Source organism: Misgurnus anguillicaudatus, chromosome 15, assembly GCF_027580225.2.
Source record: "Misgurnus anguillicaudatus chromosome 15, ASM2758022v2, whole genome shotgun sequence".
Classification (NCBI taxonomy): Eukaryota; Metazoa; Chordata; class Actinopteri; order Cypriniformes; family Cobitidae; genus Misgurnus; species Misgurnus anguillicaudatus.
In genome coordinates this window covers 9,830,031-9,974,209 of record NC_073351.2, presented here as the reverse complement: position 1 = coordinate 9,974,209, position 144,179 = coordinate 9,830,031, and the positions used below count along the sequence as shown (strand labels likewise).

The following is a 144,179-nucleotide window of genomic DNA, read 5'->3' as shown; positions in this document are numbered from 1 at the left end:
TAGTTCCTCAGAATCAAGTGTGCCTGCAACAAAGCGCAGTTCCCAACCAACACAGACGCAGCAAAGACACAATGAAAATATATGAAAATAAGACTGTGGTGTTAATTTTTATAAATCAACATTTATCTAATTTATACATTAACATTTATATCGTGCAACTGTTGAAGTGATGATCAAATATTCTTGGAAGCATGCTGAACTGCCACTCAGTTTTAGTTTAATGCCTTACAGAATTATCTTCTTAAAATAAGCATAAAATATCAAATGAAAGAACAGACCTCCGCTTTGAAAAACCTATTCATCCTACCTTCATTTGTTCTGTTATCACCTCTCAAATTTTCAGCTAAAAGCGGAGATAATTCAATTTTTGTGAAAAACGTTTGTAAGAGATCAGATTCAGAGCCTGAACATAAATTACAAGGTGTTTTTAGTGTTGAGTGAATGCGTCAGTGTTTAAGTTGGGTAAGATCGATACCCAGTGGATAATAGCGGAAATATGAATTTGAGCTAAAAGACCTCCTCAGGAAAGCATTTCTCTTTATTGACGAGATGACTCAACAATATTTATTGACATTTATCTGGATATTGCCATAATTGTGCAATTGTAGACAAGTTAAAAACATGATTAAAGAGCGTGGTGTTTATTTTCATAATTCAGTACGCAGCAACAGTTGCGCAGTGATACTTATGTAATGCGATCTGAACTGTGGGGTTACCGGGGTATTTTATCACGACTTAGAACGCGTTTCAACCAATCAGAATGAAGAACCAGAACTGCCCGTTTTCCAAGCTTCATAATGGTAGTAAATAGTGCTTTTGATTCGAAGCCTAAAAAGTCCTTTCATCCTTCACAAAAGTAATCCACATGGCTCCAGTGGGTTAATAAAGGCCATCTTAGGTCAATCAATGTGATTTTGTAAGAAAAAAAATATTTGAAAATGTCCTGGCTTTTCCAAGCTTTATAATGGTAGTAAATGGTGCTTATGATTCAAGCCTAAAAAGGTCTATCCATCCTTCACCAGGGCCGGCGTCAAGGGGGGGCATTCGCGAGCAGTGCCCCCCCGTACAGGTTGTTGTGCCCCCCCTACAAAGTTTTTTATTACTTTAATATATATCAAGAATAATGAAAATAAATTAAACATTGAATGTTTCATGACTTGTAATGTAATCAAATGAGGAAAATATAGTTGATATATGTTTTCTTTAATTAAAATAGACCAGTTTCTCTGATTGGATGTATTGCCGCGTCTCACCCGTCTTACGTCTTTAGCATATTTGTGACTTGATACTAGCAACGTGTTTTTTCGCGGCATTTTATGGATCGTGTAAAATATGGATATTAGAACATTTAGAACGAACCAGCACCGCCTGCTTCATCTTCATGCAAACACAGACTGGCTCAAACTCAGAGATTAGAGGTCGAGGTGGAATTTACAAATCTACAGGACACTGTTTTAAGGAAGTTTAATGTTCTTACACGCCGTCTTCAGCTATTTTAAAGGTAAGTTAGCGTTGTTTTAAATTACGTAAGCTTAAATGTGAAGTGTGGCTATAGACCGTTAACAGCATTACGACGTGATTATGGTAAAGCGGCTTTTTTAAAGCTAGGACGCGGTGTGCGCTGCAGCTGCGCTATGAAACCCATTCATTTCAATGGCTTGCGCCGTGCGAGGGCGGTTTGTTGTTACGTCGAGCCAAGCGCGAGCGCAGCAGAGTCGAAGTTCAATAGTTCTGCGCATAGTTTGTGGTCTTTTGCACTTTATACAGGAAATGAGCTGACAGTCTGTACTAGTTGTATGAGTGTGTGCTTGCTGTATTGGTTGTTTTAGTGTCTTGTTTTTGCAAGTTATTGTTGCTATTGCGTGCCCCCCGTTGGAAGCCGAGTGCCCCCCTGTTAGTTATGGTCTGGCGCCGGCTCTGTCCTTCACAGAAGTAATCCACATGGCTCCAGTGGGTTAATAAAGGCCATCTGAGGTCAATCGATGTGATTTTTGTAAAAATAAATCAATATTAGAAAATGTCCTGGTTCTTCCGAGCTCTATAATGGTAGTATATGGTGCTTTTGATTCGAAGCCTAAAAAAGTCCACCCATCCTTCACATAAGTAATCAACACGCTCCAGTGGGTTAATAAAGGTCATCTGAGGTCAACTGTTGTGATTTTGTAAGAAGAATATTAATATTTACAATATTACATTACATATATTACTTTACAAACTAAAATAACTAGCTTGTGTGTGTCTTTCTCGTCACATCTCCACTACGTTTCGAACGCTATATCTACGTTATGAAATCAAAATTTTTGAGATAAGTTAATGATAATGGATTTGACAGAAAGCATACTAATGGATGATTTCTATATTCATATACAGTATAGTGGTATTTCAATTAAAAAATATATATATATATTTGTAATAATTATTATTATTATTATTAAAAATATTATTAAAAAATAAAACTATTTGCATATAATATTTAAATAATATGTTCAAAAGCGGAACCTGATATCATGTTTTTTTATCTTAATCACAGAGTCACAGTTAAAAATAGCAACAAGAGAGATTAGCAGCCATTGATTTCTTTCTCAGTGATCACATGGCTGTTTAATGATTTCTGCATCAGAATGAAAGAGAGTGATTACATCAGAGTCTGGCTGGATCTTTTGTTCCACTCCTTGAAAAATGCTGTATTCAGATCAGATGGTGGTTTTGTTGTAGTTGTTGAGTTTGTGCAGAGATAGTGTGTGTCCCATTACTTTATCAGTCTAAGCTCATTGTGTAGTTAATGTGCAGTCCTGCACAACATCTTTCTGTGTTCTTTAATATTCAACTTGACATTTCCTCTCTAAACCAAGAGAATGTGTGTGTTTGTCTTTAATTATGCTTTTCTGCATCCCACAGGGTTAAGAGTGGGAAATACAGAAAACTTTTACACATGCATGCAGACAAGTTTTTTTTTAATTTAAGCTAATAGTTGTGTTAGAGGCTGAAGAGGTGAGGTCTATGTCTTCTATAATCACTTATATACCTGCAGGCAGAGCAGCACTGCTGAGCCCCAACACACTCATCTGAAACCATGTGTGGAGCTGTGCTTTTGACTCCTTGTCTTTGCTCTTCTGTGCTCTTGTTCTTCTCTTCTGTATGGTCTCTTCATTTCTCTACTGATCTCTCATCTTATCTGTTCTTCTCTCATCTTCTCATCTCTTATCTCCGGTATTCTCCCCTTATTTCTGCTCTTCTTTTGTCTCTGCTTTACTCTAGTCTGTTCTCCTCTTCTCTGCACCCCCCTTCTCTCCTATTTTCTGCACTCCTTTCGTCTTCTCTCTTATTTCAGGTCTCATCTTTCCTCTTGTCTTTTCTCTTCTCTTCTTTGCTCTCCTTTTTTGCGCTTCTCTTGTCTCCTCTGTTCTCTTCTTTGCTCTCTTTTTTTGACCACTCTTGTCTCCTCTGTTCTCTTCTTTGCTCTCTTTTATGCACTCCTCTCATCTCCTCTGTTCTCTTCTTTGCTCTACTCTTTTTTCCTCTTTTTTTGCACTCCTCTCATCTCCTCTGTTCTCTTCTTTGCTCTCCTCTTTTTTGCACTCCTCCCGTCTCCTCTGTTCTCCATCATATTTCATGTCTCCTCTTGTCTCTCCGCTTCTCTGTTCTCTTATTTGCTCTCCTCTTTTCTCCTTTTTTTGCACTCCTCTCATCTACTCTGTTCTATTCTTTGCTCTCTTTTCGTGCACCCCTCTCGTCTCCTCTGTTCTCTTCTTTGCTCTCCTCTTTTCTCCTCTTTTTGCACTCCTCCCGTCTCCTCTGTTCTCCATCATATTTCAGGTCTCGTCTTGTCTCTCCTCTTCTCTGTTCTCTTCTTTGCTCTCCTCTTTTCTCCTTTTTTGCGCTCCTCTTGTCTCTTATGGTCTCTTCTTTGCTCTCCTCTTTTCTCCTCTTTTTTTGCACTCCTCCTGACTCCTTTTTCTCCTCTTTTTGCGCTCCTCCCGTCTCCTCTGTTCTCCTCTTTTTGCGCTCCTCCCGGCTCCTCTGTTCTCCATCTTATTTCAGGTCTCCTCTTGTCTTTACTCTTCTCTGTCCTCTTCTTTGCTCTCCTCTTTTCTCCTCTTTTTGCGCTCCTCCCATCTCCTCTGTTCTCCTCTTTTTGCGCTCCTCCCGGCTCCTCTGTTCTCCATCATATTTCATGTCTCCTCTTGTCTCTCTTCTTCTCTGTTCTCTTCTTTGCTCTCCTCTTTTCTCCTTTTTTGCACTCCTCTCATCTACTCTGTTCTATTCTTTGCTCTCTTTTCTTGCACCCCTCTCGTCTCCTCTGTTCTCTTTTTTGGTCTTCTCGTTTCTCCTCTTTTTTGCACTCCACCCGTCTTCTCTGTTCTCTTCTTTGCAATCCTCTTTTCTCCTCTTTTTGCACTCCACCCGTCTCCTCTGTTTTCCATTATATTTCAGGTCTCCTCTTGTCTATCCTCTTCTCTGTTCTCTTATTTGCTCTTCTCTTCTTTTTTTGTGCTCCTCTTGTCTCCTATGTTCTATTCTTTGCTCTCCTCTTTTCTTCCCCTTTTTGCACTCTTGCCCTCTTCTCTGTCCTCTTCTTTGCTCTCCTCTTTTCTCCTCTTTTTGCGCTCCTCCCGTCTCGTCTCCTCTGTTCTCCTCTTTTTGCGCTCCTCCCACCTCCTCTGTTTTTCATCATATTTCAGGTCCCCTCTTGTCTCTCCTCTTCTCTGTTCTCTTCTTTGCTCTCCTCTTTTCTCCTTTTTTTAAGCTCCTCGTCTCTTATGTTCTCTTCTTTCTCTCATCTTTTCTCCTCTTTTTTGCACTCCTCCCGTCTTCTCTGTTCTCTTCTTTGCTCTCCTCTTTTCTCTTCTTTTTGTGCTCCTCTCGTCTCCTCTGTTCTCCATCATATTTCAGGTCTCCTCTTGTCTCTCCTCTTCTCTGTTCTTTTCTTTGCTCTCCTCTTTTCTCCTCTTTTTGCGCTCCTCCCGTCTCCTCTGTTCTCTTCTTTGCTCTCCTCTTTTCTTTTCTTTTTGCGCTCCTCTCGTCTCCTCTGTTCTCCATCATATTTTAGATCTCCTCTTGACTTTCCTTTTCTCTGTTTTCTTCTTTGCTCTCCTCTTTTCTCCTTTTTTTGTGCTCCTCTCGTCTCTTATGTTCTCTTCTTTTTCTCCTCTTTTCTATTCTTTTTTGCACTCCTCTCGTCTCCTCTGTTCTCTTCTTTGCTCTCCTCTTTTCTCATCTTTTTTGTGCTCCTCTCGTCCCCTATGTTCTGTTCTTTGCTTTCCTCTTTTCTCATCTCTTTTGCACTCCTCCTGTATTCTCTGTTCTCTTTTTTACTCTCCTCTTTTTCCTTTTTTGGCACTCCTCTCGTCTCCTCTGTTCTCTGCTTTGCTCTTCTCTTTTCTCCTCTTTTTTTGCGCTCCTCTCGTCTCCTATGTTCTCTTCTTTGCTCTCCTCTTTTTGCGTTCCTCTCGTCTTCTCTGTTCTCCATCATATTTCAGGTCTTTTCTTGTCTCTTTTCTTCTCTGTTCTCCTCTTCTGTCTCTTCTTTTCTTTTCTCTGTCCTTCTCTTGTTCTCTGTTCTCATCTTCTCTGCTCCTCTTTTCTGCATTCCTCTTGCATTTCTCTGATCTGTTCTCCTCTTCTTTCTTCTCCTAATCTCTTATCTACGGTATTCTCCACTTTTTCTAATCTTCTTTCATCTCTGCTTTACTCTAGTTTGCTCTCTTCTTTGCTCTCCTCCTTTCTCTTCTTTTCTGCCTTCATCTTGTCTTTTCTGTTCTCCCACATTTCAGTTCTCCTCTCATTTCTGCTCTCCTCTTCTCAACTCTACTCTCCCTTTCTATCATTTATGGTGTGGTAACCAAGGTATTTTTGAAATAATTGACTTTGGTCAATTGAATTATTCATAAATACTGCACAACCACTGCGCAACTGCGCTTCATAATGTGGCTGCATTACCATCTTGGGGGCGCATTATTTTTGAATAATTCAACAGCCCGTCGTCTGTTATTCCTTACATATTTTCTGGATCAAAAATATATTTCAATTCTCTTACATTCACATTTAGGCATTTAGCAGACGCTTTAGCAACTTTTCTTAACTTTTTTTAAAATTCAACCACACTATAAAAATGAGTATTTGTTTATGGAGAAAAATATGTTTTTTCCTTACATTGTCTTGTCTCTTCTGGTCTCCTCTTGTCTCCTCTAACTCTCTGTGTAGTAGGCTACTTTTCAGTTCTCTTCACTAGTTCAGTTGTCTTAGCTTTGTGTTTGTGGTTTAGTACAGAAATACAAAATATAGAGAAGATGAGAAATGAGAAGATGCATGACAGCAAAATGGACAGCCCAAAATAGAAAGAGCCAAATGCAGAGTAAGAAATAGCACAAACTTTCATAACTTTCAGCCACAGAAGGATTATAGTGGAGCCTGATGGGACATTTCACCAGTATCAAACTTTTATCCGGACCAGCCTGAGGGACAGCGGTGAACAGGGCCGGCTTATTCATTCTAATTGTCCCATTACTCTAACCGCTGACAGTTTTGTGTTTCGCTCCTACTGTACACACAAACCACATTTTCCCAGGCTCCAATTTTTTTGCAATTCTGAGAGTTACTGTATATTACCTTCGATCCATAAATGTAATATCTTTGGCCATCACACTGAGGACTCTACTGTAATGGCTTCTCACAGGCTCGCTCAGCCTACTAATGATGGAGAGGGGCTTGTGGCCTGTCAACAAAGTCTGAATGGACGAGCTTAACTGCTTCTTAAAGTGCCGTGGATGTATTTGTGTCTCAGCCAAGAAACGGACACACTAGAATGACTTTTACAACTCAGCTGACCTGTCGACAAGAGCCCGGGAGACCCGTGACATAGCATGACCGGCCTACACAAAACTTGCATGTTCGGGTGTGAACCACAAAACCCGGGAGAGGTTTGCTTGCGTTTCGGTAGAGTGGCTGCGAAGCGGAACGCAGGTTCACTTCAGGGAGGCTCCAGTGTGGGTGTGTGAGCGAGAGAATGGGGTGAGCAAGATGACCTGGTAAGAGCCAGATGGGGAAAAGTCCTTTTATGCACCACAGAGGCCTTCTGCAAACAACATGTGGAAAGGCTTTGGCCTCTAATGTAGCGTGGAGCGTTTATGTACTGCATGCAGACTCCTCTACTGTCTATCGGAGAAAAGAAGCCCCACCGCTCGTGACTGTGTCTGGTTCCACGCTGACGCGATGCTCTCCCACAAACGCGCTACCTCATCTTTTGGTTACTTTTACCGAACCCCAGTACAAGTAAAAGACTCCCTCAGGGACATACCCTCGCCAGTTCTGCTTCAGCTGTTCAGTGTGCGGAAACGCTTACCCACAATCCTCCCTGAGCAGGTGGCCCCAAACAAGCCTCTTTGTTTTCCCTTGTCTTGCCAAAAGAAGCTGAAGCAGAGGAAGCTTGTAAGGGAAACTAGTTTCACATCTTGGCACTATACGCTTGAATCCTAACAGCCAGAACGTATATGAAAAATTCACTGCGTCCAAAACAGGATTTTCTCCATTTGTATGATGTCATATTTCTCAGGATCCGAGGGAAAATGCGAATCTCAGTTTGTGCACTGCGACGCAACATTTTGTGGACAGCTCCCTTGATCCTAATACAAACCACATATGTTTCTCACATTCTAAATGACCTTTTGTAGTTTGGATCCACATGATTCCTCTTTCATTCCATAGGAAAAGATAGGATATCTTGTTGCGAATGACTTCCTAAATGCTCTCTGATGTCTATCTCCTATCTTTCAGCTCAGTGCAACCAGCCCCATGTTTCTCCTAAGGCAACTTGTTTTGCTCTCAAAGCCAGTGAGCAATTATGTACAATTAGCCTTTACAATCCAGTGCGGCTTCTGATGATCTCATGGATAAATGGCGTGGGGATAAAGAGAGGGATTACGCTTCACCCTGAAGTTTGAAGGACATCTGGACAGAGGGGCCTTCAAAGAGATCAGGTCGGTCCTGTCCTCTCAACACCCGGCGAAAAAACTGATGAAGGACACCATAAGGAGACATCAAGGACGCTCTCTGAGCAACTGGCACGGGTTGCATCGGCTAGCCTTGAACTACTAGCCAACGAGCATTCTTCTGAAGACACAAACAGAATTCCTTAAAGCAATAGTCCAGCTTAAGCATCTGTGGACTGCTGTACAATACCATAATAACTTTTGACTTATTTGACTTATTAGTTTGTAACAAAAATATAAAGGAAAACATGAATACACTTACAATGGTGTAAGTGATTTTAAGTTTCTTTTGCTAAGGTGTTTGATATTGGGGATGTTGTCGGAGTCGTAGTTCTGAAATACTATTGTATTCGATTATTTTGTAGTCATATGTCTTGAGTGTTACTGGGCAGCACTTTGGGTCAACATTCGTCTGCCTGTACATTATCCTGCTTTATTAAACGGCTATTTACCTCATAAGTAAGGTAAAGTACATTAAATATGGATTTGAAATATTTTATCAGCTCATTTTTAACGAATGTTTAAGAGTTTTTAAGAGAAGACAAGACGTTTAAATGTCACAAACACATCCAGTGGTTCTAAAACTGGGGGCCCTGAAATGGTGCCAGGGGGGCCCAGTTTAATGACATTTTATAAAATACATTAATTTATTATAAATTCTCTGTATTTAAACCACAGAAAAATAAGGCTACTAACCAACAGCACATTGTATAATTTAATAGGTTTTGATTAAAGCTGTCAAAAGATTAATCGCGATTAATCGCATCCAAAATAAAAGTTTGTGTTTACATAACATATGTGTGTGTACTGTGTATAATTATTATTTATATATAAAACACACCCAATCATGTATATATTTAAGAAAAAATTGTTATATTTATATATAAAATATTTATATTTATATATAATATAAATTATAGAAATGTATATACAGTATTTAAATGCAAATATTTCTTAAATATATACATGAATGTGTGTGTATTTATATATACATAATATTTATACACAGTACACACACATATGCTATGTAAACACAAACTTTTATGTTGGATGCGATTAATCGCGATTAATCTTTTGACAGCCCTAGTTTTGATTCATTCAAATTTTAAGGTTCGTAATGATTTATGTCATACATTTTCTTTGGGGGGCCACGAAAGGATGCAGGGTACACAAGGGGGGCCGAACGCCAAAAAGTTTGAGAACCTATAATGTCATAGATGTTATTAAAAGACATTTATATTTAATTTTTGTGTATTTTTAAACTGTACCTGTCAAAATAATTTGCAGCTTTTGATTTTGAGTGGTATGTCTGGGAATAACAAACATGACTGGCCAATCAGAATCAAGCATTTCAACAAGCTGTGTAATAAAAATAAATAAATGAATAAATTAAGAAAGAAGAAATAGGAGTCGAAAAATGCTCGAAAAAAATGCAGGGATATTTTAAGCTCAGCATTGGGTTTAAAAAGGGACAAACCCAGCCATTGGATAAATGTTTACAGTATGTTTATTAATTTATTAATTATTACACAGTTTGTTAGAAGAATACTTGATTCTGATTGGCCAATCGTGACATTTGCGGGTTTGTTATTTCCAGGAAACAACCGCTCAAAATCAAAAGCTGCAAATCATTTTGACAGGTACATTTTAATTCAACATGAACTTAAAAAAGTCATGTTATAGTCACAAAAAAATGTGATTAATTTATTCGTGTCCATGGCACGAAATTCATTTTTTTTTGTGCCTTGAGCACGAATGTCTTTTTCGTGTCAGTCCGCACAAATTTCTATAATTATTTTTCGTATCCGTGGTATGACTTTCTTTTTCGTGTCATTTTATGTCATTTTTTCTCCTATTTTTAAATGATTGTCACTTGGGGTTGGGGTTAGATTTGGGGTTTTGGTTAGGATGTACTTTTATGTATTGGTTTCTACATGTTTTTCTTCTACTTTTAAAACTATTCTCACCTGGAGTTGGGGTTTGGGTTAGGATATCTAAAAATGTAACAGAAAGTGATTCTAACCCCAACCCCAAGCAACAATGGTAAGAAAATAGGGAAAAACTATGAGAAAACAAGAGAAGAGTTTCGTTGCAAAACAAGATAAATCCATTTTTTAAAATTTTTGTCAAAACATGTTTATTATTATGTTATCATGTTATTATTTTGTTTTATGGTGCTACTTAGCTGTATTTTTTAAGTTATGAAGGTTTTAAATCAAAACAATCCAACTGCAGCTGCATTGAAATTAATTGGAATGCACAACCAAAAAACGCAATTTCTGAAACTTAAAAAATTAAAAAAATTAAAAAAACGGTGGTTATCTCGTTTTGCAACAAAACTCTTCAATACATAAAATAAAACGAAAAAGAAGTTTTGCTTAGAACACAATAAACTATTTATAGAAATGCATGCTGACTGACACGAAAAAGACATTTGTGCTCGAGGCGCAAAAAAAGCCTGATTTTGTGCCATGGACACGAATAAATTAATCACATTTTTCGTGACTATAACACAATTTTCCGTAAGATCAGTCTAGTTTAATATTACACAAAAATTACACATATGTCTTTCAATAACATATACGACATTATTTACACATTTTTAAACCAAAAAGTGTGAGATTTGAACGTCTTTAAAGAGAGTGTACTTTAAAGCTCAATTTTCAAACATATCAGTAAAAATTCATGTACGTTTTAAACCCACAAGTACATAAAGTACCATATAGCCTAGGCCTCCATAGGAGCATTATTTTTACAACTAAGGCACTATTCAAAATATATTTCAGATTTTGTAAATAAAGTTTAAATTGTTTTCTCTATCTGAAAATGGTATACAGTATTTTTACAGTAATTTATGTCTTTTTTTGGGAGTGGGGGTTATGAAGCTAAAAGGGAATTCATGTTCAAAACAGCATTACAATAGAAATTCCTTTATTGGATTTAGAGCTTTGGAATGCTTTCACAAGACAAGGTACAGCAGGAAATTAATTTAGCCTTGACTCCAAATACTCTGTCAATAGTTTTTTACCATTTACAGTGAGATTTTCAAATTAACGTCCCAGCCTGAATACATAATTTACTTAACGCACATCAGCAGAACTGGCTCGGAGTTTTCTTTCTCAATAGAAACCAGACCGCATCGCTATCCATGACAGTGTTTCAAATGTACAAGGATAATATGCTTTCTTAACACTTACGAGTGCAAACAAACATCGGTCTACATACAAACAGATAAGTAAACAAATTATCTTCAGGAATTCCTGCAGGACGACTCACATTTTTATTGCTCTTCTTGACGATACATAGCGAGAGGACCTAGTTTACCGACCTGCTGCTTGTGATGCAGGTTTTTTCTGGAAGTCAAAGACATTATAGCATTACATTTTCTGAAAAACAAACTTGAACCCTGTTGTGCCTTCCCCATCTGGAAACGGTAGAGGGCTTGTCTGAAAGATAAAAACTATACGAAACGCTCCTGGCAACGCAAACAGACAATCTGGGATCAATTACAGGGACAGCTCTCCGAAAGTAAATGGGGGGGGGGGGGGTTGGAACTAAGACACGAGTTAAAGGACCTAAATATGGTCCAGACACATACATCAACCGGTAAGGCTTTTTCTAGTAAGGCGTTTTCCTGCCGAGTTTGGCTGCGGTTTAGTAGTTCTGCAGGTGATTGAGGTTCCTCCTCATGACACAGTCCTGGTAAATGAGGTTCTTCTGGGAGTTCTGGCAATGAGGCACTGCCCAAAGTTTTTGCTCGAGGAGAAACATCACAGACCGGCTGCACTAGTATGTTAAGATAAAATCAAAACATCTTGAGTCGTTTACTATTTCGCTTTTTGTGTCTCTCGTCATTTATTCTTCACATACTTGCAGTCAACAAACGTATCCGCAGCCCTGCCGTTGTAGCAGATGTCGATATGTGCAATTGAAAACCATTAATGCTTCGCATTCGTGCCAAAATCTCGGAAAACGCTTTCTCAACACTCCCACAACACACGCAGATCTTACAGATACACACTCCGGTGCCCCAAACTGTGAAACATCTGCCAGGCAGCCCAGAAGCAGTGCATTATGGGAGCAGCAGGGTTTAATGAAAGGAATATGAATAGCACAAAGTAAAAGCAGAGAGAAAACAGGAGGGAAGGAAAGGAAAGGAGGAAGAGAGAAAATAATCTAATGCGGTCCAGATTGTGTGGTACTGTCGTCTTTCCAAATGAGGCATACTGCCACGAGTATGTTTGTAAGCCTTGAAATACAGAGACGATGTTAGTCTGTACACCAGTGCCTACATTAATCATAAGAAACATTGTATCATCAAACATATAATTTGCACCTTGGTTATGTTAAAAATTGTTAAAAATAAATTGATGAATCAGTTTCTCCATAGCATGCAGTGGAGATCAGTTTTTTTTTTTTTTGCAAAGTCGACATAATGAATTAAATAGAGAGCAACTTAATTTAACCATCATTATTGATTTTACAACCAGTCCAATAGGGTTTACAAGTAGCTTCATGAAGAAGTTTGGCTTTTAAGGTCTCTTATAAAAAGACTTTTAGCCCCATCTAGTGGCAAGGAGCTCCAGTATAGATCAGTGATAGAGCATTGCATTTGCAGCACAAAAGGTCACACATATTGATAGAAAATGTAAACCAAGTCAAGGCTTGTGACCAAAGTTACTTTGAATAAAAGAGTGCATATATTTTAATGTAAAGCTGTTGCAGAACAGCCCATTTTGAGTGAATACTAATAATAATTGTGATGGAAGTGTCTCATTGTGGTTTTGCATTATAGTGCTCTAAAATGTGTTTTTAGAAAGCAAAACACAATTACGACAACAGTAAAGAGCTGTGTTTGTTTGTGATCACAGCTTTCCTGTAGCTCAATTGGGCATTGCGTGAGAAGCGCAAAAAGTCATGGGTTTGATCTAGAGAGAACACAGAAACTGAATGTATCGAATCCCTGACCTACCTTGTATGTACAGTGTTAGAAAAAATTGACAAAAATTTGTTCATAACTGTCACTAGGGCAGTGCTCTTTCTAAAGGTACACTTTTGCAGCAAAAGTGTGCATATTAGCACATCTGAGGTACATACTGGTACCAAAGAGTGCATTTTAGTACCCCTAAAGGACATTTTGGATACCAAAGAGTGCAAATTAGTACCTCAGAGATAAATATTGGTACCAAAGGGTGCATGTTAATACCCTTAGAGGTACATAATGGTATCACAGAGTGCATATTAATACATCAAAGGTGCATTATGGTACCAAAGAGTGTGTATTAGTATCTCAATGATACATATATTGGTTCCAAAGAGTGCATAATGGGTACCTCAAAGGTACATAATGATATCAAAGAGTGCATGTACACTGAACAAAAATATAAACTCCGAACTTCAGTTTTTGCCCCCATTTTTTATGAGCTGATCTCAAAGATTTTTTACTTTTTCTATGTAAAAGACAAAAGACCTATTTCTCTCAAATAGTGTTCAAAAATCTGTCTAAATGTGTGTCAGTGAGCACTTCTCCTTTGCTGAGATAATCCATCCACCTGACAGGTGTGGCATATCATGATGCTGATTAGACAGCATGATTATTGCACAGGTGTGCCTTAGGCTATCCACAGTAAAATGCCATTCTAAGGCCTAGTCCACACGGACACAGGTATTTTTATAACCGTGAGTTTTTTCACGCGGTTCGGCCGTTCGTCCACACGAAACCGCAGTATCAGGGCACTGAAACCGAGCATATTTGAAAACCCTGGCCAGGGTGAGCTTTTTAAGAAATCCTGGTTTCAGTGGTGTCGTGTAGAGAGTAAAACCGGGGGTTTTGCCTTGCGACGTCAGAGTGTGCGCCGTTATCCACTGTGTTTGACGTCAAGATATCTTGCTAATAATAACTGTGCTAACAGGGCTTCTAACATGTATACAGATAGATGCTCAGTTATCTCACTATATTGCGGAACACGATTTGGGTTATATCCCCGCCTGCTGGTGTGGCATGCTCTTGACAGCCCTTGATAGCGTGCTTTTGCTTTATCGTGTGGATGGATATTTAATTTAAACCGAGCATGTGTGGACGGGATTTTTTTTAGGGAAAACTCCGGTTATAAATATACCCGTGTCCGTGTGGACTAGGCCTAAAATGTGCAGTTTTACTGTATTGGGGGTTGGGTGGAGGGCTTGTCTGGAACCATTTGCCTCACACAGTGCAACACATCTCCTTTGCATAGAGTTGATCAGGTTGTTGATTGTGGCTTGTGGAATGTTGGTCCACGCCTCTGCAATGGCTGTGCAAAGTTGCTGTATATTGGCAGGAACTGGAACAGGCTGTCGTATATACCAATCCAGATCATCCCAAATATGTTCACTTGTGACATGTCCGGTGAGTATGCTGGCCGTGCAAGAACTGAGACATTTTCAGCTTTCAGGAATTGTGTACAAATCCTTTCAACATGGAGGCGTGTATTGTCATGCTGCAACATGAGGTGATTGATGAATGGCACAGCAATGGACCGCAGGATCTCGTCACTGTATCTCTATGTGTCACGGAGTGACTTTTAAGGGGCGGAAATTAAAGTGATGGAGGTTAGTTCCGCCCGGACGACAATCTCCGAACACCAGTCACTTCCGGGAACTCCGGGCAACCGAATTCTGGGCTTTATTGACAGCAGGTGTGCAGATGAGTGTGGCGATTGTGGATTGGGCAATTTGAAGAAAAGGAGGCGTATAAAGGGAGCATCAAAAACACAGAGGAAGTTTATTCCAGCCGATACGGCGGGTGAGACGGAGTGTTAGGGTGAGTGGAGAAAACGGATGTGCCGTGGATATCGTAGACTGGGCGAAGAGAAACCGAGGAATTGGCATGAACAGATACTGGGCTGAGTATATATATGTGATTCATATTTGAAGTGTCCTATGGAAATGTGTAACTTGCTTTGAAGCGATCGTAAGCAGGAAGACTTACCGGAAGTACAGTCGAAGGAGGCCGACTCAAGGAATATTGCACGGTGGGCTGTGTTTCCATCGGTTATCTGGAAGGAAGAGGAAAAGACCTCATGTCAACGAAGTTGTGAGTACCCCTAAATTGCCATCGTGTCAGTGTTACCTTACAAGTGTGAAATATCAGTGACGCTTTCATCTGGCCATCTGCTGCATCAGTGCCCTAACAATTCCCAGGACGATTCCCCGGTCAGATGTGGTTCTGACACTATTTCACTGAGAGTGTGTGGAGTGCAGTGGGTGAGTCTTTTCCTTTGATGTGTGTGTACACTTGGAAATTGCAGTGTCGTCCTGTGTCCATGTTGTCAGCAATCACCTCTTAGGCCGGAAAGAGATCCTGTCGGAGAAGACGAGTACTGGTGCTGGTAAATGACCATCTTCATATATATGCTGTTTGTGACATCCTGATTCCTCTTCCCCACCTGGTGGTGGCGAGGCAATGATATTAAGTAAGAAACAGTGTGAATATTGTGGGAAACATTAACGGTGGGAAGTATTGGCTGCTGTATGGGAAAACCAGCTGTGTGTGTATGACTACCTGTCTGTGGAGTGTCTTCAGAGGTTCGCCCCTGTCTAGATCTCTTGTCCTGTCGGTTGGAAGAGAGGAGAGGGAAGCGTTCGATTCACTCTTGTGGTACACCTTGGGTGCAACAACTTACCTGAACTTACCTGTGTGGTGATACCAGCCGGGCCGCGTTAGGCCCAATGAGCAGCAGCTTCGACCCGCACATCTATCTGCCCTTGTTCGAAGCCAAGAGGTGGTATATCCTTTTCCCACATATTCACTAGACCAGTGGTCTTCAATTCCAGTCCTCGGGCTCCCCCTCCCAGAACATTTTAGATGTCGCCATATATAAAAACACCTGATTCAGTTTATCAGCTCGTTAGTGTGTTAATTAAGGAGCCTGATGAGTGTAATCAGGTGTTTCATATAAGGAGACAACTAAAACATTCTGGGAGGGTGGGCCCGAGGACTGGAATTGGGAACGACTGGATTAGAGCAAAGTAAATTCAAGAAGGAGTCTGTGTGTCTGCTTTGCTATTCGCCCTATAGGTCTGAGCCAACGGCTCCGTGACGTCGTGGAAGTGTTTTCTACGGTTGAAAGTGACCGTGTGGAGTGTTGTCTGGGAAGACTGTCCCGGTGAAGAAGGCTACCAGTGTCGTGGCGAAGACATCCTCTCCAGTCTCCCAAGCTTCATAAAGGGCTAAAGCCTGTCGTCCACCTCCCCGAGGGTCTGTGAGTTGTAACCATTTCCTGCCCTTCTGTATACTCACAGTACGCCCAAAGTTAAAGCCAGCATATTGTTCCTGTATACTCACCTGTATGCTCAAGTAAAGACCCAGTTGCCCTTCTGTATACTCACCGTACGCCCAAAGCTAAAGCCAGCATACTGTTCCTGTATACTCACCGTATGCCCAAAGCTAAAGCCTGCGTATTATTCCTGTATACTCACCTGTATGCTCAAGTAAAGACCCAGTTGCCAGAGTGTCCAAGGTAGAGGAGCAGAGTGCCGGCCTGTACACTCACCTGAACGATCCAAATCCAGATCCCGTGCAGCCATTGTACATCCCCACCTATATCCAGAAGGCCAGGAGTCCAACACGCTTGACCACCTACTTACGGGCTGGTCCATCCTCGTAGGCCCAGGCGCTGTCCAACTACCCACTTGAAAAAACCTTCTAGGGGTTCAGTGTCGAGCCCAGGAACTTGCCGTAAATAGCATCAGGTACTTACCTCGCACATCATTCAGTGTTACTTACCATCTTCATCCTTCACGTCCAGGAAAGGAAAAGGCCCCCTGGCAGTCCTCCTGCAAAACAGAACAAAGGCACGCTGTGAATAATCTGATTGACGTCGCGTGAACTGAGAATAGGAGGAGCTGGAAGATTCACCTGAGAGTCCCCGCGACGGAGTCCGAGTGACTCAAGATACACACTCTCTGGCCCGAGAGTTTGATTTTAGTTTCCCTTTCCCCCTTCCCACTTACCTTTTAAGTAACTTAAATAAAGCTTGTTTTAAATTTTACTTACGCTCCTTGTGTGTCTGGTCATTGGGGTGTTCTTGGGACCTCCTCGAGGTGGAAACTAGGGAGGGGCGAGACTCACGACACCTGTTGTCCGCTCTGACCTGTGACATATGCATTCAAAATGCCATCAATAAAATGCACCTGTGTTTGTTGTCCATAACATACGCCTGCCCATACATAACCCTACCACCATGAGCCAATCGGTCAAACCACTCACCTACACGACGCCATTCACGCTGTCTGCCATCTGGCCTGTACAGTAAAAAACAGGATTCATCCGTGAAGAGAACAACCCTCCAAACTGCCAGCCACCATCGAATGTGAACAATTGCCCTCTCAGGTCGGTTACAACGAAAAATTGCAGTCAGGTCGAGAGCCAGATGAAGACAATGAGCACGCAGATAAACTTCCCTGAGATTCTGACAGTTTGTGTAGAAATTCTTTGGTTATGCAAACCGATTGTTGGAGCAGCTGTCCGGGTGGCTGGTCTCAGACAATCTTGGAGGTGACGATGCTGGATAAGGAGGTCCTGGGCTGGTGTGGTTACATGTGGTCTGCATTTGTGAGGCCAGTTGGATGTACTGCCAAATTCTCTAAAACGCTTTTGGAGACAGCTTATGGTAAAGAAATGAACATTCAATAGATAATAGATCATTCAAAAACTTGTGACATTTGAGGCATTGTGCTGTGAGATAAAACTGCACATCTAAAAGTGGCCTTTTACTGTGGCCAGCCTAAGGCACACCTATGCAATAATCATGCTGTCTGATATCTCGGCAAAGGAGAAGTGCTCACTACTTACAAATAGGCCTCTTGTGTTCATAAAAAAGTCTTTGAGTTCAGCTCATGAGAAAATAGGGACAAAAACAAAAATGTTGCGTTTACAATTTTGGTCAGTGTAAGTACATATTTTAAAAGAGTACTGCCCCACTGAAATCTTGAATTTTTTTTGCCAAATGCATAAATTGTCAAATGCATAAAATGCATCATTGTATTCTTTTTATTGTCTAATATCTTGTGCTATCAATACCTCTTGCTTTAAAATGGACAGGAAACACATTGTTTATTTATTGACCACTAGCACAGGTAGCAGTACATCTCTCACCTTATGAATTATTTAGTGCCTTGTTAGCCCGGTGGAACCTGACATTAGCCCAATTAACACTGCAGTGTATAGGAGTTAACACGTTAATCATCAAGTAACATTACCAGAGCCAGCCAAGAGTAAAAAGTCTTCTTCACCCATGTGTTATTCTTCCTAACACATCTCACTTATGTATGTTTATACATTTCATACAGATATTTGAAAATGGGTTTTTGTCTTTTATGTCTTTTATGTGTTAAGTATAAGACCAATAGTTGGTCAACTCAACAGAGAGTGCTTTCAGAAATGAGGGTCATTCACGCTGAGAAGCAGGGTAAGATAACTTACAGACACAATGGCAGGGGTATTGTTGTCACCAGGGTGCGATTTGTGAAAAAAACAGAGGGGGGGATGTTTTCATAGGCGTCGATTTCGGCGACGGTGGGTACCAACCATATTTCGTCATGAGTCATTTTGTACCCACCACTAGTTTTAACTTGTTTGTTTTCAGTGGTTATGAAGAGCAATATGAGAAATTTGGTAATCATTGGCCGACCTAACAAAATTCCATTATAATATTATTATTTTTAATATATATTTCTAATTACAATATTTCTAATATTCAGAAATGCGCCCTCCGCTCACGAGCTCTGATCGGAACAAACCCGAACCTCACTGTCTGCTGAACTTGCGCAGAAACATAAAAATATAACCAGCTTTTCAAAATGGTTTTAAAACTAAACATTTATACTATTTTAGCACAAATTATGAGCTTATTGAAGATTTTTTATAATTCTTGACATAATGCGTCTCTGTCCACAACACATTTCAAAACATTTTAATTCATAAAAATAAATCATGAGAACATGAACTCAGTCCTGCATTTGCAGGAATTGTAAAATCTTTTTTCTTATTAACTCATGAAGCAGCCTAACGCAATATTTTTACTGTAATAGCTTATATTTCCCCACACATATGAACTGTGATCATGCACAACGAAAAAACACGCAAGAATTAAATCTTGAATGGCAAAACTATATGGCACAACGTAGTGTCAACTTAAACATAAATATGAACAATGTATTGATTGCAAAGTTAAACCATTACAGTAGAAACAGTTTTAATGCTGCTTTTAAAGTAATAACATTAACTTTACACCGCGATGCTTTACAGTGAGTTACAGTGAAATGATAGAAAAGTCAGATGCATTATGTGTTAGTCACTTAGCCTCATTTGCGCAAACTGGACGCGCCCGCGCCTCGCTAAACGCCTCATCGGATTTATCATGTGTAACTTCAGCCATTTTCAGTGGTGTGACTGGGACACTAACTCCGCTTGTCATCATAAACAGATAATCAGAGTGTGATGTTTATTCCCGCTTTATTAATATGCGGCTGAATATGCTGCATTTCATCGTTTCGACACACAGCTCCATAACCATCTCGCAAGTGTTGATAGGCTCTTACTCGTGAGGTGTAACCGGGTCTGTAACCAATCAGATAGCGCCGCGGGCGGGACATTGAGCAAATCTGCAGAGTAGTGAATACAGAGAGGCTGCGCGGCAGCTATATCAGAGCCAGCCAAAGTAGCGCATTTTAAAACAAAATTGACTTTAATCAAACGATCCGTGATAAGTTTTGTGATCCGTCTCGCCACTAGTGTAGTAGCACTGATCACTTTGAGGGGGGGATAAATTTATCCCCACCGGGGATAAAAATAATTAAGCAGAGGCAGGGATACATTGACCAGAAAGGGGGAAATCCCACGCATCCCCCCCGGCAAATCGCACCCTGGTTGTCACCACGGAAACCATTAGTTGCCAGGCAACTGACCTACCAAGGCAAGACTCCGAGCGTGTCAACTAATGATGGGATTCCAGCAGCTCAGAGTGTTAAAATACATCTGCGTGATGTTTGTGTGTGTATGTGTGTGTGTGTGTGTGTGTGTGTGTGTGTGAGAGAGAGAGAGAGAGAGAGAGAGAGAGAGAGAGAGAGAGAGAGAAACTTGATGTGGGTGGCAAGCTGTGGGAAGAGTAAAGTATTGCTTTGAAATTGTAAGAGATCTTAGATTGAAGGTACATTATTGAGGGTATTGTAAGGTATTGAAGACTAAAGATACAAAAATTTGAGCTTTCTGGTATTGAGAATGAATTCCATGGGAAGTGACTCACTTTACTATTAGTGAGTGTGCTATGACTAAACGTCCATTAACACGGGTTTTTGTATGAAGTGTGCTTGGCCTTGAAAGTGTTCCAGCCTTGAATGAATCCTCTATCATATCTGACATGTCCTTCACTGTTTGAGGACAAACTGCACTGTACGGCTGCCTTTTTCAACAAAGAAACAAACACAACGAACAAAGGCTGAACAGATTAATAGCACCATTACACAAATCTATCTATACAAAGTTTATGGTTTAAGATATAGTCTTCCTTAAAGCAATAAGTTATTGTGTTGTTCCAAACCTGTATGACTTTTTTGAAAGGAAAAAAATAATGAATATAGATCCAGTTGGATTCAATGGGTAGCACTTTATTCTACAGTACGTGTACTAACTTTGTATATATATGGTAAATATGTTGTACTTACAGACAACTGTATGGTACTTTTGAGTATTTACATGGTAATTAAATGGTATCATTACTGTACCTACCACTGGTACATACTTGGTAGTTATTATGTAACTCTAGATAAGTACTAGTTACCAGAAACATTCTTGGTGTAGCTATACTGTAACTAACAAGAAACACTACTGTACTTACAAATGAATGTATAATAAAAGTTATAGACAACTTATGGTCTTTTATGGTCTTATTAGTTAATATAACTCACAGTTGCACATGTACACTATGCTATATCTGAGGTGGTAGGTCCTATGTAATAATCATGTAAAATGCAATACGTTATTTAACAGTCCTGTTTCCATGCATTTACTATAGACTTACTAGTGAATGTACCCAGTAGGTAATGCGTACAGTATTTAATGCTTGAGTTTAAATAGTACAACGAAGGACAAAGATACAGAGTACAATCAGTAATGTTTGTTATACTTATCATATATGTACACTATAAGTACCTTTCATTAACTTATGACCTGTATGTACTACATACTTACCATGTACATACAATTTCTAAGTTTCTCATTAGTTACAGTATACATACACTATAAGTACCTGTCATTAACCTACACTTGCCTGTAAGTACTAAATACTTATATTGTACATTCATTTGTAAGTACAGTAGTATATCTCGTTAGTTACAGTATACATAAACTATAAGTACCTGTCATTAACCCACACTTGCCTGTAGGTATTAAATACTTATATTGTACATTCATTTGTAAATAGAGTAGTGTTTCTTGTTAGTTACAGTATACATACACTATAAGTACTTATCATTAACCCACACTTGCCTGTAAGTACTAAATACTTATATTGTATATTAATTTGTAAGTACAGTAGTGTTTCTCGTTAGTTACATACATACTGTTAGGATCCTGCCAAAAGTCATGTTTCATGTCTGTATCTAGTTCCTTGTGGCAGGGTTCTGACAGCCCCATGTTCTACGTGGAGGCTCATGGCCTATATGCATGTCTGGTCATGTGCCTCTGGTGTCTCGTCTCTAGTCCCCGCCCCCTTGTTCTCCCTGTTAATCATTCATTATTAGTTCACTCCCGTCACCTGTCCTCCCCTCGTTATCTTGTTTAGTTTCTCTTATTTAATACCCTTGTGTTCTTAGTCCTGTGCAGGTTCGTTTTGTACTGTTTTTGTGTATTCCAGTCGTGTGTTTTTCAAGTCAAGTATCTAGTCTAGTGTCAAGTTGTTAGTCAAGTGTAGTGTATAGTCTCTGTCAAACATTGTTTTATGCTGTTTTCCCCTACGTGGGTTTTGTCTTGTCTTGTTTTTTATTAAAGTCTTTTGTTCAACCCCTTAATTGTCTGCGCTTGGGTTCATCTGTCCATTCTTGACAGAACGAACCTGCCACTACTGAACCCAGCGGACAATGGAGGTTTCAACAGGGATTGACCCGTGTCAGAGGGTGGCTGTTTTATATACCCTCACGAGCCGGGAAGCCAGGGTAACGGAGGTCCGGTTGGCGGAGGCAAGGACGCATCCAGAGCCAGCGCAGCCGGAGCCAGCGCAGCCGGAGCCAGCGCAGCCAGTACAGCCGGAGCCAGCGCAGCCGGAGCCAGCGCAGCCAGAGCCAGCGCAGACGGAGTCAGCGCATCCACAGCTGCGTCCACGTGCTGCACCCCCTGGATTGTTTTATCTTGTGTTTCCCCATGGACTCACGATTATTATTTTAGTGTTCATGCTTGTCCTTGTTAAATATTTGTGATGTTTTTGTCTAGTGTGTCCCCTTGGGAATGCCAGGTGGCGTCCCTTGGGGGAGGGGTACTGTCAGGATTCTGCCAAAAGTCTTGTTTCATGTCTGTATCTAGTTCCTTGTGGCAGGGTTCTGACAGCCCCATGTTTTATGTGGAGGCTCATGGCCTTGTATATCGGGTCATGTGGCTCTGGTGTCTCGTCTCTGGTCCCCGCCCCCTTGTTCTTCATGTTAATCATTCATTATTAGTTCATTCCCGTCACCTGTCCTCCCCTCGTTATCTTGTTTAGTTTCTCTTATTTAATACCCTTGGGTTCTTAGTCCTGTGCAGGTTCGTTTTATACTGTTTTTGTGTATTCCAGTCGTGTGTTATTCAAGTCAAGTATCTAGTTTAGTTTGATGTCAAGTTGTTAGTCAAGTGTAGTGTATAGTCTCTGTCATACGTTGTTTTATGCTGTTTGCCCCCATGTGGGCTTTGTTTTGTCTTGTTTTTCATTAAAGTCTTTTGTTTATCTGTCCATTCTTGACACATACACTATACGTACCTGTCATTAACCCATACTTGCCTGTAAGTACTAAATACTTATATTGTACATTCAGTTGCAATTTCTGTATGTTACATTGCATAAAATAAAATAATATATTTTTTTTTATTATTATTATTGGTATTAAGAGGGTTTGGGTTTAGGGTAAGGTTTGGGGTAGGGTTAGGGTGGTAACATTATCAATGAAATCGTTAAAGGGAAATTATACAGCGTTTTTTATGGCTTGAAAGATTTGTAAATGTTTTATGTTTTGTAGCTGTAAAAACATAATAATGCTACGATTAAATGTTGCAAATATGTCTACATTGTAAACTTCAGCATTTTTTTAAACTTACAAAAAAGTATGTCTTGTGTTTTTTAAAAGTTAAATACGTATTAACAGTGAGACCAGGCTGGTTATTACAAATGGAGCACATTGTAGTAGGTGACACACAATATACTGCACATTTTGGGAATTATAATAGGTCATTTGTCAATTCCATGCACAAACTTGCTGTACATACTTCTACATACAGTACTGTTTATTTTTCATAAATACTATAAGAAAATTCTAAAATATTATCATCCACTAAATGTTACTAAAAGTAATATCTGGGTAATACACTGGCAATGCACATAATATACACACTGAAGTTAGATAGCTCCTTTCAGATTTTTTACGCTTAATATCTTCACTTTTCCATAGAGACTCAACCTGCTGTCTTTCTCTCTTCCTGCCTGTGGCTGTCTACGATGAAGTTATTTCATTTTTCTATAAAGCACTGATGTGGGGGAAGCTGAGAGTCTCTGGAGAACTCCCCACTGCTAACAAGCTAAATTAAACTTGTGAAAGACAAACAAGGCAACAAAGAAACACATTTACCCACACACATTCACTTTACAACCTACTTTAGTTTCTCCCAAGGCTAATTAAAAACACTTGGTAATTACTTAAGTCACTGATTTTGCAGTCTAATAAGATGCTTTTTCTTCCAATTGTCCCGTCCCACCAGCCATTCCTTTAAAGCATTATTTAGGTTTGACACATACAGTATTTTCAGCCTACGTTGCACTGTTGACCTCTTTGCCATTGCTTATATTAGGTCAATGTGATTGAACGTGAATAATGTGCCATTGAAAGAGCTGGAAACATTTCAGGTTATCGCAAGCATTTCCATTCCACCTCAATCACCATCACTCTTTCTTTTTATCACCCCTCACTCTTTTACACTCCTCTTGTTATCCAATTCCATCACACTCAGAGGGTAAACCAATTTACATTCTTGTTTTGGTCTTTAGATCCTTGCCAGTTTCCATGACAACACTGCTTTCTTCCTCTTTCTCCTCCTCGGGATCTTTTCATTCCCCACTGTTTCGCTCTCTCGCTCTACTCTTGACCTTCCTCCTCTATCTCATTTTCTATCTCTTTATATTCTGTGTGGTTCTTGCATCTAACTCTCATTTTCTTGCTTAATTGATGCGGTCACTGTTGTGGCACGCAGCAGCTGAAGGTATCAGTGAGGGAGAGGCAGGGAGCCAACTCCTAAAACATCTGGATGAACACAAATAATGCAGTATGTGTGTTAAATGATCAGTACTGAGAGGCATCTACAGTATATGCTCTTTTTTAAGAGGATGCCTGAACTCTGAAGCTTTATTTGCGGTTGTCTGCAGACCGAGGATCATTTTTATGACCATTAACCATCACGTTATTTTGGTTCTGACATGCACATTTATGCATTATTTGTGTAAACAGAATTAAAAGATGAAGGTATGTCTTATGTTCGGATGAGACTGACTTTACTGCTTTTATGTTTGGGTTCCAGAGACCCCAGTTACAAAATTGTAATTTCAAAATTAACCTCCTGTTTTTCTTTAAATTTGTTTTGTTTGTTTAAAACATTTTAACACAGTAAAAAAATTCTGTAGAAATGACAGAATTACTGACAAGTTTTTGTCTTTACAGAATAAATCTATAAAATATCTGCCTCATGCAAAGCTTTCTGGGAACCAAAATCTGAAGGAAAAAATGTTATTTTATAGTTTTGTTCTGTAAAGACTAATACTTGGTAATTTTTAATGTTCATTTAACTTTACACAAACCAGTAAATAAATAAATTTAAATCTACAGTAAATTAGCTGTCAACAGAGCTGGGTAGTAACGGATTACATGTAATCTGGATTACGTAATCAGATTCCAAAAGTCAAGTACTTGTAATTAGATTAAACTACATTTTAAAATATTCGTAATCAGAATACTGTTACTTTTTTATGGATTACATCATTACATATTGTTCACTCTGGCAGTATGATGCTCACAATTTTGTAAATCTCTTATATTTTTACATTTTTCATTATAAATTTACTTACCGCTTACTTTAGACAAGATGCAAAATGAGGCAGCACTCAGCGTTTGATCACTGGATGCAAAGGCATTGATTTGGGTAGGTATGCTAGGCACATGTCCCTACCAATATGTAAGGAATAATTGACGACGGGCCATTGAATTATAAGAAAATAATGCACACCAAGGTGGCAATGCGGCACGACGCGAAGCGGAGTGCCGTTACAGCGCAGGTGTGCATTATTTTCAAATAATTCAAAGGACCGGAGTCAATTATTCCGCTTATACCACGGTTACCACAAACATTGCTCTGGTGCCTATTTTTAAGACATTTGACAAGTTAGGTGTGCGGTTTACAGAAAAATAATCAACACCCATAGAACATTTCTCAGCCAATCAGAATGCAGCATTCAACAGACCCGTGGTATAATCAGTGAACACTGAATTGTCCCTAGCAATAATTTCGACCAAACAAGGAATGTATATGTACATATAACCACTGATGTCCGTCTGTTTTTTACGTATTACTTATTTTATTTAAAATAAAGCAGGTCTGGAGGAAATATTTTGGTTCAGTTTTTAACTTGCCATGTCAGAATTTTTACTGGCATCACAAAAAAAGTTAAAATTAACCAAAAATAATAAATAAAATAGATCTATTGTATATTTGTTGTTTTTGGCCCGTAACCTTAATAAATAAGAATATGATAACAAAAATAGGTAACACTTTATTTTACGGTGTCTTTGTTACACGTTACATGTAATTATTATAGTAATAACAGTTAATTATGCTTATACCACGGGTCTGTTGAATGCTGCATTCTGATTGGCTGAGAAATGTTCTATGGGTGTTGATTATTTTTCTGTAAACCGCACACCTAACTTGTTAAATGTCTTAAAAATAGGCACCAGAGCAATATTTGTGGTAACCGTGGTATAAGAGGAATAATTGACTCCGGTCCTTTGAATTATTTGAAAATAATGCACACCTGCGGTGTAACGGCACTCCGCTTCGCGTCATGCCGCTTTACCACCTTGGTGTGCATTATTTTCTTATAATTCAATGTCCCATCATCAATTATTCCTTACATAATTACATGCAACTAACCCTAAACCAAACCCTAATCCTAACCCCAACCCTATAGTAAGTACATGTTGTTAATGATTATTACTTAGTACTTATATGTATAATTACACTGTAACAGTGATACCGTAAAATAAAGTGTGACCCAAAAATACTATTTTAACTATTGTTCAAGTAAACAGCAATAAACCTTTGTAACAATGCGGCTCTGAAGACAATTTTATTTATTTCCCCAACAATGTCAAAATCAAACTTACGCTCTTTACTGGATGTATTTCATTTTTAAAGAAACTCGCGGATAAAAGAAACACTTCAGTTTTATTTGTGAGGTGATATTTTATACCTAGCAGTTTTGTTGCAGGGGATTTTGTTAAATTCAATATTGTTTTTTGCAATGTAGCTGTTTTTGTGTTTATTTACTTAAAATTAAGTAAATATGTTTTAAATTCATAAAGAGTGATTTTGTTTTATTCAGTGTACTATCAGTTGACACTAATATCAAAGTAAATCAGTGTATCAAAGTAAATAAGTATTAACTGTCCGTACAATGCACTTTAAGAATGAGTTTTTAAGGCTCTTGTTGGTAAAATTTAACTGAATATATGAAGAGTTTGGTTCCAAAACGCGATAAACGCCATTTTTGAAAAAAATGAGTTACTGCCAAAATCAGTATTATATCAGGTCAGTAGTTAAAAGTAAATAATTAATTTTACGCAAAATCCAATACCCGCCGTGATATTCTGTCATCTTTTCTCCCTTTTTTCCCAAAATGCGACAAACGCCAGTCCTCCTTTTTTACAGAACGCAATAAATCCATTTCTGATATTACAGCGGACCATTCACGCAATGTAAACAAACATGGCGGCGCGCTGAGTACACGGAGTCCTAGTTTTCCTCATCTACTTTGTACTTCGTGATCAACAAACAAAACAAAATAATACTTTAATAGCATTGCCAAACCTGTGATGGTTTTCTGTGACGGGAAAGAAACGTAAGCCATCAACAGCTAATAATTTCCGCGAGAGGCACTCGGTTGCTTGTTCTCCAGACAGCATCAAGCTTCTCATGCTAAAACATTGTGCTCTTAATATGTCAAAGTAAGTGTTTTGATTAATGCCATAATGTTTATTTTTTAATCATTGTATACCACTAGTCAACTAAATAAATATAAAATGGTAAAGATGAATGCACATTTATACATTGATTTAATAGATTTATAGCATTTTGAAATAAAAAACTGTCATGGATTTATTGCATTTTGTGGAAAAAAGAATTCGTTTTTATAATAAATCTTTGAAAATCAAGTTATGGATTTGAATTTTTTATGTTTTTATAACCTAAAGATGCTATGTGAAAGTTTGTAACAGAAAATAGTGGTTTTCATCTTGTCACTTTCTTGGTATAGAAAACACGTTTTTACAGAAATTTGTCAAAATGGATTTATTGCGTTTTGGAACCAAACTCTTCATATTTTCCCCTCTGTGTATATTTGAAATCAAATAAGATGTCAAAAGTAATCTAAATGTAATCCAAAAGTAGTCAGATTAGGTTACCAACAATGTGTAATCTAAGAGATTATATTACTGACTACAAATTTTGTCATGTAATTCGTAATCAGTAACTGATTACAATTCATAAGTAATCTACCCAGCCTGGCAAACAGCTGCAAGGAATATTGAAGCTTTACATCTCTGTTATATCATTAAGTCAACCTAACCTAATCCCAACCTTTACCCTAACTAAATCTAACAACAATATCATCATTTCTTGAGCATCCTTATAGTTGTCTCTGCATATTATTCTGCACGATGAGAAAGTTTTACAGCCATAGAAGAACAGCTTTTGGTTCTTCAAAGAACCTTTCCGTCAAGGTTCTTGGAAGAATCATTCTTTCTTACCTTTTATAATCTGAAGAATATTTTTATTTAAACTTCAATTAACTTTTTGTGAAACAGAACGGTTCTTCAGATGTTAAAGGTTCTTTATGGAACCATTCAGAAAAAAAGGGTTTTCTATGACATTGTGAAGCACCTTTATTTTTAAGATTTTGTACCCTAACAAAACTCCTACTGTCTCTCTTTCTTCTTTTCAATCTCTCTCTCTCTCTCTCTCTCTCTCGCTCGCTCCTCTGACTTGGCACTTAAAAGTGTAACTCAACACCAGATCTTGTAGACAAAGGGAAAAAACCCAATTTCTTTTCAGGAAAACCCTCCTGCCAATTCGGATACACATAGAACAGATCTAAATATGTCATCCCAGTGGAGCTATAGTTTTGACTTCTCACTTTTACACAACTCTGTCCATTCTTCACCATTACTACCCAAATTTAACAGCATACATTTCTCTAGGTTTCATCATGTACACGGATTTATAACACAAGCTTCCTCGGGGTGAAACCTATAAACACATCCAGCTCATAAAGAAGCTATTTGTATGCACACAATTAGATTAGCTTGCATTGTGGTTTGGAGTGGAGCTGATTTCTCGGTGGTGCAACTTTTGGTATATTTCGTGCAAGTCTGTGGAAGTTAATTCACTTTGGTACACACAAATTTGCATAATTGTACACATTTGTGTTTCAGAACAAGGTTTTGCCTGCTTTGTCGAGCCGACAGTTAAAGACTAAATTCATCAAGAGCTCGCTAAAGGGACTTTTCGGGACTTCAGCACCACCAGAGGGAGTGCTCACCTGTGAAATGATGTCTGAACACCCAATGATGAGGAAACTAATGTTTCAGAGGGTATTATGCCTCCCAGGGACAGAGTAATGATCTTGGCATGTGCCAGGTAAAGAGAGATCTAAGAGGTCTGATACATCAGATAGGCTACCTTTGTTTTCAGATCACATCTGATGTCTCTCACCTGGAGCAGACGTTAAGTTAATTCGCCTAACCACAAAAGCATAAATCTGTTCCTCTGAGGTTTAGTGAACAGAGAAAGTTACATATAGAGATGCATTTAGATACATACAGATCTTTATGTGTAAAGAGTTACAATGTCATTGCATTTGTATTAAATGGTTATGAATATTTTAAAGGTAAAATAATTTTGTGTATTGCAATGGTATGTTTACTGTAGCTGCAGTACAAATTCACTTTAAAGTAGCCTAATTTTATAATCATTTTATTATTGTTATATTCCGGTTATTATTAATATCATACGATATATAAATCATTATCTTGTTAAAATTACTTTTACACCATATAATGCACAATTTCAACTTCTTGTCAACTTTTCATTAAAATTGTCATATTAAAGGGATAGTTCACCCGAAAATTACAATTATTCATCATTTAAAACCCGGAGAAAAAAATATTTTGAGGTTCATGAGCCCCATTAACTTCCATAGTATTCTTATCTCTTACTACTGTATGCAAGTAAATGGGGCTCATGATCGATTTGGTTACAAACATTCCTCAAAATATCTTCCTTTGTGTTCATCAGACAAATTTTTTATCCCTTTAAAATGGTTAAATCCAGTTGCTCATTGATTTTATTTTAATAGTTTTTACAGTAAGTGCATGTATAATTTTCTTTAAAGTCCTCTGTAAATATTTATATACAAATATTAGTAATTTAAATTAATAACGTAACGTGAGTGGATATAGGATATCATTGAGAGAGAGTACAGGAAACAGTCGTGCTCGGTGTGAGTGTCACTCATATGTGTGTGTACAGTGAGTTGAGTAATGAACGCACAAGCGGCTGTCTGACGCGTCTCATCAGTGCGCGTTCAGCGCGTCTTCTGCTGCCTCTACACACTGGGCTGGAATAAGCCGACAGCGGCGTCATGATCTGCCGTCTTCCGCTTGCAGCGCAACGACAACAACAACAACACTTTCAAACGTCTCGTATTTAACCAGCGGACTGACTTCGGGCAACCGCAGCGGACGGTTAACGCAGCCGGCGAGGATCTTGCGCAGTGGCGGCGGACACTTCGAGTGATGTCGGCTGGCCGTCACTCTTGACATCGGCCTCCCCTCAGACGCGCGACGGAATGGGGTAAGAAACAGAAACATACACGCACACGCGCTCAGCGTATTTGTCAGCGCGCGCGCTTCAAATGTTTTACGCGGCGTAACGGTTATTACGATGTTTCAATAGCGAAAAGGCGCGAAAGCAATGAAACCGTGAGTGGTCCGTGGCGCGTTTGTAGCGATGAGTTGCAGCGCTGTGAGAGTCGCGGCAGCAGCTACGAGGACTCATGGAGTTAGCCTCGGATGCTAACTGGCTAGCTAACTGGCTCACTTCAATGCAATGGATGCTAATGAGCTTACTGTAACGTCGGGCCCGTCTCCATGTGACCGTCAAACGACACGAAACACCGCGGAAGACTTTGTAGCACTTGCGGATGTTGTTGTAGCGCGAGTTTGGGCTGTCGTTTGAAGGGTTTATGTTGAGAAATGAACGAGGAGCTTTGAATGATTGCCAGAGAGAGGCAGACACTTGAAGAATGTGATGGTGAGCATTGCTGCTGTTGATCTGAGCACTCACCACCATCACCTTCATTCAGTCTATGTAGTTAGTAGCAGGCTATCGCTTCAGTTTAAATGCATTTTTCCAAGCATTTTAAATAAGGTTATACATGCATATTGTGCATACGAGTGTTTTATACATGTACAGTGGCATTAAAAGTGTGCACACGGTCAAATAAAGGTACAAATGCTGTCACTAGAGCAGTCCTCTTCAAAAAGGTCCTAATATGTAGCATTTAGGTACAGCAGTATATTTCTTTTTGAGGTACCAATATGCACCCTTTACGTACAAATGTGTACCTTTTGAAAGCAACAGCTTTTGTCTTTTTTGTGAGAATTATGCGACATGACGTAAAGCATTTGTGGAAAGACAGCACTTTATAAAAAACTTTTATAAAATGTTTTAAATAATAATAAAAAAAAAACAATAGACAGACTGTTAAAAATAAAACTATATCATATCTGTAAACTCCCTGTTATGTTGTATGGATATGTTTTATGTAAATGTGATGACTACACCTGTGGCACCTGTGTGAACTTGACCAGGCAGCTGACTTACATTCACTAAAAATGATCTTGGGTTTATTTGAAAGTCATTACAATAATGGCCCAGAACTCTAAAGTTAGCTCTGAGAAAAGGTCTAGGATCATTTGTTTGAAAATGCCACGTACTGTGATATTTTGTACTGTATCTATTACAGTGACATTCATGCATTTTTCAGTGTGACTAAAGTGTTGAAATATGTTGGAGGCCACTCTTAGGTTCTCACCAGACATCTCATCAGTAAACCTGTTGGTCAACCTACAGCAACCTGATGAACTGCTTTAAAGATGTGCACACATATATTATTAAAGTAATTAAGAGGACGTGTCATTCAGGCCAAACGCTTATTTGATGTTGACCTGAAAGCTGCCAAACCATGTAAGCAATTACAATATGTAGGGGAGAGCGGGGCACAAACTAACGCTTTTTGACTTTGGCTCTATCGTTCAAAAAATATCACAGTTACATTAATATTTTTTTACACAATCAACACACACATCTCTGTTACAAATAAACACTTAAAGGTTGTTTGTGGGATGTGCCATTATCGTATAATTACAGCGAAAGCGACAGGAGTGCAAATGTTACAGCTTACCCCATAGATGCTGTTAATTGTAACAAACAGAGGGTTTGTTGTAACACCTGCTAGAAAATTTAGTTTGAACCCAAATAGTTCAATAAAATTCTGTCTACTAAAGGTGGATATTGTTTATATATCTGCCTATAATAGATAGATATCCACACATTCATCCACCCATGATCCTTCATCTAACCATCCTTGTATTATGCATCAATGCGTAAAAATACATTTTTTGAAAGGACTGAAAAATTAAGACAAAATTTCATAATTGTGATTTATTTCCTCTGATATTAAATTAACAGTTATCACTAGGGCTGGGTATCGATTCACATGTTCCGGATCGATTCGATTTCGATTCGTAAGCTATCGTATCGATTTGATTCTCGGTTCGATTCCGATTCTCGGACCGATTTTTATACTCGATTCTCGATTCAACTCAATGAATATAGATTTAATACAAATAATACTTTATTTATAAAAAAAAACAGTGAACATAAGTTTACAAGGGGGTAATTAATAAAAAGAAATTAATAGCCACCAACCTGTATATTACACTTTTTTATTTTAGGTACACTTGGGTACATTAAAACAGAACCCATTTTCAAATGCATACAATTATGTTAAATACAATACAATTTTGATGCAAGATGAAAAATGTATGCTAAAAAAAATAAAAACAGTCGCATTCCTTGATCAAACAGGATCAGGTTATTTCATAAAATATAATCGATTCGTGGCCTTTGAGAATCGATTTTTAATTGACCACGTAAAAAAAAAGATTAATCGACAAATCGATTTTTCCCCCAGCCCTTAGTTATCACTTTGATGAATAGTATTTACATTGTTTTTATTTCATTATCATTGCATACCTGAAGCTTAATTGTAACACTGGTTTCAACTAACCCCACTGTTTAAAAATGTTTTCAATCCCAGCTATCAGTTACTATAGCTATCAGTTAAAAACCCCATTCACACAGACCTTTGGTCCCAGAAAATACCCGTAAAATTGCCAGACAAGCGTCTGTGTAAACACAAACTCGTCCCGTTAATCTTCTGGTATCGTTGCCGGAAAGAGGACCTAGTCAGATACACGCCGAAAGAATGCCGTAATGGGCGTGTCGTAGTGAGGACGTGCGCGTCATCACAACAAAAGTTATGGTTCAGCTCTTTAAAATGAGAGATAACATGCATATAAACATTCGCCACGAGAAATGTTGCAAACTAGATTGAAGCAGTTATCAGGAAATGATAAATGAGACGCATAAACAATGACGCGTGTGCCGTAGTGAGGACGCGCGTGTCATGGCAACATGAAGTTGGTTCAACTCTTTAAAATGAGGGATTTATAACATGCACGACAAGAAATGTCAGCAAACTGGACTGAAGCAGATATCAGGTAAGTTAACTCGTTACTTACTGCGTTGAAACGGAGATCATTCAGCAGCATAAAATAAACGAACTATAATAAACGAAAATACCCACACGTCATCCCAACAAGATATATCGTTCAGCTCCTCAAAATGCGGGTTTTAAATGCATATAAACAATCACGATGAGAAATGTCTGAAAACTGTATTAAAGCAGAAATCAGGGAGCTTGTCAAATATCCACTCTGAAGCTGAAATCATTCACCAGCATTAGAACTGTGCGTTCACTCGCTCCTTTATAATCTTATCATAAACAAAAATCCACGCGAGTGGTTCTTGGAAAGAGAAATAATATATAATATGCAAACTTCAGACGCTGCGTAGAAGAGAGGGCGGGACTTTCAATAGGTCACTTGTCTTTCCGGGACCATCAGATGCCTGGTAATCATGGCAGTGTGAATGAATAAAAATATAAGGATCCCGGAAAAATCCTGGATGCCTTTCCCGTGTATTTTACGGAATGTCTGTGTGAAAAGGGCTAAATGGTGTTATGTTTTACACAACAAGACAGTGATTAAAATCATATGAGGTTGGATTTGGTGACTTACACACCCACAACTCCGTAATAAAAAAAAAACCGTAAGATAAAGAAATTACTTTCATGCCTCCAAAACACTCTTTTTCCAAACTTCTTACAGTAAGAGAAAAAGACCAGAAGCACAGATTGCTCAGCCCTGTATAAATATCTAAAGTAGTCGTGTTACAATTAACCCCGGGTTAGATTGTGCCCCGCTCACCGCTATATGCAAAAAAACAACAACTTTTTTCTGTTTTTATTTCAGTAAGATCTATTTTGAATGAACCAATGCATGACATTCACAATAATTTATTTTCTGAATGTATGTCCACATTAAAATGTGGGCTTGATTTGTTGTGGGATGGGACTTTATTTTATTGATCAGGAATTGATGCGATTGTGAAAGTGGCCATTTCTTATCTAATTGAATCCAAGTGGTTGAAGAGGAGGGGCCCTGGAGACATCACTGCAAAAAAAAAGGCAAAGCTATGTTTTAAATTTACAGTGTAAGCCAGTGGTTTTCAAACTGGGGGGCGTGAGATGGTGCCATAGGTTCCCCAGTTTTATTACATTTTTAAAAATACATTTTATCATAAATTATTTGCGGTTAAACCTCAGAGAAATAAGGCTACTAACCCACAGCACTACATTGTATAATATTTAACTTGAATGTTTAATTAAGATTGTTTAATGTCATGGATTTTCTTTGGGGGGGCACAAAGTTCGAGAACTACTGATGTAAGCATATAAGTTTGTATCCCATTCACCAAACCTCTGTCACAGGAGTGCTGCCCATGCTCCACTAATTTTCTTTTCCTGTCTGATCTCCAGGGTCTCAGTGACGCAAGCTGATTATGTTAGTGCTACAGTACGTGTGATATTGAGAGAGATAGTGATGCCAAGAGCTGACCACAGATCAGACCCAGCCGATAAGGTTGCATTTCATCTTGAGAGTTTGGGCAGAGCGGTCCTTTCAAATTAGACGGATCTTTTCCTTCATCGTAAGAAGCCGACAGACCGTCAGCCGTAGTAAGAGTGTGACTAGTAGAGAGAGAAAGAGTATGTGTGAGAGAGAGAGGAATGGACAGATAGAGAATGTGTGAAGTGTATTCTGGCAGTGTTTGGCTGCTCTTTAGCCCACTGGCTATAACGTCTGTACCTCCCCATTAGCTAGTGGCGTGAGCGTGATATCCTACTACGCTATTTATAGAAGCTCACAGAGTTTGCAACTTGATCTGAATTGTCTTTGAGGCCCAAGGCGTACTGTGTGCTCTGTCCCACATTGACTCGACACCTCGTAGACATCAGCGAGTGTTTTAGAGCAGGGCTACCCAACTGATTTTGCCTAGATTTTCAAGTAAGCCACATTAGGCAGTTACCAAAAGCTACATTAAATAGTTTACTGTACAGTAGGCATGGGCCAGTTACCAGTTTCAAGGTATACCGAGGTTTAAAAGAGTAAATTTTTTTCTTTGATACCATTTCCAAAGTATGAGCTGTGTTTACACAAAATTAATTAAAGGTGCCATAAAATGTTAAACTGAATATACTTGGGTATAGATGAATAATAAGAGTTCTGTACAAGGTAATGACATATGATGAGGCTCAAACACGATTGTTTCCTCCTTTTGTAAACCTTGTGCATGCCAAAGACCGTTGAAAAAACAAACCAATCCCAACATAACACCAACTGTGACATTACAGTCGAGTTGTTTGCCCCAACAATTTGCACATTAAATTAATTACAATGTTGTTACAATGTTAAAAACAAAGTTGTGACTGCGGAGTTAGCGCTGTATGCTAGTTAATGTTTTATGTTAGCATTTAGGCTGAAGTTCTACAATTGACGTTACAGTTACGTTTTGGAGGTCCATACTGGAAAAAAACCCGAACTTACCACTCAGAAACGTCCATTAACAATCTCCAAACAATTGATTATTCCTCAAAATCTGTATCTTCGTCTGATACAGACTCAAACATATAAGGTCTAGTTAACACACACTAGTGTTGCACGATGCACCGATACTTCAAAAGCATTGCGATTCTCAGAAATTAAAAACTTTACGGTTCCTACATTTATTAGTATCGATACTTAATGGCCGCGTTCCAGATTTGTAAGAGATGCATTTCAAGTTGGTGCTCAACGCACGCTTCCATTGCTTCCCACGGACGTCTGTGTTTTTTCTCCTCACGCAAGTGATACTTATGACTTGTAAATGTAACTCAGTTGAAATAAACTGAAACTGAAATAAACTAGGCTTGATGACATTTGCGACCTCCGGAGGCTGCATCCTTCGCATTGAGAAACGGCCGTTCTCTCTTGGTCACTCAAAGTTGCGAAAAAATAGCAATCTGCGCTATCAGTACGCCATCAGAACACGTTTTCAGCGTGGCTATTATAATGTACATGCGCAACACCCTACCTCCTCCCGAGAGGGAACACCTATTTACTTGTTCACGAGAGAGCATGCATGAGCCTAATTCTTCTCTTCGCTCTGTTTACAAGTTGCTGCTGGCATGGCTCACATATTGAGATGTTTACCGTGTCTGCGCGGTTCGTGACTTGTGGCAGGGCTAGCATCGCTTATCATAGCTTACATCAACTTTTACTAGCAGTGATTTTACATGGATTTCTGTGTGACCTGTGTGAAATATTCTCCCAAAAACACTCTGGTCTTGTTTCTTTCTTCAGAGGCCTTGCTTATCTTGTCATACAATACGTAAACACTTTTTCTTTTGCGACCCTCAGACATTTTGAAAAAATTAGGTGAGAACGCGAGCTTCAATGAATGGCTGAGACCGTAGCCCACAACACATATATACCTGAAAGTGTGCATGCGCAGAAAGCGAACCTAGCGACGAGCACGTATGACGGCCTTACGTAAACATATCATCAGAATGATTGACAACTGGGATGACCAATAGTCTTGATGATCCACCCTGAATAAATAAACTTTTTTATGTTTTGTTGATATAAGTTTATATGTTGTATGTTGCTTAAAAAGAAAATGTGTTGTGTCCAGTTGAAAAGTTGTTGTTTGTATGCACAAACATTTGAAAAGAGCCCATTTTAGTGTTTCAATGGCAATACCGCAACACAGTGAAACTGTGATATTTTTGCTTTAGGATATCATACCGCCAAAATCTCACAGAAACGTACAAAGCACTGTTAAAATTAAACATTAAAATTAATAAAAAGTTTCCCATGAACATCACTGGCCCAACTAGCAGTTAAGCAGATATTAAATTAAACTTATATGACATAAAATGAATATTTTTTTAAATGTGCAAATGAAGCATGATTTTAAATATTAACGTATGTAGAAACACCAGGTTTAAATTGATTTAATTAGCCACATTACCAACTAGTAGTAAATTTGAACAAAAATCAAGCAAAGTGAACTTCACATGTACATACACTGTGTGAACCTGATAGGGCAAAAATGGCCCAAAAAGTGAAATTAGGTCTGAGAAAAGGTCTAGCAACATTTATTTACAGCTACATATTTAGATTTTTTCTATCAAATACAACAGACAATTGTCTGAACGTCACAGTTTATCTCTGAAAAGGTTACAGGGTAAAGGGTCAGACATGAGCATTGGAATTTTCCAAAGTCAGACTGGATGATCAGTATCATACAACCACAATATTAACACATTAGTAGGTGTTTACCAAATTCATGTAGACATTTAGTCATGATATTAGCTATTAAAACCTCTTGACACCATATTAACACCTTTCCATCTTAACCATGTCTGAAAATAATGATCAACATAAACCTACAAATGTAAATACTTTAACAGAAGAATGTTTCCACTTGTAAGCTTACTGAGGAACTCAGCGTGTGGTTAGGATGGCCTGACTTGATCAAAAGTTCAAACCTGTGATCCACTTCTTCTTTTGTGGAATCTGTAATGGATGCGCCTGCTTTAAGAAACTAAACCAGACTAGATTGTCACACCATATCTCAGTCACAGAGAATATTTGTTTGATAAATGCACTTGAATACTTGAGATTCTTTTGCCACTTCTGTAGAGTCAAAGATAGGACAGGAATTTTTAGTGAGAAAAGAAGGGAACATCTAAACGTCATAGCTCTTCTTTAGGATTTAACCACTAGACAGGGATGCAGAAGGGATCTCAAATATGGGAAGGGGACACATGCTAAATCTCATCAGCCTCGCAGTATGATGTGACTATAAAAGCCTTGTTGCCACGGGTACACTTGTATGCCACACCATTGACAAGCTATAAAACTTTGCAGTCACTGCAAGCCGCTAAAAGTTTTTGTCATGTAAGTTTATCACTGTTTATCTATATTAGTCTTGGCTCATGAATATTAATTAGGCTAAGTAGTGACATTTGCACCAAATTATTTTCTAAAATTTGGATGTTGATGTGCTCATGCATTCCTTCAATACACTGCCAAAGCAACAGTTGGCAAAAGTTTCTGCTTATATTTCTTGTTTTATGTAAAACAGACTTCTGCAAATATGATTTTTTTATTACTGGTCTAGACTTAAGTCTTACAATGTGATCATTGTGTTTGCAAATTGTAAATGCGTATCGAGACCTTGCCCGTCTTGTATGTACGTGCTCTTAAAAATTGTATTGAATGATATTGCTGCCCTAGACTTAAATCACTATTTGAAGTGTTGACTGTCTGACAAGTCAGACCACAGAAGATAATGCTGTTACTTGTGAATGGAAAAAAAAATGTATGGTCATTACAGGATATTGCACTTTAGCAACTGTAAAATAAACTATTATTTTATTTTCATTAATAGATGTTTATTTGTATTAAATTACAAACCCGTATAAATTTCTTTGTTCTGATGAACACGAAGGAAAACATTTTGAGGAATGTTCGTAATGAAACAGTTTGTGAGCCTCATTCACTTTCATAGTATTCTTTTTTCCTACTATGGAAGTGATTGGGGCTCATGAACGGTTTGGTTACAAACATTCCTAAAAATATCTTCCTTTGTGTTCATCAAAACTAGGGCTGAAACGATTCATCGAGTAGCTCGATTACAAAAATTCCTTGAGGCAAAAATTCTGCCTCGAAGCCTCGTTTAATTCCTATGACGCGCACTTATACACGCAGGGATCTGATTCACACGGACCGTTGTTCAATGTTCAGGAAGCATACCATAGCGCGTGATACATTTTGAATTTATTTGGCGCGTTGGCTGAGAGTAAAGATGTCCATAAACGGCAGAGAATGTATAAAGTTTTCATTTTCGTTATGCATCATTTGTTTTGGTTGTTTAAAAACAGAAAAAAATGTATCCGATTAATCGATCAAGTGCTAGATTAATTGATTACAAAAAGAAACGATAGCTGCAGCCCTATTCAGAACAAAGAAATTTATATGGGTTTGTAACAACATGAGAGCAAGTAAATGATGACAACATTTTTATTTTGGGGTGAACTATCCTATTAATACTCATCAAGGTCTAAAGTTTAAGATTAAAAGTTTATTAATCTGTGGCTTAATAATTCACCAGCACATCCCTGGAGACTGAATATGTTTTGTTTATTATTATTTTGACTTTTAAAGATGTTTTCATATTTAAAAGCTGCACAAACTTTTTTATTTAGGGATAAAAATATTAAAATAAAAAAGGATTATATTAGTAAAACTCTAGTAGTGTGGCTTTTGCACTTTTAAAAGTACACTTTTACGTGTAAATACCCTAATTTAGTGCATTATTTAGCCTAAATTAAGTAAACATTTTAATTGATTAAATATTCAGGTTCTTAACCGATTAGTCGATTAATCGAAGAAAAATATCGCCCGATTAATCGATTATGAAAATAATCATTAGATTGCAGACCATAAACATAAGCTGGATTAGAAGTAATATTCTGAAGTAAAAAAACAACAACATGTAAGCAAACATTTCATAGCAGTTTCATATAAAATCCTAGAAAAAATCAATTTAAAAAATCAATTTTAGATGCACAGAGAAATTTGTGCAGCAAATGAAAAATAAAAATGTTACATCCAGGAAGGCTGAGTAGGATTTCCTATAGTGATTATAATGGGAACTATCTGATTTTGCATCACAACCTGCCATATGTGTCAAGTGTAGACATGTTGTGAGGTTGCCGCCCCGTGCCCTGTTTGTTCTAATGCAAGTTCGTTTGTTTAGCTTTTTAATCTTTTTTTCGATCTTGATACCTTTTAAACCCTAACGTATGGCCTCTCACCTGCGACGGTGTCTTTCATGAGATATTTTGTATCACCTCTGTTAAGAGAGAGAGTATGTTCCCTGCTGCCATCTGCTTTTATGTTGTTTAAAGAGTAGCACATCCTCTCAGGCATACAGGCGTCCTGGGAATGCATATTCACAAAAGAATATTAAAAAACAACAGCCCAGAATACTTCAGATCTTTCTTATGCTGGTTATGTGATCTGCGTACATCACAAGATTGTGAAGATCGGAGACATTGATGCATGGATTTTTGTGCTAATGCATTGTGAGGGTCACTGTATGCTATATATCTTATCCTGGCATCATTGCCACATTGTAAATTTGAAGGTGATTTTGTGTGCTATTATCCTTATGCAGCTTATTAAAGGCCAGAACAAGACTATGCAGAAGAAGGTGAAATGTGTCATCGAACGTAGTTTGGGATCTATTAAAGGCCGTTTGTAGTACGTTGGAAGGACAATAAGATCCAATGGTCGGAACAAAGTGTTTCTTATCTGGTCAGGTGATCTGAGAGCTTTCAGATGAGTTACAAGCTGCGGCGCTAAGGTGAGCTATGAAAGAATAATGTGATATTGAGATGCTTTGAGCAAGACGAAAACAACAGCACCCAGCTGTGAGGCTTAACAAAGATACCAAAACACTTCAAGCTCAACACAACAAGCCTTTTTTTCCATCAGTACAAACCCTTCAGCCGAATCAAGCTAGAACTTTGTCCTACATTTAAGGTGGAATGGAAATTATGTTGGAGTTTATTCTTCGAGTGCAGCGATTTGCTGAAGTGCAGTATGTGTATACAAACCTAATTTAAGACTTAAATATTTAGCTGTGCGCATCAGTGATAAAGTAAATCATCTCAAATTATTTCCCATTTTCTTCCCCCTGTAATGACGATTGTTGATAGCTAGTTAATATATGAATTTACAAAAAATCTGCAGATGTGTGCAACAGTTCGTGCAAAACTGGCCTTCTCTAACAGATTTTATATGAATCAGTGTTTAATCAGCATGCCAACTCCTCCTACATTTACATTTATTTTCATAATTTGTAAAAAATAGCTTGTGAAATACAGAATGTGATGGAGAATAATGCCAGGTGGTTAAGATTTTTAAAGCTGATTGCTAAGCCCAGCATCACTATTTCTCATATTTCGAGTAAGAGATTTAAATAAACCTCAAGCTTTTTGTATATAATGTTGGTTAATAACTCATTCCTTGCAGTTTTGCTGCAAACATCAATTATACCTGAAATCATTACACTGTAAAAAAAATACTTTGCTGCCTTAAAATTTTTGTTAAATCAACTTAGATTTACAATATTTACAAGTCATGTCAACAGAGATGAGTTGTCACAACTTATAAAATATAGTTGAGAAAAGTCATAAACAACTCACCTGTAGTTATAACAACTTTTGAAAAGTTGGCATTGTACTGCATTTACAACATTTAGGTATATAGGTAAGCAAGATTAACATTAGATTGGCAAAAATGTTGTGTGTTATGTCAGCTTTAAGTAAAACATTTAAGTTGAAAAAGTTTTAATATCTTAGGTGTTACCAATTGAATTAGGTGTTACCAATTGAAGTAATTAAACATACCTTACATTTTTGAAATGAGAAAATTTAAGTTAAATTTGCCAATTGAAGTATTTTTGAGTTGATCCAACTTTTACTTTTTTACAGTGAAGTGAGTTGGTAAGTTGAATAGGCTTAAGCTATTACAACTTTATTTTTTTATTTATAGCAACTTCTAATGCTGGGTACACACCAAAAGATTTTTGACATCTTTTAAGATTTTTCAAAAATGTGATAACCCACAAACATGAGTATAAAAAATCCTAGATTTAACAGTTTTGCTCCTATAGTGTGTGGTTTGCCATGATGTGTCAAAGACAGCACACCACACACAAACAGATTTTCAACCAGAGTCTCGACTGTGAACACAGGAAATCTCGCGAGACTTCAGAATAAGCATTGGGGACGATATGCAGGAAGAAATTTCAGTGATAGTGTTTGGAATGATTTTCACAGAAAATTCAAGGAAAAATTAAACAGTTTGGGTAAAGTCGTGGAGACAGCAGGAACATGGTTTGTACAAGTTCACTTTGCATCAACTTCACTTTGTTCTGCATCATGACTGCTAGCCTTTCATCATCTCGCTTTCTGATTGGGTATTGTTTTGTTTCACGTGATAATCAAAATAGCGTATGCGCGTTGGTCCTCGGGGTTCCCTCACACATCAAGAGTTCTGATCGTAAATATTTAACATGTTCAATATTTACTATCCGCGATCGCTGCGCCTTCCACGTTCTTCCAAACTGGTTCGGACACTCTTTACACACCTCACACCAAGGAAAAATCTGTTAAAATATCTCTAGAACCATCAAGATAATCAGGACATAGCTAGGATTGTTGAAAGGGGGGAAATCGGCCCAAAATCAGCCTGATTATCTTCGGTGTGTACCCAGCATAACTAGTCCAAAACGTTGAAAGGACTTTTATTGCAAGTTTTTTACAGTGTATCAACTCACTAAAGCTCAGTACTTTGGCATTTTGGCAACATTCTGACATCCACCCATCAACGTTGTGACGACAATGCCACAACCACACACACTGTAATGTTGTTACCTTTTTAATCTGAATAACCTTTCTACAAGAGTCATTAGTGTATACACATGCACATTTTACATGTGTAAACATATTGAGTGCCGAGTCCTTTGCTCACTTTCCTGTTGTCTCTCTTACGTAACAGATGGCGACAGGTGCATCTACCTGCATTTACACTGCAGTTTATATTGCGTGGATTTAAAATTTTGACACAAATGAGTGTTTTCTTTTGGATTCGACTGTGCAGCCACAGCCTTGCACATACGCATGCTTTTGAATGTTCATGAGCAGCTGCCATTCAGACAGTTCAGGGGCACCGATGTGGGTCACTACTCTGTACTACCAGTACTGCAGAAAGAGTAAAAAAAGTACTGAAGTACATGTCTTTTGACATCCCCTACTACAGCATGTCTCTCTCTCTGCATTTCCATCCTGTTTGTGCTGCAACTGCAGTTCGCATTTTTCCTTGCTCTAGTTGGCTGATGGCCCAAAGTGTGTTAGAGAAACAACCCTTGACCCCTGTGCAAAGTGAGCCCGGCTCTTCTCAGTCTTTAGAGAGAGAGGGAGAAAGAGAGAGAGAAAGCTGTCGGAGCTCACCGAGGTGGCCGCAGTGGCTGCATCTACACATGCTGTACACTGCTGTTCTTTGGGACGACAATCTGTTTATGCTGTATGCCTTACTATTGCCCAACCGCCCTCTCTCTCTCTATTTTCTATTCTCATGGGTGGCACTTGGCACATGGTCCACAAACTCAATTCCAATATCTGATCAAGATGCATATAAACCGATCACATTTTGACCACCTATCTAATGGCGCTTTTCCATTGCATAGTACCCCACGGTTTGGTTTAGTTTGGGTCGGGTCAGCTTACTTTTGGGAGCTTTTTCATTACGTGCAGTAAGTGGTACCCGATACTTTATTTCGTACCACCTTGGTTGGGGTTCCAAGCGACCTGAGCTGATACCAACACTGTAGATCACTGATTGGTCTGAGAGAATTGTCGCTACCAGCGTCATCGCTATAATGTTAGCTTTACCTTTAGTGCTAGCTTGCGCTGTTTTGAGCAAACATGTTGTCATCTGTGCTCTGCTATAAGTTTTCAAACTCCCTTTTAGTGATGAAAAACATCCACATGTTGAGAATCAGGGAGACCATAACAGTTTTTTCCAGAAGTTTGTGGCAGAATATTCGCGACGAGCACGTCAGTGTTAAATGCTTAAAGGTATAGCGGAAGACTATTGGTCATCCGAGTGTCAACCATTCTGATGATATGTTGACGTAAGGCCGTTGTATGTGCTCGTCCCTAGGTTCGCTTTCTGCAGATGCGCACTTTCAGGTGTTTATGTCATGTGTAGTGGGCTACAGTTTCAACCATTCATTGAAGCTCGCGTTCTCACCGTGTTTTTTCTAAATGTCTGAGGGTAGCAAGAGAAAACGTGTCTACGAATTGTAGGACAAGAAGAGAAAGGCCTCTGAAAACGAAACAAGACCAGAGTGTGTTTGGGAGACTATTTCACACGCTGGCGTGCGCTAAAAGCACTGGTTGGGCTTCCCGCGCGAAGTTTCTACTTGTCAGGTAAAGTTTGTCATGCTATTTGGAGAAATCCATTTAAAATCACTGCTAGTAAAAGTTGATGTAAGCTATGATTAGCAATGCTAGCCCTGGCACACTGTAAACATGCGGACAACAACTTGTAAACAGAGCTAAGAGAAGAACTAGGCTCCTGCATGCTCTCTCTCTTGTTCATGCGCTTAATAGGCGTTCCCTCTTGGGCGCAGGTAGAGTGTTGTGCATGTGCATTTTCTAAAAAGTGGAGGGGCGGTTCTTTTCAAAAATTCGGGAAAATGCCACAGGTGTTTGAAAAGAAACTGTCATGTGATACAGATGTAGTGATAAACGCGATGTGCAAACATCCATTTGTGGTGGCCAATTTTAGTTTTGTGGCGTACTGAGAAATAAATAAATGTATGGGAATGTACAACAACGCTCTCACTTGTATGCTGTCAGAGCAGTAGGCGGCGCAAATATAACGACATGCCTAGAATCCCTTCCACTGCGAAGTGATACTAAACTCGATGGAAAAGCTAACCACGCCAAAATGAGGTGAGCGGATCTGACCCAAACTAAACTAAACCGTGGGGTACTATGCAATGGAAAAGCGCCATTATATTGTGTAGGTCCCCCTTTTGCCACCAAAACAGCCCTGACCCGTCGAGGCATGGACTCCACTAGACCTTACTATCTAAACCAGCATTCACTTTTTCAGCAATTTCAGCTACAGTAGCTCGTTTGTTGGGTCGGACCACGCGGGCCGGCCTTCGCTCCCCACGTGCCTCAGTGAGCCATGGACTCCCATGACCCTGTCACCGGTTCACCGATTTTCTTTAATTAGACCACTTTTGATAGGTTGTGACCACTGCACACCCAAACATCTAGCCATCACAATTTGGCCCTTGTCAAAGTCGCTCAGATCCTTAAGCTTGCCCATTTTTTTCTGCTTCTAACACATCAACTTTGAGGACAGGTGTAGTTGGTGTTAAAAGGCAAGCATAAGGATCTGAGCAACTTTGACAAGGGCCAAAATGTTGACAGCTAGACGAATGGGTCAGAGCATCTCAAAAACTGGGGTGTTCCCCGTCTGCAGTGGTCAGTACCTATCAAAAGTGGTCCAAGGAAGGAAACACGGTGAACCGGGCGACAGGGTCATGGGCGGCCAAGGCTCACTGATGCACGTGGGGAGCGAAGGCTGGCCTGTGTGGTTCAATGACTCCAATCCAACAGATGACCTATTTTAGCTGAAATTGCTGAAAAAGTGCAGGGCTGTTTTTGTGGCAAAAGGGGGACCTACACAATATTAGTCAGGTGGTCATAATGTAATGGCTTATGTACTGTACAAATAATCGTTGTTATGCTGGTGATGTAGCTGGTGTTGTTGATATTTAATAATCTTAAGTATTAAGGGGGTTGCACACAGGACGCGCAGCTCAGTGCTGCGCTGTTCTAAAAAACTCAAACACATTGCTTTCTATGAGTATACGCACCCCGGCGCTGACAGATAGCGCCTGTCCGCGTCGCCCAGCTACGACTCAGGAAGTTACTCAAATCCCTGTCGCGCCACTCACATAGTTTAACATTAAATACCATCATATTTGTCCCAAATCATTAACGATTAACACTGGCTGCTAACGTATATTGTGCATTTTGAAGTAGATGCTATCTGATGAAGCTTGTGCTATTTAATGTGTACTCTCGGTTTACAATACCTCCGAGTTGTCCTAGACACGACGTGGCGCAGTGCGACGCTGAGATGCGCAGCCGGTGTGCAACCCCCTGTGTAGTGGCATATTTTGTTTGATGATACTGTACGTGTTCTCAAAAACGCAATATTGATTCATGGCAGTTGTTTAGTTTTTTAAAATCCTGAACGCTAGATAGCAGTCTCCTTATCTCTAAACTCTCAAGAGTGACAGAAAGTACTTGCTAAGGTTTGCATATGGTGGTGTTTTTTTGATGACAGCTTTCCTAAAATTATTTCCTATTCTATTCCCCAAATAAGAAATATCCCACTATATCGCATCGGCCACAGCTTCCAGTAGCGCATTGTACTGTATCGCAACACATGATATGCATTTTATCACTAGATTCTTGCCGGTTATGTATTTGCTACAATTGTTGCAAAACCTTACAATGCGGCTGTGCAAAGCTCAATAGTATCACTGCGATGTTTATAATATGCATCATTTTTTTGTTTGCAAAATCATTGTCACATTAACATACACAAACTACACAAGCCGCTTCCCTGATTTAATACTTTCCAACAATAAGCAACACTTTTGTTAACCGATTCTCAGCATGTAGCTGCAGACAGTATGTTTATATTGGCTCATTTGATTGCTCCTCTCCCCTTTTTCCTTCTTCAGACCCCTGCAGTCCATCCTTCCTCCCTCTAAAATAAACAGTACGCTTTCACTTTGTCGTGGCATTGTTATCGGCGTGAGGGCATGGATAGTATTTTCAAACACGAACGTCTAAGAGATAATCTCCCCCGACTGCATCCGCTGTTGCTCGCTTTGTTTGTTTTTGTCGTCATCCGGCTCGCTTCAGGCCTCACGTTCTTCGCTCTTCTCTAGCGCTGCCTTCATACGCTGGGACCCATGACATGTGCTGTTGCCACAGCAACCTGACCGAACCCCCGACAGCCTGATTTCTTGGCTTTTACCTGTGCGAAGTCCCACAATGCAATGCACACTGAGCAGTCCCGTTTATAGTCAGATATACACAGCAGAGCTTCCAACTGCTTGCAGATATACAAATTGCTCTTCAAATTTTCCTAAAGGTATTCTGTATTCCTGTTTTTTTCTGTTTTGTTAATGCCAATCATGTTTATTACAACATGATTATGATTAGTTCACATTTGCAAATATCCTGGCATGAGACGCGTGCATCCAACTTATTCTGAGAAACTGGAAGAGACGCTTTCAGTAATTATAGATAATTACAAAAATGGCTTTTGTTTTGAGAAAAGTAATCACCTGACGGTGAAAAAGGATTTGAAGAGTGATTGTAATTTGCTGTGGGTTGTTGTTGATTACCTTATTTATCAAAGTTGTTCAGCAGGGTGTCTCTAATGTTCACTACACATTTTGGTGATAATACAGATCTCCTCTAAGATAAGAAACACTCAACATAAGTACTTGTGCCATACCTGTAGCCTTTACGTTACATCACAGCTGTGAATCATGCTTTGCTTTTTACTATTGGCAGGTGATATAAGGGGTGGGACTTTCCCATTGTACACAGCATTTTATTGCATAAATAAATTGTATACGCCTACAAGATATACGAGTCCAAAATTGAGTCCAAGTCATCATTTTGAACTTATCACTTAGTGCCAATAAACAATGACACACATTAACAACTTAACTAAGTAATAAAAATAACTACGTTATCTGCTTACTTTGCTATGACAACCGTTGACTGCAACAAAACCTTTTAAGAAAGGCAAATAGCACCTCTTCCAGCAGTGTCAGGTTTTAGGATAATTTTATGTTGAAAATATGTGTTATTCTCAAAAATCTTGAAGAGCTGACTTGAACACTAAAACAAACAAAAAAACATAATTTATTCAGAAAAAAAGCATTTGGTATAAATAAGTCCATTATGACTTTTGCGATTAAAATGTAATATTGATTACAATTTAAAATAATTAAACAAGATATTTGGAAGAAGTAACAAGTTTTCAGGTTTTTAACCTCATAATGGTTGACAATTGGCTATTTTTACTGGAAGGCGGGACTAGAGCCTCCATACTGAACATTGCAATCTCCCCCATGCATTTCAATGCCAGTGACTTGTTAATATAAAATATTTTTGTCTTTACTAGAGGTACAATTTGTAAAATATTTGCAGTAAAATATCCAAAAACCACTAGGCCAGTGTTATATATTTTGTCCAGCTAATTACTAACAATATCTCTAATGTTTTCAACTACTTGTAAATTATGAGAAAATTGTCATTCTAAACAGTGACACGGGGCAGTGCAGTCGCCTGTCAATGACATTTAATATCCACGTTACCCTTTGTTACTGCCTTTACTGACGTAGAAACCACACGACAACAGTGTCGTGGACAAATGCGGAAGTATGCGTTAGTGTAAACCACTTGTCAGGCTACTTGTTTGTTTATGGTAAGTTTTTTTAATCTGAACACTAGGGTTGTGCCGATAGAGGATGGTATCATGTATTGACGATTCGCAGACATATCCTTTTCCTCGCATGAGAAGGTTTGTGGGTTTCACTTTGTGCGAGAGAGTTTGTAACGCGCGTGGATTCCTTCTCGCACACACCTGGATTTAATGCATGCTTCTTGGACTCTTACACGTACCTGAATGCGTGCAGCATGGTGAATGTTTTGTATCCGTTCCCTGGCATGTAGGAAATTTTAGAATGCCTGCGCTTTTCCGCGCTTCGATTAATGGCATCAGTTTTAAGAAGGTTGTGGTCATGACATTGTTGCCCTTGCTTCTTTTTTGTCCAGTTGCTTATCCTCACTGAAACATCTGACAATGCTTAAGTCTTTGTACTGTGCAAAAGTTATGCCTGGTGCACACTGTGAGATTTTAGCCACGATTTAGCTGTCTAAGACAAACTTTAGACTTGACCTGGACCTCATCTCAGAGACTTGAACTGGACCTCATTTCAGAGACTTGAACTGGACCTCATCTCAGAGACTTGACCTGGACCTCACCTCGCCTCAGAGACTTGACCTGGACCTCACCTTGCCTCAGAGACGTGACCTGGACCTCACCTCAGAGACTTGACCTGGACCTCACCTCGCCTCAGAGACTTGACCTGGACCTCACCTTGCCTCAGAGACTTGACTTGGACTTCATCTCAGAGACTTGACCTGGACCTCACTTTGCCTCAGAGACTTGATCTGGACCTCACCTTGCCTCAGAGACTTGACTTGGACTTCATCTCAGAGACTTGACCTGGACCTCACCTCAGAGACTTGACCTGGACCTCACCTTGCCTCAGAGACTTGACTTGGACTTCATCTCAGAGACTTGACCTGGACCTCATCTCAGAAACTTAACTTGGACTTCATCTAAGAGACTTGACCTGGACCTCACCTTGCCTCAGAGACTTGACTTGGACTTCATCTCAGAGACTTGAACTGGACCTCATCTCAGAAACTTAACTTGGACTTCATCTCAGAGACTTGACCTGAACCTCACCTCAGAATTTTGACCTGGACCTCACCTTGCCTCAGAGACTTGACTTGGACTTCATTTCAGAGACTTGACCTGGACCTCACCTCAGAGACTTGACCTGGACCTCATCTCAGAGACTTGAACTGGACCTCACCTCGCCTCAGAGACTTGACTTGGACTTTATCTCAGAGACTTGAACTGGACTTCATCTCAGAGACTTGAACTGGACTTCATCTCAGAGACTTGACCTGGACTTCATTACAGAGACTTGACCTGGACCTCATCTCAGAGACTTAAATTGGACCTTATCTCAGAGACTTGAACTGTACCTCATCTCAGAGACTTAACCTAAACCTTACCTCATAGATGTGAGACTTGACTTGGACTTTACATCAAAGATTTGAGACTTGACTTGGACCTTAGGTTGGTGATGCTGCTGTATGTTTAAGACTAAATAATTATCTGTGTTATGAATGGGTAAGCTCTATTAATGTGACACACATGTCAATGCTTTCCTATGGGCTGTGTGCTGTTGGATCTAGAAAGCTAGCCACTGTCTATTGTCCACTGTCCAACGACAACCTCTTTTGCACAGCTTACATAGTAAACACAAACTTAATCCATTCTTTACTAATACTCACCTGTTTTTTGGCTACTGAACACTATGGTGTTGATGTGTCAATTTATACTATATGTAAATATTTGGTTGTCATATTATTGTCTTATGGTTGTGATGTCACAAAATTTGTAAAAATTATTTATTATTGCAGCCTAATTTTTGTAAATGGTATAGGTATGACATGTTTATATAGTAGATCAGCCTATTTTGTTATTTTTTACAATTACCTTTTTAAAGTAATCATTCACCCAAATATGAAAATTCTCTCACAATGTTTTTAAAATAGGTTTGTGAGAAATGATTCATAGATTGTTTAGTAGATTAAGACTTTTTCTCTGTCCCAGCAGTACAGTTACTCAGCAATCATGGGTGCCCATCCACAAGATATAGAGGATGCTGAAGATCATATTACAGAGTGACTTGATCTGTCATATAGGGCTGGGCAATATAGCTAATCCCAAAGCTCTGGATTTTGGCCTTTCAAAGATATTATATATCTTTATATTCTCTGAAATGGCTTACCAGAGTGACTTTTCATTTCAATCAAGTACATTCCTATAAGCCAATTCTTTGATGTATGCGCATGCAGTTGGTGTCCCAACGTCTCAGTCTTCCCAAGCTACATCTAGGGTCCTTGTGGGGTTGGAATTGAAGCTTCAGCCCAATTCCCCTCTTAGTTGAGTTCTGACAGGAGTCAAGCTCTTACCTGCAGTTACATATGTACACGGCATCTGCAGCGGCTGTAACTTCTGTCTGGTTGCACTCTTGTAACCTTTTGTTCTACCCAAGACTGCACTGCACTCACTCCCACGACAGCGAATGACAGAAAAACAAATGGCCTGTTGCGGTGGAAGAACAATAGAGTAACTAAGGAGAGAAGACATAAAGCTGGACTGAGAGAGAGAAGGGGGGGATTATTAGATAGACATTGGGTAGTTTCTTGGTAAACCATCTTTTGTGATAAAAGCAAGACTTGACAGGATCTGACCCATATTTTGTACTAAAAGCCAGACTGGGAGTGTTGGGCATTATTATGTACAGCATTTACTCATTGGTCTCCTTGTTGTGCAATAGTCATTAATTTTGCACAAAACCATTAATGTAATTGGTTACCTTTGAAGATGATTTACCTACTGACCCCCAATGCCCATTGACCTAACATTTTAAGGTGAGTTCCCATAATTCCTTGCACAAAGTGTAAGTGATTTGATTGGTTCTTAACTGGGATTGGGTTTTAACACACCTCACCAACACAATGTTAGGGTTTTGTGATTAGTTGCAAGGCACTATGTGGTTTCTAGGGTGTCCTGGGTGGTTGCTAGGCAGTTACGTCCTAGTCTGAGTCAAGTGCGAGGTTGTTATTGTATACTTAAATACAAATGCGGAGAAAATGTATATGGCAAATAATTTATTGTGTGAATTATTTGTAAAAGAGTACAATAAGCTAAAAACTAAATTTAAAGGTGCCATTACCGTTACCCCAACATTAAATTAAACATTGTACTTAATTTTAATGTTGTTACAATAATTACAACAAAGTTGTGACTGCTGAGTCAGCACTATATGCTATGTAGATATCGGAGAACAATTTAACAGATTATTTCAATGCATTCTTTGAAACCTTTAGAAAGTATCTTTTTTTTTGTTCAAATCGCTAATGTTAAGTATGATTTAATAATAGCTTGTCTTTGAAGGCACCACCAGCAAGTCCTCTGCTTGTCATTTATAGAGCTGTCAGACATAATTGATGCTCAGTCAAATGTCAAGATGATCTTACAGGCAGCATGAATAATGGGTTTGAACATGGTTTAAACATGTTTAATGGCTCCCTCTTCACACACACTTCATTAGTATCTAAGAAGAACACATGCCAAGACAGATATACAGATACAGGGTAGCGTTCACATGGTGTGAAGTAGTCCTCACTGCCGAGGAGGTGAAATTAAGGAAAGTGGAAAAAATTGCGTTAGTCATTGTGTGTGTGATAGTGGACGTATTAGTCAGATGCTGAACGAAAACATACTTGACTTAGCCGGTTTCAGCTGATGTGTGGGAAATTTGGGTTTCTGCTTGGCGAGTTTCATGTTTCAACAAGACACTCTTCTTACATGAGCGGCATGATTTCTGACAATTAGGGCTTTTTGTCTTTTCTCTTGTCCTGATGGAGGGTACGTGCTAGCGCACGCTGAGTCACCGGTTGTAATCTGGGGTGTGGGGTGGTGATTTCTACCGCAATGTCGTAAGTATGCTCAGTGTTAGGTGCTGACTCTAGATTTTCAGAGGAAGGTGTATGTGTGTTTGTTCCTATAAATTGTCAATAAATTACCAAAGTCCTCGACTAGCGATGATCGAGATGTTGTAAAATGGGTTGCAAACAAATTTCTGCTGCAGCACTTTGGGGTTCGCACGGCACACTGGAGAAACGGTTTTAAATTAGATATTTATTCAAATTGAGCTGAAAATGACCAAAAAGTGCCAAGTGCAGAGTTGAAACAGCATTAAAAAAAAATAGTTGGAGATTTAGTGTTTTTTAGACCCATCAGGATGGATGGATCAGAACAAATTATGATGATTCACACACCCCGGTCACTATTGGAACTTTATAAAGCTTTATAAATGACCTAATTTCTCCACCCCTGGTGTCAGTAGATTTGCATATCACTTAGGCGTTGCACAAACCCTGAAGTCACAACGGCTGATTTTAGCATTTAAAGCACGAGTGCAGTGGCAGGTTGACAGATTTAAAACCAAATACATAACCATCCAGCAGTCATATACACACTGAAAAATAAGCAATAAAAACAATGCATTTGTGGTCTATGCTTTTATTTTGAATGTGTTTGGAATCAAATACTTTACAATAAGGTAGTATTTGCTAACATTAGTAGGGTTTCCATCCAAATGTAAAGCGAATATTTTCAAAATTTGCAAAAAAAAGGAAAACAAATGTGAATCAGATGCGTTTCCATCAGGAGCTAATGACGGTGGTATTTGTAACCTTGTAACCAACAGTAAAAAAGCAGGGCTGTGCCGATACATCGCGTTCCCCATTAAAAAGACCTGCCTGAAATCGATTCTGAATCGCAAAGCTCCGATTCTGTGTTTCATGCACAGCTTGTGCATGTACTACGGCTATGTGATCAATGGGAAGTCCTTATCAATCTAATATCACTGAGTCGTTTATAACGTGCATTTAAAAAAGCAACACTCGTCAAACATAATCATTTAAAATATTTTTATTATCATGAAAATACCTGAAACAATTTGAAGAACAGCGATATAAATATTCCTTTAGACATTTCCTGGAATAGCGTTTGTAATGCTACGTCTTCTGTGGCACAAAAGGCGTTTCTACACAAGAGCGCCCTCTGGTTATTGGATGTGGCGGCATTTCACCGTAATCCATTCAAATTCATTCATTGAGAAAACGGCATTTGCAGTATTATTCGGCAGCGCCCTAATGCTTAGAAAATTGAGATAGATCTGCATTTAGTTAGTATTGGGCAAGTTATAAATTTACTTGGTAGTGCAGCTTGTAATTGCCAAACTTAATGGTGTGAATTGATAAATTGATACATTTATGATCTAACATGAACTTTCAATGAACAAACCAATAAACTACAGCATTTATTAATCTTAGTTCATGTTAATGTTAGCATTTACTAATACATTTTTAATAGGGATGCACCAAAAGGAAAAATCTTGGCCTAATAAGCTTAATAAAATGAAACACTCAGCCGAAGGCCAAATACAGAACAACTGAACATGTTTTTTCATTTTCTTAATTATTTTACCATATTTCTCACCATTTCATAAGTCACATGTCCTTTTTACTATATTTTACATTTTTTAACCATTACAATTTTTAGCATTCCAGCAGACATTATAGGGCCTTTTTACACCTTGTCACTTTTCTGATTGGATAGAAATCTGATTTGTTAAACATGGTCCATTTATGTTCGAGCACAAATGAGTCTTCTATTCCTGCTCAAAAGGCAAATACCCTATTTATTACTCTACCTTAAGAAACTTGCAACAACGCTTGCAACAAAAGGCAGCACTAATGCACTAACATAATTTATGTTAAGCAGCAGACACGCGTGTGCTTGCTTGGTCAAGTATGAGCAGAGGAAAAGAGGATGACAAAGGAAAGTGCTCAACAAGTCACTTCTGTCTAACCAAAACCTTTAGTCAGTAAATGTTTTATTTCTTGTTTAATATGCGTGTTTGTTATTGTAGGACTTACTGTTACTGGTACTAGTAAGTTTTTATTACATACTACCATCGCTCTTTATTGTTTCCTCTTCTCATCTATAAGGAGTCTCTCACTCTCCGTGCTTGTGCAGGATCATAATCGCCGCTGTGTCTTTCTTAAACGCTTCATGGTGTTCAGGATGTCTTGATATTAAATGTTAATTGAAACTTGTAATGCTGTATGTTTGCTACATTTATGAAGCGTGTGCGCTTTCACTCTGCACTGGTTGCTATTTGATCGCGTCATCAAAGAAATGGTTCGTAAACATTTTTTCGGCCATTTAACTTCCATCGAAAATAAGTTTTTGCCATTTTTGGCCGGATTATTTTGGTTCTCGAACATTATGTGCATCCCTAATTAAAATTTATTTAGAATTTAAAATTAAAGTTGTATCTGTTAAAGACACACTATGCAGTTATTTTACCTTAATATAACAGCTTCAAAGTTATTTAGGGGCGAATCATCCTCCTGTTGAAGCTCGGGGAGGACGCCGCTACCAAAACCAGCAATGCAAGCTTGAGAGAACCGCCCCTGACAAATCTCGCGAGAATCACGACTTGCTCTACGGCAAAGACGTCTCACATGTTAGGCTTGTTCGACTTCGTGTGGCGCTGCAATAACCGACCGCCGGATGAAGTCAAAGTACCGCGAGAATGATCCGAGACAGCACTTTGACGTCATCCGGCTGTCGGTTCTTGGAGCGCCGCGTTGTGTTTGACACATAAAATCGTCTCGGGTTACGTATGTAACTGTTGTTCCCTGAGAAGGGAACGAGACGCTGCGTCTCCCTTACCTTACTTCCTGCGTCCCTAAAACGCCATCTTTGGCAATATTTCAGATAGCGATATACTTCCTGGCTCCCGCGTCACCCTGTCTTTGTCGTTAAGCCTCGTTATAGACGTTCAGACGCACTTACCCCTGGACCCTAAAGTGTCACCACAGTGACGCAGCGCGAGTTCCCACGAAAAGGAACTGTAACATGTATCTTAAAAGGTAACACGATGTAACCTTGTACTCACTTGAAATGTGTCCCCACTTGTAGTCCTTGAATTTAAGGGTCTTGGACCTTGAAAGTCCTTGAAAGGTCCTTGAATTTGAAGTTAACCAAGGTGTGGGAACCCTGTTAGAACCAGAGCATGTCCTCATGAAAAAATACACATATCTCTCTAAAGGCAGAGAGAGAAATCCAAATTAGCAGGTTGCACATGAGCAACGGGTTATAAAAATGCTTGCACTGCGTAAAAATGGTTTCAAATTGCGGCCGCATTCATGAGCCCTTTGACGACAAAAGTAAATAGAAAGATTGGTTTATGAGATCGGCAAATTTAGCGAGTACTGATCGAGATGTTTAATGCGATGAGCGACCAAAACCGATCTACGGCCGATTATTAAATGCTTATAATGCTCACTGTTAGTTCATGTTAGCTAATCCATTTACGAATGTGAATTAATACAACCTTATTGTAAAGTGTTAGAAATGCATCTTTTAGCAATTAAAATGCTTGGATGTCGAGTATTTTGTATTTTCTCAGGCTTTAAAAGTGTTGTGTTTTAAGTGTGGTGATGGGTATTCAAACCTGTTGTACAGCTGACAAATTCAAATATTTAATAAAGATAAAACTGGTTTTGTGAATTGTTTAAAATTAAACAAATCTACATTTATTTCTTCACAAATCATAGGTGTCACTTTATTATAATTGGATTAAAATGATTCAAATTCGCAATTTAAAAAACCTGATAACAGAGTTTTCTGTTATGTGACATCACTAAAACAATCACACAGTGTTTGTTTTGTCTAGTGGACACTGAGGGTCAGATTCTGGGCTTGACTGAGGGCAGCGGAGCAGAAGGACCTGAATGTTAGTGTGAACCCTCAGTTGTGGCCTGATGCGCTTATGGGCTTTTAAATGCCGGTAGCAGGTAAATGATTAGAGCTTTTAGTACGTCTGTCGGCTTCAGCCTGTTTACCTTTCCTTTACTGCACTCAGCAATGTGAGCAAAGGTCTCAGCATCAGGTGATAGAATGGGATTAAGATCAGAACCAATGACCCTTTGAACTTCTTTTCAACTTGTAGACAGTATGTACAGTATGTGTGTACATTAATATGTGTCATAGTGGCTCGTAGCTTATGAATAGTCTTTGTCTGTGATTTGCATCGATTATTCAAAGTATTTGTGACAGACGCTGCCAAAGCATTTTTTTTTTGGCATGATAAGGTTTGGGCCTAAAGCCTTGTCAGTGGAAATTATTGTGCAAAGAAGTGATACAAGATGTAATATAAGTTTCAGCCTAGAATGTGTCCTTGAAGTTTCAGCTCAAAATACCCTACAGGTAATTTGTTAAAACATGTCCAAAATGCCCCTATTCAGTTGGCTTTACAAGTTGGCTTTACAAGACGTCAATATGTCACCAGGAGTCGTGGGGATTACTTTTGTATTGGATATATCTGCTTTTGAGCTCATAAAGTGGCTCTTTGCATATAATGCAAATCTGTTGACGGTTTCCCCATGCTGCCTTGCGTGCAAATTTATTCATGCTGCAAGTCTAGCATGGAAACCATGGACCTATTTTCCCCTGAAATAGGGAACCAATCAAAGAAAGGGGAGGGGGCAACAAGATGATGACGAATTCTATGCGACACACCGAAGCAGTTTTGTTTATCCAACACGGCAGCAGACCCGAAGTTACTTTGCAAAGCAGCCTAAGATAATGTTCTAAGTAGTTTTGAACGCAAGTTTTTTTTTAAAAAGAGCAACTTTTGGCGTTTAACAATTTCATATCCAAGAAGGATGTTTGGATATGGCAAGACATGATAGCCACGGAGTTTTATAGGACCAACCTACTAGGCATCATCGTCAACGAAGTCCATTTAACTTATAAATTGTTGTATTTATTAATATCATATTGTCATTATTCCTGTACTGTGATTGTCAAAGTGCCACTAAGTTGTGTTGCTTTTTAATATCAATATACAGCTACCGGTTTAGTTGCATAGCTTTCAGCTGTGTGCACACGTACCGATAAAAGTTGATGGCGCTTGAATTTATGTCGCTCTACATGCGTCATCTGGTATAATTAAAACGATTGGCTATGAGCTACGTACAGACGCATTTGATGGACATCTGTAGCGCCCAATAAACGGCTCTGGGCATTCGTAAACCACGCCTCAAATACGAGAAAATAAGCATGTGGTTCCCAGACCACGTCGCATTCTCTATGAGACTGGTCTGGTGTTAGCCAGGCTAGCTAATATCTGAAATGGGAGTATTTGTTTATTTGAAAAATGTTAGGCTACCTTATTAAAAGTATTACTCTTCTTAACACACCTGTGTGTTTTGTATCACTAGTGCAGTGTTCCTGGAGCATGTGTGAGAGGCTCTTAAAAGTTTATTTATTCTGAATGTGTCGCGTGACCATATTGCACCAAAATACGACACTGCACTCCCTTGGATCCATTTGAAGTCGATAGGTTGAACAGTTCTCAATATAATAAAAATGCAAACAGATAGACACTCAGAATTTTCCGCTTTTATTAGAGAAAAGAATAGGTTCAGCACCCTCCATCCGAAGCTTTGTATATTCGGTGTTGATTACTACTGAAGCTTCGAACAAAAAAATAATAGTATTTGGACCAGCCCTAAATAAGACTGGTCTGGTTTAATGGGGATTAGAAACAATGGATGGATTTTTTTTCACTGTAGGTTGGTTATGTTCACACACTGCTAACACACATTTACATCCAAACACCCTGTAAAAGTGGATTTTGCATTATATGGGCACTTTAAGTTAATTTTAAATGGTATACTTTATTACCATGCATTCCTTGTTCCATGCGTCCTGGTCCTGATGCAACTAAACATCTCCATGCCTTCACGCTGCCACCATTGTGCATTTAATTTTATCTTTAAAAGAATTGTAGTGTCTGCTTTATATAACGTAAATTGGTCCATATCTACCAAAGTTTCCACACTTGATTAATTTGTCTGTAAGACATTGTTCCAAAATTCTTGAGGATCATCCAGGCACTTCTCAAACTTGAGATCAATGTGAGGGATGATTTCTTCCTGTGATTCCTGGAGATTCCTGGATGTTGATCAGGGGTTCTTTGTGACTTCCTGAATAATATTGCTTTTGGGGTGATTTTGGCAGGTCAAACATTTTTTTTGGAAGATTAGCAACTATTCCAAACATTCTCACCGTTGGACAACGTGGCTATGATCACAGTTCGTTGGAGCTCTACAGCTTTAGAAATGTCTTTAACATTCCAGGCTGATAAGCTTTTGTAACATTATTGCTATGGTCTTCAGCTCCTTTGTGACATGATGCACTTGACTTGACAATCGCTACACTGTCAAGTTTACTCTGCAAGGGTAAAAGTCTGGTTTATATTGGAAAGGTCCAGCCCAAATAAGGGCTTCTGGTTAAGCAAACAACAAACACAGTCTGTCTTAATAGAGTGCCGCAGAGATGACATATTTTTGTTTGGCAAAACCCGGAAGCAAGTTAGCTTTTAGCACTTCCGTTTCCATCGACCCAAAGTCAATAGGGTTTTGTTTAAACTCCATAAATAAGATCTTGGCTTAACTTAAGCCACAGATATATTCATGTTTTATTTTATGACATAAACACACCAGTTATACCCACACTCCTAACTTTTTGAAGTACTTTTGAAATCTGTTAGTACAGTCTATTGCACAACAGCTTTTTTCATGCGTTTCCCCTGTGTTTTCGCTGATTTCACACTATACACAAATTCTGCCGCTCTGTCTTTTGCCACTCAGTGGGTGTAACTGCAGTCATTTTCAACGAAGATGATGCAAAGTGCATACCCTCTATTCATGAGTATCAACTGACGTCACTCACATCTCAAACTTGTCTTCCGCCATTTTGAGTACCTGAAGTGGCTGCAAAAGAACTAAAAGCTATGCCTTCAACATGTTGTGAGCATCAAAATCGCTATTTTTACAACACTAAGAAGGCTCGACACAACATGATACTTTGCTCGAAGTATCACCTGTGTCTGTACACGTGAACTCGAGCATTGAGAACATTGTTTGTGTACACAGAGTTTACTAAAAAGAAGGTTTTGAACAACTGACTTTGGTTGATTTGGCGTCAGCTCGCTGCCATCTTACCAGTCAAGGGTGCATCGATCTCCGAATAAGACGTAGGGAGGAGGGTAAAGATGAATAGCTCCTAAAGCATAGTTCCATAAAAATGCAAGGATAATTCCTTGTTTGTCCCAAGTAAATAAACAATATTGACAACAATAGTTGAAAAAGCAGCCTCATATGAGATTCATTCATTCGCATTCGGAGATCGATTCTTCATGTCTGGCAAAGACGGCGAGCCACCATAACAGCCAAAGTCAGTTGTACAAAACCTTTCTTTTTAGTAAACTCTGTGTACACAAACAATGTTCTCAATGCTCGCGTTTATGTGTAGAGATCCAGGTGATACTTCAAGCAAAGTTTCATGTTGTGTCGAGCCTTCTTAGTGTTGTAAAAATAGTGGTAGTTCGATAGCAGCGGACAACGGCTTGAAGAACAGATCAGGGATCGAGGAGGCATCACACCCTAACCTAAGTAACGTTTCTTTTCATGACAGTCGAGGTGCAAAATGTTGTCTTTCGTAGCCATTTCCCGTATCCTTAAGAATCATAGACAGTAAAAGATAAGAGATTCATAAATCTTAGCAAGCTAACCAATGCTTGTCAGTAGCCTACTGGTACTCGGTAGGTACTCAAGATGGCGGCAGGCAACTGGAATGACATAAAAGATCACATGACTGAACTTCATCAATATACAGAATATTGTGACTCTTAAATTCTGATATAATTCTGCCCTTGTCAAATGACTGTAAACTTTGATTTGTTAGCACACATTTTATATTAATGCGCCAAATCACCCTGTCACCTGGCAACCGCAAAAAAAATCCTATAGTTATGGTAATAAACCACATATTACTTGGTTGGAAGAACTCTTTATTTTGTATTAATATTAAGTAGTGTCTTTTTTCTTTTTCCTACTGTCTTCCGAACCCGCTTTCTTAACTTTTCCATCGTCGAACATCACGTCTCAAATTTGCGCGTGCATTTGATGTTTATAGGCTTGTTCGACTTCATGCGACGCTGCAAGAACCGACAGCCGGATGACGTCAAAGTATCGCGAGATTGATCCGAGAAATACAAAGTGTAATTTCGTCTCGCTCTCGCTGCACTTTGACATCATCCGTCTGTCAGTTCTAGTGGCGCCGCTCGAAGTCGAACAAGCCTAACGTGTGTGACGTCGTTGCCGTAAAGCAAGTCGTGATTCTCGCGAGATTTGTTAATTAAGTAAATTAAGATTTGACACTATCGTTGTGCTATAAGTAAACATAGCTTTGTAGACTATGCTCTTGACTCCTTAAACAAAACGTTAAATGCTCTCTCATTTGAAACTTGCTTTGGATAAAGCATCTAATAAACGAATAAAGGTAAAATTACTGCATAGTGTGTCTTTAAAGTAAAACCTAAAGTGATAAAAATTTGTCATAAAAGTGGAAGACAACTCTCATCTCACATCAAATTAAATCTGTCAACAATGTTGAAGTCAAAGACCCCTGTTGTTTTGGATACAAATAATTTAATCTGCCAGACAAACCAAATCTAAATGGAAGGCTTGGGATAGAGATAGAAAGAGCAAGGCCATCATATCTCTATCTCTCTCCACATTTCCACTGGCGCCACGCTCAAATGTAGTTTGTTAAGCTGAGGCCATGTGTTATAAAGCCTTCACTGTGTGTGTTGTTAACGTTTAACTCTTCTGTCACACACTTTGGTCACAGTATTGACCCTGTATTGCCTACAGTAGCTCTCTCTGTGTGCGCGTAAGAGATTTATGTGTTTACGTAAGCAGCGAGTGAGAGAGAGCGCAGAATTTTCCTATTACTTTTCGTCTGCTCTCGTTTGGGAATTTGGAGCTATAAATAGAGCTCAGCATGCTAAAAATGTGCAACAGTGGAAGTTGTGTGTGTGTTTGAAACCCACTCCTAGACCATAATACTAGATATGGATCACAGTTACAATTAGGAATGAGTTGAGATCTCATTCAGAAACATGTTCATGAGAAAGTTTGTTCACATTATTCGTCTCATCTCTGCCAAATTTTACGGGACATGTTTAAAAAACTAATAGATTCATATGAACAGATTTATAGCCTGACTACTCAGTAGAGTTCCTGAAAGTCCATGCAGGTAACTTAATTGGTTCTAAATAGACAAGAAAATATTTGTTAATTTATTAAGGACCCTGTTTGTTTCATAGATTTACAGTGTCAAAATAAATAAATAATTTTGCAAATAAAGAAAAGAGGTAAATGTCAGGGTTATGTTTAGTTTTATTATCTTTTCATTCATGTGTCCTTGTTTCTTTTTGATTTTATTCAGTATCGCTCATGTTCGTTACCTTGGTTACCAATCATTGTCACCTGTGTCTTATTGTGTTCTCAGTTAACCTTGTGTATTTATACTCCTGATTCAGTTTTGTTCGCTGTGGGTTAATGTTTTTGTTAAATTGTTGCTCTTGGTTTTCTTTGACCTCGTGTATATTAAATACCTCATTTGTGAAATCTGCGTCAGAAGTGTTGGATTACTGCTGAACACTGTGACTGTAAATAAATGTAAAACATAGTTTGCTGGTTAACATCACAACCTCTCTGAACACCTGGCTTCATTGTAGATGACCACTTTTACATATTCACGGTGGATGAATTCAAATCCCATCCTACTTTTTACATACTGTAAATATCTGAAAAGATGTCCTTAAAATGTAAGTAATAGTTTTAAACAAGTTTTTGTAAGCCACATGGTGTGTAAAATAGTATAAACCCACATTTACCCACACGCAGTTTTGTCTTCATCTTACTTGGACTATAGTATTGCACTTAGTCAAATATTCACAAAAAAAGACAGAAATACAGCATACATGCTTGTTCATCCACTACAGAGTAGGGATGCACGACCTTGATTTTTCATGGCCGAATTTTTATACCGATTTTGCAAATTGGCCGATTCCGATCCGATTTCCGATTTTTTTCTTATCAAGCAACAAACAAGAAAGAATGAAATTATACATAAACAATATGTTTATTTGGTATTTAACAGGCTAAACTTGGTTTGGCTATTGAACACAATAACTGTAACCATCTAAAATTAACAGCAGTAACTGTGCAGTAGTCTACGTTCAATATAAACATAAGTGGTTAAATGAGACCATGACATGGATGGTTGAGTGAGGGGTTGATGGTCTTGCCTGTTTTACATTATCAACAGAATTTTGATACTTATTGTGTTCTATCAGGTGATGAACTTAAATGTCTGACCAAGTTTGTTGTGGCGAATGCAGGGCTCTCAGGTTTTATTTAAAAGTTTGGGGTGAGATAACATCTGTTAAGGGAGGAGCCCCTCTGCCCCACCAAATTCTCAAGTTTTTGCTAGCAGTTCAATGTTACCTATTTATCATAACTGACCAGCACAAATATAAATTATAACAATTGGTAAGTCTGATAAAAGACAGACAAATTTATCCAAATTAAATAAATTGCTCTACATATTAAAAAAATACAAATGTAACAAAATTAAAATGAAATCTGTATTATAAACAGTAGCATTCTCCACGATGTCCTTTACAGACATTGCAGCTTGCAATCTTAATGTCCTGCGCACAGATTTCGAAATGCTTTTACACAAAAGACATGTTTGCGAATGATAAAAATGTAGTCTGTGCATGCGGGTGCACTTCCGGAAAAACCGGCCAAAAAAAAAAAAAAAAAAACGGCCAGTTGCCGATCGCGCAAAAACCGTCCGGTTCCGATCTCTGGCCGGTCAACCGGTGAATCCCTACTACAGAGCACAATAGTGACTTTTTCACCTACCTTGGCTCTACCTTGGCTTCCTTGTATATTTAATAAGGCATTTTGAAATCTTTTGAACCTAAGCATCCTAAGCTTTGCTTGACATTGTGACAAGCCCCCACTGGCGGAAAAAGAAATCGGCGCCTGTGAACATGCACGTTTGTTAAGAAACTGATATCTGACCCTTGTTTACATTTTTATATTTTAAAATATATGTATACATTATATAGACGGTTTTAGCAGTAACAACATAAACAAGTTTTCGTGGAACAAACGTAACTTCCGGTAAACTCCACAAACAATTAATAACAATAAAGTCCTTTTAGAGTAGTTTATTTCTGATAACAAGCAAAATAAACAACAAGTAGATTACCGTAGTTCATATTTTATAGCTAAAGCATATAAAAAATGACACTGAGCTAAAATTACTGTGTTAAATGTGTACTACAATGTATACAATGTTAACTACAAACCAGCTGCCAAACCTCCCTTCACATAGCGGTGATCTATGATCGCCATCTCCCCCTGTCTTTAAGAAACCAAAACATTTATTATTTTCGACGAAGTATTTGTTCCAGAGTTCAGTTTAGCAACTAGTCAGACCATTTAACAAACAGAGCCCGGAAGTAAAGTTTTGACCAGACGTGTAACTGCGACATGTGTACATGTGTCCGATAAAACCGTCTATATAAGCTTAAATGTATCAATCTGTGCGTGCTCACACACACACATAACCACTGCGGTGAATTGGTGCATTACCATTGCATTGGTAAAATACGACCCTACCCACCAGCTCTTAGATGAACCATTACGAAAATTAACCATGGTTTTACTACAGTTAAAAACAAAAAACATGGTTACTGCACTTTTACCAAAATTCCACTGACTGACTTGTAAGAGATACACTATACTGTCATTTTATTGTAATATAATGTATATTGTAATTCCATTACAAAATATTGGGCAGGTAAAGAGACTGACGTACGTCATCTGCAATGCATCATGGGAGTGGAAGTTCAAGCACTTGATGTTTGTTTCCATGGTAACAGTGCCTACTGTCATTACTGCACATGATGAAGACCTCTTTTCAACATTAGGGTAATGTAGTTTTAAACTAAAAATCCAACTAGTAAGCTATTATCTGAGAGTTGAAGTCACACAGAAGGGTATACTGTCATCTTATAGTATCATGTTAATTGGGTTCATGTAAGGTCTGTCTTTAAAGCGATTACTTGTTATTGTTAAAAAAAATCTTTTCTCTATAAATGACTGGGATTTTATTTCTGGAACTCAACCGTTGCGTCTGTATACACACCCTTATTTATGGTCATAAAATACTTTCACTATCAAAGTAAGTGTATGGATTGTGTAATGTGTTTAGTGCAGTGTGACTGATTGTCTTTTCCCTTAGTGTCAGTGGTTTTGTTTTGTTTTTCTCTTTTGCACACACACACACACACACACACACACACACACACACACACACACACACACACACACACACACGCACACATAGGATGTCATTGGGTTGTTTGAAGAAAGTACATAAGATGAGTTAATCGAGTTTCTTCAAAGTTTTATTATATCACACTTTTATTTGCTTCTTTCAGTTTCACTTGGCTAACTTGAATTAATGTTCTCCATTTCGGTGCCATTTGCTATTGACAGACTCCCATTTCAGCTCCTGTATTCTCATATCTGCTTTCTTCCAGTTTCCTCTGGACTGTGTAAATGGGATCAAAGTGGAAACGGTAATAGCTGAGTTTTCTGAATAAAAATATCGCTTTTTACAAATATCGCTGGGTCATTCTCTGAAGATGTTTTCTGTTTTTATCACTCTTGTCTTACACTTTTTAAAGACCTTAAAGACCTAAAGCACGTGTTTGCTTTAATGCCATCTGCTGTATATGTTAGTATATATATATATATATATATATATATATATATATATATATATATATATATATATATATATATATATATATATATATATATATGTTGACCATGTGTGTTTTGTGCACATGTTAGGGGTGTGACGAGACACTTAATCCACGAGACGAGACGAAACACGAGATTTGGGTTCACGAGAACGAGACGAGACGATATTTTTACACTTTTTAAGAAACCCTCAATGATAAAATAAAACTGAAACTAAAATCAGACATTATTTTTAAATGTTTTAACTAATCAAGGACTGGCCCTAACAATTATTTTGCTAACTGATAATGAAATAATTTGTTATTTTGGGGTAATAAAAATAGACCCAAGTGTGCAGTAGCATTTAAAATTACATAATAACGAAGATGCAATAATAATTGTTTCAAATAAATTATTAAAACCAAGTTACATTAAACAACATTTTGTGGCCTATAAATAAAAAGCATTATGTATGTATTATAACAACTGCCCGCAGGGGGCGATAGAGCACTCGTCTCGCGGACGCTGTCTTCACTTTCACTTTAGACGGAGAGAAACGCTTTTTTTAGTCAAGCAATGTTTAAATCCATATAAAAATTTTATATATGTCAATTTCTTTACACTAGAAATGATACAGCCACTGTCATTTTTTGAGTAAGAACATGCAGACATTAAATCATAAACTCTGTGTGTGGGTTTAATCTGCTGAGACACATCTGACACTGATCAACAGACAAACACAACGCGTCTCAGACTTCACATGAGCTCCCAAACGAACATTATTGGAAACCTAAACAAAAAAGCAAATGCAGTAAAAGACAAATATAATGCATGCACTGTAAATGGGTCAAACAGAAAGCTGCATCTTCCGGAGGTCGCATATGCAGGCTGCATACGTCATCAAGGTTTATTTCAGATCATTAACTGAGCATTACATTCGCAACGTGAGCATATAACAACAATTTGCGATTAACTAAATAATTAGTAAACTTTATAATTGTTAATAGTCTGTAATAAGACAGTGATGTAGTAAATGCAGTTTAAAAATGCGACCTCCGAAGGATGCAGTCTTTTATTTGAGAAACGGCCAGCCCCTCCACAAGAAATCTCGCGAGACACATGTAATCTCGCGAAACACATTTAATCTTGCAAAATCTCATCGCACGAGATCTCGTCACACCCCTAGCAGATGTATATACATTATTTAACACAAACAGTCTTTCTCTTCCGGAAAAGCTGACAAAAACATTCATGACTAATTTTTCAATAGGGGTGTATACAAATTTTGTACAATAAAATGCTTTTTTGAATAAGCATATCTTCCCCTATACAAAAAAACCCCTATTTATTATGAATCCAATGCTAGTAAGCAGACACAAGCTCAGAGGTAGAGAATTACACTGTGTTATACAGACACATCATTGCCCTTAGGGACTGTAAGGACTGTGGGCTTCTTCTTGGCTCAAACATGCATATATGGACCTAATCCAAAAACAGGACAAGTGCATTTTCTTTTTCATCATCTTCTGATTCTGGCAGGTCTGCCAGCGCTTGTGAAGATGCTGGTGATAAATCCTCCTCAACCAAACATTAGGCATCTTGCCTTTAGTTGACCACTAATGCGAATGATTCCAGTAAGTGTAGATGAAGCTGATCATTCACTCATCATGAGAGAGCTCAAGATGGTTGGAAAAAGTGTTACAAAACATCCGTCAGTCGATACGTTATCATAAAACGTGGAATAAGCTTCCTCTAGGGGTTAATAAGTAATGATTGTGTGTGTGTAACCAACAATGTGAATGCTATTTATAACCCCAGATAAAGTCAAATAAAAGTTAAAGGGATAGTTCACCCAAAAATGAAAATTCTGTCATAGTAGGAAAACAAAAATTATGGAAGTATTGTGATAAATTATGATTTTGATAAATGATAGTAAACCACTGATCTATATAAATGACTGGATTGCGCATGACATCACGATTGTGAAGCCACCGCGCCGCCATGTTGGTATACCCAAACGTTCTATGAAATCAATGGACATTATCAGATTTTAATGATAAAACATCACATTACTAGTCTTCGTTTTTATATCTGAAGTTACCCAGTACATTATTACATAGCAAACGTCCTAAGCATGTACATAGTTATTTACTGAAAGTTGTACATTTTGCTTTTTAATCAGTAATATTATACATTCATCTTCATTACCAGATCAGCGGCCGACCGCAGCATATTTAGTATTAATGGCAAACGCGCTCATTCTGAAATCTAAATAAATAATCATGCTTTGTATGTGCATGCAATAATTTGCTGGTTTTGTAATTATGTTATCTAAACGTACAAGTTACCTAAACTTATAATAGAGAAATAACGCTGACCGTGTGGCTGAATGTAAAAAAAAAACGTTATTTATACCCGTGTCATTAACAGAATGCACCAGACACAGTCACCTTATCGGTTTTTTATAAATCCATTATCCCGCCCGATTAAAACATAAACATTGCAAATAACACCAGAATTAATAATTAATTTACATACACATATTCTAAAAATGTATTTTGTGTGACTGATACGCTGTAAAGTGGGTAAATTTAGATTGAATTTGATTTTGAATGGAAGTCAATGACGCCTTCTGCCGGTTGGGTATACCAAGATGGCCACTCAAACTCTGCGCTGGCTTCACCACACGCTGTTACGTTAAGCGTTCTATGCGCAATCCAGTCATTTATATAGATCAGTGTAGTAAACACACAGTTTGTTGTAATTATTGACTTCCATAGTAGGAAAAACAAATCAATGGAATCAAAATATCTTTTTCATCTTTTATCACAATACTTCCATAATATTTGTTTTCCTACTATGTGGAAGTCAGTGGTTACAATTAGCTGTGTGCTTACCATCATTTTTCAAAATATCTTCTTTTGTGTTCGTCAGGAAAAAATAATGAGGATGAGAAAATGATGACAACATTTTCATTTTTGGTGTGAACTATCCCTTTAAAGCGTGTCACTTTTTTTATTCAAGAACTTTCTCCTTTCCATTTCAGTTTGATTTATTTGTGCAGTGATTTTCTCTAGCCATAATGCAATACATTTCGCAAGACCCTTTACAAAAAAGTACAAACACTGGTGCTGTGTGAAGTGTTACTTTACTTTAATATTTGCTCAACAAAGGCGGCTTAGTTTATTTATCCAATGGCAGTAGGGGGAGTGTTAAGGAAACGCATTTCTTTTTTTAAAGGTGCAGTGTGTAAATTTTAGCATCATCTAGTGGTGGGGTAGCAATTTGTAACCAACGGCTCCGTCCACTGCTCACCCCTCGCTTTTTAAATGCATAGAGATGCTACGGTAGCCGCCACCAGAAAAACCTGTCATCGGAGACAACTTAGTAAAATAGGCTTTTGTAGAAAAAATGCCATCTTCCACGTAAGGGGAGCCTCGGTATATGTAGATATAAACGTCTCATTCTAAGGGTAATAAAAACATAACGGTTTATTACAAAAAGGTCTTTATACACCCCTGAAAATATAGTTTTGTATATTATTTTGCATTTCTGTCTTCTAAAAATTACACACTGCACCTTTAAATTGCAATACAGTTTGATGTAAAGAAACAAAACAGCTCCGCTTTAAGAGAAGGAAAGAGAGCGAGTCATCTGAGATGTATAGTGAAAGAAAGTGTTAATAGCTCTTGGAGGAAGAAGAGAGTGCGTGTGTGTGAATGGAAAAGAAACGGTTTCACCTTGAAGAGACTGAGATTGTGATGGAGGCAGCGACGGGGGCAGAGGCGTTTTTGTGGGGGGTGTAAGGGGACAGATACGGCGTTGCTTGTTTTTGAGGTCAAAATATTGAAAGCCTTGCAGCTCTGGGATGGAAATGTGTGTGGGACCCTATTAGCATCACAGACGCATGCTTTACTTCCGACTGTTCGTGTTTTTCTGTGTGAAATATGTTTGGCTTTAAAAATATAAATATTTAATCTATTATACTTGACATTTTGGAAAATGGAATACAAGGCAGATTTTTTTAGATAGTTTGCATGAATGATGCTGTCATTGGGTGTGTGTGTGTTGTGCAATACCTGTAGGTGCTTGAGTGTCCTATTCAGGACATACGCAGGCAGACATGAACCACACGCCTGTCTTACACGTCTTAACATGAAAGTTGACATACAGACAGACAGAGCTGAGATGCAGGAGAGGTCTGTAGGTTATGGACACAGGCAGGTGGCGGCTGGGATGGTGTAGTTTCTCCTTCTTTCAGACGAGAGAAACCCAATCCTTCACCAGCACTGCTCACATACACTTGAGCCTTGGCAGCTGTGCTGAGAGCCATTGAAATGAGAGGTGTGTGTAAGCGTGTAATGTGTTTGTGTGCTCCGGGTCTACGATAACTTTTGGAATGTGTTCAGTTTCATTTCCCAATTTTGGCTTTAGTCTGTTAAGTCTCTTCCCACCATTGGCAAGGTTTTCCTACATTTATGGCTCAATGCTTGTCACCATTGATGAGATTTTCTGTCTTTCTGTGTTTTCACTTTTATATGGTAGGGGGCACTATAATGCATATTCTGGAAAAGAACAACATCTATGAATCCAAAAATTAGAAATAACATTAAGCATCAAATAACATAAATCCAAACTGGCCAAAGTTACATAATAAAATGACAAAAAGAGGTGTACAACTGTGCAAGCTTGAGGGATTTTTTACTCAAGCTGTCTTTTAATCAATGTTCTGAATCAGATTTTGATGAAGTCTTTGACAAAAACACAATTTTCTCAGCTTTCTCTCTGTTTTCATTTTATAATAGCCTTTAGTGTATGGTTTTGCTTTTGGTAATTAGAAACAGGTGTCACACTACAATAAGGATGATTTCAGTGGTAACTGGCATGGACCAAATGCCACAAAATTGCATTTTTAATATGGATTGTACTGTATGTATATACAGTATGTAAATAAGTACATGAAATGCACATGATTCAATTTTTTATAATTAACAAATGAATGCGAAGAAAGAAAGTGTCTCTCGTTCTTCATCAAAACGAAAGGGAAATAAATGTTGAGTGTGAAATTTCAAAAGAAAATGATAAACAAGGCTAGAAAGGGAAATGTTGAGGGTTTGTTGAAAGTGAAATAGAATCTAGAGACCTTTATTTAATTTGTCACCTATACCCACTTTCTGGCAATTTTCTCTCTTTTAAGCTTTTTCGGTTACAGTGTATTTAGACGTTCTACTAACTACACTGTAAAAAAGCAGCATGAAGTTAAAACAACTTGGTTTTGCAAGTCTTCTGTCTTAAGATTTGACTTGCGATATGTCGAAACAAGTTTACTATGTTCTTACCTCAACTTAGACAAATTAATCCATAACGTATAGACTGTTTCAGCAGTAACAACATAAACAAGCGGCTGTCGCGATCCGCACGTAACTTCCGGTAAAGTCCGCTAAGAATAAATAACAAGAAAGTTCTTTAACTCATTCACCGCCAGCCTTTTTGAGAAAAGTTGCCCACCTGCATTTTTGTGATTTTAACAAAATTTTCACAAAATTCCTTGCAGGAAAAATTTTCTATAAATATATAAACATACAAATTATATCAAATTAAAGAACACACCCTCTGCTTTCAAACAAACAATAAACAAACAAACAAACAAACAAAAGGGGGAAAAACGTTTCATTATATATTTACTTTTTCTACTTAATTTAACCACTGAAATATGGATATTTCTCTTTAAAAATACAACATTTTGAGCAAAAAGCTTAAAAAAATTGCGTTTTTGTAAAGAAATTTATGTTAGAGATCAGACTCAGAATGACTATCAAACATAAAGGCAGTTAAAATAAATCATTAAATCTTTTTAACTTCCGTTTTTGATAAATTCGTTTTGGTGGATAAAAGCGGTATTACACTTTCACTTTGAAATTCGTCCAGAAAGGCATATTTATTAGTTAAATATGAACTCATAAATGACGAGATAACTCGTCAATGGCGGTGAATGAGTTAAACGTAGTTTATTCATATAACAAGCAAAAAACCAACAACACATCGATAACATTGGAAACCAAAACATTTGTTATTTTCGACGAGGCATTTGTTCAAGAGAACAGTTTAGCAACTAGTCAGACCATTAAAAAAAACGAAACCGGAAGTAAGGTTCGGATCAAGACCTGTATCACGTGCGTCCGATGAAACCGTCTATAGGACTGTGCAAAGAAATCGCCTGCGATTCTCATGCGTGTTTCATCAGTAAAGCCAGTTTCTTGATTAGTAGTAAATCGCCATCACCTGCTTTCCGATGGAACGGCATTTACTACACAGAGGCGTAGTTCACAGAGAAGTTAGGCAAAATCGTGTTCTTAATTGAGGAAAATCGACTCCAATAATCTATGCTATGGGATTTTGCCTTGCTTCACTGTGAACTGCGGCTTTGTGTAGTAAATGCCGCTCCATCTGAAAGCAGGTAATGGCGATTTACTACTAATCAAGGAACCGGCATTACTGATTAAAAACACGCATGAGATTTGCAGGCGATTTTTTGCACAACCCTAATACTGTATTTTCTAGACTATAAGTCGCTCCGGAGTATAAATCGCATCAGTCAAAAATGCGTTTTGATGACGAAAAAAACATCTATAAGTTGCACTTGACTATACGTCGCGTTTATTTAGAAAATGATTTCACAAAATCCAAGCCGAAGAACAAAATAAAATAAAACGTGGCGATTTTTTTAAGCAGATAAAAATGAGAACTATATTGTATAGTTTGCAGCACTTCGACCTCTGGCGCAGTAACATCTTCACTCCTGATTACTCATCATATCGTTCAAACTTCTGTCAATATTACTGCGCTCGAGGTCATTTTTATCTGCTTAAAAAATATCACCACATTTTATTTTGTGCCTCCATACTTACTCGTGTAACTACTCATGTAACAGTCTTTAAATAGCGAAAAACATGGAAGTGCTTGGTGGCTTCTAAATTCATCCCTGTTTGGATCCTATGGAACGAATGGGGCTAGGCTAAATGCTAACACCTTCACGACACGATATACAAAGATTTAGTGCATACATTGAAAAAAGATAGGTATGTATCAATTTTTCTAAGTTGAGGTAAGAACAAAGTAAAATATTGAAAAACAGTGGTGTTTTCCTTTAAGAAAAATATATGTGGATTTGATATCATTTTTACAGTGTATTACTGTTGCAACTTTTTTATATGTATGCGAGGGTACCCACAGGGTCGAATGCACAGCTTTGCCAAGTATACATCATTTGACTTGTACGGGTACCCAAGACATGCACATTGCAACAAATTGCAATACCTCTCCTGGCCTACATACTCCTGTATGCATGACCTGCACATACGAAGTATGTGCGTTTATGAAAATACGCCATATGAAGTCCCTTAGTTTTGTGTGTGCATCTAAGCTCCCGTCCACACAGAGATTCTATCCATCACTGACACTTTCGTCTCATTTTTATTTGTTAAGTTTTCGTCATAGTTGTCGTCATCATGGATTAGTTTTTATTTAGTTAAACACAAACCAGTCTCTCAGTGCCGCCTATAGAGCGCGAGTGTAAAGCGCACTTCCTGCTTGGCAGAGGCTCTGCATTAACGCTAATAATTTTGTTTAAAAGAATATTGAAATCTCAAAATTGAAAATCGAATGCCAACACAACGCACAAATAATCTAATATTCTAGTTCAGCCCTACTATTGGGTGATCATGTCAACTAAAGGGCTTATGGAGATTGAGAAGACAGCCTACTAATACTCTAATGGTAGACGACAAGACTAATAGTTGACCAAGTTACTTATAGTTAGTAAAATGTCTATCGTGGAATTTGTTTTTCATTTTAATTTTTGTTCAAAATTAGTTTTTTATTGTTCATGTGTTATATAAGATTGATAGCATTAATAAAAATGTCATAATAATTCAAACCCGCTTTGTGTGTTACAGATCAGTGCTTGTGAAGTGAAGAGACATCGGAATGTTCTTGTTTGTTGGATCTTCATCCCAGTGAGGTACGTAAATGAAACCTTTTGAAAGGAAATATAACGTTGGGAATGCCGCATTGTAAATGCGATTGTTCTGCAAACGATTAAATTGAAGTAAAGTTTAACAGCACCCCTTAACTCATTCACCGCCATTGACGAGTTATCTCGTCATTTATGAGTTCATATTTAACTAATAAATAAGCCTTTCTAGACGAATTTCAAAGTGAAAGTGTAATACCGCTTTTATCCACCAGATGCCAAATCGAATTTATCAAAAACGGAAGTTAAAAAGACTTAATGATTTATTTTAACTACCTTTATGTTTGATAGTCATTCTGAGTCTGATGTCTAACATAAATTCCTTTACAAAAACGCAATTTTTTTTAAGCTTTTTGCTCAAAATGTTGTATTTTTGAAAAGAAATATCCATATTTCAGTGGTTAAATTAAGTAGAAAAAGTAAATATATAATGAAACGTTTTTTCCCCATTTTGTTTGTTTGTTTGTTTGTTTATTGTTTGTTGAAAGCAGAGGGTGTGTTCTTTAATTTTATATAATTTGTATGTTTATATATTTATAGAAAATAATTTTTCCTGCAAGGAATTTTGTGAAAATTTTGTTAAAATCACAAAAATGCAGGTGGGCAACTTTTCTCAAAAAGGCTGGCGGTGAATGAGTTAATAACAAGATTGTCCTTATCTACATCTGTTTGAGAGATGCTGTGCTCTGAAGAAACGTAATGCAAAAATACATAGTTATCATGTTTAATAAACATAAATCAACTGATAGACATGTAAAAAAGTGACGTAAACTGTATAGCAAAGTTTCCGATCCCACATTATTACCATTGTACTCTATTAACATGGGTGAAGCCATACTTACACGCTCTTCATCTCTCTTTTTGTCTTTCTTTAGCAGTCTGTCTGTTTGCAGCGCAGGTCTCACTGACAGACAGACGCATCATATTGCTGCAACCCAAACCCCTCAGTTTCCTCTCCACCACCGGCCAATCAAATGCACTCAGAAAATAAACTCACCAATCATGGCAAGCAAGTGACTAGCGGGGCCCAATCACAGCTTCCTAATGTAAACCAAGCGCAGCAGCAAGGACCTGCTGGCACCCAGGGTACAAAGAGCAGTGGGTCCGGGAACCATGGAGTCAAATCCAACCAGATTTCTCCTGGCAACCCTGGATTGAAGAGCCTCAGTCAATCAAGCGCTGGCGTTGGAGTAGGTGGGATAATGAAGACCAAGGCCAAGAGGGAAAGGAGCGTCTCCATGGATACAGGAGACCAAAGAGAGTCAATCACTCCTGTGTTGGAACCTGATGTCAAAGTAGGTATAATACTAGTCTCAGTCACAAGTCATGCACTAATGCTGCCCGCAGTCCGCTCACTAACCATCTAAGGCCATTGCGCACAAAAGGGCATGGTGGCTTTCAAATCAAGAATCTGATTGGCTTCCCGCAGTAACTAGTACATATTCGGCCTACGCTATTGGTTTTCATTGAGATTTATGAATGCAAGAGGATGTTTTGTGTGACCGGCCACAGAAACCGTGTTTAAGAATAAGCGCCAATGTGGACCAGACTCAAGTCAAATGTCTACATGAACACATTCATATTACTCATTTATCGTCGCACTGTATCTTGTGATCAACAGCCTGAGAAAGACCAAAGCTCTGTAATTCCCCTTTCAACTGGAAACACAGTAAAGGTGAAACTGTTTTCAGCAACCCCAAAATGCCCTGACCTTTCTGAGCACACGTGCGTTTGTATGCTTATGCAGTCGGTTCTGCTCCTGGAACTGCGTGTGTGAAACACGCGTGCAGGCAGTGTTTGGGTTTTCCTGTTGGTCGTCCTGTTGTGTGTGTTTGTCACTCACTAATCGAGCAGGGATACAGAGAGACTGTGTGCGCACAGACAGGAAGTTGAATAGAGTGGGCGGAGAAACCGAGGGGGAGAGAGAGTCGACGCAACAAGTTCCTGGATCTCAGCAGGCCCTTTAGTGCACACACACACACACACACGTGCATAAGAACACACACCGCTTCCCTGAAGCTGTCGAAATGGGTAAATCTCGTAAACGCAGATCTCCAGGACAAATTTCACTTTAAACCTGAAAGCTAAAACAAATATACAATAAGAAGATAAATATTATTTTTAGGGCCAGTAAAGTTTTTGGAATGTGAAATTAAGATTTCAGAGAGAGCTGAATACATGTTTTGCATGGTTTTATAAAACGAAAGATTTAAAGGGGGTGTGTACACCATGGCATTTATGTTGGCGGCTGGCGTATGTTTTCAATTGTTTCCAATGGAAGCCCTGCGCTTCTCAAAAATGGCAACAGTTGGCAGTTTTATTTTTGCGCTGAGTGCCGGCCGTACAAAAGTCCAGCGCTGCCCGTACTATTCAGATGACGAAATATGTGCCACACAGTGCGTATGCATAAACAGAACTATATTTTTAACTTCATGCTTCAATGGCTAAAATTAGTTTTTTAGACAAAAGCAAACATGAGGTTTTACTTTCTAAAAGTTTGTCTCATGTTTTGGGACATTTTTATAACTGCAATCCATAACTTTTAGTAAAAAAATAAATTATTGAGCATGTACATAAAAAATTCAGTTTTCTAAACTGGTGCCTATTTAACTACTGTAAGCTTATAATGGTGATTTATAATTTAAGTGGTCAGGTCAGTTTTGAAATCAAATCCCTTTACTTGCCTCTTTCACACAGTCATTTCAGTAAATTACAATAAATTAAGTTGCTCATGACTAAACAATATTGCATTAGGCGACGTCAAACGGAACCTGCGTCTTAAAGGAACTGTTGTCACTAGAGATTAAGAAATCATTTTTATTTCAAATACTTATATCACTGACAACAGTGGTCTGGCCAGGATATTGTCGTTTAAAAAGTGGAGTTGCAGCCCTCAACTGATGTTTATGTTGTCATGTTGTGTATTGGCTACCAGTTGTGTGATTGCAGTACCAGTTTTAGCCACAAGTTTTGTGATTGCAGTACCAGTTTTAGCCAAAATCCTACATACTGTTCCTTTAAAGAGCACCCATTTCATTGCTAAAAAACAGTGTTATTTTGTGTATTTGGTATTATACAATGTTTCGCATGGTTTATGGTTAAACAACCACATTATTTTTACAATATCTCTGACATCAGCTAGAAATGTGATGCTGCGTTTACACCAGCCGCGGTAGAGGCGTGAAGCGTGAGTGATTTCAATGGTAAGTCAATGTGAAGATGCGTTGACGCGCGTCTGGAGGTCTCGTGGCGCGAATGAGGCATTTGGCACGGGAGACGTGATACCGCCTAGACGCGGGAATGGCGTGAATTGAGCGCCTGGCGCGGTACGTGCAAAAGGTGCTTTTTGTGCATTTTGTGCATTTTGCTTTGACGCGAATTTGCGGCTGATGCCCGAGTTGAAAAATTTGAACTTTGGTGGAATTTTGTGCCGCGTTAACCAATCAGGAGCCTGCTTGCTGTTGTGGCGGCAGCCCTGCCCGGAGTCACTCATTCAACATGAAGGAACGCTTGATATTGTCCGTGAGCAGTCACAAGTTCTTATTTCTATAGAGACAGGAATAAAAAGGACCTCGCTTGTAAGTGAGGACATTGGGCAACCTTATAAGTTACACACTTCAATTTGAGTCACATGACGTTTATCGACCCGTGTCGTTTATTTTCCCCCTATAGTAAGGTTACCAAATACAAACCTGGAACTCTCTCCATAAATGCACAATCAACATAAGTCATCTTGCAAACAGACAACCGCATAGCACTTGCCCCTCCCACAAGAAGCGGATTTTGCCTCTGATGCGCGTCAAATGCTTGCTTTTTCCGCGGGTCTAGAGCAAAGTAGACGCGCAAATGCATTCAAACTGTTCAAGCAGCAAACTAGGCGCAGTAGACTTGAATTCGACGCCTCAAACGCTGTTGGTGTAAACGCAGCATGACGCTCCTTGCCATGTTTGAAAGATTCGATCATAAGGCTGTGAGTCCGAAGCGGGAGAAATTATGATAATGTCAGTCTTGTCTTCATCACCAATCCGAGGAAGTAAACTATTGCCTACAATCCGTGTGTTTGTTGTAGTCCAAAAAAAGAGATTTATGTTGAAAACGATAACTCACTTCATTGTTTACTTTGGGGTTTGTACCTTTTGCATATCATTAACATGTACTAATACTGTACACACTTACACACCAAAGGAATAATTAATTTAAAAACGTGAATCGGACAATAGGTGCTCTTTAAACAACAGTACTGTTTGCACATTAGGCTTTACAGAGAGTGTGCTAAGGACGTTGGGAATTTGGCAAATAGATGGTAAGCTGTTTTAAACAACTTTGGTGGAGAAATGTGCTCGTGTGTGTGAAAATGTCCATAAACAGTGCAGGGGTAAACACGTCATCTGTATCAAAACATTCTGATTGGCCCGAAGCTGTCAGCACGGTCTGACGTTGTCCGTTCTAAATGCCGGCAATCTTTATTTTTCATTCACACATAACGCTTACCAGTAAATGACTTACAATCTTACAACCTCTCTTACTGGTAAATTTGCAGCACTGATTTACAAGAAAGGTTCTGTTATGACATGTTAACTGCAATTTACCAGTAAAGATGTACATGTGAAAGGGACTAATGTCACATCCTTGACACAGGTGTACTGGAATTGAAAATCAATAATGAATACACTTAAAATAGTAATACAACCATAAGTACAAAAGTTACAACAGCAATATACAAATCTCTTTGTAATTAGTGTATTTATCATGAATGTTTGTGGGGAAAATAAGTTTGCTGCTATTCTTCTTTGCGTCATTATTACGTCACGTCCGTAAACAAAGCAGAGCACCTGCCTACTCTATCAAGTCTGTGGGTGCTGCTGAAGCAGGGTTTTTTTTTTGTTTATACAATGGTGCTTAGATTTCAAATTGTCATCTACATTGCAGTGTTTCATCTGTATATAACTGTCTTTAATTTTATTTAGAAAATACTCATCAATGGTGTTAAATGATGAATTGGCTTGTCTTAAAACATATTAAAAACACCACATAGACATATAAACGCCAATAAAAATCCCACAGTGTGACTTTAATTAAATAATGCAAAAATGTAAAATTAGGCTTAATGGTCTTCAGGCAAAAAAAATCATTTCTTATTTTCATCTTTTGATTGTGGTAAAGTTTGTCCCTGAAATTCCTGAAAGGTTTTGTGTGATTCACACAGACAGTATCTGTCCAATATTAAAAGCAATAACCTCTTTATTTTCTTGGATTGCGGAGGCGTGTTTTTCTTTTCAAAGTGTTTGTACAGTATATGCTGTTTCTATTTGTTTGGTTCATTGTGCTATTCTTAATTTATTTCCATTCACCCGTTGCTTTTTGAATGTCGAGAGAGAAAGAGAGAGAGAAAGAGGGAGAGTAGAGATCAGGGGAAATAACGGGGCAATACAGTGAGTCTAAGGAACTGAGTCATCTGGGCTTCCTGTAATAGCACTGCAACTCCTTTGTGTGTGCAAACACACACACACACACACACCTGTACCGCTTCATGAGCGTGAACAGTAGAATGTAAGGTTGTACACAGGGTTGATTGTTGATGTTGAAAAGGTCAGTTTTAATCACTAGCTTTATAATCACCAGCTAATAGTCACTAGTTTTACTAGTACTTTAAGCCGGGCGCACACTACAGAATTATCGCCCCGAATTTACCTGGTTCCGATGTTTGCCTCAGATAATCATCTGATGTGTGATGTTTACAGATCAAATCTTACACCTCCCGATTTGCTGCAAACAGATCATATCATATTTGCCTGCCCCTATCAAATCAAACATGTTTGATATTTAGGATTTTAAATCAGGATGATTACATCATTACTTTCACATTAGCCAATAGTAGACGGAGGTGAATGACAGACCTTTTGAAAAAGGGACTGCAAAACAAGCTGCTGTACGTGTCCGGTAGACAACGGAGGTGGAGAAACGGGTTGTGGAAGTGTGGAAACAACACGACTCTGTGAATAGCGTGTCTGTGAAAATGTTTCATGATTGTTGCCTCAAGAACTGAGGAGAAAATACATTGGTTTTAAACACAGTGTGTAAGTGTAGAAAGATACTAGCATACTCATTAGCAAATGTAAACATTAAAAGTTATAAAAAATGTGTCGCTATGTATTGTGTCATGCAACGTGATTTTAAAATCTTGTAGTGTGAGCATGTTTAAGATTCTCCTTATGTGTGCTGCAACCAGATTTTCAGGGTGTAAGCGTTACTGTACGTTCACACCGCCGCAGACTTAAAGCAACACTAAAGAGTTTTTGCTCTTTGCTCCCCCTACAGGTTAGAAGTGTAATTGTCCATTACCGCTGCCATAAATACTGCAGCATAGCTGGCTCTGATTGGATTGTAGGTCTGCCGTAAAGCAAGTTTTTGTAGTTTTCAATCGAACAACAGGACCGCGACCCGACGGTTGGAAACTTCTTTAGTATGGTTTTGGCCGATAGAGGGCTGCAAAGCGAATGTAAAAGTGCCATTCACCCTGTTTCGAGTGGATGAACGACTGACACTTTTTTGGAAACGTTATTTTAAGGTAAAAAGACTCTTTAGTGTTGCTTTAAGCTTCCAAAGAAGCTCAGGCCGCCCGGTCAAGGACGCTTGTCAAAAAGTACGGAAGCTTGTTGATGCTTTGGCTGCTCTGAAGTCTGTTTTCTCGAAACTAATGTTTTGAGGAACGAAAGTTTACATCGTATGTTTCTCCGGAATCAGCCAGCAAAGAACGTCTAGGCTATATTCCGATTGGTTCCAGTTGAGCTTCTTTCAACTTTCTGATTGACGCTCTGGTCGCTCAAAACGCCCAAAATGCGACACCAATGGATTTGACGCTCCTTGCAGCTAAGAGATGCCAGCTTCCATTGTAAATAAATGACTTCCGGTAACTTTGGAAGCTCAAGTCTGCTGCGCTGTGAACGTACAGTTAACCCTTCTCATTAACTCTTTCACCACCAGCGTTTTTAAAAAAAGTTGCCAGCCAGCGCCAGCGTTTTTCATAATTTTCACAACAGTTTAATGCCTTCCAGAAAATGTCCTTCTTCAAATATATAAACATACAATATACCAAATGAAAGAACAGACCCTCTGCTTTCAAACAAATAAAAGTTTCATCGTACCTTCAGTAGTTCTTTTGTAATCAGCTTTTGAATATGGGTAGGTTTCTGCAAAAACACCACATTTTGAGCAAAAAGCAGAGATAATTCCATTTTTGTGACGGACTTTTCATAGAGATCCCATTCAGAGCGATCTTTAAAACAGCAGCCGCTTGCCATAGGGCAATACTTCCGGGTTTAAAAAGTTGTGGAAGGGCGCCACCTAGTGGATAATAGCCGTATTGTGGAAAGACGGAAATACTCGTCATTGGCGGGGAAGCGTTTTCTCTTGATTGACGAGATATCTCGTCAATGGCGGCGAAAGAGTTAACTTTGAATGGGTGATGCGTTGCAGAACGGAATTGTGGATCTGTTAGCGTCGCTTCACTGTTGTTGGTCACCGCATTTCCCAACTTTTCAAAATCCAACGTGTGCTCAAGCCAATCAGATCGCCTTATGCAAATAACCTAGTGCGAGCCAATTACATTTATGCAAGACCAAAGAACAGAGGAGCACGTGTTGGGGCCACTGTGATTGGCTGTTGACCACGCTTCAAACACGCCTTCCATCAAGCATTAACGCTTACATTCTGTGTGACTGAACCGTGATGGAAGGCTTGTCTGTAGCGTGGTCATCAGCCAATCACAGTGGTCGCAACACATGCTCTGTTCTGGCATAAAGGTAATTGACTGGCTCGCACTAGGTCATTTGCATAAGGCGATCTGATTGGCTGACGCACACGTTGGCGCATGAAAATGCCAAAAGCCGTTGTGTCGCGTCAGAAGTGACGCAATGTTAACGGATCCACAAATCAGTTCGGCAACGCACGTCACCCATTACAAGTAAATGAAAAGCGTTCTGTCAGGCTAAGGCCTAGTCCACACGGACACAAGTATTTTTATAATCAGAGTTTTTCCTCCTGCGGTTTAAAAAATCTACAAATGCTCGATTTAAAAGAAATCTCCGCCTACATGAAAATGCAAAAACACACTATTACATGCTGTCAAGAGCATGCCAGACTAGCAGGCGGTGATATAACCCTAATCCAGGGTTCCCACGGGTCTTTGAAATCCTTGAAAGTTTGTGAATCTGGGGGAAATAATTCAAGGCCCTGGGAAGTTTTTGAAAATATACATACATAGATACAGGTCATTGAAAGTGCTCGGATCTATTTTATGCAAGAAGTTTTTTGGAAATCCATATTATTCCCTGTGTAGTGTAGGATAATATCATAAAATTCTACACACATGCTAAACTGTTTGCTTTAAATGCTAATATATTTTCTGTACAGTATGTGAATGTTGATTCAGGGAACAAAATGCTTTTTTGCATAGTTGTGTTTGACACATGAAAACATCTCGGGTTACGTATGTAACTGTTGTTCCCTGAGAAGGGAACCAGACGCTGCGTCTCCCTTGCCATACTTCCTGCATCCCTGTAACGCCGTCGTTGGCAATATTTCAGATAGCGATATACTTCCTGGCTCATCCGTCACCCTGTCTTTGTCGTTAAGCCTCACCATTGGTTGAATTTGATATACACATTCAGACGCACTTACCCCTGGAGGCGTCCCCAAAGTGACACCGCAGTGACGCAGCGCGAGTTCCCTCAAAAGGAAACTGTAACAATGTATCTTAAAAGGTAACACAATGTAACCTTGCTCTCACTTGAAATGTGTCCCTACATTTAGACCTTAAATTTGAGGGTATTGGACCTGGAAAGGCCTTGAAAGGTCCTTGAATTTGAAGGTAACTAAGGTGCGGGAACCCTGTAAATCGTAAAGCCACATTGGCCAATCAGAAGCCTTAATCAGAAGCAAAAACCCTGGTTTTACTGTCTACATGACAACACTGCAACTGGCGTTTCTGAAAATCCTCATCCTTGCAAGGGTTTTCAAAAATGTTTGGGTTCAGTGACCTGGTACTGCAATTCCATGTGGACGAACAGCCGATCTGCGTAAAAGTCATATAAAAATACCCGTGTCCATGTGAACAAGGCCTAACATGCGGGAGTGCCGAGTTGGCCACGCCCACTTATCCACATTATGCGGAATACACAGGATCAAAAAAATGGTAACGTAATATACTGTCATTTCGCCCAGCCCTGTTTTGCTTGTATTTTTGTGGATATTTGTAGTTTCAGTTGCAATTTGTTACAAGTTACAAATATATTTTTAAACTTCTCACAGTTCTTATACTACTTGAAAAGTTAAATATAATTAAAATGAAAGAGTTATAAAGAAGTAATGGAAATTTCTACAGTGGTTTTGTTACAATAATAACCTTGGTTGTAAAGACCCGTATGGAATGGAGCGGAGAGGAAATGGGACAAGTTTTAAGGAGAACCTTTCCATCAATGTCTAGTTCTATCTCAGCCAGTCTCTCTCTCTCTCTCTCTCCCTCTCTCCCTCTCTTTGTAAATATTGTTCACACGGCAGTAAAGCAAACAGAAAGACATTCAAATGAAATGCAAGTCACCCATCCACTTCAGACCACTCGATTGCCACACCTGGAAAGGGCCAATGATTAAAGAGAAAGTAAACCAGAGAGAGAGAGAGAGAGAGCTGACTCACTCATTTACGTAAACTGATGTCTGCTGGGAACAAAAGAGGATGCAGAAAAGGTCAGCTCTTTATCTCTACTCGCCGCCAACACGGCGTGCACAAGCCGAGGACACCACCACCCGACACCCTTGGCTTGCTTTGTCTCTCTTTTCTCTTTCTTACTGTGTCTGGTCTTCAAGGTTAGGAGATATTTTAAGGTTTTGAAGGCCTGTCATACCCTACAAATGCCTTACATTTTTGGGGCATTGTGTCTAGAGTTCACTTTCAGTTTTAGCATGAACACGAAATACTAACCACAGTTCATTTCAGTTGGGGTTATGGTTCGGTTTGTGGATGTGCACTTAAAGAAAGTGTGTTGAAATGTATGCTCATTTGAAATATGTTTGCATAATTTTGCCTGTGTGTGTGTTTCTTAATGTTGTCCAGTAGAGGGCGTGATGCGCAGCAAACGCCGGTGTGTGCTGGAGAGAAAGCAGCCGTACAGTGGTGATGAATGGTGCTCTGGGGCTGAAACCGAGGAAGAGGATGAGAAACCTCTGTCTACCACACATCGTGAGTACACAAATACATATTACACCCTGCCAGTCCTGTCTTCCATAGACTATTTGTGACCCTGCCTGTGATATCTAGGCTAAAGTCTTATAGTCTACTACAGTAATGATGAGATTATATTAAGGTACACGTGATCATTATTGACATGGTGCTTATTAGCATGCATACTGTTAGCATATTGCCTGTTTATTAGTACTAAAGCACATATTATTGCTCTATTATGATCCATTTCTATAACTAATAGATCATTAACTGAGTTTCCCTACGTAAACTCTATCCACCTCATTTACAAGACGTAAAATTACCCATTATACTTTGCCTGTCAGCATAAGCAGGATGCATTAAAGGATTAGTCTACTTTCATAAGAAAATTTCCTGATAATTTACTCACCCCCCATGTCATCCAAGATGTTTACATGGTTTCCACAGGTCCTTAAAATCCTTGAAACTTTGTGAATTTTGGGGGGGATTCAAGGCCCTGGGAAGTTTTTGGAAGTGCTCGAATCTATTTTATGCAAAAAGTTTTCTGTAAAAAAATCCATACTATTTCCATACATATAATCCATACACTTGCTGAACTGTTCGCTTAACATGCTTATATCTTCTGTATGTGAATGTTGATTCATACCAAAATGCTTTTTTGCATAGTTGTGTTTGACAAATGAAAACGTCTCTGGTTACATATGTACCTGTTGTTCCGTGAAAAGGGGACGAGACGCTGCGTCTCCATTACCATACTTCCTGCGTCCCTGTAATGCCGTCTTTGACAATATTTCAGATAGCGATATACTTCCTGACTTTCCGCGTCACCCCGTTGTCGTTAAGCCTCATCATTGGTTGAATTTGATATAAACGTTCAGACGCACTTACCCCTGAAGGCGTTCACAAAGTGTCACTACAGTGACGCAGTGCGAGTTCCCTCAAAAGGGAACTTTAACAATGTATCTTGAAAGGTAACACAATGTAACCTTGCTTTCAATTGAAATGTATCCCCTCATTTCAGGGCTCGAAATTGCGACCATTTTGGTCGCATATGCGACCGAAATTTAATCTGTGCGACCTTAAAATATATTTGGGAGCATTTGTGCGACTGCCCATTTTGTTGTGACGCGAGTTGATTGTGATCCTGCGTGCTGGCGCTGTCCCAGGTTCAGTGTTCTCTCCAACGATACATAACCAATCAAATTTCACCATTAAGTTCTTGCGTTTAATGAAGACCGCAGATTGGCTAATATGAGCGTCAGTCATTCCTTGTTGCCGTGAAGCGCGGAAATGTGAAAAGACGAACGCGTCGCGAGCATGACGAGAGCGAGACGATTACAGCCAAGGTTATTACTGTATTTTTTGACGACGATCCGGATTCAAATGTAACTACTCCACCACCGGAAAATACGAGTTGACGTTAAACCTTTCAGAGAGAGTGGCTTAAAGATTTCGAGTGTCTCCACTATGAAAATGAAACTTACTGTGTTTACTGTAAATCCTGTAAAACGGCGTTGATGGCGGAATAAAAACATTTTAAGCGCCAGACGTACCTTGCTTAAACATGGCGAAAGTGCCAAAAATACAAGACGTGTCATGACAAATGTGTTTATTATTGATGGAGACACCGAGCTGTCTGTCAAAGTGTGTTTGATGTGCGCATGCGCTGGTGAATGGACATTCGACAAACATCCTTGTGGTCCATGTTGCTGTGGAATACGACAATGCTGATGGTATGTTTTTGTTGTATTTTTTAAAACACTGCCTATTTAGTAGTAAAAGCATCCTGGTAATGCAGTTATCAATACCAATATATATTAGCCTTCTATATTAGGGTCACTTTTGTAATGTCACAATTAATCAGTGTTTTACGTGTTTGCTAGATTTTCTATGTAATCTTAATCATGTTACCTGTAATTGTTAAATTATTATTGCTGCAATACTATTTCAACAGCATTTGGGTATTAATTTAGGAATTTATGCAGCAAAAAATAAAATAAAATAAAATAGAAGACCAACTTTTAAATGCTGGCCATAGGACGTGTAAAGCCCGGTGGTGGTGTTTTATTTTTAATAAAATAAATCTATTAACATTTACATTGTAGTTGTGGTGCTTTTAAATTTTTTGATGGATGCGCCTAAATTTTTGCTGGTGCTCCTAACTCTTTAAAGTTGGGAGCACCAGTGCTACCAAATAAAAAAGTTAATTTTGAGCCCTGCATTTAGTCCTTGAATTTAAGGGTATTGGATCTGGAAAGTCATTGAAAGGTCCTTGAATTTGAAGTTAACTAAGGTGTGGGAACTCTGTGTTTATGTCTTTCTGTCTTCAGTCGAAAAGAAATAAAGTTTTTCAAGGAAAACATTCCAGGATTTTTTGCCATATAGTGGACTTCAATTGAACCCAATGGGTTGAAGGTCCAAATAGCAGTTTCAGTGTAGATTCAAAGGGCTCTGAACCATCCCAACCAAGGCATTAAGTGTCTAATCCAGCAAAACGATGAAAAAGTACTTTTTTAGCAAAACTTCTCGTCTTGCACTAGCCCTGGAATGTGCATGGGCGACCTTACTACAAAATCACATCGAAAGGTCACGCTTGACGTATGCAAAACCCACACTTTTAAGCTATAAACTGACACCACAAAGACATTAATTAGCGTCATTCTACATACAACAATGTCTAAATGGGTCTCCATATCCACACTTGTAAACACTGTACCGGTAGTTTCGCATACGTCATGCATGAACTTGTGACGGATAACGTAACGTCGCGCACAGGCATTCCTCTGCTAGTGCAAGATGATAGGTTGTAGTTTAAAAGTAGGGGAGAGCGGGGCACAACCTAACGCTTTTTGGTTTTGCCTCAATCATTCAAAAAATATTTGAGTTTGATTAATAATATTTTTTACACAAGCAACACACATCTCTGCTACAAATGAACATTTAAAGTTTGTTTCCAGTCCTTACTATTCTTGGACAATTACACCAAACGTGACAGAAGTGCAAACGTTACAACTTACCCCATAAGTGGGGTTAATTGTAACAGGCAGGGGGTTAGTTGTAACACTTGCTAAAAATTAAGTTTGCAGGCAAATATTTCAATACAGTTTTGTCTATATACTTGAAGTGGATATAGTTCAATTATAAATGGATACAAGTGTCTAAATATGTGAGAAAAAGCAGCACAATTATGACAAAACATTTTTTATATGTGACCCAGTCTGTAATAACTAGTGCTGGGCAAAGATTAATCGCGATTAATCGCATACAAAATAAAAGTGATTTTTTTTTGCATAATATATGTGCGTGTACTGTGTCTAATTATTATCTAAGGGATAATGTAGAGGCAGCTGGTAGTTATCGGGAAATAAGCCCCAACAGGGTGATCAGGACCCGACGCGAAGCGGAGGGTCTTGTATCACACTGAAGGGGCTTATTTACCCGATAACCACCGGCTGCCTCTACATTATCCCGCTTATTACACGGCTACTTGCCACATAAGAAAAAAAACTGGACATGAATGTGAATTTGAAACATTTTATTGGCATATTTGTTTTAAATTAACATTTTTATCCTCCCGCGAAACTTTGCACAGATGCATAAAATGATCGTAATACCTTATTAAGATCCTCTGCTTCATACTTGTTTGTCTCCATTTTTTTCTGTTTTAGCCAGTCTTTGAGAAGTTTTAATGCCCATTCTTTTTAATGTCCATTTTTTTGAGTGTTGGCTTCGTAGCTGTCATGCTCTATTTTGTCAAGTTCAGTCCCAGTAAGCTCTCTGTGTCTTGTCGTTGTTCGTTCTTCTATCCACTGTTTAAATGTTTTGTTTTTTCCGTACATGTTAAAATTAATGTCAAAATTGTCCATTCTTAATTGTGGTTGTCCAGTGTTTGTCACAAGATGGCGCCAAACAGTAATCTTTATTGGTCTTTATTGGTGCGGAGCGATTTAAATCGTACAAGTAGTACCGGCTATGCGTTATTACTTTGGAGCGGTTATTATTTGAAAAGAACGAACCTGCAAATGTCTCAACTGACCAATCAGAATCAAGCATTCCAGAGAGCCGTGTAATAAGTATATTTAACCACACACACATTCATATATTCATTTCAGAATTGTTTTATTTATATATCATTTTTTTAGATTTATATTTAATATAGATTATATAAAAGTATAAATAAATATATAAACATGTAAATGTTTCTTAAATACATACATGAATGTGTGTGTATATATTTATACATAATAATTAGACACAGCACACACTCATATATTATACCAATAATCACTTTTATTTTGTATGACTACAGTTTTTAAAAATCAAATTCTGATATAATGAGCGTCAAAGTCTGATTTTAGCCATTCATTTCATTATGATTTCAATCTTTGACGTGACCTTATTCAATCAATATTAAAGATATGAACAAAAATAAATTTGACACACGTTTTTTGAAAAGACAGACACATTTATTTTGTTGGCAGCCAGCAATCATTAATGTGTAGCCTATTTAAAACAACGGCAAGAATTGCATTTTTTATATCATAAGTGCTGAGGGGTTAGTTATAACACAGCGTTACAATTAACCCCGCTGGATCAAAATATTTTCAAGCCCACCAAAAAAGTTGCTAAGAGCTGCAGACATATTTCAAAACGATGCTATGTTTTAGTCAACAAGACACTGATTAATATGACATAGCATTGGATTTGGTATCTTACAAACCCAACTTAGAATCTGAAAAAAAAAAACATATGATGAAAAAATGTACTTACATGCCACAAAAACACACGTTCATCAATAACTCTCTGGAAAAACATTATACATTTCCAATAATTTGCGGGAGATCGTCTTTTGGCAGCGTGAAAAAAATACCGGAAAACCAAAACATTCAACCTTGTTCAACAATGTAAACAGTCCGTGTTACAACTACCCCCGCGTTAGTTTTTGCCCCGCGCACCCCTACATATTTTTATGTTTTGGGCGAAAATTACACTAGAAAAGAAACCAATGCCTTGGTTGGGATTGTTTAGAGCCCTTTGAAGCTGCATTGAAACTACGATTTGGCCTTCAAACCATTGGGTTCAATTGAAGTCCACTATATGGAGAAAAAAACTAAAATTAGAAACTAAATAAATAAAGACATAAACATCTTGGATGACATGGGGGTGAGTAAATTATCAAGAAGTTTTCTTATATAAGTAGACTAATCCTTTAAGACTTCCAGGTTTGCAGCTTTTAATGCTTTATGGAGTGACCTAAACAGCTCGGAAAAAGAGGCTGTAATCTGTTTTTGATCAGTTTAAAATCCATAATGTCAACAAATAATGACAACATTAGTTTGCGGTGGCAGCATTGGTGCAAGGAAGACCATAAACAACTTAACTCTGTCTGTTCCTCAGCCAATGAAGTTATCTAACGCCACCTCCTGTATTGATGATGTGACATTCTGGACTGCAGTCAATCACTTATGTTGACCTTTTCATTGATCTTATTTTGTCATGGTCACTACTCCTTTATTTTGTTACAGAGCCCCTGTGATGTGATTATTTACTGTGTGAGTTCATTGTTTGTACTCAACCTCTGCTTTTTTAATGTGAAATCCTAAATATTACAACAAAAAATATAAGATAGTTGATCATGAATTACAATCTTTGTATGCTTTGCTTGGAATGGGATTTATAGGGCTGTAGTACCATAAGAATAGTCATTCTCTTTTAATAACATTTATAAAATATCAACACAGAGAACTAAATGTTAATGGTGTCCAATTAACTCTAAATTAAGACTTTCCTGAATATGAGTTCTTGCTTAAAACTGATGCTACTAGTTGTATAATTATTAACACAAACCTGTTCTCTATTTTAAAGTTGTCTCTTCTTCACACTGTAGCACACAACTACTTTAATTAACAAGTTATTTTCTTAGAGTTCTTTGGTTATGACTTTTGGTTAACTGAGATATGTAACAGTGGTTGTCTGTTGAGGAAGGGAACAATACTTTTTTTAGTCTTTTCTCAGGGGTAATGTGGGTTGCACACTTCTTAGCAAAAGATAGCAGGATCTGGGTGTTAAACTAGAAACATCTGATCAACTTCAAACTATTTATATTTGTCAGATAAAGACATTTCAAGAATTTAAACTGAAGATTTGAGATTAATACTTGTTTGGTTTCTTTGGTCCGGACCAAAAAAGAAAACAATTTATTAAGCCCTATTTCGCTTAGCGTTCACGCTGGCATTTTATCAGCGAACCTAAAGTTAACAAACTTAAATGCGTAAGGATAAGGTCACCACCCGATTGGTCCACTTTGTGGACGAACTTTATGCGATTATCCATATGCGATTTGCTAGCGTTTAGGCTGAAGTTCTACTATTGACGTTACAGTTACGTGAGGCCCTTGCCAATACCCAGCCCTACCCAAGATGCAATCTTCGGACCTGTTTACATTAGAGCATTTGCGTTTTAAAATGGCATTTTAAAATGAAAACGATCCTTGTTTATACTGGCATTTTAAAAAGAATCTTCATCCACACTATACACCACCATAAACGCATGAAACATGACCAATCACGTAACTGGACATGCGCATAAAAGTGTAAAATAACTTATTACTCTAATAATAGCTTACCTTTGCGCATTTATGCAGCCTAGGGGTGTGCGATATTGACAAAAATTCATACCTGGATCCTTTGCCGGCAATTTCAACAGACACTATTTTTGAACCTATAAAAATGTGTTTGGGAAAGTCTTCAGCTCCCCCCTACAACATATTAATATGATTAATAGGTTAATGTTGATGTTGTAAACCAAAGAGGAAGGTGTTTATGATTAAAAAAGGAAGCATTCAAGTGAACAGTACTAAACAGTAGCGAACTTGAAGCAAAAATACATTTCAGCAAATGCAAACTTCAATTAAACATAATAAGAGGTAAACGCCAAATAACTTATCTTCCCTTACCTGTCGCTGTTAAGTGTGCAATTAATTAATAAAAATTAATATGATGTTAATTTTTAAAAGTATGTGAGGTCCGTGCACGTCCTCCGCTAGCAACACAGAAATAGCATAAAGCGCAATCGGCTAAACGAGCATTTAATATTAATATGACGTTGATTTTATTGTTTTTAATTTATATTCACAAAACTTATCAACAAAACATCGATTAAAATTAAGAGACAAATTATATGAAATGAAATTCATTTTAAAGTAGCAAACAAAACTTAAATTAAACTCGAAAATAATGTCTGACCCATTACAATTCTCCCTTTACAACGCCCTATATGGCGTTTAAATTGACAGTCATTATCCTTTGTTATAGTACATGTTAAAACAATCTGATATAGCGTTTATAATAGCTGGTTGGTAGATGTTTACTATTTTTGGCAAAACCTCCGTTGCAAACCTCCATTTACCTGAATTGAAATATTTTTTACTTTGAAAATGATGCGCTGTCACGTTAACATCAGCTGTTCGTTTACATAAGACTCTGTCTATGTTCATTTACACTGCAGCGCAACGTCTGAGTTCTCAAACTAAAACAGGGTCTGCAGCGTTTGCGAATGAATCCGTTTATGAGGGTAAACGTAGCAAAAGTAACATGTTTTAAAGGATAAACGCATTAATGTAAACATAGCCTTCGTTCCTCTGTCTCTGACTTTTTAATGGTTCCTTTAACGCGTTTACGTTCTATGGGTGACCGGGCTTTTTTTTGTTTGCTCCCAGGCTTTGGAATACTGTTCCCATTAAGATTCAAAAGGCCGACTATCTAAGTATTTTTAAATCCTCACTTAAAATATTTTTTTAGGCTAGCATATAAGTGATTCCTTTCCCTTTTTATGAATTTTTCTATATTCTTAAATTTAATCTAGTGTATGTGTATTATACAATGTATTTTCTATATGTTTCTGTAAAGCGCATTGAGATGCAACTTTAAAGGTGCTATATAAAATAAATTTTATTATATTATTATTATTTTATTTAAAGAACAAAGCCTAGGGTTGTAAATGGAAATGTAAAACATTTCTGGATAATATAATTTTTGCCTATGTAAATATCAATTTAACATAATATTTCAATGCATTCTTTGGCACCTTTAACCTTGGAGAACCCAAGAAGATTTTGGGTAGCACAATTAACAGCGGCCAAATTTGACCCAGTGGGTTCTCCAAGGTTAATGAGGCTCTTTCCACTCCGTTACTCCATATTTGCCCTCTGCTCATTTGTTTTTGCATACACAGCCTGTCCCCCTGTAAAATCAAAATTGTTTCTGGTCCACGTGCATTCACATATCAGGCAAAGAGCACCTTTTCAGAGTTCTCGGTTCAGGGGGCACCATTCACATTTACTCAAATGAACAGCACCAACTGAGCAATCGTTTTAATCGAACACGCCCTAAAGCAACATGAAAAAAGTGGGTTTAAACTTTTATGAAAATGGTATTGTATCTGCAGTATCTTTGGTTATATTTGTGGCGCGAACCGGTTCATCTATGTGAATTGTGAAGAGAACTTAAGAAGAAGAAGCAGACATGGGTTAATAATCATCCAACTGTTAGTGAATACGTTTTGAGCAAGACCTTAAAACAGTTAAATGAAGCTATTGGCCGTCCCTCAGATAACAATCATTTCCTATCCAACATCACACCTCTCATGTACTGTTTGTGTGTGTGTGTGGGAGCGAGAGTTTGTGTGTTGTATGTGTGGATGTGCATCTGTCAGTTGGTGACCACAACTGGTGTGTGTGTACGCCCTCCATTCTTTTGTATCAGAGGAAATCAAAGAGAGTACAGAAATATCTTTTTTAACATACTGCCACAACTGGACTGCTGTCATTTATAATACAGCAAAAAACACATTAAAAGTGACAACTGAACTAGGCTGTGTTAAGTCCACACATTTTCAAAAGCTTGTTTTTAGCCTAAGCCAAACTATTTCTAAACTTGCGCCACTGTTTTAAAGTTTAGAGTCACTTGCGTACTATGTAACTTTAGAATTATGTTGTAAAATAAAAAAAAATCTAATTTTGTATTAGTATAGTCAACCTTTGCCTAGATTTCAATTGATCAAACAGCTTTTTTAACTCTTTCCTCACCACTGACGAGTCATCTCGTCAATTAAGAGAAAACGCTTCCCTGTTAATGACGAGTTTTTACAACAATCCATATTTTCCTCTGTTATCCACTAGTTGGCGCTCTTATCCAACTTAACCAATCCAACTTTGAAAATGCTGACATGGAAAGGGTTAAGGCTTCATCTTGAGATGATTTTTCAACAGTATTAAATTAGTTCTGTGATCTGAGCTACTATTGGCTGAACCAAGTCATCTATTTGAAAAAACAAATCATTCTAATTAGATCAGATTTAATTTTGTAATGAAAGAAACTAATATGTTTGAACAATTTATGGATGGTTACTAAGACAGGGTTTATCATAGTACCAGACTAAATGGCATGTTTGAGCTGCCTTAATTTAAAAACATCTTGCGCTGACATCTTAACATACAGTGGTGTGAAGAAGTTTGTCACATTTTAACAGGGGTGCAAACTTGTCACCCTTCGTTTTGGATCCAAAATATGTAATTCTTGTGATACTTCTAGATCCAATATTTTTTTGAAAATGAGGGGTGAGGGGAGTACCTATAGGGTAGTATTACATCCTTTATATCTCCGAAGAGTCTTTAGTTTAATCAGATTCATTAAAGAAAGATTAGCTTAAACGAATCTTTCCGATAACGTACGAAAAAATGAAGAAGGAGTTACTACCGCGGGAGGAACGAGTACGAGTCATGCAACACTATAAAACACTGTTAAACTTATGATTCACTACATGTTCATGTCATTTTCAACATAAGACAGAAGTCTTACTTACCGCATGCAACTCATGACCCGGTTGAGACTTTTCAATGAAATCCACCGCATCAAACACACAAGCAAAACTCCGCTGCTACCCCAGATAAACAAACTATAGCCATTGTTTTCATAAGGCTGGATTTCTTCTCCTTACATCCAAAAACACACTTCTTTCGTGCCACTGTTGAGTTTTGAAATTAAACAAAGCTGTGTCGCGTGATGTGATGTTTGCAAGTTCTAGCGTCTCACGCTGATTGACAAGTGGGTTGGGTTTTCAGGGGGAAGTGCCCATAAAAATAAGTGATGTGTATAGAAACCCCTGAAACGTCAGCTGGACTCGTAATCGAAAAAAACGTTCCGAAACTTGTACGAACCCTGGCGAAGAACATTCAGTAACAGAAATATTCTGTAACACGCCCAACTGCTTTTTTGACACTTTGCCTACGTTTAGCATGAGGAAACAACTCTATAACTGTGTTAATAAGTCATGCATGAAATACCATTGAACCCCCCCTTTAATGCAATCAAATAATGTCGTGCCTTTCGAAAATTGTGTTTTCATTCCCATATCTGAAAACTTCTTAAGAACAACTTTCTTTAACTCAACTTTTGTACTTTGAGTTTGTACATTTATCCAGAGATAAAGCGTGAACTCGACGAGTGTGCTGCGTTGCCAGGTCCTCTGCTTTTTTGCGACTTCAGATTTGGGGTACTTTAAATTGTTTCAGCAAGTTAATTGTTTTCTATGGGTTGAAGATGAAAGGATTTAATTTATAAGTAATTGGTATTTGGGCTGTGAATAGTCATTGGGATGCTTTTGAGTTAGTTCTGAATGTCGACTGGGATGGTTTTGATACGATCTGGCAACCCTGGCTGTGCGCATATGCAGACGTTTGGTTCAGATTATATAGAATGTACATGCAAACAAACATTTTAATCAGATTGCAATGTTTAGGGTACATGCACACTGTACTGTCGTAACCTTCAATCGTATTAAATTTAGTGGGATTGACAAAATGTTGTGCATGTGAAGGGAAAACAAAATCCAAACACACATATGGCCCTGTGTGAAAAAGTACCTGTATATCAGTGCAGTTGTGTTGTCTCAAAATGCACACCAGTACTGTTTTTGTAAGGTATGTTTGTAAAAACTACATAAATGTCCTTATATATCTAAGGCATATAGTCCTGGATAAATCTAAACCCTGTAAACTGCCCCTATATGTTTGTCTAATTTCTGACGTGTTGAGATTCATCTTTTCATATTGAGGACAATCAAGAGACTCATGCACAACTAGATACAAACATTCAGTGATGCTCAAGAATTCAGCAGAAAGTTTTTGCAGGACCTGAAGGATTTTTCTGAAGATCAGTGAACAGTTTAATAATGGCTCAGGACGAACAAGAAACCCCTAAACACCTAACACAAAAGCTGTCATTCATTGTCCAGGTAACATCGTGTAGTATTAAAAATCAGGGAGATGTAAACTTTTAAATTTGGGTTATTTACAGAAATTCTGTTATCATTCTGTTTCTGTAAACATTTTTATGTTAAATAACTTTGAAAACTCCTCTTCTTTTTCTAGAATTTTGAGCAATTTATAGATTAATACAATATATATTCAGTTTCGGAAGCCATTTAACAACTGCAGCTTACTTGGCATTGTATCATAAAGCGAAGTAAATATGAAATAAATATGAAATTTTAGTTTCAACTTGCTATGCAGCAGCATTAAAGGTCTCAGTTTCTTCATCTGTGTGATCATGTGACTGAGGTGTGTCATGAAACATTATCTGCACACACCCCACATACAGTACACATAATAACACACTAATATGACTTAGTATTGCCTTTTAAACATAATATCTAATGGTAACCTTGTCATGTTAAAATGTAGCAGAAATGTAGGATGATTAAAGGTTTTATGATGCATGCAACTTAGATCTGTTCCTCTATTTTTAATAAAATTTCCCATTTTCATTTCACGTGACTTTAACAGTAAATGGCCTGTTTGTTTTTTGTATTTTTCACTAATCTTCAGCGTTTCATATCTGCCCACATAACTTCTTGATGTAAATGGCAACCTATCAGAAACTGGTGAAGCGAAGATTTTGAAAGAGTTTCTGTGGGATTTAGCTCCTCCTTGTGGTTTTCCGGAACATTGGTCGTCTTTTTTTGCTGTAAACATCCTACAGTCCTTCTAAATTGATAAAACACTAAATACAATTTTCTGAACTAAATTTTCAGTTGCCAAAGCCCATTTGTCAAATCATTCTCTCTTTTGGCAAAACATTAAACAAGTTAAGGTAGTTAGACACCTTTGTTTGCGAAACTAAAGACAAGCTTCTCACTCACTAACACACATTTTACATCATAATAGCAAAATGCTATAGACAGGTGTCAGAAGTTAAACGCAAGTACACATTTACCACAGCGGAAACAAAACAACTAAAAATTCTTCACACTTTTTTCTAATGATGTTTCTTTTAATAATTATGCACAATATAAACCAGCACAAAGTGTACACGTGTGTTGTGTTTTTTAAACAAACAATGTATGGAAACAATCTGAGAGGCAGAGGAGGTATGAAGAAGAGGTGGTGAATGAGGAGGAAGAGTATGAAGAAGAGGTGTTGAATGATGAGGAAGAGTATGAGTCCGAGGAGTTGGACTGTGGTGTGACTTATGTGGTGTGTTGTCAAGAGGGTTTATGCTCTGTTTAGGGACAAAGTTGTCTGTGATGTGGATGAAGGCTTGTGGTTAGAGAAGCAGGAAGACACTGACACTGAGATTCTGAGACAGAACAAATTTCTCATTGACTTTTGATGGTTTTGCTGTGGTACATTTTAGAATACTGTAACATGCTTTTACAAAATATTAAGAAAATCGCCTTTAAAGTTGTCCAAATGAAGTCCTTAGCAACTGCATCCACTCACAAAAATAAAGATTTGATATATTTGTGGTAGGAAATGTACAAAATATCTTCATGGAACATGATCTTTACTTCTGACGCTTTTCCATTGCATAGGGTGAGGCTGGGTTAGTTCACTTCACTTTGGCTGGTTAGCTTTTCCATCGAGTTTAGTATCACTTCGGAGTGGGAGGGATTCTATGCGTGTCATTATATTTGCGCTGCCTACTGCTGTGACTGGGTGTGCCTCGTAAGTCTTGAAAAGTGAAGCCGCTGGCTCTTTGATCGCCCCCTGGTGGCTGGCTGCAGTACAAGTCATAAACCCCGCCCTCTCCATTCAAACAAACGGGACTTTGCTCTAAATAAAACAGTTATTTACACTTCCAAAAAAAAAGTTTCCGAAAGATGGTTTTGGTCTTTTTAGGTAGTTGTTATCAGGCTGATATATTGTTTGTTCCTTCTGCGCATGCCATGGCTCCAAACTGACGTTTTTACGTAACATGGCGGCGTAAAAATTTTGGTTCAATTCATTATAATAGAGGGAGGCGACGTTGCGTCATCCATCTTTTTTAGAGTCTATGGCTGTGACATCATACATGTGAAAGCATCGTTAGAATGCTATACCAGTGTTAATTTCGTTGACGTAGACGATGACAAAGAATATTCGTCAACGAACCTTTTTTCACGGACGAAAACTAAATAAAAACTAAATAAAATCAGATATGATGACGAAGACTGTAACGAAATATAACTGACACTTTAGTCAACAAATAAAAATAAGACGAAAATGTTAGGGAGGGACGAATGGAGAAGAGATCCAATCAGAGCTACTCATTTTGTGGGACAAGTTGGGAAGAAATCCAATCAAAGCGAGGTTTTCACAACAGGTTGTTTACATTATATTTAGTTGTACAGTCTTCGTTACCCAGCTTTGGCTGATTTCAGTTGACTTCGCTCGTAAGCAACACGCTAACGTTTTGCGGTGCACCCGGTCCGAAGACATGTCTCATTAACAACAAAAATGCCAGAGCTAGCGTCTAATCTGGTCACACTTCAAATATGACAAGACGACAGCCTGTAAAGACGACTCATCCAGAAATACATGCGAAGGTAAAGATACACGCTAAGGTTATTTTATCAGATAAACCACTGTGTTTTCGCTAAACTTGGAATAACATAGAAACTAAAGGGATACACATCTGAACTGTATTGATTGTATTGGGTTGTCTGAATTAATACTGAGTATAAATATTCAGTGTCCTCAAATTGAATGAAATGTGTAACGTTACTATTATAGTAGATGTTGTGCTGTTACATGACTGGACAAAGTGTGTGCGTGTGTGTGTGTGCGTACGCGCGTTTGTCTGTGTGTGCATGTCATTTAGGGAGAATGCATATCTTTTTCAGGGACCATGTATATTTTTTAGGTAGAGCGGGCCTTATGCTTATTTTATGTGATATTATCTTTTGTGAAAAAGCCACGGTCAGTTTTTTTGACATTAAGAATAAAATAAAATATGTGTTTTCTATAACAACCATTAAATCTGTCTCTGTATTGCATATTCAAACCTTAATACCATTCCATAACAGACTAAAAAACTTAAGACTAGACTAAGACAGAATCTTTACACATCACGTTTATCACTACAGCTGTCTCACATCATAGTTTTTGTACAAACACCCGTGGCATCAGTCAAACGCGCTCCACTGAGCTTGATTTAAGTTGCAAAATGCCGTACATGCGGAGTTTCGCGTCACGAATGTGCCGCCACAAACCGCAAGTCTGGAAAACATTGGTATGGTGTGCCTGAATTTCTCAACATGTAGATGTTTTTCACCGCTAAAAGGGAGTTTGGGAACAAAGCACAGATGACAACAGGTTTGCTCGAGACAGCGCAAGCACGAAGGTAAAGCTAATCTTGCATTTAGCGATGACGCTGGTAGTGATGATTCTCTCAGACCAATCAGGGATCTTCAGTGTTTTCACGTCACATTTTAGTATCAGCTCCACTCGCTTGGAACCCCAACCGAGGTGGTACTAAAAAGAATCAGGTACTACGTACTGTGCCCAGTGGAAAAGCCCCCAAAAGTAAGTAGAGCCCTATAAAATCCGTTTTATTTTTTCCCAAATTCCGTTTTATTTTTTCCCAAATTCCGTTTTCTCCGTTTTAATTTTTGCAAATTCCGTTTTATCCGTTTTAATTTTTGGCAATTATATTTTTTAGCCTTTACAGTTATTTTAGTCATAAAAAGAGTGTGCCTTTAATGTTAATGATTAAAATGTAAATGATTTGGGGGAAAAAACTGGATAACAGGATTACTTATTGACTATAAAAGATGCATTTACACACGCACACGCGCGCGCGCGCACACACACACACACACGCACACACACACACACACACAACTCAATTCAATGCATTGTTTAGTGTTGTTGCAGGAGGCTACAACAAGGTGTCACAGCAGTGGTTCCTTCAGAAGTGCCTTAAACACATCAATCCAGCGGAACGCGATCCATATTTTATACACAATCGCTTGAAATGCATGTAACTTTACAAACATACACAGGATAGTGATCTGACTTAGGACAGCATGAGCACGCAGCTCTTTGCACGTGCGAGAGAAAGAGAGACAGAGAGCGGCGCCATGATGCAGATGATTATATTTTAAATGCGAGGGATAGTTAGTTTGCCTCAGCTCTGAACAAATACATGAGGATTTGTGTTCGCACTTCGGACAGATGCGAGAGCTTGTGCACGTGAGAGAGGTACAGTGAGACAGACGTGGATGAGAGAGTGCATGTATATTTGCGCTCACCGTGAACAGAGTGTTGACAAAACTTCCAAAATAACAGTTCTCCGGTCACATAAAAGTCATGTGAGACCTGCTCGGAACTAAGTGCTTAGCGTCGAATTTCTTAATTTTTTCGCTGACGAAAGCAGAGTCGTGGAGAGCCGCTTCACCATGGTTTCAGTGTTTTGGAGGTTGTCTGAAATGACGGGAGGGGGCGTGTCGCCCAGATTTACTTCCCCCGGTCTGCATTTCCCCCAGACATACGTTCGTCTCCCACACAAAAACATAATTTTATTCAAAATATGTAAAATTCCGCGAAATTCCGCGTTAATACTAGATTCCGTGTTAATTAGCCAATTCCGCGATTCCGTCCGCGATTCCGTGAACGCGGAAATTATAGGGCCCTAAGTAAGCTGACCCGACCCAAACCGTGGGGTACTATGCAATGGAAAAGCGCCATTAATATCCAAATGATTTTTGACATGAAAGAAAATCGATAATTTTGACCCATTTTGAATGTATTTTTTGGTAGGGCTGTCAAAAGATTAACCGCGGTTAGTCGCATACAAAATAAAACTTTGTATTTGCATAATATGTGTGTGTGTAATTATTATGTATATATATAAATAAGAAAAAAATTATGTTGTTATAATGTTTTTTATTTATATATAATATAAAATATATAAAAATCTAAATAAATAAATAAAAATTATATATTTGTTATTTTTGTATAATACAGTCTGATAACGGCATTATACCATGGTATTTTTTGATTGTAGACTTGTGAGTCTTTAATAATTTTCACATATATGATTTTGATTTAATAAACTAGTGCTTTTTAAAACTTTCAGATTACGGGTGATTTCGTTTCTGGTCCATATTAGCTATGAGTATCATATAATTGACTGCAATCAGTGATGTACAGTTAAATTTATTTTGGCACTAAAATATTGACATGAGAAATCAAGAATTAGGTATCAAAGAGTAACATGTGTAACAAGATCAAATTCCATATATATTTATCTCTTTGCTTTTCTTCTTTCTTGCTTTTTCTCTTCTGACATTCATTTAGGAGAGCATGTGATGTGTCCTAGTCAGGCTCACTCTGGTTCATCTACAACTGGTCCTGTAAATGATCCAGGAGGTCCTGGTTTGGGCCCCGGTCATGGACCAGGTATTCGCCCAGACCTGCATTCTCGGCCAACTCAGCAAATCTTGTATGTTTTTACCACCAGCCTAGCCAACAGGTTAGTGTGACAACTTTTTCCCTTTCCAGCAGACTCTGCCCTCAGTATTTTTGTATTCAAAACTTTGAAGAAGCCACAACAAAGGATTGTGAGTCAAATGCACTTATTAGCAGCCTGTTTTCCACCACCGTCTTGTAATAGCTGTAGGAGTGTGCCATTTTCACATGATAGAATAGAAAACAGGAAACAAGCTTTCTTCATAATTGTTAAAAAATGTAGTGAGCATGACAATGACTATAGTTTGGTTTTAGTTAGGATGAAATAATAAAAAATAATCAATGCAAGACTTAACTGATTGTTTATACAGTATATACCACTCTACGTTTTCATTTTTTGGGGCCAAGACCATATACCAAGACAGACTATTTGCATTTGTTCTGCAGCGCTGCAGAAGCAGTGATGCATGGCCACACAGACTCCATTCTCTTGTATCACCAGCAGAATGTCCCCCGCTCCAAGCTGGACCAGGTCTGTCCCTACACATAGACTTATACATATACAAACCAGCCTGTTGTTATGCTAGATAATGAAATGCATAGGCTATGTGTAGTATGTTTGTAAACATAAATCATGTGTACACTTTTAAAAGTAGAATGTAAGAATTGTTCCCTCACTAACATTTTTGCAGGTGTTACGTGGTGTGAGACACTGTATTTGTTTAAACTGGCTATTTAAATCACAGTGGTTGTCTTTGTTCCTGTTTTTGTTAAGAAATAATGAGAAATAGAATAGTTGAATATCCTTTGTTATGTGTTAAGCTGAAAAATCAGATTTTACAGCCACCTTACCCACATCTTTCTCTTTTTTTCTGTGTCTTTTCTCTGAGCAGTCTATTGGAGTTGGAAAACTCACCAATCTAAGTGAACAGATCAGCTCTAGTCACACTCCACCCATTGGCACCCCCAAATCCCAAAGCGGTACACCCCGGCCAGCTTCTGTTGGTGTTGTGGGAGGACATCTTCCAGGTACCAGCACTCCTTCCACAGGCCATCCAGATGGTGAGCCAACCCAAAGTCATCGAGGAGGAGGAATGACAGGGAGCAACAGCCGCTCTGCAGTTCATTCGATGGGTCCAGGAGGTCCAGGCCCGCAATCTTTAGGGATTTCTGGATCAGATGGAGTGGACAGGCCGGGTACAGTTCCCCACCATGGTGCAGGTGTGTCTCCTTCCTCAAGTCCTGCACACCGCCAGGGTGAGCCAGGCCAGCAAGGAGGACCAGGAAACACAGATGGCCTCTCTAAGGAGCAACTGGAGCATCGTGAACGCTCTTTGCAAACTCTTCGAGACATTGAAAGGTTGCTTCTCCGTAGTAGTGCTGGTGCAGGGCATGAGGAACCAAGAGGTCCTAACAGCAACCCTAATGGCACTAATGGCAACAACAATAATAGTAATGATGGCGTTAGAGGGTTGGAAGATGGAGAAAATGGTGGGGGCAGCACTGATAACTACCACAATAACAATGCTGGTATGCCAGGTATGCCCCCTGTAGGTGGAATGAAAAAGTATGAGGAACCATTACAGTCCATCATCTCACAAACACAGAATATTGGTGGTCCTGGATTGGATGACTCACTCATGGGCCCACACCATGGTATGCCACCACACTCTCACCATCTTTCCTCACCCTCAGGGTTAGATATGGGGCCACTGATGGGGCCTGATGGAGTAACGCCAGAGCAGCTTGCTTGGAGGAAGCTGCAGGAAGAATACTACCAAGAGAAAAGGCGACAACAAGAGATTAACCCTCACCAACATCCACAGCATTTCCGCATGATGTCAGAGATGGGCATGCCTGGTGGCCCTCCAATGCTCATAAGGGGCCCCCCACCCCCATATCACAGTAAACCTGGTGATCAACAGTGGGGGCCAGGGCCAATGGTAGGGGGAGGAATGGGAGGGAATGCTAGATTAATGGACATGCATCAAGAGGGCCCTCGAGGGCCAAGGTTTCTTGGACAGATGCGAGGCCCCTCAGGAGGTGGAGGATACCCAGAAAGCCCTGGGGGAGTTTTAACTATGGAGGGGTTAGGGCCTCAAAGACCTTCAAGGCCAGGCATGGGTTGGTTAGATGAAATGCCCCCAAACATGGGGGGTGGAGGTCCATTCCATGGGTGTTACCCTCCAGGGGGACCTGGTGGACCTCAGCATTTTCAGGGAGATTTGGATCGCCCTCTAACACGGGAGGAGATGTTTCGCAGACTACACATGCACCAAATATCTAGGCAGCAACAGCAAGCCGGGCTTGGAGGTCCGAGGATGATGGATAACACTGGAGGACCAGGCTTTCCTAATCCTGGAATGGGCGGTGGCCCACCCTCTCGTGGTGATCCAATGGACTTTCCTGGCTCGCGAGCTATAATGGGCTCGCCCATTGGTGGAGTAGGTAATGACAGTGGCCCTACAATGCGAGACATAATAGACTCTCCCTTAGGAGGTAATCTAAACATGAACATGGGCATGAACATGAATCCGCAACAGCAGTTGTTGGCTCAGAAGCTTAGGGGAGGTCCTGGACTTGGTGGCCCTCTTGGGGAGATGTTGAACCCAGAAGACATCTCTCGCATTAGGGCTACACAAAATGGTCGTGCTAACAAAGGAATGATCCCCGGTCCAGAAGGACCTCTTCAGTTTCCCAACCAGAGCTCATTTCCTGGGAGTCAAGGTGATGGCTCATATATTCACCAACCAGGCCCTGAGATGTTTGTAACAGATCAGCCAGGTCCTCCCCACATGAGCAGCACCACAAGACTTAGTCACATTCCAATGAACAGTGGCTCAAGGGGTATAGATCTTGGTAACCGACATCCTCCTGACTTGTCCATTAGTGTTAATCCAATAGGGTCCCCAGCCATACCTCCATCTCACCAGCTCAAATCGCCTTCTCTTAGCCAGGAGCCGTCACCTCTCATGCCTTCACCATCTGCAGCAGGCCTGAAATCACCCAGCCACTTAGCACAGAGTGGTTCTTCTCACCCACCTCTACCAGCAGCTTCTGGGGCTGGAACTCCCTCCTCCAGCTCTATCAAGTCCCCCCAGGTCATGGGCCCTTCCATTGGTCTTCGGTCACCATCTGGCTCTCCTGGACACCTAAAATCTCCATCCATGCCTGTCGCTTCACCTGGCTGGACTGCCTCACCCAAGACAGCTATGCCCAGTCCTGGGGGGGCATCTAGTGTAAAGGTTGCAGGGAGCAGCTCCACGGATACAGGTAAAATCAGTTTTTGCAAAATGTTAACTTAAGCCCAGTAATGTATTGATTCGTTTTTGGGGTAAATATGATCTTTCAGTAAGTGTAATGGTTTTAAATTGTTTTGACAATACAAATGTTTTTCTGCAGGCATGTCCCTGCCACCTAGGAGTTCAAACTCAACACCCATTAGTCAACCACCCAACTCTATCAATCCAAGTTTGCCTTTCACATCCTCACCAGATGCCCCCCCATCCCAGAATCCTCTTTCCCTTATAATGTCTCAGATGTCAAAGTATGCCATGCCTAGCTCCACTCCACTTTACCATGAAGCCATCAAGACAATTGCTACATCAGATGATGAGATGCTACCCGATAGACCTCTCATGCCTGGAATCAATATGTCAGGTATATTTGATCACTTTTTTAATAATCAGAAGAATCTTGAACTGCATAATAATAGTAGCTAAATAAAAAATGTTCAGATTGTCATTTGATGTCATTTTATATATATATATATATATATATAGTTTTGATATTTATTACCTTTTCACCTGCTTTTAACACCGTACCGGAGTATAAGCCACATTGTTCAAAAATGCATCATTAAGACGAAATTACATATATTAGTCACACTATGTGTCACGTTTATTTAGAAAATCATTTCACAAAATCCAAGCCGAAGAACAGACATTTAATCTGGAAAGACAAGTTATTCAACTACAATAGCAGACAGAACAGCAGGCTGAATAGATGTCTTTATGTTAAAATAATATTATCAGTTATTTAAACCAGTGGTTCTCAACTCCAGTCCTCGGGACCCACTGCTCTGCACATTTTGGATGTCTCTCATATCTGACACACTCAGTTCAGTTCATGGAATCTATCCTAACGAGCTGATGATCTAAATCAGGTGTGTTAAATAAGGGAGACATCCAAAATGTGCAGAGCAGTGGGTCCCGAGGACTGGAGTTGAGAACCACTGATTTAAACCATAGCATACAGAACTTACCTGGAAGGTTGAATAGGCTAAATTAACCGAACAAGCCAACTAGCCAAGTTTGCATATTTGTCATTCCACATTACTGAATCCATTGAATTACAAAAATACAGGAGCAGCATATGGCGGACTCTCGGTGCTGTAGACGGTAATGTTGTCTCTTGCCTCATAAATTTCAAAATTAATTCATACTGACTTTCTAGGCGCACCTGACCATAAGACGCAGAACCAGCCAAGTTATGAAAAAAATGCGGCTTATAGACCGAAAAATACGGTACCTGCTTTTAATAGAGTGGTTAATGGTTTGACTTATTTTTCAATAGGAAACATGGGAAATCATCAGTCTGCGCAGATGCTGCTCTCCTCCCAGGGTTCAATGGGACCTCACAGTGGTCCACAGAGTCCAATGGGAATGGTTCTCCAAGGAGGTCAGCAGCTATCTCATGACCCGTCTGGGCCCATGCTCCCATCCCCTAACACAATGGGCATGCCAGGAATGGCCTCAGCAATAATGGGAGGTGGAGGGGGACCTCCTGATGGAATAGGACCCTGTAATGTTTCCCCACTTCACCCTCAGAACCAGATGGGGGGATTCCCTCGAATGCAGGGACCTCTTCATTCCCCTATTGGTATGGGACAACAATACCCTCAACGCCCTGATGATGTTCTACCCCCTCAACAGATGCACCTTCTAAATAAAGGCATGTCTCACCAGCGACCTACTCACCAACCAGACTCTTTTCCATCCTTAACCATGGGTGATGGTCCAGACCTGAGTGAGGTCATCAGGCCCACACATACAGGCATTCCCGAGTTTGACCTTTCCCGTATCATTCCTGCAGACAAGCCCAGCAGCACCCTACAGTACTTCCCCAAGAGTGAAGCCATGTCCCAGCAGAATCCTCACCAGGGTCAACCGCCTCAACAGGCTTCTTCTGCTCAACTTCTCAAGCAGCTCTCTTCATCTGGACCACCCCATAGTGTCCCATCCTCCAACCCCCACATTGCTAACCTACAAAACATGATGGCTGAGCAGCAGCTGCCTCTACACCCATCACAGACACATTGTGGAATGCGCCCAGGTATGGGCATGCCTCAGATTGGCTCAAGGGGCATGGGTTCAGGTGTTGGGATGGGGCCCATTTGCCACCCAGGGCATATGATGGGCAGGACAGGCATGTCTCCACAACAGCAGCTTCAGCAACAACACCATCATCATCAGCAGCAGCAGGCCATGATGGCTAACAATCTCTTACAACACCCCTCCCACCCTCCCCGTGGCATGCTTTCTCCACAGCAGCACCCTCATAATCTCATGGCCCAGCAGAATCTGATGATGATGCAGGCTAAGCAGCGGGGTATGGCCCTCCCTGGGGAGCACTTTGGCCAACAGGGCCCCCTTATGTCTCCTCAGGGGCCTATGATGGGACCCCCACATTCACAGTCAGGCATGATGGGCCCTCAGAGTCTTAGACAAAGGAGCATGTCACTGGACAGCCCATTGGGTTACGGACCTGGAAATATGGCCAACATGCCCTTTTAATTGGGCTTCTTTAGAAAACTGTAAAAACTTTGTTTCTTACTGGTTACGTTTTCATTGCTGTCGATTTAACTGTGGCATCAAATGCTAAAGCATTGCTTTCAGTTATATTTTCTTGATGCTGAAGTGAACTTTGGGAGAAAAGCTAACTGTTGAGAAATGTCATTAAAATTAAGTAAAATCTAAAGCCATTTTTAAAGATATTTGTAAGATATGTATATTTCTAATTAATGTGTTTGATTGCAACGGTGAAAAGGAGAAAAGCCTATGGGTTTTTAAGTTCTACTTACATTCTGGCTACCAAACTGTTGTGGAAGGTAATATATAAATATCTATATATTAATATAAAGTATATATATATATATAGTTGCTGTAAATAAGATGCATTTTGTGCTTGTTTGCAACTGTTCTGTATACTGTGTTTTATTAGAAATCTAATAACAAATAAGAAAAAGATTCTGTTCAGCAACTTTGTGTTGGCCTTGTGACGGTTGTGTTGGGGGGGGTGGTTTGACTTGGGAATCACATCACAAAAAAATAACCAATGCTTCATTTGTATTAAGTTTTTATTTCAAAATCATTTGAAAGTAAATGACATTTAATGTAATTTGGACAAGGGTCAGTACAGTATAATACACAATGCAAGCACTATAGTTAGGCATGATGCAAAAGCTTAATTTTCTTTATATAGTCACATTGTGTGCATTGCTGTGTCCATCCTTGGGTTAAGGCAATGTACAGAGAATTAATGCAGGGATGACACTGCAGATTTGCTGATTGGCAATTCAAAGATCCATATGTTGCATGTACAATAAAATTGTTAGTTCAAAAAGTATAGTTGTTTCAAAAACCTCAGCTGTTCCTTAGAAATAGTGGCTGCTTGTTGTTGTGGTCGCAGCTTCTGTAACAGACACACTCCGCTGACTTTCAACTCTCGGCCCTGACAGGCATAAGCGCAAAAACTTCCTTTTTGCTATCAACTGCAGGAGGTCTCGCCGGAAACGTACCCCTATGAAGGCGTAAAGGACTGGATTCAAGCAACAGTGGGTATAGCCAATGCTTTCTGTGACTATAATTGTCTGTTCCAACATTGTTTGAACATGGCAATCGTCCACAGAGATGGCATCCCACTTTACCAATGTATCAATCAGAATAGAGATGTTAAATGGCAGCCAGCACAAGCAGAACACTAGTGTAACCAGCAGGGCCAGCCGCATAGCCCCCTGCTTCTCCAGACTTTTTTGGCTTTGGTACAGAGTGATGATAATGGCACTGTAACAGTATACCATGACCATTAAAGGCAGGAAGAAGCACAGCAGGTGTGTGAAAAATCGGTTGATCCACTTCCAGTGGCGTGCATGTTCGCGATGACTGTTATAAGTACAGGAGAGCCGGGTGCGTCCGTCATCATCCCTTGCTGCCACAGATAAGAACACCATGTTGGGTATGGACACAGATAGGCAGAGGAGCCAGAGCAGCCCACAGGTGAAATGAACGATCTTAGGCCGACGACTCTGGAGGCTGGGGATGGCATGCACAATAGCGAGGTAACGATCGATGCCAATACATGCCAAAAGCAAACTCCCACACACCAAATTTAGGCGATTGATGAGGCCAACTAGCTTGCAAAGAAACTCTCCGAAAACCCACCCGGCCACCCCTTGAGTGACTGCAAATGGGAAAGTGAGGAGGAGGAGAAGGTCAGCTAATGCCAGGTGTACCAGGTAAATCTCTGTGATGCGTAGGTTTTTCCAGCGCTTCAGTAGGACCGTCAGAAGGAGGCCATTTCCAGCCAGACCCAGGACAAACACCAAACCAAATATAAGGGGTTGTAACACGGTGTGAAATAGGTGCAGTGAGGTCGTATTGTCACATGTATACGATCTCATATCTAATGGGTTCTCTGTCACGTTTTCATATCCCAAGTCAGTGTATTCAAAGTTCTAAAAATAAGAAAAGATATATTTTGCATTAATAACAGACACCAATATTGAACAATCAAATGTTCCTTTACATTTTTAAATGGTGATAAATTAATAGAAGCTTAATTAAAGGGTATTTGTGACCCTGTCTGTGAAATCCAGGCTAAAGTCTCATAATCATGATGAGATCAGAAGCATCAAAGTTTGATTTCAATCAGTGATTTCAATCTTTGACGTGGTCTCACTCAGTTAATATTACAAATATCAAGATTATATTTTCAAAGAATGTTCTTTACATTATGTAGGTAGGAAGATTTTATGTAGAAAACCACAGATTTATATAATAAATAACAAAGGCTTTTAGCCAGGATTTCACATTTATTTTGTTTTACTCCACAATATGCTGCGGTCCACCTGTCATGTTCACAGGATGTTATTAAAAGTAAACATCTTACTTCCTGATTTTTAGTATTTAAAAATTGATTTTAGGACAATACTAGAATGAACACAAAATTATGGAAAAATATAAAAAATAGTAAATATTTTAAAACTATCCAGTATTATTACAAATGTAGGCGTATATCTTTTGTTCTTAAAAAACATGCAGTATTTTTGTCAAATCAACATAACTTGATAAGTTTAAGTAGCATAAAAATATAAGTTAAACAATTTCAACTTGTTTTTATAAATTGTCATGTCAACTTATCACAAGCAAAACTTAAAGTTGTAGGTTGATTTGACTTCAAAACCAAGTTTTAACTTCATGCTGCATGTTTATTACAGTATAGATTCAGATCTCATAATCTGATAATGAGATTTTTTATCAAAGTTTGGTTTTACATTGATTTCACTTTAACTTCTAATCTTTGACATGATCTTACTCAGTCAATTTTAAAGATATAAAGGTGATATTTTCACAGAATACACTTTACATTATGTAGGATGATTTTATGGAAATCACACAGAAATGACATTAGCTGGGTTTTTGCAGACATGGTCATTATTTTTTGTATAAAGTGTTTTTTCCTAATCAATGGAGCTTAGACAGATTTTCGGCAGTTGAATTTGTAATGACTATCTAAACAAAATCTAGTAAATAATTAAAACTAATGTAATAAAAAACCAAACGTAAAGAAACTTTGAAATACTCACTTCAAAAACGGCAATGTCTGTTATCTCGTCCATGTTCATGGTAATGTGGGCAACCATACTATTGTCTTAAAAGTGTGCGTCCTCTGCTCCAGCAAAGAGGAAACAATGTGAGATTTTTAGGTCGTGAACCACTTCACCAATTGACGGATCATTTACGCTATAAGTCTCAAGACACACCTCTTTAAACTTTCACTAGGTTTATGGTTTTCAAAAAAGAAAAGAACAATGCAGCCCACACACTTGCTTTACATAAATCTTTTTCCCACAATCTTAATTCAGTCAGATTCTATACTTGCCATTCTTGCAAAAAACATGGTTTTCATTTAACCACCCGGCAGATCAAATTCTTAACACCTCTATGGTTTTCTCCATAATCTGGCCAAGTTAAAGTAACCTGTCACTTTATTTAGGTCACATTCACACAGATGTTTTGGACATACTTGACTAAATTGCTTTTTCTCATTCCATTACCAAAACCTTATCAACTAATTATGCTTAAATGCGTGTCTACATTAGTTTTGAAGACAAATATAAATTGTGTTTACATATTTCTAGAAAAGTTTTTTTTTAAGTTTTATTAAATGGATATTTTGAAAATGTATGTTTTCTTGGCAAATGGTGGCTAGTTCAAAAGAAACATTGATAATACGTATAAAGTGGTTTGCCAGAAATGCCTTAATTTAAAAACATATTACTGACATATCTTAACACGTACAGTATCAGTGCCATTGTTTTGTCTTAAGATGCACACCAGTATTGTTTTTTGTAAGGTATGTTTGTAAAAACTACTTAAATGTCTTAGTATAGCCTATCACTGTAAAAAAATTCTGTAGAAATTACAATGTTAATGCAGCTGGGTTGCCGGTAATTTACCGTAGATTTATATTTATGTTATTTACTTGCAAGAGTTTGTTCAAATTTAAATAAATTTTAAATATTAACAAGTCTTTATCTTTACAGAATAAAACTATATAATAACAGCCTCATGCAAAGCATTCTGGGAACCAGAAATCATCATCAACCTTTTTCTGTTTTTTGCTTCAGATTTTGTTTCCCAGAATGTTTTGCTTGATACTGTTTTTTAGTTTAACTCTGTAAAGACAAAGACTTTTAAATGTTAAATGTTCATTTAACTTTGAACTAAATGTTGCCAGTAAATAACATAAATTTAAATCTACGGTAAGTTACCGGCAACCCAACTGCAATTTCTACGGATTTTTTACAGTGTACCTAAGGCCTAGTCCCGGATTAATCTTAACCCTGTCCGGGAAACTGCCCCTTAGGGTGTAGTGGTACTATAAATATAACACACATGCACATGAACACAATGCACATGGAAGTCAACCAACCATGTTTCCAGGAAGTACTGACACAAAACTAATTGTGACCCAGTCTATGAATAAAACAGCTAAAGTAATTTTTTTGTGATTTACTGTTTTCTACATAAAACCATCCTGCATAATGTAAAGAACATTCTGTGAAAATATAATCTTGATATCTTTAATATTGACTGAGTACACTGTAAAAATGTGAAAGCTGCTCTTACTTAAAAAAGTAAGTTTTATAAACTTAAATTTTCTCTCTTTAAGTGAAAAAATCTGATTTTAGGCGTTACCAATTGAAGTAATTTTTTACGTTTATATTTTTTATTTCCACGTAATTTTAGCTGTTTGTTGAGTTTGCTGATTATGAGACTGTAGACAGGGTTACATTATTATGTTTAACATTTCATTGTGAAAGTCAATGTATGATTATAATACCTAAATCTAAACTGTCCTTTGCTGGCACGTATTACAAAATTCGGGTATGATGGGTGTATTTGATTTTACATGCAATAACACTCAGTCAATAAACTCTTAACTTTTGCATGCTCAATGTGATTATATTGACATGGGTGTAACAGTACACATATTTACACAGTTGATAATAAAAATGAAATTTGTTTTTAAGGTTACTTTCTAAGAAAGCTATATTCAAACCCTTTTCAATGGCTTTATAATATTGCTTTAACTTTTAACATACACAAATGCGTCATCCCTTCATTCCTTTTCAGTTTATATTGGTCTAATTGGTCATTCAGCTACCTAAAGCAAATAATTAAGTACCTGTAAAGTCCACAGGTGTTTCAATCAAGGCATTCCTGCACGTGCACATCCTCAATACTCATGAAATAAGTATTACATCTTAAAAACAAAGAGCAAAAAGGCAACATCTTCATTTAAGTAACCATAATAAATTAAAGTTCTCTTTAAAATTAAGGCATACATCATCAATTAGAGAAGCTCAGGTGGGTTGATCTCTTAAAGATATTTTTCACATGCCAGCTGAATTCAGGTTTGTATCAAAAGCAAAGTTAAAATAAATCAGACCTACGGTAAGAATTAAGTAATGATATTAATGTAATTATAACGATATATTTTTAAGGAAAATATGTAATTTGAGATTTTAAAAAATGACCTCATACCTACACAATATACAAAAATAAAAATGCGAAGAGCCCTTAAGACACTTAAAATATAGTTAACATGCATTTCACATAAAAAAAGAAATATTTTAATATAGTAAATCTAATACGAGTGTTTTTTATTAGACAGGGCTCTCATGTGACTGCTTATGGGAGGGTTTAAAGATGATTGGGAGCCATCTTGCACACTCGCTTTACACCCCCAAATATATGTCACAACTCTACACTTCAAACTTACAAACACAAATACACGGAGAGAGATTATCAACCACCGCTTGTAAGTATACCAAATGTCACAATTACAGTTGTTTAACGATTTGTGACGTTTTAGTTCAATTCGTGTTTGTCTTTGTGATCGTATGTTTACATTGTCATCTCTGGTAATGCAGCTTTATACTTGGCTCATGTACTGCGTTCAGCCAAAGGCTTTAAATGTTGTTTAAAGTGTTATTTTATATACACTTTAAGGCCGTTGTTAAAATGAATCTTTGTTTCCTTTCTAACCTGCAACGGAGAGTCTGAGAGATTTAATGCGCGTGCAGGCCTGTATGTGGACGCGCTAGCACCAACATTAAACAGTGCTGTTTTTTTACCGTTTTATAATTAAATTGTACTGAAAATGGCAGACGATGTTTTAAAATTGTGTTATGTTTATTTGTTTTTATTTCCATGTAATTTTAGCTGTTTGTTAAAAAGCCCCGATTGTCAGTTTAGCTGCGTAGCTAACATTAGCACTAGCCGTCAGAAAGCGATTTTCGCGTAGGAAACTAAAGTTGAAATGAATAATGTGAATCAAATTATAGAAATATTTGATTGGTTGCATTGATATTAACACAATTTCTTTGTTTATCTGAGTTTTGAGTGTCATGGTCTCCGTTAACACCTGCCAGCTAAACCGCATTCGCTGGTTATTTTTAACTAACGTTAGGGTTCCCAGCTCGGAGTACTGCTGTACGCGTTTTACTAAAACATTACTAAAGCGTGTATGCGTTTAGGCTTTCTTTATAAGTAATTAGGTAAAACTAAAGTATTTCATTTACTAATTGGCCTGTTTTCATATAAAGAAAGTTTGACTTTGTGCCAGGTGCTGTTGCCATTACGTTTGACATCTAAGAACTTGGACCCATTACAGTTTGTTTGGACTTTTTGTTGAGTCTTGCAGCTTGGTTACAAATGGTCTTAAATTTGACTTACACCTTCTGTCAGAGCTAGTTCTTTTCTCTTTTACATTTTACATGTACATGAAATAAGCACTTAATAAAACGCTTAATAAAATAACTTTTAATGTATCTATGTTGCACTATTGTTCATTGTTTATACAGAATTTCGTCTCTTGACCCCCATGCAATTGTTGTACGGTACCCGTGCATTGAAGTCACATTAACTATTGTTAGTTTTGTTTGATACATCCATGTTATGAGCTTTAATGGTTTTTTTTTCTTACAGGTGGAAAACTTTAAAATCTTCAATGCTTGGGAGAGAAAGGAATGGACAGAAAAATAGAAAAGACTAACACTGGCTTTCAGGCCCTCGGTCTGTGAAACGTTCCTTTTGCGGAGACCGGATTCATTCGTTCGTTGAAGGATAATCAAATCTTCCTGCATATAATATCTTTAAACTGTTGCTTGAATGACATTCATGTTGAGATGCACCACAACAGACTTGCATATTAAGAAAAAAGGACCTGGTCAAACATATTGCTTTAACTTTTTTGTGCGCTTCGGACACTAAGAGTGGTGTGGGAATTTGCTAATTAATTTTGCAAACCCGTCAGGATAAGTATTATCGCCGCTGATATTGTTACTCACCGTTTGGAAGAGAAAATATATTTAAGTCATGAGTACAGCCAGAATGGAGAATCCGGTTATTCTGGGACTGTCGAATCAGAATGGCCAAATGCGAGGCTCGGTGAAGCCAGCAGGGGGCCCTGGAGGTGGTGGAGGGGGCTCACAACCAACACAGCCTGCCCAGGTCAAGGGCTCCAGCACAGTCAACAACGGCAACCCCCAGCCTTCACCCACAGCCAACACCATCATTAAGTAAGTGACTGTAGGTTAAGTATATAAATTATGTGTGTTAATTTCTTCATTAAGGTGATGCAAATCTTTGTATTTTCCTGTTAGGCCTGGGGATGACTGGAAGAAGAATCTAAAGCTTCCTCCAAAGGATATGCGCATGAAAACTTCAGTAAGTTTCTTTTTGTAAGCCTGTGATTGACACTAGGGCTGCAGCTATCGATTCTTTTTGTAATCGATTAATCTAGCACTGAATCGATCGATTAATCGAGTAATCGGATAAAATTTTGTGTGTGTTTTTAAACAACCAAAACAAATAATGCATCACGAAAATGACTTGGCTGTAAAATGTTCAAGCATTTGGCTTTTATTTCTTAAAAAAACAGAGGTATTTGGCTCCAAACAATAAGCCTATTTATTTCAATTTTACGCATTTATTGTTTATAAGTGCCAGTGCCAACAATTAAACACTTTAATTTATTTATATGCACAACAGGTTTCATGCTGTAATCTAGCCCTGACATCAAAGTAAATATCTGGTTTATGTACATTTCTACACCTGCAGCATTTACCATTAGGCTACTAACATATAATATATCATTTCTGGGGTGACCCTTTTTGCTATGGTAACAACCTGTGTGTGTGCGCGCACGTGACACCTGTGTTTGTATGTGTGCACGCGTTCTTCTGTGCATGAGGAAGAAGAGTGATACCCCAGTCAGACCAGTTGCTTCATTGCAATAGAACGCTGCATTTGGTTTGCATCACTTGCATTGCGGTGCATTTTAGGTTAAGAATCCGTTTGAAAAATCACAACATCACGTCCCGGTGAATACAGTGAATGCATGCTGAAATTATTGTTGCGTGGCTACATAAAAGTTTAAGCATATGTGATGCATTGCGCGATCGGTCTGACTCGCGTGAGAGAGAATAACTTCCTTATGCTAAACTCGAATAAGACAGAGATTATTATTATGGAACAAAATATGTCAGATTACAAGTTGCCCATATATGATTGCACTGTGGTGCCGTTTTTTGGTACACACACCTGTAAAGTGCATGCGTGTGTGTGAAGGGGTTCTTTTTTAATGTATACTCTCCTGCAATTGAACGTGAATACGTTTACTACTTAAAAACATAAACGCTAAACATAATATCTAGTCAAACCGCATAACGACATCGCTACAAATACAGTATGGGATTAAAATCAGCGGAAGCTACGTTACCTTGTTTCAGAGACGCTTGGTGTAACAGCAGTGGATGTTTTCGGTTCAGATGCTGAATGTAATGATAATGTAATGATCCCAAACTTTAGACATTCTCTCTCTGCCGTTTATGGACATATTTACTCTCCGCATATCGCGCCAACTAAATTCAAAATGTACCACGCGCTATGATGTGCTTCCTGAACATTGAACAATGGTCCGTGTGAATCAGATCTCGGCGCGTGTAGTGCGCGTCATAGGAATTTAACGAGGCTTCGAGGCAGAATTTTTGCCTCGAGGGATTTTTTGAATCGAGTAAATCGAGTAACTCGATGAATCGTTTCAGCCCTAATTGACACCTGAACCAGAGTCGTCTTCTGTACTGCTCGTGTTTTGGACAAACCTGCCAGGAACTTATTGATTTCCAATAATTAATTTTTACAGGATGTGACGGCGACCAAGGGAAATGAGTTTGAGGATTACTGCTTGAAACGGGAGCTGCTTATGGGCATCTTTGAAATGGGCTGGGAGAAACCATCACCTATACAGGTAAGAGCCAGAAAAAATTGGCTTACAATGGAAACAAGATTGTTCGAGGTCACAAAACAATAGCTGTTTTTGCTAATCTAATTTTGAGTACCTATATAGCAGGGGTGTCCAACCTTTTTTCATTGGAGAGCTACTTTCTAAAAAATAAAAGTGGTCGAGAGCTACTGGTGTCGTCATAAAACCTAAATCTCTTGGATAATGTATCATAACTCTCAAATTCAGTTTGAGTTTTTGTGTACACCTGTATCAGGAGAATTTATTTGAATAGAAAACACTTTGCATATTATAGAGTTGTTTACACATAACTTCAGTTGTTTGCACATTTATTACATATCGTTGTATAATATATAACATATCGGCTTGTTCATAAATGAATAAAAATAATGAAGGCAGATATGTCAAATAAATTTAATGTGCTTTGGAGGTTTGAGACACCTGTCTGTTAACTCACTGTGGTTTGAACTCTTTCCCCGCCAGCATTTTAAAAAAAAGTTGCCAACCAGTGCCAGCATTTTTTTTATATTTTTAACAATTTTAATACCTTCCAGAAAATGATTTTCTTTAAACATAAACATACAATACATGAAATGAAAGAACAGATCCTTTTAAACAACAACAAAAAAACTTTCATGCTGTCTTTATTTATACTTTTTTATCAACTCTTAGATATGGGTAGGATTCTTCCAAAAATACTATATTTTAATAAAATAAAATAATTTATTAAAGATCAGATTTAGAAAGATGATCCAAACATACAGGGTATTTACTGATACTGGATTATCTGAGGGCGGGGCAATGAAAAGGGCGTCATTTTGAAAATGAATATATTTTTATTAAAAACACTCAAAAAAAAAAACTTAATTTTGAAGAAACTTTGACAGAAAGATGAACACATACTAGATTATTAATGAAATAGATGTTTTTTAACAGAAACCGCTGCGTGATGAAGTGAAACTAAAGGGTTAATAAACACAAACTGATGCACTTTATATACTGTATGACGCACTCTATGTAATAGTAAGCATTTATACAACATAAATGTATTATACAACGTGCATCTGCACAAAATGCAGGACTTAAACTAAGTTATGTACTGGGCAGAAAGTTTAACTCCTGTTGTAGATGCACACCATCAGCATGCTTTTTAAACACGTCTAGTCAAAGCACAAACTTCATAATATTAAGCAGCTTTAAAGGTGCAGTGTGTAAATTTTAGCGGCATCTAGTGGTGAGGTCACGAATTGCAACCAATGGCTTAGTCCACTGCTCACCCCTCGCTTTTGAAACACATAGAGAAGCTATGGTAGCCACCACCAGACAAACATGTCGTCGTCGGAGACAACTTAGTAAAAAAAATAGTCCATTAAGGGCTTCTGTAGAAAAATGGCGGCACAAAATGGTGACTTTCATGTAAGGGTACCCTCGGTGTATGTAGATAAAAAGGTCTCGTTCTAAGGTAATAAACGCATACCGGTTCATTATGAAAGGTCTTTATACACCCCTGATAATATAGTTTTGTATATCATTTTGAATTTCTGTCAAGAGATCCTTCTAAAAATTACACACTGCAAGTCTTTTGCTATCATTTTAGCAATTAACGTTAGCGGTGTCATGTCGTCCTCTCACCTGTTCTCAGTCAAGATGTAATGGCTCTTTGGTATTTCTTGTCATTTGATGTTTAAATATGAGGTGATAACCCATTGAACTTGTGACAACGACTGTGTTTTCGTTTTACCGATCCGAAAATCACTGCATCCTTTTTAACCGTAGTGGCTCGACTTGGTGTGTTCTGCTTTACAGCGTTGCGCGTACCGGCCAGTTGCCGCGGCGCGGGTGTGCGGACTTATCAGTTTGTTTTTGAATCATACACGTTAAATTACTGATGTCAAACGCCGGTCTACACAGCTCAACGCTACGTCAAAGTCAAACACGCACCCAGTCTTCACTACCACAGACGCTTGTAACACTAACCAGACATCCAAATGCCGCCATAACCACAGAAAATAAATAAATAAACCCATGAGCGAGCTACCTGCAATTAAGACACAAGCTACCAGTAGCTTGCGAGCGACGTGTTGGAGACCCCTGATCTATAGTATTGCATCCTTCATATCTCAGTGTCTTTCGTTTTATCAGATTTATTAAAAGGTAGATCACCTGTGCCGCTACTTTACAAAAAAATTGAGCTCAGGGCTCAAGACTAACTTTTTTGACTAGGAGCACAGTGGCCCCCAACTGAAAATTTTAGGGGCGCAACCAGAAAATTTAGGGGGATACACTGTAAATCAACATGCTAACCAAATATTCACATTTCTACTAATTTCCACTGTATTACTAGTAAATACTTTAATGATAGATGCAGAAAGTGCAATGTGGGGTTTCAAATTCAGTGTCACATCACAAAAAGGTCAAATTTACTGGTCGCACATGTGCGACTGGATGTCAAATTCAGTGGCACACTCTCAAATTTTGGTGGGAAAATCCCACCATTTGGGGGCAGTGGATTTGTACCGCAGGCGGAGCGAGACGCAGGCAACACTCATAAAACATCCAACTATCTTTGGATAACTCACCATTCACTACATATTGTGTTGTTTGCATCATCAAGCACTAACACGACGATTGGCAACAAAAAACACAGACATTTGATGCAGTTTTACTTGGAGCCTGCGACTCATGACCCAGTTGTTTTATCACTGGGACTGCCCCATTTCAACGAAATCCAGCGTTAAACAAACACACTTGAACAACTCCGTCTCTACCCTGGATAAACAAACTACATTTATTGTTCCCATAATGCTGGGCTCTTTGGGAAGCTTAGCAAGCTTACATTTCTCTCACAAACAACAACACACTTCTTTGGTGATATAAATTTTGTGTCAGTTCTTGGTCGGTGTGTGTGTGTGCGCTCTATTCTGGTTAGAGTGCCCCTATAAGGATTTCCACTGTACTCAAGAAATAACATAAATTCACAATAAAACCTAAGCTATAATTTAAACCTAAACAACTCTAAATAAAGGGCATTTGACACTGTACGTCAAAAGTGGTGGAAAATCACTGTGCGGCTGCTGCTTTTCTCGTATAGTGAACAAAGAAGGATTTCATCCTACAAAGCAATTAAAGCCATGGTAATAAAAAGTAGTGCAAAGAGCAAAAAATGATGACAGCAAAGTGGAAGGTAAAGTGTCTCTTGATGTTGTATCAAAATCAACTGCTGCACAGAAAGCTGGGGTCTAAGTTCTTATGAAGTTGTGATGTGAACAAGAAAGGGTCTGAGATCACTTCAGTTCTGAAGAGGACCAAATAAAAGAACTGGGTCCTCTTTTGAGTCCACTATATTGTGAACACCAAAAGGACAGAGGTCACATTTGGCTAGTTCCTTTTTTGGTTCACTTTAACTGGGTTTGGTTCTTTTAAAATGAACTATATGTAAAAAACCAGTCATACTTTTTTCTGAAGGCTAAATTGTAAAAATATGTGTATTTGTCCGTTTAAGCAAAAAGACATGAACATAAACTCATTTAAGATCTGTGCATGTGCGCAATTGGTGGGTATAAATCTGTGCTGCTCACACGCGTCGTGTTTAAGTTGAAGGTGGCAGTCCAGTCATACAGTAAAAAGATCACTTCAAGAGTAAAACATGGTGTTGAGTTTTGTTCATGGTTCCCACAGGTGATGGGATTTCTAGAATATCGTGGAATTTTAAAAACTTTTACAGACATTGGAAGTCAGGGAAATTTATATATAAATTATATATAATTATGTATAATCTATGTCATGAAATATCAGTGATATTCCGTGACATTGATTTTGTTTGTTACTTTTAACTCTTAGTTTCCATTTATCAAAATGTAATCCACTTGTCGGAGCCGATGGTGTAGTGGACGGTTCTCTGACATATGGTGCAGACGCACTTCCGGCGACCCGAGTTCGAATCCCGGCTCGAGGTCCTTTGCCGATCCCATAACCCTTTCTCCACCCTGTACTTTCCTGTCACCTCATAATTACTGTCTATCAAATAAAGGCAAAATGGGCCAAAAATAAAAAATAAAAAAAATATGTAATCCACTTAACAACTTTTTAACTCTTTCCCCGCCATTGACGAGATGACTCGTCAATTGTGAGAAAACGCTTCCCTGCCAATGACGAGAATTTCTGGCTTTCCGCAATATCGTTATTATTCACCTAGGGCTGGACGATATAGCCAAAATTGTTATCGGCGGTATACTTCTAAATTTCGGTCAATACGGTATAAATCTGATAACGGTATGCATGTTTAAAAAAGCCTTAAGATAAACTGCAAAGAATGCCCCAAACAAATTTCTGTACATACAAACTTTTAAACGACTGAATTTATCAAGTCTATGAAGCCTCCTGCTATAAAACTATATAATATTTACAAAAATAAAAATGTTATAAATAAATTGATGTTCATTTTTTATTTCTATTTAGCCCTCATACAAAATTAAATGTAAACTTGCTGTCAAATAATCAGACTTTGGGGCTCACCTTTAATATTAAAGTTTAATTTGAATTTCAGTCAGTGATAAATGCTGTAATGCAGGGGTCTCAAACTAATGGATCATTTTAATAACAAATTCTTCAGTCACAATAGGCTATTTTTTATAGTTCCATAATTTTGATCAATTTACTATTCTAGTAATATGTGGAAAAATATTATTAAATAGCCTAAGTCAGTGTTCTTCACTCCCAATCCTGGAGAGCCGGTGTCCTGCAGAGTTTAGCTCCAACCTTAATCAAACACACCTACCTGTGATTTTCTAGTTATCGTGAAGACATTGATTAGCTTGCAGGTGTGTTTGATTAAGGTTGGAGCTAAACTCTGCAGGGCACCGGCTCTCCAGGATTGGGAGTGAAGAACACTGGCCTAAGTGAAAGTGACCCTAAAACTTTTGAATGGTAAGCTATTTAATGATACATAAGATAGTTGGACAGAAACATTTATATTAAAAGCTTTATTTGTAATAGCATAGCAAGCTACATAATCATACAAGATACTAGCATACTACATCATATAGCCTACTCATAACGAGACCAATAGCTGCCTACATACTTTTTCTCTATTGCACATTTCTTTCCCCCTTTTTTAACATGTGAACCTGAATTTTCTCATCCGTAGTTCAGTTTGCATTGCATTACATCTCTCGTTCTCCCTCCCTATATGGTGTCAGCATCGGAAGCTGTGACTTGATGCAAACTAACTCCGCACATCCTTCTCATATTCTGAGTGACAGCTCTTCTCTGGGTGAACAGCAGATTTATTGATTGCATAATAACAATGATGTGATTTGACGCAAGGCACAGATGAGCGATTTAAATCCGATCAGGCATTACGTTTTCCGGAATGCGCGACTCATGGTTGCTTGGCTGTGAAAGACACTACGCACACTGAAGGAAGAAGCGCGCTGAAGGAAGAAGCGCGTTGACCGGCGTTTAACACGTGTTTTAGACGTGACATATATTGATATTGAATTATTGTCCAGCCCTATATCCACCAGGTGGCGCACTTCTGCAACTTATTCAACCCGGAAGTAACGCCTCACGTGAAAGAGAAAGAACTCTTGTGTATGTTTTAAAGATTGCTCTGCATCTGATCTCTATCAAAGTCCTTCACAAAAATGGAATTATCTCAGCTTTTTGCTCAAAATTTGGTGTGTTTGAAGAAACCTACCCATATTTGGGAGGTGATAATAAGAGAGCTAATGAAGGTAGGATGAAACTTTCTTTTTTTTTTGAAAGCAGAGGGTTCTGTTCTTTCATTTGATATATTGTATGTTTATATATTTAAAGAAGAACATTTTCTGGAAGGCATTAAACTTTTGTGAAAATCATGAAAAATGCTGGCGCACAACTTTTTTTAAAAAACGCTGGCGGGGAGAGAGTCAACACTTGTGAGGTAAGGAATACCATTTTGGGCACAAATGCAGTATATTAGTGTTGTTGCAATAGGCTACAGCTGTCAAAACAGTGGTGCCTTATTGGTCTAGCAGTGCTGGATTCATATTTAAACGTGAGGGATTATTTTGTCTCTGCTCGCTTGAAATGCATGAAACTTTACAAATATAAACAGGATTACTACTTGGTGACCTGACTCTCCCTGCACATGCGGGAGAGCTAAAGAGGATTTGGATTCATTGTATACACTCACGCTAATCATTATATGCTAGGTTTTAACAAGACAAAACAACAGAAACTGAATGCTGCAGAATCACTTTACCTCGATTATCTTGTTTTTTGTAAACGTAAGAACCAAAAATCTAAAATTATTAATTGCACAATTGCCCCAATGGGTTGTTTTGTTTAAAAATGTATTAATACTTTTTACATTTTAATTATTCTGTAACACCACAATATGGCAAACATATTAAATCGCATTGTTTTTCTAGCTTATGTGTTGCGACATAACAAGTCTGCGTCCAATAACAAATCCACAGATTCAGTGAACACAAATGGTATCTAAAGGTGTAATACCCTAGCATTTACCTTCTGTGGAAAGTTATACGTGTTTAAATCAACACTAGAATGTATAAATGACAAGTTAAAAAACAAGACCACTTGTTCAGACAACCCATTGACTATTGCACATCTCTAACAGTGTAGTTATGGCATATACTGTACCAGCAGGGTCTAACTGCTAATGTATTCATCCAAATCTTAACCCCTAGCAGTCTCTATGTAATAATACATTTGCTGGCTTTCACTAAGACAGACGTTTTCACCTGATTGGGTCCTTCTGCTCATTTCTGTAGGAGGAGAGCATTCCCATTGCGTTGTCTGGGAGGGACATTCTGGCAAGAGCCAAGAACGGCACAGGAAAAAGTGGCGCCTACCTCATTCCCTTACTTGAACGCATTGACCTGAAGAAAGACAACATACAAGGTAACGTGATGTTCCTGATCAAGTTGCACTACAAAACTGTAGTGTGCATTGGGGTCGCTTTACGATCAAGTCATCTAAAACCCTTACGCTTGTTTTCACAGCGGTGGTCATTGTGCCCACCAGAGAACTGGCTCTACAGGTGAGTCAGATCTGCATCCAGGTCAGCAAACACATGGGCGGGGTTAAGGTCATGGCAACTACAGGTGGAACCAACCTTCGTGATGATATAATGAGACTGGACGAAACAGGCAAGTGATGGCAGGATGGCTTTTGAAATGATTTGAGCAACTTTATTTGGGATTTAATGTTTTTTTTTTCTCCAATTGTAGTGCATGTTATCATTGCCACTCCAGGAAGAATCTTAGACCTCATCAAAAAGGGGGTGGCCAAAGTCAACAAAGTACAGATGATCGTATTGGATGAGGTAAAATAAGAGTTTGTAGTTAACGTAACATTTAAGCGTGCAATAATCATTAATTTAACCCTTGAAGTGCTAAGATCTCATGGATGTTTCACCCCTATGTTAACATGTAGGCAGATAAGCTCCTGTCGCAGGACTTTGTACAGATGATGGAGGAACTTCTGAGCTCCTTGCCCAAACAAAGGCAAATTCTGCTGTACTCTGCCACCTTCCCATTGAGTGTGCAGAAGTTTATGGTAAATCCACCAGTTCCTATTTAAAGCCAGATAATACGACGCTCTGTGTTTGGACGTTATTAATTTATTTTTGTTTTATGCACAGAATGCCCACCTGCAGAAGCCCTATGAGATAAACCTGATGGAGGAGTTGACACTGAAGGGTGTTACCCAGTATTACGCCTATGTAACCGAAAGGCAGAAAGTCCATTGCCTTAATACACTCTTCTCCAGGGTAAAAGTTACCTCGCATTAATACTGTTTTTCAGATCTGTGGTTGGACATGAGTAGCATGGATGCAAAAGCCTGTACATGTCAAAAATGAGAATGATATTAGTTGATAACTTCATAGAATACTTTTGCTTTAAATCCACTTAATTCTGTCCTCTGGTCATTTAGGAATACTGGTTTGTTTGGCAGAATCCATTAACGGTCTGAAAAAAATGCTAATTTTTAAACATTTACATGTGAGAGGCACTTGGAGGGTTTTGCATCTGAGCTCTTCATTTATTCATTTTACTTTTGCAGAATATGTGAACACATTTTTGTTATAATTTTTCAGCTCCAGATCAACCAGTCAATAATATTCTGCAACTCATCCCAGCGAGTGGAGCTCCTCGCCAAGAAGATCTCTCAGCTTGGTTACTCCTGTTTCTACATTCACGCCAAGATGAGACAGGTGGAGTAACTTGGCCCCTGTGGTTTTACCACACTGCTGTTGGCTGAATTAAATATGGCAAATGGTTATATAATTATTTCTCCACGTGTCCCTCATGAAGTGTTATTTTCAATAGCTGGCTTAAAATGAAGTTTGGCATTCATACTGTACTCTCTCACTTGATGCCAATGCATGTTTTTATCTTTTTCCTTTCAGGAACACAGAAATCGGGTGTTCCATGATTTCCGAAATGGCTTATGTCGAAATCTCGTCTGCACTGGTAGGCGTTTACTAGAGTTGATCATTCTGCGTTAAACATTGCTGCACTGTAATTTATTGTAGACATTTGGTTTGGTTAGCATTACTTTGGATAAACATGCAAGTGTGATTTGTACACCAGGGGCTGGTTGCACCAGCTGGGCGTACACCCGGTTTTAAGACTAGTCTGGAAATGAAGAGTTTGGTTCCAAAACGCAATAAACGCCATTTTTGAAAAAAATGAGTTACTGCCAAAATCAGTATTATATCAGGTCAGTAGTTAAAAGTAAATAATTAATTTTACGCAAAATCCAATACCCGCCGTGATATTCTGTCATATTTTCTCCCTTTTTTCCCAAAATGCGACAAATGCCACTGCTCCTTTTTTACAGAATGCAATAAATCCATTTCTGATATTACAGCGGACCATTCACGCAATGTAAACAAACATGGCGGCGCGCTGAGTACACGGAGTCCTAGTTTTCCTCATCTACTTTGTACTTCGTGATCAACAAACAAAACAAAATAATACTTTAATAGCATTGCCAAACCTGTGATGGTTTTCTGTGACGGGAAAGAAACGTAAACCATCAACAGCTAATAATTTCCGCGAGAGGCACTCGGTTGCTTGTTCTCCAGACAGCATCAAGCTTCTCATGCTAAAACATTGTGTTCTTAATATAACAAAGTAAGTGTTTTGGTTAATGCCATTAATGTTTATTTTTTAATCATTGTATACCACTAGTAGGGGTGTAACGGTACGCAAAAATCACGGTTCGGTGCGAACCCCGGTTTTGAAGCCACGGTTCGGTTCATTTTCGGTACAGTAAGGGAAAAATGCAAACATTAAACTGCAGGTTGTTTATTACTATAAACTTTTTTTTACAATTTGTTTACACTTTTTTTAAACACTTTTTATTAAAATATAACAGATAAAATATATATAAAATGAAAAAATAATAAATAAAATACTACTGCAAAGTTCTTTTTACATTATTTTATAACAGAAGGTAACTCTTTTCTTAACCTTCTCTTAAACTTTTCTACTAAAACCTTGAACTAACAAATTCAATTCCTGAATACATTTATGAACTATTAGCCTACATTTTTGCCACCAAAAATGTTCTGTTTTGATTTATTTTGGATTGTTTAACTCACAGTATTGAATTGGTTATGTACCATCTCTGTATAAAAATAATATTACTGCTCTATGTGTAACTGCATAGCAAGCAACATGATGATATACTTATTATACACTCATTTTGAGATTAGTGAGGTGCATACATAGCCATCTTGGATCTTTTGCACGTTTCTCCTAATCTTTGCTTGTGTCGTCAATGTAAGCTGCCTGTGACTTTACTAACGAACCCCTCCGCAGCTGAGTAACAGCTGAGTAAGCCCGGGTTACAGCTCTTCTCTGTCCCGACCAGCTGATCGCATTGTGACAATGCTATGATTGACGTGATGTGCAGATGAAAAATCTGATCACGCATTCCTTATTCCCGCTGTCACAGAAAGCGCGTCTCATGAATGCGTAGCAACGAAAGACGCGCATCCTCTCACGGACTATTGAAAGAACAAAGCAGCGCGTTGACACGCGTTTAACATGCGCTTTTAGATACGACACGTAAACGTTTACATCAATAATCAAACGAATATACAACTAAATAAATAAAAATCTTTCTGCGGGCCGAATTATGTTATATGTTTGACAGAAGACTTGCGCTGAATGCGGAGACTTCCGCCACTTAATATGTTCGTGCGGAAACGCACGTATTATGTTCCGCACAGGCACACACAAAATGCATTCGGCCTTTCGGTGCACCGTGCCGAAAGCCCTGAACCGAAACGGTCCGGTTCGAATACACGTACCGTTACACCCCTAACCACTAGTCAACTAAATAAATATAAAATGGTAAAGATGAATGCACATACATTGATTTAATAGATTTATAGCATTTTGAAATAAAAAACTGTCATGGATTTATTGCATTTTGTGGAAAAAAGAATTCGTTTTTATAATAAATCTTTGAAAATCAAGTTATGGATTTGAATTTTTTATGTTTTTATAACCTAAAGATGCTATGTGAAAGTTTGTAACAGAAAATACTGGTTTTCATCTTGTCACTTTCTTGGTATAGAAAACACGTTTTTACCGAAATTTGTCAAAATGGATTTATTGCGTTTTGGAACCAAACTCTTCAAATGAAATGTGCTTTACGTCCTACGTAGAATTTACACCTGTTGCACCATCAAAGTGTAGCTTGCGTCCAAGACTAAATCTTATGTCTAGTCAAAGGTAGGTGTAAGTAAAGTGTTGACTTGTAAGAAAGTAGAAATAATTAAACTGACGAGACATTAGCGTGTCTAATGCATAGGCGAGCACTAGGCTTTCATGCATTTATTAAAAGCTTTATTTAATTTATTTGAATTCAGGATTGGTAGAATTCATTCCCAAATTATAAGGCTTTCGTTTAGTTAATGTGCAGGTTTGATGTGTGTGCACGTGACGCGTGCATCTTGAAGGACGTCCCATTTGTAAATGTGTGAGGAGGGAAAGCTCTCATTTGTCATTTATTAGCTGGCAGCTGGCATCTCAACTTTCAATGTGGTTAACCACATACACTGGGCCTGAGCGTAGCTGCGTCTGGTCATAGTAGTAGATGGTGCAACAGGTGTAAAAAAATTTAAAGCCAGATGTAGCTCCGGCCCTCCAGGGTCGATTTAAATGCTTATATCTTCTGTATGCGAATGATGATTCATACCAAAATGCTTTTTTGCATAGTTGTGTTTGACACATGAAAACGTCTCTGGTCACGTATGTAACTGTTGTTCCCTGAGAAGGGAATGAGATGCTGCGTTTCCCTTGCCGTACTTCCTGTGTACCTGTAACGCGTTTTTGGCAATATTTTAGATAGCAATATACTTACTGGCTCCCGCGTCACCCTGTCTTTGTCGTTAAGCCTCACCATTGGTTGAATTTGATATACACATTCAGACGCACTTACCACTGGAGGTGTAGGGCTGGGTATTGTTTAAAATCTTTCGATCCGGTGCCTGTTTCGATACCGGTTCCTGGCGGTACTTTTTCGATACCATATGTTTTAAAATCCATTTAAACATGAACAAAAATACATTAAACACACAACTTTTATTTTTCACCTTAATTAAAACAAATTCTGGTAACACTTCTCACTCAGAGAAACATTATTAATAAAACTGGTTGTGGTTTTTGGATAGGGGTGCCCCAGCAGACACACTTATCAGTTTTTTTATGAAAATAAGGAAACAAAAATAAATTAAGAATATAATTAACACTGCTTTATTTTATGAAATGTAAAATGGTCTTTAGCTTGGACTAACAGTATTTAAATAAGTGGGTTCATTATAGCTGCAACTTTGACAAAAAGTTAAAATATTTAAATGGATGACTGAGTTTTACTGGGAAGATTTGTATGCATGTTTGTTTTTGTAAACAATACTCATCTTCATAATTATTAAAATATTAAATACATTTGGGATTTTTAAAATGAGTAAAATGCTTTAAATGTCATTCAAGTGAAATTAGCAAACCAGTAAAATAGAATTTTAGTTTGTTTTAAATAACGAGTCAGGCTTGTAAGCATATGCTTCGGGATGCGCTTGTTGGGATGCGCATGTGCGTCAAGTTTACATAGACTGTAAGAAATAGGTTTAAACGCATCGTCCATTTTGGAAGATGAGGGCATGAAGGCTATGCGATGCGGAGAGACAGGCGCGAGTATTTCGTAAGCATTGAGAGACACAAGGTTCGTGCGTGGGTCAAGTTTAAACACCTTGTCGAGACTGCTGTGGGAGACGCGAGCGCGAGGTCATGGAATGCGGAAACCAGGTGCGAGTAAAACAGCAGAGACACAGGCTGGACGCATGCTTGAAATTGAAACCCCTCGTCACGACGCGCCGTTTTGGTCGATGTGCCTTTCACGGAGACAATACGGCCATACTTGCGCTTACTCTATTGGTAAGACAACTGTCACAAAGACTTTCTGTAAATTTCTCACAATTGCATCCTTTCTACACTTGTGTTGGGTGACTGCGAGTTGGACTGCGAGAATTCAGAAATCCTCCCCGTCACGTGGTGGTGGACAGCCAATCGCTGGCGCTTTAGGTCCTTACACGCAAGTACAGGTTCACACAGACACAGCCGCTTGGCTTTTGGAATCGAAATTTGGCACCGAAAGATAATCATTTTTCGATACTCAAAGTTTTTCGTTCGATACCATAAAAGTATTTACGTTCGTTACCCAGCCCTATGGAGGTGTCCCCAAAGTGTCACAGCAGTGACGCAGCGCGAGTTCCCTTAAAAAGGAACTAACAATGTATCTTAAAAGGTAACACGGTCCCCACATTTAGTCCTTGAATTTAAGGATATTGGACCTGGAAAGACCTTGAAAGGTCCTTGAATTTGAAGTAAACTCAGGTGGGGGAACGCTGTTTAAAGTTTTCTTAAAAATCTCACATTCCAGCGCATTTTTTATGAAATTTTATGCGATGAAATTGCGGGAACTTGCAAAAACTGTTTGCAGCTTTTAATTGATGTTCACGTCGCGTAATTGTCACTTCTTAACCATGTCCCCTGTTGCCATGGGAACGTTGTGCTTGTGTGAAGTAAATGCAAAATTTTTCAACTTTCTGCTAAGATATGTGATTTTTGCTACAAAAATGCAGGGATTATGGAATCATGCAAGCCCCGCATATTTTGCGCACAAAAATCTGCAATTTATGCAGCATAAGTGAAGTGTATTTTAAAAAATGTGGCCGCCACTGATCTATATAAATGACTGGATTGCGCATGACGTCACAGCTGTGAAGCCACCGCGCCGCCATGTTGGTATACCCAAATGTTCTATTAAATCAATGGACGCGATCAGATTTGAATGATAAAACATCACTTTACTAGTCTTCGTTTTTATATCTGAAGTTACCCTGTACATTATGACAACACAAACGTCCTAAGCATGTACATAGTTATTTACTGAAAGTTGAACATTTTAGTTTTTAATCTGTTATTATACATTCATCTTCATTACAGTATCAGATCAGCGGCCGACCGCAGCATATTTAGTATTAATGACAAAAGTGCTCATTCTGAAATCTAAATAAATAATCATACTTTGTACCGTATGTGCATGCAATAATTTGTTGGTTTTATGTTATCTAAACTTACAAGTTACCTAAACTTATTTAGAGAAATAATGCTGACCGTGTAGCTGAATGTCAAAAAAAACTTTATTTATACCCGTATCATTAACATAACGCAGCAGACACACTCACCTTAACACCGTAAATCCATTTTCCTGCCCGATTAAAGCATAAACATTGAAAATAACACCAGAATTAACAGTTAATTTACGTACACATCCTAAAAATAATCTTGCGTGACTGATGAGTCAATGACGCTGTCTGCCGGTTGGGTATACCAAGATGGCGGCTCGAACTCTGCACTGGCTTCACCTCACGCTGTTACGTTAAGCGTTCTATGCGCAATCCAGTTATTTATATAGATCAGTGGTGGCCGCGCATAATTATGCGTACTTTGGCTGATTATGCATTGAATCATGCAATCACATAAAAAAATCGAACACATTGTTTGTTCTAAAAAAATTGAACACATTGTTTTCTATGAGTATACGCACACCGGTGCCGCCAGGTGGCGCCTGTCTATGCTGCCAAGCTTTGACTCAGGAAGTTGCTCAAATCCCTGTCACGACACTCACATAGTTTGACATTAAATAACATCATATTTGTCCCAAATCATTAACAATTAACATTGGCTGCTAACGTATATTTTGCATTTTGAAGTAGACGCTATCTGACGAAGCTCTTAATTGAATGTGCACTTCCGGTTTACGATACCTCTGACTTGTCCTAGACGCGGCGTGACGCTTTAAGCTCTTGTACTCGAATGCCCAGTGTGCATCAGGTTTTTTGGTAAAGTATAGTGTGTACAGATCTTTTGTGAAACACGTATAGATGAAAACTAAGTGTAAAACTCTGTGTTAAAACAAAAGCACACTCTTTTAATCGTAGCATTAGACTGCAATTATTAACTCTGCAACTGTGTTTGTCCTGTGTTTAGATCTTTTCACAAGAGGAATTGATATACAAGCTGTGAATGTGGTGATCAACTTTGATTTCCCCAAACTTGGGGAGACATACCTCCATCGCATTGGCAGATCTGGTGAGTATGAAATTCTCAGTTTGCTATTTACAGCTTTGCATTGATAAGTCACAGGCTTTATAGAGGATGACACACAGTTACATATACCTCTCTTCGCAGGTCGTTTTGGACATTTGGGTCTTGCCATCAACTTGATCACATATGATGACCGCTTTAACCTGAAGGGTATTGAAGAACAGCTGGGTACTGAGATCAAACCCATTCCCAGCAGTATTGATAAGAGTCTATATGTGGCCGAGTACCACAGCGAGAGTGGAGAGGAGGTTAAACTGTGAGCAGGAGAGGTGAGTTTATTGTGGCTTACTCAAGTGTGATTGTCAAAAGGTTTGCATGTTAAGATTGGTTTTGGGAGCAAGGCCCTGTCCCAAATGGCGCACTTCATGTGAACTTTCGGTCTTGTGGCCTTAAATTGCGGGTGGTCGTCTACGAATCTATGAGTTCGTAGGGTGTCCCATCTACGCTCCGAAGTGTGCTCATCAGCAACCCCTTTGAACCCTTGATCCGTTCTTCTGCGAAGCCTACAATGCAGCAGGCTTCATGCACTTTACCAACCCAGAAGTCCTTGTGAAAGGGCGATCAGACCAATCAGACGACGAAGGGAGGAGTTCACACTGATGGGCAACTTCTTTTCCTATTTCGGCGTCTGTCCCAAAATACAACTCCGTTGCGCCCTCTTGGACTCGCGTTAAGGGTCCCTAAGGTCTGCACTACATGATGTCATCCAAGTGTGGACTCTGACGTGGTCCACAAGTCCAGAGTGTGCCATTTGGGACGGGGCTGAAGTAATGGTGTTAGATGTTTGTTTAAAAAAAATTTTTACTTTGATTTTCTAACATTTCTTGTTTTCTACCTTCTCCAGATCACCAATCTTTTGTCCCCTATCTCCACTTTCTCCCCCTACTGTGTCTATGGAATGGGGGATTTTTTTTTATTCTTCTGTCCGTCTTCCTCTTCCCCCTCCTTTGTTGTCTTGTGCCACCACGAGGAATGTGACGACCCAATAATCGGCAAGGACTCATGGCCTAATAAAGGACTGTTGCACCAAGATTTTTTTCAATCCTGAAGACTTCAAATCACTTCGAGGAAGGAAAGAGGGGACGCGAGGATTTATCAACCGTGAAAAGAAATGATTACTCATCGCCCACAAGCACATTTACACACCCCGCTGTCGCCCTATACCTCTGCTCACGTTTCTAGTCATTTGTAACAAGTGCCTTAATAAGCAGTCTAACTTGTTCGAAAGTAATAATCTGATTTCCCATCACTTTTTTTCTTTCTTTTGCTTTTAGTAGTGCTTGTCAGCATCTCCCATTTGACATCAGAAGATCATTTTTGAATTTGCCTCAGATTTTAGGGGCGGTTAAGAAGAGGACTTTACAGCGAGCGAGCAGGTAGGGCAGCAAATGTGATTTGTGCAGTCCCTGGCGTGAAAACTGAGATGATATCAGCGATGAGCATGGCAACAGTGATGGGGGTTAACGTTCCTGTGGCAAACTTTCAAAAGCCCCACGAAGTTCTCTGTGGCTTTTTCCTTCATCCGCTCATGGGACATGTCATCCCTCTAGAGACCCATAACTCTTTCCTCCTCAGTCTTCAGCGAGCCAACACTAAAAGACTTGATCAGACTCACACCAGCCTTTTCTCATGGCCATGAGGACTTCCCTTTCAGATGAATGTGGTTTCTTTTCCCTTTTTTTTTTTGCATTCTTGTTGGGTAGGCACTCTGTCCTAAATGTGCCATTTTATACAGATTTGGCACATTGTAAACATTTTGTAAATACTTTATTTGTTTTTTTAATAGATTGTTTTAAAACGAGCTAAAAGGCTGGATGACTTTTGAGAAGAATGGAAATACGATCTTCAATACAGGATTCTGTCAGCACTGGACGGCACTTTTTTTCGCGCATCTCTTTCCATCATGGGAAAGTTTAGCCAAGGTTAAACCTTTAAAGGCAGCGCACCACCCTAGTAAGACAATTTGGACTAGTTTCGTTTAATCCGAAAAAGCATTTTGTTCGAGTACTCTATTTAGGTTTCAGCAGATGGTGCAGTCGGTCCAATTTGCACTCGCGTGTACTTTAAATTAATAACCGCCATCCATTACCCAGTGTTGACACGAGTTCCTGATATGGATAGCCGAAATTAACGGCCTCAGTTAAGGGTTGTAAAAAACACGAGGCCTATCCAGCGTTTTGCTTGTAACGCTGACTTACGAGGCACTCGGCAGGGTCCCTTGCCTGGGTGACTCTGATCATAGAGGTAATTTAATATTTTCATCATGTATTAGTGCTACTTGCTGCAGTGCAGCTCAAATTGGCAATGTGCAAAAACGTAGAGCGGGATGTGTAGCTGTTACTTGGGTCTGCGTTCACTGCCGTTGGCGCTAGGACATGACTTTATTATATAGACCGTATGGGGTGGTGGGATTGACTTGGACGTTCCTATTAGGGGGAAAAAAGGAAAAAACTGGATGCCAAGAATTGGGAAAAAATGGTCTGACACAATGTAGCGGCAAAGAAATGATAGTGCACCGTAAGTCAGCTGGCTTTGTTTCTGTAATAAGACCATGTACTTAAGATGCTGCACAGATTTAACAGAAGAATCTAAACCTTTGAAGTGTGGGCTGCACTTATTTTGGACTGTAGTAGTTCAGGGGTCGGGCAATAATGCGGGATTGGAGGCACTTCCTCGGCTTGGGCAAAAGTGTTCAGGTCGAAATTGATTTTTTTTTTGGGGGGGGTATTGTGGCAGGGATGTGGGTATTTAACATGGGTGCTGAAAACCAAATGATTTTTTTTAAAGCAGAATATTTATTTCCCCCTAACACTAATAGCCTTGAATGATTTGCTTTTTATTTTGGGGGATTGAAACGGGGGCTTGTTTGATACACTTGAGCTCTTCTGCTGCTTTTGACCCATGGCGTTTTTGGGGTGGGCAGGGGGTTGGGAAGGATGCAATTTTTTGCCTTCTGTGATAATTTGGCGCATTTAAATTTGCTCTAACATTGTTCCCCATTTAAAGTTAAATAGAGGTGAGATGTTTTTATATTCAATTGGTCGGCATTGTCTGCTGTGGAATGTTGCATGGAGTTTTCAGGTACAAGCAAGGTTTGACTTCTGGCTGTCGGGTTACAAAATTAAGCAAAAAAAGTTTTGTGACTTTTGTTACATAACATGCAACATTGCCACAGTAGCACTGCTTGAATCTAAGCTTGTATTCTCTTCTTCTTTAAAAGCACAGATGCCCCATGTCTAGTCAACTACTTTCTTTGGACCTTTAAAAAAATCTGCTTTAAAGAAGAGAGTATGAGTTAATGGGCTTGTTGGCAGCAGCCCAGTGTTTTGCAAAAGTCACTGCTGTGAAAATCACTGTGCATTGTTGAAATGTTGTAAAGCAGCATCTTATTGAATGTGCTGTGCTTTTTACTGCAGTGGTTGGGGTTTTAATTTCACTTTATTTCTGGTTGGTTTTTGGAAGAATGATGTGGAGAACATCTCACCTGGTTAAAATATTACAGTTTCCCCTCGTATATACATTTGATCTTATTTAACAAATCCACACATTCTTCAGAATATTTTTTTTTTTTTTGCTCGGGTGGGTCGTTGGTTGGGATGTTTGCTGCCCTGATGCATCTTGGTTCTTTGCACTTGGCAGTTTCACAATGGGCTGTTAAGTGTACAGGAATATTAGGATGCATCAGTCTGGGTTGGGGATGGGCGGGGTGGGTGTTAATGGGAAATAATTGGCAAACCAAAAATTGAAATCAACAACTTGGGAGTTTTGGGGTAAGGAAAATTCAATCTCTAAACTTTACCCTTAAATTTGAGATTTTCTTTTTGCTTAAGCAAACACCAGTTGGATATTGCATATTAAAATTAAAAACTAAATTTAAGAGTTTTTTTTCTTTTTGAAATTTGGTCATTTCAATTGGCGTTGTTCTCAGTGATGCTACATTTTAAAGTTTGAAGTTATGTGATGATGTAAATGCAATGGTTAACATCTGTGATGGTTTTTGTTTGAAAATAAAGCTCACTGAAGTTCTACTAAAGTGTGAGAAGCTTTCTTTTTACCATTTGTCAGTCCCTTAAACATGTCATGTTTGACGCAAGATGCGAAGAGAAAAATTTTATATGGATCTACCTGAAAGCGCTTGTCTGTGTGCAGATCGCCTATAAGAATGTAATGCACTAGTTTTTCCACACATTTTATGCTTTCCTATTGTGCAGTATTTTCATTTAGTATGAAAACTATATAAATTCTTAAATTATAAACTTTTTTCCTTTTATTCGATTGCTGCAAACTGTTTAAATTTTGTTGCGTACACTGCATTGGTGTCAAAACTGAAGGTACAGCGTTGGGACAAAAGTGGACGAGCACAGTGGCTCGTTTGAAATTAACCCAAAAAATTTTTATTTGACCCAACAATGGGTTAAAACAACCCAGCATATGTTAAATTACACTCGTCCTTTTTGACCCAATGCTGGGTAGAGAATAACCCAGCATTTTTTGTGTGTATAAATTGATCTCGACAATATTAACCATAAGCACGATTGATACAGAAGCTCTTCTTTAAATTTAAATAACCCAAGTCAATATCATTTTATTTGGGGCAGTGTTTTGTGTACATCTGTTTATGAAAAATCTGCTTAAAGCCACTAATGATATTAACTGAATGATCTCGGCACATAGTTTTGGGAAGTTTCCTGGACAGGGTTTAGATTAATCTGGGACTATGTCTTAGTCATTTTAGGACCTTTTAAGTCATTTTTACAAACAAACCTTACAAAGTTAACAATACTGGTGTGTATCTTAAAACAAAACAATGGCACTGAGATATGTTAAGATGTCAATGCAAGAAGTTTTAAAATGATGGCAGTTTAAACATGCCTTTTATTTTGGGACTATGGTAAGCCCTGTCTGGGATCCACCCCATATGTTCTTTGCTTAAATATCTCTAAATCCAGGCCACATGCCATTTATAAAAACTGCTTTGTTGACAGAATCCACTAAATCGCACATTAATCTCTTCAGCAAAGTCCTCTAAGTTTACAGACGATAAATGACACAACAGCGTTTCACATTTTAACTTGGGTTCCTTGTGATTATTTTGGACCTAAATACAACCAAAACAAGTATTTGGCAGTTACATGCATCACAGCACCCTCTAATGCGTGGGTGGGCAATTCTGGTCCTGGATGGCCACAGTCCTGCAGAGTTTAGCTCCAACCCTAATCAAACACACCTGAAAAATCGAATTAAAGTATTCACTATCACTTGCAAATGAAGTTCGGGTGTGCTTGATTGGGGTTGGGGCTGGGCTCTGCAGGACTGTGGCCCTACAGGACCAGAATTGCCCACCCCTGCTCTAATGCTGCGTTCACACCAGCCGCGGTAGAGGCGTCAAGCGCGAGGGATTTCAAATATCATCAAAAAATAATTTACAAGTATGTAAGAAAGGTTTTTACTGTAAAAAGACTTTATTTGTAACAAACATGAGAGAAAGAATTTACAAACGGCTCTCCGCAAGTTTCAGCACTTGGACAGCGTCATCTCACAATATCCACATGTACTAGAGATGCGCGGATGGGCTATTATTTCATCCGCAACCGCATCACAAAACTCATCATCCGTCCGCCATCCATCCGCACCAACGTTTCTGACCAGTTTTCAAAACCGCACCCGCCCGCCATCCGCTGACTGGGCGATGCAAGACGCTGCTGATGACAGCCGCGAGACTAAAGCTCTAGAATATCAGTAGTGAAATCAGTCTCCGATCGGCGCACATGGGACAAAAATAAATAAATAGCCTAAATTAAATGCACAAATTACATAGTCTGCACTGGTGTCATCCTGATTTACCACTTTGTAAAACTTATTACAGGCAACCCTTTTCTGACCTATTTCCTTTGTTTTTAATTCTCATTTTTTGAGTTTGCCACGTACCTGCTTCGCCGGCGTTGATAAGAGCTGTGTCAAAATGCGTCCTCATTTCTCCGCGCTGTTAATAATAGAACGAATGGATCCTTAACATGCCGAGGCTATCCCAAACAATTAAAACCTTTATTAAATAAAAGTGTATTAGAAAACTTTTTCTTGTCACTGTTTTAGTATTATAAGTTATGTTTTGTGTTAATATTATTCTGTTTATGTTGCGTATGTTTCTAAGGTTGATTATTTGATATACTGTTGAATAGTTTAATCTACATCAATGTGTCATATTTTAAAATAAATAAATATTTTTTATTACATATTTGTAGCATTTAAAAAAAATAAAACGATAAATTTGTTTAAAGCAAAGCATTTATTTACTTACCAGGCTACAGGTGAAGCAGCTCTTTGTGCCTTCTAACGTCTCATAATTAGTCCTCATTTATGTCCAAGAGACTCAATAATAATCATTTACATTCAATCCTTTAATCTTTCATATTTAAAAACGTTTTTGTGCTGCTGCGCATTCATGTATGTGTTAAGCAAACCTGCGTTGTCGTCCCGTTTAGGCGCATATTACTAATGCGCTCTTTAAATAACAAAAAATCCTATTGAGTCTATTTTAGTTGCCTCAAAATCGCAACGCACCAACAATGCGTCTGAACACACCTCGTTTTGAGACCAGAACGCCCATGGGCGCAAAATGGGGCACATATGCATTTGCTATTTAAACAACGTAGCGCTAAACGTGAAAATTATAATTGCGCAGGGTGGAAAGAAACTAGCAAAAGACTTTTCAAGTTGCATCTTTCGTGGTTTTGCAACGGTTTACTTTTTTTGCCCAAAAAGCTTGCATGCACTGGGTTTTTCATCAAAAGACCGTAAAATTTGTTAAATACCAATGAAATGACTTGTGAAAATAAGGCATTTCAATTAGCCTAATTAGACTAAGAATCTTTTCATTGCAATTAAAATGAAATAGCTGAACCCAAACTTAAGTGTCGGATTAAAAAAATATATATTTTACAAAAGTTCAAATGCGCTTATTTTGCATTTGAACTCTTCAATAGTTTCCTCTTGATAAACAAAGTTGGTGTAAATGAAATCTCATCTGATATCTATATCATTTTAAATGGAAACAACGTGGCCTGATTTAGTTTGTTGAGTGCAGTTGAAGATATTTTATCAGTAGTGTTATTAAACTGCCCTCTGACCTACTGATCACTGCATATAAACACAACTCTGTGCTTTGTACTTTAGTAAAAAACTATCAGAGCCACTTGAGGTTTTAACTAAAAATGCAGTGGGATATTGTGAAGGTTTTTTTATTCCTCCAGCTTTTCTCAAATGGAGACACGCTACCAGATCCTTGTGACAGGTTAGTTCCCATATCATTCTCAGAAAAGCTTCTTCGACTTTAGTTTTAAAAGTCCTCCAAAAGGATGTCTACTTTCTTGTATATTTAGATTAATAATGAATCTTACACTTATACATAAAACAATGTAGCCCTTATGGTGGAAATATGTATATGTTTGGGGCTTGGATTGTGAATTATTTCCCTGTGAAGTGATGTAAGAGTAAAAAGAAAGATTTCCACAGCCACCAGATGTCTCACATTCTCATTGCTGAACTTTGAATCGGGGACAACGCAGGTGGAGTTTTGAATGTTGTAAACCTGAACTTTGAACCCTCATTATAGCCAAGTATGAGCTCAAAACATAAAACACACTGTAAAAAATGCACCATATAGCTAAAACAAATTGGTTATGCAAGTCAATTCAACCTACAATTTTAAGTTTTGATTAGTTGGCAAAACTTGTTAAAACAAGTTGAAATTGTTTAACCTAATGTTACCTTAACCTAACAAAAATATATGTTGATTTTTTTACAGTACACAATTTGCACTCTTATGTATGCAATACAATAACCAAATGTCTTTCTGTTGATATCAGCCAGATTTACTGTACTGGAGAAGTCCTCAAACAGATGCAGATGGCTCGGCTGTTTGATGATGACAAGTACTTTGTAGATATGAAGTTGACTGCTAATCCTGGTGGGTCTCCGATGTTTTATTTGGTCTTGAAGATTTAATAAACCTTTGCTCACTGCTGTTCTCCTGCTCTCCTCTAGAGGTCGTTGTGGAGGCTTTTGCCAATCTGACCTCAGGGTTCCCAAACAAGATCGTCCCATCATCAGAGTTACAGAAGTTTTTAAATGTATACTTTGAAGAGCCGGGTAAAGAGTTTGAGATATGGACTCCTACAGACTGGCATGCTTAGTAAGAAAATGGGCGTTCTACATAAAATCATCCTAACATTATGTAAAGAACATTCTTTGAAAATATAGAAGAGACTTTAGACTGGATTTCACAGATTTGATTAAATTGGATGAACTATACCTTTAGGGTGCAATGTGGGACGTTTAGAAGGATCTCTTGATAGAAATGCAATATAATATACATATTTTATCAGTGGTGTATAAAGACCTTACATAATGAACTGTTTTGTAAATATTGGGTTGTTTTTAACTCAGAGCTGGGTAACATTTCTTTGTTAAAATGCCCCAAATAATGGGTTGTTTTAACCCAACTGTTGGGTTAAAACAACCGGAGGGGCTTCTGAGACTCTGCCACTCCGCTCGCTTCCTGTAATCACGTCACTACTACAGCAAGGTCCTGATTGGTTAATGCGGCGCGGAAATCCGGCGAATTTCAAATTTTTCAACTTGCGCGTTTCCCCGGACAACGCTCAATTCGCGCGGAACGCGCCGCAGGATGCCTGATCGCGTCTTTGCATTGACTTAAAGGAATACTCAATTTTCTTTAAAGAAAAATCCAGATAATTTACTCACCACCATGTCATCCAAAATGTTGATGTCTTTCTTTGTTCAGTCGAGGAGAAATTGTGTTTTTTGAGGAAAACATTGCAGGATTTTTCTCATTTTAATGGACTTTAATAGACACCAACAATTAACACTTAAATCAACATGTAACAGTTTATTCAACGGAGTTTCAAAGGATTATAAACAATCCCAAACGAGGCATAAGGGTCTTAACTAGCAAAACGATTGTCATTTTTGACAATAAAAATAACAAATATACACTTTAAAAGCACAACTTCTCGTCTAGATCCGGTCGTGATGCGCTAGCGTGACCCCACTCAATACGTCATGACGTCAAGAGGTCACAGAGGACGAACGCGAAACTCCGCCCCAGTGTTTACAAGTTTTGATAAAGAGGACCGTTCCTACATTGCTGTATGTCAACTGATACTAATTAATGGCTTTGTGTCAGTTTATTGTTTAAAATGGTCCGCAAATGTGCGTTTTATATATGTAACACGTGACCTTCCTACGTTACTACGCATTTACGTTAGGTTGCGCTGGACCGGATCTAGACGAGAAGCTGTGCTTCAAAAGTGTATATTTGTTATTTCTATTGTCAAAAATGACAATCGTTTTGCTAGATAAGACCCTTATGCCTCGTTTGGGATCGTTTATAGGCCTTTGAAACTCCGTTGAAAAAAAACTGTTACGTGTTGAGTTAAAGGCGGAGTCCACGATGTTTGAAAAACGGTTTGGAGAAGGAGACGGGCCGACTACCAAAACACACTTATAGCCAATCAAATCAAATCAAATGCCGGGTTGCGTATGTGTGGGGCGGGTCTATCAACAGAAGGTCCAGATTCTATTCGGGTAGGGGCGTGTTTGTTTTGGTGATTTCAAATATCAACATTGGCTTTCAAACATCATGGACTCCGCCTTTAAGTATTAAATGTTGGGCTCTATTAAAGTCCATTAAAATGAGAAAAATCCTGCAATGCTCTCCTCAAAAAACATAATTTCTTCTCGATTGAACAAAGAAAGACATCAACATTTTAGATGACATGATGATGAGTAAATTATCTGGATTTTTCTTTTAAGAAAATTGAATATTCCTTTAACACGTAAATCATCCGTTCTTGCCGCCTCTACCCGCGGCTGGTGTGAACGCACAGTCACACTGCATCTTTAAATTCAAAATGTACTAAAACAATTGTATTTGCTGCTTCTTCCATAGTCCAAAATTCTTGTCCAAGATTTCTGATCTGAAGTACCGTAGCTGGGCCGAAGAACTGCACCGTTTGTGGAAGTCATTAGGCCGAAAGGTATATTGTGTTCAGTACGGTATAGGAACCATGTTTCCTTTGATATTTGACTTGAATGATTCATACATTAAACTGATATTTATGTTACGACTCTATATGCAGATCCGTGATGATGTCAGAGATCACCCAGAGCTCTACTCACAGATTTACACCCCACACCCATTCATTGTGCCCGGTGGTCGTTTCAGGGAACTTTATTACTGGTTGGTTCCTCTCTAAGCACGCATAAATGTTTGCACACTGGTGATCATATTCAAGATTATTTATTTAAACAAACCCCTTAACCATCCCCATGTATTACTTCTGTGCATTATTTTACTGCACCATTTGTGCTACAAACATGAATAACATCTTTAATTTCGGGGTTTGTTGAAGAGACATATGCTCTGATCTGTTTTTTTACCTAGAGGACAATAAAATGGATCCAAAAATACTTCACGAACTTGCATTGGGCTTTTTTGCCATTGCACAGCCAATGCTGAGATGCGCATAGCAACATAGCCTTGAAAACCACCCAGATGCAAGAGTAACACCTCCAATCCTATTTAAATCTTGTTTTTCAGGGACTCGTATTGGGTAATAAACGGCCTCCTTTTGTCAGAAATGACCGAGACAGCTCGAGGAATGATTTTGAACTTCATGACCCTGGTGGAAAGGTGTGCTATATTAAGTCTCAAATATTCACACACACAGATAACTTTTTGGTGCTACAAAACAGCTTAAACGTTGTGCAAACATGTCACACATAAGCAGTTTTATGGTTGCAAAACTGTATCGTTAAATAACAAATTAACCTTTTTAATGGAGTTTTAATCTATGAGAATATGTGTTGTAAATGTTATTCTTTAAAATAATGAAAGCACACACTGTTTCGCTTTGCTTTTGTTTAATATGCGTATAAAATGAATCTCTTATTTTATTACGCTATTATCCCCTTTATTTCATTTAGATACGGTTTTGTCCCAAACGGAGGCCGAATATATTATGAGCGGCGCAGTCAGCCTCCATTTCTTTCCTTAATGGTAGAACGCTTCTATGAGGTCACTGGAGATAAAGACTTCCTCAGGTAACCTTCCCTAAAATTTGCTCTCCCGTAGCTTTCTTGAATATTGAGGTGGTACACCGCTGGTTTCATCAGCTCTGCACTGCGTGTGATCTGTATACTGTATGTGTGTGTGTAAAGGCAGGTTTTACCAGCCCTGGAGAAGGAATATATTTTCTGGATGCAGAATCGCTCTCACGCTATAACGATGAATGGTGTGACACACATTCTGAATAGATATAATGTACAGGTGGGCGGACCCAGGTGAGATCACCCATTAACACATACTGTAGGCTACAATTACAGGGTTAAACTTGTGCATGAGGCAGGTATGCCAACAAATTGGATTTTGCTTATAGAAAATTACCTGATCTTCTTTGCAGGCCCGAGTCATACAGTGATGATGTCGATCTGGCTGAGGGCCTTTCAACAGGTAACAGAATTAAGCAGTCTGGTGATGATAGACTTTCAGCATGCAACATTTTCTATGTAGACTCTTACAACTGGATATCACATTGCAGCACATCATATATGTAGCTGTTGGGTGCTTTGTTCTGATTGGTTGGGGGAGGTTACATGGGTATGCATTATTTTTGATGGACGCACACCTGACCTATCAAATTAGAGTAATGTCTGGTGATTGTGGTGTAAGCAGAATAATTGACTCTGGTGCTTTAAATTATGCAAGGAATAATTGATGACGGGCTGTTGAATTTCGAAAATAATGCACACCCAAGGTGGAAATGCGGCACGAAGCGGAGTGGCACCGCAGGTGTGCATTATTTTCAATTATACCACGGGTCTGTTGAATGCTGTATTCTGATTGGCTGAGAAATGTTCCGTGGGTATGCATTCATTTCTGATAACCGCACACCAAACTTGTCAAATGTCTTAAAAATAGGCACCAGGGTAATGTTTGTAGTAACCGTGGTATAAGAGGAATAATTGAGTCCGGTCCTTTGAATTATTTGAAAATAATGCACACCCGCGATGTAACGGCACTCCGCTTTGCGTCGTGCTGCATTGCACCTTGGGTGTGCATTATTTTCTTATAATTCAAAGGACCGGAGTCAATTATTCCTTACATAATTCAAAGGACCGGAGTCAATTATTCTTCTTATACCACGGTTACCACAAACATTGCTCTGGTGCCTATTTTAAGAGATTTCAAAAGTTAGGTGTGCGGTTATCAAAATAACGCATACCCGTAGAACATGAATACAGCATTCAACATACCCCTGGTATAAGTATGGAATAATTGACGACAGGCCGTTGAATTATTCCAAAATAAATGGTAATCCTGCATGATGTGAAGTGTAATGGTACCACCTTGAACTCTGCAGGAGTGCATTATTTTCAATTATACCACGGGTCTGTTGAATGCTGTATTCTGATTGGTTGAGAAATGTTCCACAGGTATGCATTATTTTTTGATAACTTCACACCTAACTTTTAAAATGTCTTAAAAATAGGCCCCAGAGCAATGTTTGTGGTAACCGTGGTATAAGCGGAATAATTGACTCCGGTCCTTTGAATAATTTGAAATAATGCACACCCGCGGCCTAACGGCACTGGGTGTGCATTATTTTCTTATAATTCAATTGCCCGTCGTCAATTATTCCTTACGTATATGAAAAGTGGCTGATATGTGTATTGCAGAGGCTCAGCAGAAACTGTGGATAGAATTAAAAAGTGGAGCGGAGTCAGGCTGGGATTTCTCTTCTCGTTGGTACATAGACAGCCTGGGCAGAAATACTGGCACCCTGCGTGACACACAGACCAGCTCCATCCTACCTGCTGACCTCAATGCCATTATGTGTCGCAATGAGCGTCTGCTGGCATCCTTCCACAGGATACAAGGTAAAAGGGACAACACACCCTTGAATGTTAATATCTTAATAATTGTAAGGGCCACTGTATACAGTATGTTGAGTCTGTACAGTAAATTAGAGGTCTTTACAGATCCACCTATATCTGAAAACCCAAGGTCTGCCCGGGACACGAGCACGTTTGGTCTAAAATTTTCATGTGTGCCTCGGACGCGGGTTTTGGAGCATCATATAAGGAGTCTTGGGTAATTTAAAATGAATGTGTTTTGCCGACCCGGACCCGATAAGATCTTGTGTGTGTGCATCGAGTCCTTTTTCAAGGACATTTTAGCAGTTTCCTTGGTGTCTTCATTAAAGGTCTTCTCGAGTACAAAGAAATGTACCACCCGAAATGACCCGAATCACTTTTTACCTGGACTCAATGTGCATAAATCTTTGTTTTTATGCCCAACCTGAGAGAAACCCTAGAAAATTAGACCTGAATCCGACCCAGTGGCAATTTTGTTAAACTCAACTGGACCTGAATGTAAACGCCACTGACGCATGTGCAGTCTGCATACCCCCACGCACCAGTCAGACAAAAAAAAAAACCCGGTGGCTTCGTCACCAATTTGGCCAGCTGCTCTATTTATTTCCATTTGTTATCTGTCAACGACACCAAGGTAACCACTAAAATGTGCATTCAAAATTGATGAACTTGACCCACCTGACTGCTTGCTTCAAAGAATGCCAAAAACTTAATTTGGTGCTGCAGACCGACTGGTGGATGACATCAAATTAACGTGAGGACCACTCTGGGTGGTGTCAAGTCAAGTACATTTCACTTCAAACTGCTTTACCCAACAGGGGTGGCTATGGGTGTCCAGTGCCACCACTGATTTAAGGCCTAGCTACGCCCCTTTTCGGTTCAGACTCTGGTCTGTTTTTCTCAGGTCAGGTCTTTCTTTAAAAAAAATTATGCACGTCAGGTTGGGGTGGGGGTGTTTTGGGTCATTCCGGGTCAGGAAATTTTATTTGGGAAATGGACAAAAACACAATACACATCTAAAATCACATGTCACCAGTATAGAAACTTTTATTCTGCTATATAAATACTTAATATATATATATATATATTTATATATTAAGTATTTATATAGCAGAATAAAAGTTTTTGTTTACATCATACGTGTGTAATCTCGTAATATTTTTTTAATTATACATGCATGTGTGCATATATATATATCTCACATATCTCATATATTATACACAGTTTACACACATATATGATGTAAACCAGGGGTCTCCAACCTTTTTTCACTGGAGAGCTACTTTCTAAAAAATAAAAGTGGTCGAGAGCTAC

At 38.6% G+C, this 144,179-nt stretch overlaps 4 protein-coding genes across 6 annotated transcripts in view; 3 read left to right on the top strand and 1 right to left on the bottom strand.

The window, feature by feature from the left end:
• Positions 1-30,025: 30,025 nt before the first annotated feature.
• On the top strand, positions 30,026-106,383 carry bcl9l (bcl9 like). 2 transcript variants are annotated; one of them, XM_073853341.1, is made up of 9 exons: positions 30,026-30,381; positions 73,099-73,163; positions 74,051-74,474; positions 83,289-83,411; positions 100,012-100,186; positions 100,570-100,654; positions 101,016-103,395; positions 103,525-103,782; positions 104,698-106,383. In XM_073853341.1, exons 3-9 carry the CDS (start codon positions 74,150-74,152, stop codon positions 105,915-105,917), a joined length of 4,566 nt encoding a protein of 1,521 aa, XP_073709442.1. In that variant the 5' UTR covers positions 30,026-30,381; positions 73,099-73,163; positions 74,051-74,149; the 3' UTR covers positions 105,918-106,383. The 2 variants fall into 2 exon arrangements, with proteins under 2 accessions (XP_073709442.1, XP_073709443.1); XM_073853342.1 differs by lacking the exon at positions 30,026-30,381 and adding an exon at positions 34,790-34,951.
• Positions 106,384-106,462: 79 nt separating this feature from the next.
• cxcr5 (chemokine (C-X-C motif) receptor 5) lies at positions 106,463-111,258 on the bottom strand. 2 transcript variants are annotated; one of them, XM_055174851.2, is made up of 2 exons: positions 111,094-111,258; positions 106,463-107,857 (listed from the first exon to the last, which is right to left on the bottom strand). In XM_055174851.2, the coding sequence occupies exon 2, from the start codon at positions 107,801-107,803 to the stop codon at positions 106,778-106,780; it is 1,026 nt and encodes a 341-aa protein (XP_055030826.2). In that variant the 5' UTR covers positions 107,804-107,857; positions 111,094-111,258; the 3' UTR covers positions 106,463-106,777. The 2 variants fall into 2 exon arrangements, with proteins under 2 accessions (XP_055030826.2, XP_055030825.2); XM_055174850.2 differs by lacking the exon at positions 111,094-111,258 and adding an exon at positions 108,989-109,234.
• Positions 111,259-111,572: 314 nt separating this feature from the next.
• On the top strand, positions 111,573-133,941 carry ddx6 (DEAD (Asp-Glu-Ala-Asp) box helicase 6). Its single transcript, XM_055174849.2, has 14 exons — positions 111,573-111,729; positions 112,899-113,491; positions 113,576-113,639; positions 115,117-115,221; positions 121,992-122,121; positions 122,223-122,369; positions 122,451-122,545; positions 122,656-122,778; positions 122,864-122,992; positions 123,320-123,436; positions 123,632-123,695; positions 129,792-129,893; positions 129,993-130,177; positions 130,753-133,941. Exons 2-13 carry the CDS (start codon positions 113,289-113,291, stop codon positions 130,166-130,168), a joined length of 1,455 nt encoding a protein of 484 aa, XP_055030824.2. The 5' UTR covers positions 111,573-111,729; positions 112,899-113,288; the 3' UTR covers positions 130,169-130,177; positions 130,753-133,941.
• Positions 133,942-137,030: 3,089 nt separating this feature from the next.
• treh (trehalase (brush-border membrane glycoprotein)) overlaps positions 137,031-144,179 on the top strand; it is a 13,955-nt gene continuing 6,806 nt past the window's right edge. The window contains exons 1-10 of the mRNA XM_055174856.2: positions 137,031-137,199; positions 137,774-137,874; positions 137,952-138,099; positions 139,879-139,966; positions 140,069-140,169; positions 140,530-140,622; positions 140,916-141,032; positions 141,150-141,272; positions 141,392-141,441; positions 142,668-142,868. Coding sequence (XP_055030831.2) covers positions 137,120-137,199; positions 137,774-137,874; positions 137,952-138,099; positions 139,879-139,966; positions 140,069-140,169; positions 140,530-140,622; positions 140,916-141,032; positions 141,150-141,272; positions 141,392-141,441; positions 142,668-142,868 — 1,102 coding nt within the window. The 5' untranslated portion in view covers positions 137,031-137,119. The remainder of the gene's footprint in view (positions 137,200-137,773; positions 137,875-137,951; positions 138,100-139,878; positions 139,967-140,068; positions 140,170-140,529; positions 140,623-140,915; positions 141,033-141,149; positions 141,273-141,391; positions 141,442-142,667; positions 142,869-144,179) is intronic.

Bases quoted from the DNA above. Each gene is read 5' to 3' on its own strand.
- bcl9l (XM_073853341.1), top strand. From the start codon at position 74,150: ATGCACTCAGAAAATAAACTCACCAATCATGGCAAGCAAGTGACTAGC. The intron at 100,187-100,569 runs GTTAGTGTGACA...TTTGTTCTGCAG, and splicing joins ACCACCAGCCTAGCCAACAG to CGCTGCAGAAGCAGTGATGC. The intron at 103,783-104,697 runs GTATATTTGATC...ATTTTTCAATAG, and splicing joins GCCTGGAATCAATATGTCAG to GAAACATGGGAAATCATCAG.
- cxcr5 (XM_055174850.2), bottom strand. From the start codon at position 109,045: ATGGTTGCCCACATTACCATGAACATGGACGAGATAACAGACATTGCC. The intron at 107,858-108,988 runs GTGAGTATTTCA...TCTTATTTTTAG, and splicing joins CAGACATTGCCGTTTTTGAA to AACTTTGAATACACTGACTT.
- ddx6 (XM_055174849.2), top strand. From the start codon at position 113,289: ATGAGTACAGCCAGAATGGAGAATCCGGTTATTCTGGGACTGTCGAAT. The intron at 122,779-122,863 runs GTAAATCCACCA...TTTTATGCACAG, and splicing joins TGAGTGTGCAGAAGTTTATG to AATGCCCACCTGCAGAAGCC. The intron at 122,993-123,319 runs GTAAAAGTTACC...ATAATTTTTCAG, and splicing joins TTAATACACTCTTCTCCAGG to CTCCAGATCAACCAGTCAAT.